The sequence below is a fragment of the Rutilus rutilus genome, assembly GCF_951802725.1.
Source record: "Rutilus rutilus genome assembly, chromosome: 2".
NCBI lineage: Eukaryota > Metazoa > Chordata > Actinopteri > Cypriniformes > Leuciscidae > Rutilus > Rutilus rutilus.
Window position 1 is genome coordinate 44,687,250 of NC_140210.1, and position 144,179 is coordinate 44,831,428.

The 144,179-nt window shown below is 37.1% G+C and overlaps 3 protein-coding genes across 16 annotated transcripts in view; all 3 read left to right on the plus strand.

Moving 5' to 3' along the window:
- Positions 1 to 453: 453 nt before the first annotated feature.
- On the plus strand, positions 454 to 54,005 carry LOC311286572 (NACHT, LRR and PYD domains-containing protein 12-like). Of its 10 annotated transcripts, XM_084402778.1 has the most exons (20): positions 454 to 590; positions 2,201 to 2,314; positions 3,164 to 3,259; positions 4,899 to 4,994; positions 6,633 to 6,728; positions 10,619 to 10,714; positions 20,161 to 20,265; positions 20,500 to 20,595; positions 20,861 to 20,956; positions 23,512 to 23,607; positions 24,854 to 24,934; positions 29,312 to 31,108; positions 31,576 to 31,746; positions 35,078 to 35,248; positions 38,378 to 38,548; positions 42,826 to 42,996; positions 49,366 to 49,536; positions 52,908 to 53,078; positions 53,544 to 53,717; positions 53,830 to 54,005. In XM_084402778.1, the coding sequence occupies exons 2-20, from the start codon at positions 2,211 to 2,213 to the stop codon at positions 53,882 to 53,884; spliced, it is 4,014 nt and encodes a 1,337-aa protein (XP_084258904.1). In that variant the 5' UTR covers positions 454 to 590; positions 2,201 to 2,210; the 3' UTR covers positions 53,885 to 54,005. The 10 variants fall into 10 exon arrangements, with proteins under 10 accessions (XP_084258904.1, XP_084258908.1, XP_084258907.1 ...); XM_084402782.1 differs by lacking the exon at positions 42,826 to 42,996; XM_084402781.1 differs by lacking the exon at positions 20,861 to 20,956.
- An 866-nt stretch (positions 54,006 to 54,871) lies between these two features.
- Positions 54,872 to 62,916, plus strand: LOC311286578 (protrudin-like). 5 transcript variants are annotated; one of them, XM_084402805.1, is made up of 12 exons: positions 54,872 to 54,945; positions 55,042 to 55,066; positions 55,859 to 56,089; positions 56,342 to 56,412; positions 57,702 to 57,888; positions 57,991 to 58,086; positions 60,223 to 60,333; positions 60,424 to 60,497; positions 60,597 to 60,666; positions 61,090 to 61,204; positions 61,774 to 62,011; positions 62,210 to 62,916. In XM_084402805.1, the coding sequence occupies exons 3-7, from the start codon at positions 55,860 to 55,862 to the stop codon at positions 60,278 to 60,280; spliced, it is 642 nt and encodes a 213-aa protein (XP_084258931.1). In that variant the 5' UTR covers positions 54,872 to 54,945; positions 55,042 to 55,066; position 55,859; the 3' UTR covers positions 60,281 to 60,333; positions 60,424 to 60,497; positions 60,597 to 60,666; positions 61,090 to 61,204; positions 61,774 to 62,011; positions 62,210 to 62,916. The 5 variants fall into 5 exon arrangements, with proteins under 5 accessions (XP_084258931.1, XP_084258932.1, XP_084258930.1 ...); XM_084402806.1 differs by having other exon boundaries at positions 54,882 to 54,945; positions 55,045 to 55,066; XM_084402804.1 differs by having other exon boundaries at positions 54,927 to 54,945; positions 55,015 to 55,066.
- Positions 62,917 to 92,347: 29,431 nt separating this feature from the next.
- Positions 92,348 to 144,179, plus strand: part of LOC311286571 (protrudin-like) — a 191,554-nt gene continuing 139,722 nt past the window's right edge. Inside the window, exons 1-11 of the mRNA XM_084402774.1 lie at positions 92,348 to 92,524; positions 99,439 to 99,552; positions 99,846 to 99,941; positions 105,484 to 105,579; positions 106,237 to 108,030; positions 116,193 to 116,363; positions 123,156 to 123,326; positions 126,331 to 126,501; positions 132,794 to 132,964; positions 133,670 to 133,840; positions 143,484 to 143,654. Coding sequence (XP_084258900.1) covers positions 92,472 to 92,524; positions 99,439 to 99,552; positions 99,846 to 99,941; positions 105,484 to 105,579; positions 106,237 to 108,030; positions 116,193 to 116,363; positions 123,156 to 123,326; positions 126,331 to 126,501; positions 132,794 to 132,964; positions 133,670 to 133,840; positions 143,484 to 143,654 — 3,179 coding nt within the window. The 5' untranslated portion in view covers positions 92,348 to 92,471. The remainder of the gene's footprint in view (positions 92,525 to 99,438; positions 99,553 to 99,845; positions 99,942 to 105,483; positions 105,580 to 106,236; positions 108,031 to 116,192; positions 116,364 to 123,155; positions 123,327 to 126,330; positions 126,502 to 132,793; positions 132,965 to 133,669; positions 133,841 to 143,483; positions 143,655 to 144,179) is intronic.

Sequence of the window (144,179 nt, forward strand, 5' to 3'; positions counted from 1 at the left end):
ATTTTTGTGTGGAAGATCTATTCAAATATGCATCCCTTTCATACTGGTGTTGAGGGTCAAACTTTTATTTTGTTGATTGGGATACTCAAAAAATTTGTGGATGTTGTATTTGCACTAGGCTATATTATGGGTGTTTGATGAACGCATGTTCCTGCTTGTGATTCTTGATCTGACCTGTAGAGGACAGCAACTCTTTCAAACTCCAGCAGTACAAACGCAGTTTGTTGTTTCCATATTCATCGTCTTTTGTTTTTAATGACATTTCAATCTTCCTTTAAGAGTAGCCTATACTTGACGCACAAATGTGCGAGAATAGAACAATTGGACCATTCAGGGGAATCTCTTCGTCAGCTATATTTGATATAGAGGAAAAGATTCATGCTGTTTAGTGTTTATGTTCCTCCGTAAGAAACCGGAAAAATGAACTTTACGCCCCTTTCCTGCTCATCTGAGTCAGTTGGTGTCCATCAAAGTGAAAGTAAAATCCATCGACACACGCCATTTAATGAAAACATCAAAAATCATTTAGATTTTCTTAATGTAACATCAATATGATCAGCATGACCTGTGACAGATAGATTTTCGCACAGGTGAGTCTTACAGATACAGTTTAAGTATTGCTTACATTTTATTTTTGTGTTTTTCGATGTAGCCTGCACTCCAGGGCCATTTTGTTTAGCTAATTACCTGATTTTCCATTAATTTTATATAAATCTAAAGACATTTTATGGTTTAAAGTAGACTAATGAATTTGCATTCAGAACGCCAACACATCGTTCTAGAAAAGACAGATTTAACGATATTGAGACATATTCTTCCTTTTAAAATCAATAGTTCGACTTTTGTGTTCAAATATTTAGCTCCTGACATCATATTTTATCAGGAGTTTCAAAGAGTTGGTTTTCTCTTATAGATATCCCACTAAGCAAAATTATGTTCAAAAGACGTCTTTTTAATGTCTTTGTCACAAAAGTGTACGCTGAAAAGATTTTGGACATAATTGTGCCTAATGGGATATCAGCACAATATAAAACTGTCTCTCAAGTTTTTCTTCTGGCACACATCACAGGAATACTGACAGTAAGTAATGTGGTGCAGTGTGATGATATTCACGAGTTTAGGCCATTTATTTTTTGCCATTTATGCTCAAAATGTTGCCATGAAAAGAGTTGACAGGTATTGAAAGCACCAGTATTATTAATATAACTATGTGGTTTTACTGAGGCTCATTGAAGGAGTGTGATACCACCACAACCCTATGTAATCCTTTAGGATTTGGCCTTTTAGGTTAAGAATTAAAAGTTGGTAAAAACTTTGGTAAAAACTTGTAAAGTTGGTAAAAAAATAAAAAAGAGAACTTTTTTATCCTCATTTCTAACATGATACGTTTGTTGTAAGAACTACACTTTTTTCCTAGCAAATCAATTTACCACTCAATAAATAGTAATCAGAAACACATTTAAATAGCATGTGAGTGCATGAAGAGACTGAACCAATTAAAATAGAAAAACCCCATTTTTATTTTTAAAGTATTTAAAAAATTTGATGTAAAAATAGTGTTGTCAAAAGAAAAAAAGTATTTTCTTCAATGTATATATTTTTTAAGGATGTGAGGCGATTAAGGCCAGCTCAGAACCGCCATTTTCTTGGCCACCATGCGATTGATGATTCTGCCGTTTTGCTTCGACCAAATCCATCTTGTCTGCCTGAAGTGCTGCTTCTTCAGTTTGTGTAACAGTGAGTTAATTTGATTGATCTTTAGTGTTCGTACCAATTAGATCAGTCTCGGGATCACATCTTATCTTGAGCAAGCCTTGAGGTGTTATGTGGCTGTTACCATTTGTCTTAGACAAACAGAGCTAATGTGGCTGTTATACTTGAGGCTCGGCCTGTCACTGTCTGACTTTGTTGGTATATTATCTCAACCTATCTAGCTGATGTTGACCACTGGGGGTGGTAAACGTTCAGGGCTTAGTGTATTTATTGCAATGAAGCTGAGTGATATTACTACAACCTTATGTATCCTCATATTTAAAATTTGTGCTTTTAGCTTAATAATTAAAAGTGGGTAAAGTGTGGTTTTCAGGCACAAATGGCACACTTTCCTGTTGGTAAGTATTTAATGTAGCATAATTATTCAGTTAATCAACAATCATTATCACAGTGTCTTATTATAATTTCCCTTGATGTTTTGTTTCAGTTCAGTCCAGATGCAAAAACCAAAGTCATCTGAACCCAGCTGTGTGTCCATGAAGAGTGACCGGTCAATGGATCCTCCACTTAAGTTTAGTGGACACACTGATCCTGGGTTTAGGTAAACACTTTAAACCGTTTGTCTTATTATATCTTTTGTGCTGAAATGAAAGAATTTTTCAGTGCCTGTATTCAATGCATTTCAGAAGATAAGCTCTTGTTATCATGTATTCAACACTATATATCACATTGTAATTAATTCTGTCACCTGGGTTTTGGGGCCAATACAATGTTGTTGTTGTTGTTGTTGTTGTTGTTGTTGTTGTTGTTGTTGACAAGCAAGGACTGTGGCCCGTTGCCTTGTCTTCTGTATTAACAGTGTAAACCCAATCACAAAGCACGCGCCTCCTAGTGTTCTTTATATAAAACACAAAGAAAAAAACCTACATGATGCTATTGCTTAACAACTTAACAGCTTTAACTAAAAATATACACAAGCTTAACTGAAATTATTCTCATAAGAGTGTTTTCCAACATAATGATAGAAATATTAAACTGTTTAAAGCTTAATTTTTCATAAGGCACTAATTTGCAGACTCTCAATAAGCTGCAGTTGCAGGATCCACTTGTTTAAGCAGCAAATAAATGGGTGGTGTCCGACTGGACCGATTCTGGATTGTAGTGGTGGGCCGCCAGGGCTGATTTTTTTTTTGTCCCAGTCCAGCCCTGAGTTTAGTGGTGCCGTGCAGGTAAAATGAAGGGTGAGTTGAGACAGGGATGTTTGCAGCAGTATTTATTCAAATAAACGAGATAATCTGACAGGCAAGGGAGCACACAAATGGAACTTAAACAGCTTTGCATTTACACAAAGACAATAAACAACAATGGACTGATTAAATTGAGTGATAAAACATTGCCATGCTAATAAGAGTGTGTGAATAACATTGTTGTGTTCAACTTCAATCCACAGACTGGACCCTCCAGAACCCAGCTGTGTGTCCATGAAGAGTGACCAGTCAATGGATCCTCCACCTAAGCTTGGTGGACACACTGACCATGGGTTTAGGTAAACACTTTACTAAAGTATCTTTATCTTATTACATCTGTTTTAACATTCTTTTAAAAGAATTGTTCAAATGTAATGTTGTGAAGTGTCTTCAATATCTGTGTGCAATGTATTTTAGAATGAAGATCATAATTAACAGCTTCGATATGTAGACTATAACAGTTAATAGTTCAGTCAGTCACGTTCAACGTTACGTCAGAACTGAACTGACTAATTTGGATCATTGGGATTACAGCAGAGAGCCATCGGTTAATACACAAGGTGATATGAGGATATCGCCCTCCCGGCGGCCCTCCCACTCCTCTTTTCCATTGCAGACTGTGGAGCTTCCGGTTGAGTTTGCTGGTCCTTCTCATGGGGGACCCAGCATCTCATATATATATGTATATATATTAGGCAGGCCCGGACTGGCCATCGGGAGCACCGGGAGAATTCCCGGTGGCCTGGCGACTAATTTGGCCTGCTGCCAGCCAGTGGTTTTTTTTTTTTTTTTTTTTACTATTACCTTTACCAGTGATCATTTTCGAATTCATCATTCAATAAAATTATTATAATAAAATAAAATCATGAATCTGTTAGTCTTGACTGGCAAGGCTACGATTTGACTTTAAGCCTCAGCCAAACGGTTTTATCAGAAAATGCGAGCATCACCTGATGATGGACAGTAAACGGCCAGGTGGAGCAGAGAGGGAAAGGACAACGAAAAAGAAAGCACTCAGAGAACAAGCATTAAAATGTTGCAAAATGAATTACCTGTTCTGGGCTTCAAGTGCAGGTCAGTTTCATCTGTAAATACTGTACTTTTTTCTTTGTTAACTTAGTATTGAAATGCTAGCAAATGTAAGCGGTATAGCGCCCCTATTACTATCGTCACTCAAAATACTGTATGCTAAAGGAGATTAATATTATTTAGTGTAAAGTTACATTAGTAATTTAGCAGACAAATATTAACATGTATGTGGTACTGGGAGCAGGGAGACAGGAGTGATAGTGCAGACATCAACAAAAAATAATGCAATAACATTTTATTAGACAATTTATAAAATGATGTCTGCCCATTTGTGAGGTTTAAAACTTTTTTCCTTTCCTTTTTTTTTTTTTTTATCAAATGAAGGCACCAAATATACGTGTGTTGTCTGACTGGACCGATTCTGGATTGTAGGGGTGGGCCGCCAGGGCTGATTTTTTTTTGTCCCAGTCCAGCCCTGAGTTTAGTGGTGCCGTGCAGGTAAAATGAAGGGTAAGTTGAGACAGGGATGTTTGCAGCAGTATTTATTCAAATAAACGAGATAATCTGACAGGCAAGGTAGCTCACAAATGCAACTTAAACAGCTTTGTATTTACACAAAGACAATAAACAACAATGGACTGATTAAATTGAGGAGTATAAATATACAGGGTGACGTTCAACTAAAGAAGACATAGGTGAAGAAACAAATCAGTAACTATGGAAGCAACTGAGAACACAATGGAACACATGGAAACCAAGGAAACAGGAAGTAAACACAGGAAACAGGAATTCACACACACCAGATATAAAAAAACTTTCAAATGAAAGTCTCAGAACATAAATGATCAAACATAGCCATGCTAATAAGAGTGTGTGAATAACATTGTTGTGTTCAACTTCAATCCACAGACTGGACCCTCCAGAACCCAGCTGTGTGTCCATGAAGAGTGACCAGTCAATGGATCCTCCACCTAAGCTTGGTGGACACACTGATCATGGGTTTAGGTAAACACTTTACTAAAGTATCTTTATCTTATTACATCTGTTTTAACATTCTTTTAAAAGAATTGTTCAAATGTAATGTTGTTAAGTGTCCTCAATGCCTGTGTGCAATGTATTTTAGAATGAAGATCATAATTAACAGCTTCGATATGTAGACTATAACAGTTAATAGTTCAGTCAGTCACGTTCAACGTTACGTCAGAACTGAACTGACTAATTTGGATCATTGGGATTACAGCAGAGAGCCATCGGTTAATACACAGGGTGATATGAGGATATCGCCCTCCCGGCGGCCCTCCCACTCCTCTTTTCCATTGCAGACTGTGGAGCTTCCGGTTGAGTTTGCTGGTCCTTCTCATGGGGGACCCAGCATCTCATATTTATATGTATATATATTAGGCAGGCCCGGACTGGCCTTCGGGAGCACCGGGAGAATTCCCGGTGGCCTGGCGACTAATTTGGCCTGCTGCCAGCCAGTGTTTTTTTTTTTTTTTTTTTTTACTATTACCTTTACCAGTGATCATTTTCGAATTCATCATTCAATAAAATTATTATAATAAAATAAAATCATGAATCTGTTAGTCTTGACTGGCAAGGCTACGATTCGACTTTAAGCCTCAGCCAAACGGTTTTATCAGAAAATGCGAGCATCACCTGATGATGGACAGTAAACGGCCAGGTGGAGCAGAGAGGGAAAGGACAACGAAAAAGAAAGCACTCAGAGAACAAGCATTAAAATGTTGCAAAATGAATTACCTGTTCTGGGCTTCAAGTGCAGGTCAGTTTCATCTGTAAATACTGTACTTTTTTCTTTGTTAACTTAGTATTGAAATGCTAGCAAATGTAAGCGGTATAGCGCCCCTATTACTATCGTCACTCAAAATACTGTATGCTAAAGGAGATTAATATTATTTAGTGTAAAGTTACATTAGTAATTTAGCAGACAAATATTAACATGTATGTGGTACTGGGAGCAGGGAGACAGGAGTGATAGTGCAGACATCAACAAAAAATAATGCAATAACATTTTATTAGACAATTTATAAAATGATGTCTGCCCATTTGTGAGGTTTAAAACTTTTTTCCTTTCCTTTTTTTTTTTTTAATCAAATGAAGGCACCAAATATACGTGTGTTGTCTGACTGGACCGATTCTGGATTGTAGGGGTGGGCCGCCAGGGCTGATTTTTTTTTGTCCCTATCCAGCCCTGAGTTTAGTGGTGTCGTGCAGGTAAAATGAAGGGTAAGTTGAGACAGGGATGTTTGCAGCAGTATTTATTCAAATAAACGAGATAATCTGACAGGCAAGGTAGCTCACAAATGCAACTTAAACAGCTTTGTATTTACACAAAGACAATAAACAACAATGGACTGATTAAATTGAGGAGTATAAATATACAGGGTGACGTTCAACTAAAGAAGACATAGGTGAAGAAACAAATCAGTAACTATGGAAGCAACTGAGAACACAATGGAACACATGGAAACCAAGGAAACAGGAAGTAAACACAGGAAACAGGAATTCACACACACCAGATATCAAAAAACTTTCAAATGAAAGTCTCAGAATATAAATGATCAAACATAGCCATGCTAATAAGAGTGTGTGAATAACATTGTTGTGTTCAACTTCAATCCACAGACTGGACCCTCCAGAACCCAGCTGTGTGTCCATGAAGAGTGACCAGTCAATGGATCCTCCACCTAAGCTTGGTGGACACACTGACCATGGGTTTAGGTAAACACTTTACTAAAGTATCTTTATCTTATTACATCTGTTTTAACATTCTTTTTAAAAGAATTGTTCAAATGTAATGTTGTGAAGTGTCTTCAATATCTGTGTGCAATGTATTTCATGAAGATCATAATTTACAGCTTCGATATGTGGACTATAACAGTTAATAGTTCAGTCAGTCACGTTCAACGTTACGTCAGAACTGAACTGACTAATTGGGATCTTTGGGATTACAGCAGAGAGCCATCATTTTAATACACAGGGTGATATGAGGATATCGCCCTCCCGGAGGCCTTCCCACTCCTCTTTTCCATTGCAGACTGTGGCGCTTCCGCCTTTATATATATATATATATTTATTAAGGGTGTAACGGTTCACAAAATTCACGGTTCGGTTCGATACGATACACTGGTGTCGCTACAGTGAAAAGAAAGAAATGCCCGAGAAATTTCCTTGATTTTATTATTTTTTTATTAAAACAAACATCATAAAGTATGATCATTTTTTACTTTGAGCAATGATGGAGCTATACTTGACTCTTCTTAGGAGCATATAAAACAAAAACAGCCCCTTGCTCCTTAAAAAAAATAAAATGTAATATTGTTGTAGATATAAACAAAGGTTTATTTTATTTCAGATATACATTTGAGGGCAGCAATTTTATTCATAATGTCGAAATAAATCCGACATAACATTACTTGAAAGCATTGTAGCCTACTATTCCTGCCAAACTTCCATGGTCACAGTTAGTGTTACTACAGTAAATCCATGGTGAATGTTGCTGATCTGTGGACACTGGATAGTTCATTCATGGCACAATATTTCTCCCGGTTTCCACTTCAGCGCTGTTTGATCCGTTAATAACAGAGAAATGTGAATGCTTCTCACTAGATCTCGCAGCGATGTTATTACTTCAGTGGCGAATTCAAATGCTTTTCTTTACTTCTCTTAGCGCTGTGTAGAAACAGTCGCTTGATTAAGATCGGCTCGCGCTGCATTGGTCCAAACCATAGACTGTAAAAAAATATGGACGTAGTGTCCGTGACGTCACCCGTAGGTTTCTGAAGACCGTTTTTGAAGCCTAAAGTGGGCATGGCCGACCGTCGCCATCTTGGCAGCGCGTCACTCCCGAATTTATTTATTTTTACAGTCAGACAATTGACCTTTCGCCGGCCCCTCCCCCAAAACGGCCATTGTCCAAACACACATCATAGCAACCGTTACTATGTGAGCAGGTCCGACAAACATTCTCCGCCCACGGCGTTTGTAAATATGTGGAATAAGGGCTGCCTCCAACAAAAAAACATTTTCTAGTCGACTATAGTTATTCATTTAAGCCATTAGTGGACAAATCGCCCCATTATATTAATTGAATTACTTAAATAGGCTATATAGCCTACAGGATAATGAGCGTTTACGTAATATAGCCGCACTCAAGCGCACGACCGCAGGCATAAAGCTTGCCACAAAGAACCGGTAAAAGTAATTTGGGGGCAGTAAGATTTTTTAAGAAATTAAGAAAAGTAATAGGCAAGGATGCATTCAATTGATCAAAAGTGACAGTATAGACATTTATAACGTTAGAAAAGCTTTCTATTTCAGAAAACTCTGAAACTTTCTATTCATCAAAGAATCCTGAAAAAAAAAAAAAAAAAAGTTTTCTACATTGATAACAATCAGAAATATTTATTGAGCAGTAAATCAGCGTATTATTCCCTCAGGTAGGTTGCATGTTTTCTTGCATGGGTGGATGTTGGAATCAATAATCACGTTGTTTGCATTCGCCTAAACTGATTTGCCGAAATCAAAATGCTGACATTGAAAGTCCCGCTCGGAGCGGTAAATCAAACAATGATTTGTCCCTAAATAATGATATATTATATCATAATATATTATATATTATTATTATTATTGATAGGATGATAACAGGTGTCGTGATCAGCACTGCTGCTGTATCAGTCAGTGGTTAGATCAGCTTTGCAGTCAAAAAAACAGGACAAGGGAGATATAAATTATGCATTATAAATTATGACAAATAAATTATGCCCAAAATACGGGACATTTGGCAACCCTAACGTTAGTTTTTCCCTTCCCCAAGAACAAAGCACATAACGTTAGCAGGGCTGAACTGGAACAAAAAAATTAAAATCAAATTTGCTAATAAAAATTAGCAAAATATAGCTAACAGCTCAGATAACTGCGATTGTCTGCAACAAATCGGAGAAAATCAAGACAGAAGAAGAGGTCTACGATGCCTACGGATGTTGGTTGATCACAAACTTCCAAAATGCCGTTTGCAAGTGTGTTTATGTCGATTGCGTGGGTATTAGAGATTTTTTTGCAATTGTCATGGGGTTTCTCAGATTTCGCTTGAGACCGGTTAGCATTAGCCTCGATAGTAGTCGTGTCTCCTTCATTGCGTATTTTTATATTTTGAATATATCCCTCCACTGCATACTGTAACCCCTTTTGCCTCGATCTGGAGGATATCGCGGAGGTATTGCTCCAAAAAAGGTCACTGACACACACGGGTATACCTCTTCCCGTCATGGCAATCTGTCGCGCTGGTCGTGTTTGACCATTTGTTTGTCGGACGTAGCAACAGTAACTAAGGGGGGCGGGGCTCGGTGAAAGGCTAATTAGCTGAGGTAACATGACGGCTAACGGACAACAGACAAACGGCTAATGATGACTAATGACCACAGCAGCGGGAATCCACCTGTCACTCAAAAGTGGACACACCCTTAATTATGCAGAAATTTAAGGATTAATATAATTTAAACGGATGATTTATAAAAAAATTCACCCCCTCACAGTTGTCATGAAGGGCAAAATTAGCTGTATAGACCAAAGCCACTTTTTGCTCCAGGCTGTAAACGTGTTTTTTTTCTGCTGTAAAGTTGGGCATTTCAACATGGGGGAGATGCAGATTTGACTCACTTTTGCAGTCAGCCTCAAGCGGCCAGTCGATGAATTGCCGTTTAATTAACTTCCGTGTTGGTTTCAAGAGAGAGACGGAGGTTGCCGCTTGGTACTGAACCGAAAGCCTCGAACGGTTCAATATGAATACGTGTATCATTACACCCCATTTATATATATATATATATATAATTTTTTCTTCAAGGCTTGCACCTTGAAACCTATTTCAAGGTTTGCGTTCTCGAGACACCAGGCACTGTTGTTGTGCGAATGAGCAGGCCTGAGGGCGTTAAGGGTTTTCTGTTAGAACGGTGTCGTGTTAGCGGCCCCTAAGTTAATAACTAATGATCTTTGCAACGGAAGTGAATCGATCAAAACTAACTTTAGCTGGACAATAACTTTATTCTAGAGCTGATGTAAAGCCAAAACTGTGTCTGTCACTTTAATTTCCTATTACCACTGTAAAGCTGCTTTGAAACAGTCCATATTGTTAAAAGTGCTATATAAATGAAGGTGACTTGACTTGACTCATTTGGGGTCCCGCGGAGGACCGAGAACATTCTTCACGCAAAGCCCTGTCCTTTATTCCACCTCAACAAGTGTGGGGGGACTAGACAGCTTACTCTGGGCGCTGGAAGTTCAGTTTAGACGTAACGTTGAACGTGACTGACTGATAACGAACGTCTAGGTTACTATGTAACCTCCATTCCCTGAAGGAGGGAACGGAGACGTTATGTGTTTGCACGCTGCCTTATATACTCGGAAGCGGGGAGTGGATTCCCAGGAAAGCTCTCAGGCAAGATCCCGTCAGTTCAGTTCTGACGTAGCTTTAGTAACCTAGACTTTCTGTGATGTCTCTAACAGGACAGTACATATTAATAAATATTATACATAGAACAATCAATGATTACAAAAGTGATTAATATAATAGTGTGTGTATTACATTCACTTTTTGTGTTCAATCGAATGCTCAGACTGGACCCTCCAGAATCCAGCTTTGTGTCCATGAAGAGTAACCGGTCAATAAATCCTCAACGTAACTTTAGTGGACACACTGAACTTGGGTTCAGGTAAATGCTGTACTACACATTTATTGCTCATTTATGTTTACATTTCTGTTTATGCATTTGACAGTTTATCTTTTCGGGTGTTGTATTTGGAGCATAGGGTCAGGATCTGGTCAGTTCTGTCTAGTCTGTTTTTTCCAGTGTTGGGATCCTGGAACAGGTGCTGTCATTTTCCTTTTGTTTTGGTTGAGCTCATGGTCTCTGTGTTGGATTGCCATGTTCTCTGTTTGTTTTTAGTCTACTGCAAGGGTACTCAACATTAATTTTGTTGCCATGTTTACACTGCAGAGTTTCAGGCAAGGTAGTTGCGCATTTTTATGCAGGTTCAGTTCGGGTCACAGTGTTAAGATGCTTACAACTTGCATCTTAAGACTTGCTAAGTACCAAGTATTTACAAATTCAGTTTATTATTTAGCCTGCTAGTCCTTAATGATTGTCCTATTTAAAGTGTCACTTCACATGAAAATAATTAAGTTTAATAGTTTGTCTTGCTATATTCTTAACGCTAAAAATAGAAGTATGAAAAATCTCTAAAGACATAAAGCGCAAAGTATGTTATACAAAATGTGAGCGAACTGTAAAATGTTTTTAGGAGCACGTGTGTGAAATAAAAAGATCATAAAAAAACTTAAATATCTGAATATCTTCAGGGGAATCTGATTCACAAAATATCACAAGATAATCTTAATTCAGGGGATGGAAAACCAGAAATCAATATACGGCATAATGTGATTATTAAACTTAAAAAGGCTGTGATTTAGCTATATATATGTATACATCTCAATTTCAGAAAATTTACCCTTGTGACTGGTTTTGTGATCCAGGGTCACAAATATCAGCGCTACACATTGTAGGGAGGAAGGGCCCATTTTTCCTGTTAATCTGGCCTCCCAACCCTTATGGTTACAGCCCGTTTGTTTTGAATCCTACGTTTTGTGCGGGTTCCTGTTTCCATGCAGTTTTTTTGGGAGTTGACCATCTTTGGTCCCTGACTCCTTTATTTCTCATTCCATTGGCGGGTGTTAATGTCAAGCCCCGCCTATGAAAGAAATTTCAGGCAGCTTCATAAAAGGAAGGGTGGGTGGAGGAGATCTTTGTGGCTGCTTCAGGGAATACTTTGGGGGAACCTTGGCTGGGTTTGTTACAATGTGTTAAAATGTGTTGTTTTAGGCTGCCATCAGAGGCACGGATACTGTGCTCTCTTGTGGCTCGTGCACAGGGACACTCGGACGCAACCCAGTGGGCATTTGATGTCAATTTGACATCAAATTGATGTCAAAATTACGTCAAGAAATTGGTCAAAAATGAAAATCAAATTGACGTCAAAGTGTTGATGTCAATTTGATGTCAAGATTTGACCTCTGCTGATGTCATTTTGCCAAACAAAAAGGTGAAACGCATGGCCGTACACTTATTACCAGCTTCACTTAAAACTAACCAGATTTACTTTATTTAATTTCCGGTTTAAATAAATATAATATTTAAATAGTTTAAAATATATTAAACATATTTTGATGACACCATGATGGTGGTTAGCGTTTGCTTTAGTTGTGCTCTTGACCCTTGACTCTTTAATATAAAATTTTCTCTGGCTGCTATAACTGTGTGTTTATAAAGCACAACTGTTGTAGCTAAAAAAGCCATGAGATCAGGAGATGTTGGCGGTTTATTGAAGATGATGACAATATCATCATGTAATTGCCTGAATCGCTGATCTTATTCAGTGTCTAATCTTTGGTTATATAGGACTTGTGATTTTAATGTTGTATTATAATATAAGCCATTTAATTTAACAGCATGAGAATAATGTTTTTTTTAATTAATAAAGGATTTTAAAAACATTTAATGCATTAAACTTAACATTATTACTTAGCTATCAAGAATCAGTGTATGACTCTCAACAATGGTGACAATCAATGAAATGCTTCATGCTGCAGTGCATGCTGGGTACCACCAATCAAAACTCACCCATATCTCCCAGCATGCATTGCAGCTTTAATAAATTATGCAGCTGGAGTTGATCTGATTATCTGGATATTTTGTTTGATTGTCACCATTGTTGAGATTCATACGCTGTTTCTTGATGTCTGTGTGCGTCTAAGTAATGCCATAGATGACAGGGTTTTGTGCACTAAATAGTTTTTAAAAACCAAGTACATTATTTGATAAACAACACTGCTAGACATGCTGTAGAATCAAATTACTTCTGTCATGAATAAAACCGCTTTTAAACCACAAGTCCCATATAATCATAGCATTAGACACTGAACATGATCAGAGATTCAGGGAATTACATGATGATTTCATCAATAAACAGCCAACATCTCCTGATCTCAGTTTCTGATGGCTTTTTTAGCTACAACAGTTGTGCTTTATAAACACACAATTATAGCAGCCAGAGAAATTTTATATTAAAGAGTCAAGGGTCAAGAGCACAACTAAAGCAAACGCTAACCACCATCATGGTGTCATCAAAATATGTTTAATATATTTTAAACTATTTAAATATTATATTTATTTAAACCGGAAATTAAATAAAGTAAATCTGGTTAGTTTTAAGTGAAGCTGGTAATAAGTGTACGGTCATGCGTTTCACCTTTTTGTTTGGCAAAATGACATCAGCAGAGGTCAAACTCTTGACGTCAAATTGACATCAACACTTTGACGTCAATTTGATTTTCATTTTTGACCAATTTCTTGACGTAATTTTGACATCAATTTGATGTCAAATTGACATCAAGGTGCCCGCTGGGATGGCTCTGGACTGAAGCATATCTCCATCAATTATGCGGCTGACATTTGGACCCTGAATTTAGGCACGTCGTGACCTTCCACACTTGTAGTGATTGTAATGAATAGTAATTGGACCAATTTTTGAGTCTGTAGGACCAACTCTATAGCGCCACCACCAGTTCAAAAATTCCACATTAAAAGGGTTATAGCTTTTGAGCCCTTTGATGTAGATGTGAATGTAAATAGATGTAAAATGAAACTTAGTACATCTGATTCCACTCATTATGGTAATCACTATCAATATCTTACAATAAGACTCTGCCCATTACAGTAGTGGCCATTTTGAAAAGTACAGTGTTCAATTTTTTGTGCTACTCCTCATTCAAATTTTGTTCAATTTTTACGAAAACCTACTGTTCCCGATATATTTTTCTCCAAATTTGACCTGTATTTGTTGCCTTATGGTAGTTAGCTTAGCATGCTAATTGGTTAGCATGAACCATGAACCATTCCGGTTGTGGGTTTGAATGCTGTGTGGCACATTCCCAGATCGCAAGAGGTATTGTAGCCTTAAGTGGTGGAAAAGTTGCTTCTGTTCCAGACATGGTGCCTAGGCTATATCTGAACGAACTCGATAAATACAACATGCAGCAAATTTATACAAAAATTATTCATTTTGAATTGATTCTCACTTGAACTATTGGACCTTCTTCATCTTGCCAAAAACACAACTTCCCAGTGGTGCAATGATATGAGTGACAGGTATCTGACCCAGAGATAATGGGTTTGAGCCCCACGCGGCATGATTTAAAAAAATTGTGTGTAATGTTGTGTCATGTCAATTCCTTTATTATTCAACGTTGTACTAATCTTTCTTCCTCTTGGATTAATGTATGTCTTGTTCATTCTATGTTCATTCTCATCTGAACTTCTGTTCATTTTGAGTTCATTTTCACCTATACTTCTAAACCAGCTCTTTTTTCTTCAATTTCTGCTGTTTTTACTATTCCTGCTCTTGCTGCTGCTTCAGGGGCTTGGCCCCGTATCGCTGCTTATAGCTATATTCCCACTTGTTCCTTAACCTGTAACCAAGAATACTAACACACACAGACACAGTTTCTTCAAGATTGGATTTGGTGAGGAGGAGAGTCTTCTCAAAACATTAAGATAACATGTTCTTTCTCTCAAGGAGAGGATACTTTAAATCTAACTGTAAAGTAAAGACTTTAAAGGTCCCGTTCTTCGTGATCCCATGTTTCAAACTTTAGTTAGTGTGTAATGTTGTTGTTAGAGTATAAATAATATCTGTAAAATTATAAAGCTCAAAGTTCAATGCCAAGTGAGATATTTTATTTAACACAAGTTGACTACATCGAACGGCCCGTTTGGACTACATCCCTCTACTTTTGTCATTTTTTTCTCATGCTTTTATTACAGATACATATCCTTTTATTACAAAATCAAATTTAGGTTTCAGCCAAGACGCTTGTACACATATCACATCTGGTTTTTCCTCCATCTGATTTAGATAACCCTTAAATTCCACCAAACTTCTAGTATTGTAATATTACTAACATCAAGATTATTGTCCATCCCATGATTCTTGACTAGGCTGTATTTTTTAACCCTCTACTGCACGGTGTTGCCATATGGCAACATACCCTTTCTTTGGACATTTCTTGAAATTTGAAAATAAACATGAGCTCTGATTGATCTTAAATTCATGGTAGAACCTGGTTGTAACCAATTATATGCTTTGATGACATCACATGACACTACACACCCTTGCACTGTCATTCTTTTCACACACTTTTGATGACTCCAGTTGCTGAAGAAGTGCTCGTGAATATGTGAAGATTTTCCTCAATTTGTCATATTTCTTCAGAATTTAAAATTACATCAAGCATCTGGGGAAAGTTCAAAAAATTTTTCAATCATTGTCACATTGTTTTGATACTATTACCTTTTTATTCAATAAAATAGGTATGTTGCCATATGGCAACATTGTGCGGTAATGGAACAATATTTTGCCCATGCATGCTAATGCAGAGTAGCTTTGTATGAATGACAATGTATGGATGCACTGATATAGTTGGATGGTTGTATTCTACTCATATATTTATATACAGTATAGTTGTATATATTTATAAAGTAAAGTAAAAGTAAAGTATAAAAGTAAAATATATATATATGCTTATTTTGTTTAGAAAATGAAGCCGTCAGTGTTCTATGGCAAGGCTGAGAGGAGGGCTGAAATGTACAGGGTACAAGTGGTTATACCATCTCATGAAAGTGAAATGTTATTAAAATAATCGTTTCACATTGTTGAACAGTTCTTATGAGTTTGTGTCAGATGTTTTGTAAATGTTGTTGAAATAATTGTTTCACATTGAGTAGTTTCACTTGAACAGTTCGCGTCAGATGTTTTGTAAATGTTGTTGAAATAATACTTTGAAAATTAGTTTCATATTTTGTACACAAAGCTCTTGAAAACATTTTAAATAATAAAAACAATTTCATTTCTATAAGATAGGTCAGTAATCATCTATGAATTTCGTGTCATTTTGGGAGAAAACACATCAGGCTGTTCCATTGTCGCACAATGTTGCCATATGGCAACGCACCCAAAAGTACCCCCCGAAAAAAAAAATATATATATATATAAATATGTTAATTTGAGTCTATTTTATATATAAAAAAACACTGTAACATTTTTTTCCATGATTGCATAATAATGCGTGCAGTAGAGGGTTAAGTTAGACCATCTCTAACCATCTCCCATGTTAGCCCTTTGATATCCAGGAACCTCTCTGCGGCTCTCACTATTATCTGTATCTTTTCTGTTCTTCTTTCAGTCTGTGCTGAACAATTTATGACCTCTGCCATGAATATCACAAAACTCTTTTTACTATCATTGTGTCATCTGATATATTGCTTCTCTTTTCCTCATTTCTGAGATCAAACTCCTCACACCTGAGACAATCTCAATGGGAATAATCTGGTACATGATGCAAGTGTGAAGAGTCTCTCTGATTTAAAAGATAATTAATTCTCATTATAAACTCAAGACACTGCTGTAAGTAAGGATGCATATCATGTAATAATGACCTTTGAACTAAGTGTGTCAGCAGTAATGTCCCATAATGCACATTTGTGTTTTATTTCACTGAGATATTAAATGATGTTGAATTTGGGGCCAAAGAGACATTATCATCAAAACTGAATGGTAGGGCTAGTGTAAGGGAATATAATATACAGTTTGTACAGTATAAAAATCATTACGCCTATGGAGAGTGTTCACAAAGATAGCGAACCAGCCGTGTGTGTGTGTGTTTTATGAATTAAATATTTTTTTTGTGGAAGATCTATTCAAATATGCATCCCTTTCATACTGGTGTTGAGGTTCAAACTTTTATTTTGTTGATTGGGATATTAAAAAAATTAGTGGATGTTATTTGCACTATAGGCTATGTATTATGGTTGTTTGATGAACGCATGTTCCTGCTTGTGATTCTTGATCAGACCTGTAGAGGACAGCAACTCTTTCAAACTCCAGCAGTACAAACGCAGTTTGTTGTTTCCATATTCGTCGTCTTTTGTTTTTAATGACATTTCAATAAGAGTACTTTGACGCACAAATGTGCGAGAATAGAACAATTGGACCATTCAGGGGAAATTCTTCGTCAGCTATATTTGATATAGAGGAAAAGTTTCATGCTGTTTATACTGTTCCTCCGTGAGAAACCGGAAAAATGAACTTTACGCCCCTTTCCTGCTCATCTGAGAGGCGGTGTCCATCTAAGTGAAAGTAAAATCCATCGGGATACGGTTGCCATTTAATGAAAACATCAAAAATTATTTAGATTTTGTTAATGTAACATCAGTATGATCAGCATGACCTGTGACAGATAGATTTCACACAGGTGAGTCTTACAGATACAGTTTAAGTAGGCCTATTGCTTAAATTTTATTTTTGTGTTTTTCTACCTAGCGCTGTAGCCTACACTCCAGGGCCATTTTGTTTTGCTAATTACCTGATTTTCCATTATTTTTATATAAATCTAAAGACATTTTATGGTTTAAAGTAGACTAATGAATTTGCATTCAGAACGCAAATATATCGTTCTAGAAAAGATAGATTTAACGATATTGAGACATTCTTCCTTTTAAAGTCAATAGTTCGACTTTTGTGTTCAAATATTTAGCTGATATAATATTTTAACAGGAGTTTCAAAGAGTTGGTTTTCTCTTAGCCTATAGATATCCCACTAAGCAAAATTATGTTCAAAAGACGTCTTTTTAATGTCTTTGTCATAATTTTGCTTAATGGCATATCAGCACAATATAAAACTGTCTTTTCAGAATAATTTTTTTTTTTTTTTTCTGGCACACATCACAGGAATACTGACAGTAAGTAATGTGGTGCAGTGTGATGATATTCGCGAGTTTAGGCCATTTAGTTTTTGCCATTAATTATGCTCAAAATGTTGCCATGTAACGTTAGGCTAAAGAGTTGGCAGGTATTGAAAGCACCAGTATTATTAATATAACTATGTGGTTTGAGGCACACTGAAGCTGTGTGATACCACCACAACCTTATCCTCATATTTAGGATTTGGCCTTTTAGGTTAAGAATTAAAGTTGGTAAAATATGATCTTCATTCACATGGCTCAATTTCGTAATTTCCTGAGAATGACTAGTGGTAAATAATTTTTCATAAATATTCTATATTCCCTTAATGTTTTGTTTCAGTTCATTTAAGATGAATAATTTAAATACAGTTCTTTTGGCACATAGTCAGGAATACCCATTGTAAATAATGTGGTGCAGTTTAATGATATTTGTCAGGCTATTATTTGCTCTGATATTCAACCTCAAAACTTGTCATGTAAAAGGTTTGGCACAAAACATGTTTAAAAATATTTTGCTTCATTCGTCCTGACGCCCTGCCAGGGGCACTAGTGGATCATCACAGTGCCAGCTAAATTGTTTCTTTTTTATATCCTTAAATCAAGGAAAGAGAAAGGAAAAACAGAAATAACTACAATATAAATGAATAAATAAAAGGTGCCAGGGGGAGGCAGAAATATAAAAATACAATATAAATTGTGTTGTTCACAAACCTTACGTTCTTTTAGCTTTTAGTTGTATTGTCAGTGTAGACTGACTTTACTTAAGTCAACAGTCATAAAGTTGGGTTTCTTGTTAGAAAACTTATTTATCCTCATTTCTAACATGATACGTTTGTTATAAGAACCACACTTTTTCCTAGCAAATCAATTTACCACTCAATAAATAGTAATCAGAAACACATTTAAATAGCATGTGTGTGCCTGAAGAGACTGAACCAATTAAAATAGAAAACCCCCATTTTTACTTTTAAAGTATTTTAAAAATTTGATGTAAAAATAGTGTTGTCAAAAGAAAAAAAAGTATTTTCTCCAATGTATATATTTTTTAAGGATGTGAGACGATTAAGGCCAGCTCAAAACCCCCATTTTCTTGGCCACCGTGCGATTGATGATTCTGCCGTTTTGCTTCGACCAGATCCATCTTGTCTGCCTGAAGTGCTGCTTCTTCAGTTTGTGTATCAGTGAGTTAATTTGATTGATCTTTAGTGTTCGTACCAATTAGATCAGTCGTGGGATCACATCACAAGCAAGCAAGCCTTGAGGTGTTATGTGGCTGCTACCATTTGTCTTAGACAAACTGAGCTAATGTGGCTGTTATACTTGAGGCTCGGCCTGTCACTGTCTGACTTTGGTATATTATCTCAACCTATCTAGCTGATGCTGACCACTGCCCTGCAGAGTTTAGCTCCAGCCTAATCAAACACTTGAAGAAGCTAACTAAAGTCTTCAGAGTTACTAGAAGATTACAGGTAGGAGAGTTTGATCAGGGTTTGAGCTGAACTCTGCAGGACAGTGGCCCTCCAGGGCCGGATTTGAGGACCCTGCTTTAGTGCTTAGGCAACGCTTTGGCAGTCATCCAGAATTCACAGAAACCGCAGTTCTCAGTGTAACTAGCAGTGTAATTATTAATGTGTGATTTTTGCTTTGAGGTTCCCTTAAACCCTCAGTAACACCTGGGATCCTGTCTTGAATTTTGTTAAAGGCTTGCTCTGCCACTCTGATTCTGACTCGGATAATATTTAACACTGAATATCTCAGTACATCACTGAATGTTATTCTTTGTTACATCTTTTTTTATTATTATTATTATTTTTAATTATTTTTATTTATTTATTTAGTGTCTTGTTTTCCTCTTTTTTTTCGCCGTTGTGTGGGGGTGGTAAATTAGTGTATTCGTGTATTTATTGCAAGGATTTTTTGAAGAACACATTTTGTTATTTGCTGATCATTTCAGTGTAAGTGATAGTTTATGTTGTCCTGAAAAAAAGGCCAATACATTTTTTAATTAATGTGTGGCACATTCTACAGAGGCACATAGAGCTTCTATGTGCGTCTGTATATGTGCCACACATTAATTAAAATTTTTGATTATGTGTGATATTACCACAACCTTATGTATCCTCATATTTAAAATTTGTGCTTTTATACTTTTGACAATTAAAAGTGGGTAAAGTGAGGTTTTCAGGCACAAATGGCACAATTTCCTGTTGGTAAGTATTTCATTTAGCATAATTATTCAGTTAATCAACAATCAATCATTATCACAGTGTCTTATTATAATTTCCCTTGTGGTTTTGTTTCAGTTCAGTCCAGATGCAAAGACCAGAACCCAGCTGTGTGTCCATGAAGAGTGACCGGTCAATGGATCCTCCCCTTAAGTTTAGTGGACACAATGATCATGGGTTTAGGTAAACACTGTATTAAACTGTCTTTATACATCTTCTGTGTTTAAACAAAGAAAGAATTATATAGTGCCTGACAAATGGATGTGTACATTAACAGTCGCACTTGCTGTAATATCTGCAACAGTATATCATATATTAATAGTTAATTCAGTCACCCAAATCAGTTAATTACAAAAAATCATGAAAATAAAAGTGTGTGTGTGAATTACATTCACTTGATGTGTTCAATTTGCTCAGACCAGACCAGCCAGAACCCAGCTGTGTGTCCATGAAGAGTGACCAGTCAATGGATCCTCCACTTAAGTTCAGTGGACACACTGATCCTGGTATTAGGTAAACACTGTACAAAAAACATTTATTTTATTACATCTGTGTTGAAACAAAGAAAGAATTGTTCAGCGTCCATAAGCAATACATTTCAGAAGATATTAAAATATCTCAATCAACATCTCCGATATGTGGATGAGTACTTGCTTAAAAGTCTCCAACAGCATAATAAATATAAATGGATTAATTCAGTCACCTGAATCAGTTTAATACAAAAGTCACACATTTAAGACTGTGAATTACATTCACTTGTGTTTAATTAAATCCACAGACTGGACCCTCCAGACCCCAGCTGTGTGTCCATGAAGAGTGACCAGTCAATGGATCCTCCACTTAAGTTTAGTGGACACGCTGATCCTGGGTTTAGGTAAACACTTTAAACCGTTTGTCTTATTATATCTTGTGTGCTGAAATTAAAGAATTTTCAGTGCCTGTATTCAACGCATTTCAGAAGATAAGCTCTTGTTATCACGTATTCAACATTATATATCACATTATAATTAATTCAGTCACCTGGGTTTTTGGTGCCAATACAATGTTGCTGTTGTTGTTGTTGTTTTTGACAAACAAGGACTGTGGCCCGTTGCTTTGTCTTCTGTATTAACAGCGTAAACCCAAAGCACGCGCACCTCCTAGTGTTCTTTATAAAGCACAAAGAAAAAAACCTACATGGTACTATTGCTTAATAACTTAACAGCTTTAACTAAAAATATACACAAGTGTGGTGGTTACAAAAGTAGAGTATATAAGCATTTGTAAATAAATAAGTAAATGGTATTAAATATGTTATATGTAAGATATATGGATGACAAGAGAATTTATTTCTTAAATGTGTTTATTCCGTTGATTAATGTTCCCTGCTCAATCGTTCTATGATTTGATTGCTTTCACCTTTTGGGAGTGTTCGCCTGCTTGGGGAGGGGAGGGGAGGGGAGGGGAGGGGGCGGGGCGGGGCGGGGCGGGGCGCGCGCGCGCTGCTCAAACAATACAGACTCTGATAAGTGAAGCAGCAGCAGCTCCGTGTCCTGTGTTAATATATACATATATCTCCCCTCATCAGGTATGAATTACATAAAAGCAATGAGAGTATGTTTTTTGACATGTAAGAGTTTAAGAAATGTTAACTACATTGTTTAAAGTGTTTAAGTTTACTGTTATGACGGACATGTAAAAGTTCGCTTCAAGTCACGTCTGTGTGCTGCGTCACGCGTGCTAGTTACACATTTTCATGCTAGTGATGGAGACCATGCGGTCTCAGAGAAAATACGCAATATGAGAGTAAAGTCCACAAATAACATGTGTTTTGGTGAAATAATACAATGAGTAAGTTGTAAGTGCCAAATAACTGTGAAAATGAGTGCCTGTACTAAAAAGTGTATCAGAAAGAATAATTCTGGCAAACATGAACACATTTTTAGGATTTATTCACATGGAAAATGTCGTAAATGTTATCAGTGAATATTTCATAGTACATAATGCTTAATCTGTAGACACAGCAGTAAAGGGAAAATACTGTATGTATATGTAATTCTGTTCTATATTTCGTGATTACTACTCTTGAAATGATGCACTGTCATTGATTGACATAAGAGTGATTGAACATGTTTTACATTGTATAAAAAAACAATACAGACTCTGATAAGTGAAGCAGCAGCAGCTCCGTGTCCTGTGTTAATATATACATATATCTCCCCTCATCAGGCGGTGAGGGTACTACACAAGCTTAACTGAAATTATTCTCTTACGAATGTTTTCCAACCAGGGTTTCCGTTGTCCGGTAATTGCCGGACATTGGCCGGAAAAAAAATTAAATGTCCAACAAAATGAAATCTCTCCGGTCAAATTGTCCGATTAAAATTGCCTAATAATCCCGCCCCCCTAACACAATCTGAATTTGAGAATAAGCCTAATATGTATAAAGCAAAAAATACACCGACCTTTGGCTAACCGTATGTTATAAAGGAACAGGCTCTACCGTTTGAGTAAGGTTTAATGCCCGACGAGGTGTCCATTGTCAGGTATTAATGGACGATGGCGAGGCGTGAACCGTCCGACGCGCAGCGGAGTATGCGGGCATTAACCCGCTTATACCATGGCCACTTGCAAAATAACAAATTTTTAAAACATTAGTTTATATTTTAATTAGTTTAACAATCAAAATCTAAAGTTTTTACAAACAATAACTTGGTTTCCCTGGTTACGCGACGGTTTATTTAGCAACCGGAGATATTTATAGTCCGCTCAGCTCGTAGAACCCTTCAGTTTACTGCCTGTTGCTATGGTTACTCACAGCTGATGTAGCCAGCGCATTTATTTATTAATTTCGAACGGTAAACAGTCAGTTTAACCAGAACTCCTTTACTAGGTGTCCTCTATCAAATATTATTTATTTGACCGGCATATCATCAAAATGTCCGGAAAACAAAACTTCTGCCGGTCACTTTGACCGGCACCATTTTTTTTCTAGCGGAAACTCTTTCCAACATAATGATAGAAATATTAAAGTGTTTAAAGCTTAATTTTTCATAAGGCACTAATTTGCAGACTCTCAATAAGCTGCAGTTGCAGGATCCACTTGTTTAAGCAGCAAATATACGTGTGTTGTCCGACTGGACCGATTTTGGATTGTAGTGGTGGGCCGCCAGGGCTGATTTATTTATTTTTTTGTCCCAGTCCAGGCCTGAGTTTAGTGGTGCCGTGCAGGTAAGATGAAGGGTAAGTTGAGACAGGGATGTTTGCAGCAGTATTTATTCAAATAAACAAGATAATCTGACAGACAAGGGAGCACACAAATGCAACTTAAATAGCTTTGCATTTACACAAAGACAATAAACAACAATGGACATTAAATTGAGTGATAAAACATTGCCATGCTAATAAGAGTGTGTGAATAACATTGTTGTGTTCAACTTCAAACCACAGACTGGACCCTCCAGAACCCAGCTGTGTGTCCATGAAGAGTGACCGGTCAATGGATCCTCCACCTAAGCTTGGTGGACACACTGATCATGGATTTAGGTAAACACTGAACTAAAGTATCTTTATCTTATTAAATCTGTTTTAACATTCTTTTAAAAGAATTGTTCAAATGCAATGTTGTTAAGTGTCCTCAATGCCTGTATTCAATGCATTTAAGATCATAATTTACAGCTTCGATATGTGGACTATAACAGTTAATAGTTCAGTCAGTCACGTTCAACGTTACGTCAGAACTGAACTGACTAATTGGGATCTTTGGGATTACAGCAGAGAGCCATCGGTTAATACACAGGGTGATATGAGGATATCGCCCTCCCGGTGGCCCTCCCACTCCTCTTTTCCATTGCAGACTGTGGAGCTTATGGCTGCGTTTGCTGGTCCTTCCCATGGGGGACCCAGCATCTCATGGGGGAGCAGACATCAATCGCTGCATCAGAGTGTCGGTTTGAGTCCTCTGGGGACGAAGTTTCGGCTGCTCTGCCCCTTTCGGGGAGAGTAGTGTTGTTTAAGTCCAACCCGGAGCTGACTGCCATGCTTTCCCAGGCCGCCGCGAGCTTTGGGCTCGAGTCGAACCCCCCAACGTGTTCAGAGCAGCATCCCACTCCGGTTCCTTTCTTCCCGGATGTGCCATGAGGAGATCACAAAGTCGTGGAAGGCACCTTTTTCTGACAGAAATTGATCTGCTGCCTCCTTTGCTCTCACTTCCCCTGTGCTCCACATCGCTGCCCCACTGTGGGTACGTCTGTTAGGCTCGCTTTCCCAGTGCTATCCAATAGTCTCTCTGTATAGGGTCAGAAGGAACACCAGTGATTGACATTCTTCATGCAAAGCCCTGTCTTTCTTCCACCTCAACAAGTGCGGGGGGACTAGACAGCTTACTCTGGTCGCTGGAAGTTCAGTTCTGACGTAACGTTGAACATGACTGACTGATAGGGAACGTCTAGTTTACTAATGTAACCCCCGTTCCCTGAAGGAGGGTACGGAGACGTTACGTCCCGTCACCACAATTCCTGTACCTCTGCTGGAACAGCCGGGACACCGGCTTGGTTCCTCAGTTGAAAACATAATGTGTTTGCACGCTGCCTTATATACTCGGAAGCGAGGAGTGGATTCCCAGAAAAAATCTCAGGGAAGATCCCTATTCGTCAGTTTAGTTCTGACGTTTTGTTATGTAGGACAGTACATATTAATAAATATTATACATTAAACAATCAATCATTACAAAAGTGATTAATATAAGAGTGTGTGTATTACATTCACTTTTTGTGTTCATCTGAATGCACAGACTGGACCCTCTAGAATCCAGCTGTGTGTCCATGAAGAGTGACCAGTCAATAAATCCTGGACATACTGAACTTGGGTTCAGGTAAATGCTGTACTACACAATTTTTGTTTATTCATTTTTACATTTCCGTTTATGCATTTGACAGACTTTTATCCAGATAGACTTATGTTGTTTCAGGGCCCTGACACTCTTGTCCTGGTTTTATTTGTATTGTTGGGATCATTTGTTTATTCTTCCCATTTTCCAGATTCATTTTTCTGTGTTTTGGTTCTGTTTGTCTTTTGTGGGTGTTGTATTTGGAGCATAGGGTCAGGATCTGGTCAGTTCTGGCTAGTGTGTTTTTTCCAGTGTTGGGATCCTGGAACCAGTGCTGTCATTTTCCTTTTGTTTTGGTTGAGCACATGGTCTCTGTGTTGGATTGCCATGTTCTCTTCTGTTTGTTTTTAGTCTACTGCAAGGGTACTCAGCATTAATTTTGTTGCCATGTTTACACTGCAGAGTTTCAGGAGTGATAGTTACGCATTTTATGCGGGGTCACAGTGTTACTGTCAGATTACAGGTTGGTGTTCTGTTTAGTACTAAGGGTTCATCAAACAGGACCTGTTCAGGACTGTTCAGGTTTACAGTGTGTAAGTGGACGATGGTCCTCTTTGCAGCAAAAAAAAAAAAAAATGTATTCAAATTTTGAATGGGTTAAACAGAAAGCAAGCTAAGTGTGCTCCCATTACAATGACTGGAGCTATCATCACGTCAATGAGCTAACGGCGTTCTGCACTCTTGCAAAGACCTCCTGTTATAATCAGGAAACAAATGCTTGCACAGTTAAATCACTGACATTAAATTAACTCTCATCTGTGTTTATATGCCTCACTTCTCTCTGGGAGTTTTCCAAACTCCCTGAAAACAGTTGTCAAGCCCCTCCTGAAAAAGAGCAATCTGGATAAGACCATAGTAAGCAACTATAGACCGATCTCAAATCTTCCAGGCAAGATCATTGAAAAAGTTATCTTCAATCTGCTGAACAAATTCTTAAGCTTGAATGGATACTTTGACAATTTTCAATCTGGTTTCCGATCACAGCACAGAGACAGCGCTCATAAAGATAATAAACGATATTAGCTTAAATATTGATAAAGGCAAATTATTAGTGCTGGTACTACTCGACCTCAGTGCTGCATTTGACACTGTCGATCACAACATACTTCTAGAGAGGGTGGAAAACAGGGTGGGGCTTTCTGGGATAGTCCTAAAATGGTTCAGGTCATACTTAGATGGGAGAGGTTATTATGTGACTATAGGAGACCATCCATGACATGCAGAGTCCCTCAAGGCTCAATTCTTGCGCCACTCCTGTTCAACCTGTATATGCTCCCAATGAGCCAAATAATGCAAAAGAACCAAATTGCTTACCACAGCTATGCAGACGACACACAGATCTACCATAGCTATGCAGACGACACAGATCTACCACAGCTATACAGACGACACACAGATCTACCACAGCTATACAGACGACACACAGATCTACCACAGCTATGCAGACGACACACAGATCTACTTAGCCCTATCGCCTAACGATTACAGCCCCATTGACTCCCTGTGCCAATGCATTGATGAATTAAACAGTTGGATGTGCCAAAACTTCAGTTAAACAAAGACAAAACTGAAGTCATCGCATTTGGAAACAAAGATGAAGTTCTCAAGGTGAACGCATACCTTCACTCTAGGGGTCAAACAACTAAAAATCAAGTCAGGAATCTTGGTGTGACTCTAGAGTCAGACCTTAGTTTCAGTAGTCATGTCAAAGCAATAACCAAATCAGCATACTATCATCTGAAAAATATTGCAAGAATTAAATGTTTGTTTCCAGTCAAGATTTAGAGAAACTTGTGCATGCTTTCATCACCAGCAGGATGGATTATTGTAATGGACTCCTCACTGGCCTTCCCAAAAAGTCAATAAGACAGTTGCAGCTCATACAGAACGCAGAGCAGAACCAGAAAATATGAACATATCACACCAGTCCTCAGGTCTTTACACTGGCTCCCAGTTAGATTTAGGATTGATTTTAAAGTATTATTACTGGTATATAAATCATTCAGTGGCCTAGGACCTCAATATATTGCAGATATGCTCACTGAATATAAACCAACAGATCACTCAGCTAGAAATACCAAGGGTTCACTCAAAGCATGGCAAGTCTGCTTTTACCTTCTCTGACCAGAAGAGATCAGATGTGCTCCTACAGTAGTCACATTCAAATCCAGACTCAAAACACATCTGTTTAGCTGTGCTTTTACTGAATGAGCACTGTGCGTGCCACTGTTTGTTCGACTGATTGTACTGTATTTTCTTTTTTATTCTAAACTGTTTTAATTATTCTTATTTCTTTTGATTAATTTAATTTATTCTATGTAAAGCACTTTGAATTACCATTGTGAATGAAATGTGCTATATAAATAAACTTGCCTTGCCTTGCCTATATGGGAAGCCGCAATCTATGCTGCGAGCCACCATATTTTAAATCTCATGACTCCCAGCATGCATTGCAGCAGGAAGCATGTCAGAAACGCTGTAATATGCATGGCAAGAATTTTTTTTATTATGTTAAGAAAAACTACGCATCTATAGACTGAACATTTAATATGTATGCACATGACTTCACTGTTTTCACAAATGTTTTTTTTTAGTCAACATGTATGATGTCTACACAACGCATGTACACGTCTACACAATAACGGCACTTTCACTTAGAACAATTTTCAAAAGTTTGCGTTTTCAGTTCCCAAAAACGCTGTCGTAGTGTAAATTTATGGCCAAAATGCGTAAATTTTTTTTTCTGTTTTTAGTTGAAAATGATTTAGTGTAAACAGCCTCTTAATGTCTTTTGTCTTTTATCTTCAGTTGATTTCATCTAAGGCTGTGGGCGGCAAGTTAGTTGAAGTTCTTGTTTCTCTTTTCTTCAGTGATTCTGCTCGTTAACATCAGGTGTCTTAAATAATACTCAATCATCACTCAATTAATCACTTTAATTATCTAATTAACACTGCTACAGTGTTACTTTTAACACTCTGCTGGTGGTTCCCATATAAACACAGACTGTTAATTTAACACCAGGGATTTAACTTTGAGCCTAGGCTACAGCCAAACTGTGATGAAAAACAAAAGGCCCATGAGAGGACCCAAAAAGAAAGAACGAACTGGAAATAACAATTAAACAACTAAACAAGAGAACTCACCAAAACAGACTTACTCCGGTAAAGGAAAAGAACTAGATAAAAATGAATCAGTAACAGGGGGAAGTAGGGGGAGGGGTCAAGATACTAGACCAGGGGTCCTTCAGTTCAGAGAGGGCCACGTTTAAACCATATAAAATGTGGAGGGCCACAAATTACAACTTGCATCTTAAGTACTAAGTATTTACAAATTCAGTTTATTATTTAGCTTGCTAGTCCTTAATGAGTGTCCTATTTAAAGTGTCACTTAACATGAAAATAATTAATAGTTAAGATTAATAGTTTGTCTTACTATATTCTTAACGCTAAAAATACATTCATACTCAAAAGTATGAAAAATCTCTAAATGCATAAAACGCGAAGTATACTATAAAAAATGTGTGCGAACTGTAAAATGTTTTTGGGAGCACGTGCAAATAAAAAGATCATAAAAAAATGTAATTATCTGAATCTTAATTCAGGGGATGGAAAACCAGAAATCGCTATACGGCGTAATGTGATTATTAAACTTAAAAAAGCTGTGATTTAGCTAATTACATAAATATCAGCACTACAGATTGTACAATGAAAACACACCACTGTTGCGCATTCTACAGGCTCGACGTTTCAGAGCAGTTTGCTATCAATGAAAATGCGCAACCCCTCCTTGAAGCATTCCAGGGGCTATAGGTTTTGGTGAGTTCCAATTAATTATCTTTTTTTCTTGTTGGACTTGAGGAACAGTTGGGTCACTTGAATTCATGTTTGCCACCTAAAGGAGATGGAGCTCTTGGGGGGGTGAATGGCCCGCTTTCTCTATTAATCCTGCCTCCCAACCTTTATGGTTACAGCCCGTTTGTTTTGAACCCTACGTTTTGTGCAGGTTCCTGTTTTCATGGAGTTTTTTTGGGGAGTTGACCATCTTTGGTCCCTGACTCCTTTATTTCTTCCATTGGTGGGTGTTAATGTCAAGCCCTCGCCTATGCCAGTAATTTCAGGCAGCTTCATAAAAAGAAAGGGTGGGTGGAGGAGACCTTTGTGGCTGCTTCAGGGAAGGTTTTTTTCTCTCTCTCTCTCTAATATTGTGTTAAACCTTAAATGTAAATGATAAAGACATATACTGATATTATGACAATATCGCAATATAAATCATGCCTATTATACTGCATACATATTGGTTATCTAACAACTATATTGCATATGCATATAAGTTATCTAACAATTTTTTATTTTAATTTTACAGCAGTGACCATCAACATGCTGAAGCCCTCAAGACCTTTAGATCAAATTTGAGGAAGAAGTTTCAGTGTCTTTATGAAGGAACAGCAAAGCAGGGAAACCCAACACTGCTGAATGAGATCTACACTGATCTCTACATCACAGAGAGTGATTGTGGAGAGATCAATAATGAGCATGAGGTGAGACAGATTGAGACTCAATCCATGAGAGCAACAACAGAGGACACACCAATCAAATGCACTGACATCTTTAGACCTTTACCTGGACAAGACAAACCCATCAGAACTGTGCTGACAAAAGGAGTTGCTGGCATTGGAAAAACCGTTGCTGTGCAGAAGTTCATCCTGGACTGGGCTGAAGGGACAGAGAATCAGGAGATCCAGCTCATGTTTCCACTTGCTTTCAGAGAGCTCAACCTAATGAAAGACAAAACACTCAGACTTTCAGAGCTTCTGCAGGTTTTTTTCATTGAAACCAAAGAAATGAAACCATTTAATGGTGAATATAAAGTGGTCTTTGTTTTTGATGGTCTGGACGAGTGTCGTCTGTCTCTGGATTTTAATGTGAAACTGTGTAATATATCTGAATCAGCCTCAGTGGACGTGTTGCTGACGAACCTCATTGTGGGGAATCTGCTTCCCTCTGCTCTCATCTGGATCACCTCCAGACCAGCAGCAGCCGATCTCGTTCCCTCTGAGTGTGTCCATCGAGTGACTGAGGTACGAGGATTCAATGATCCACAGAAGGAGGAATACTTCAGGAAGAGAATCAGCAATCAGAGTCTGGCCGATAAAATCATCACACACCTGCAGTCATCAAGGAGCCTCTTCATCATGTGCCACATCCCAGTGTTTTGCTGGATCTCAGCCACTGTTTTAGAGAAGATGTTGAGCGAAGCAGAGAGTGGATCAATTCCCAAGACTCTCACTCAAATGTACACACACTTCCTGATCATTCAGACCAACATCAAACATGAGAAGGACTATAAGAAGAAAGTGAAGGATGAAGACATGATCCTCAAACTGGGGAAACTGGCCTTCCAGCAGCTTGTGAAAGGCAACCTGATCTTCTATGAGGAAGACCTGAGAGAGTGTGGCATTGATGAGACAGAAGCATCAGTTTACTCAGGATTGTGCACTCAGATCTTCAGAGAAGAGTTGGGCTTGTATCAGGGGAAAGTCTTCTGCTTTGTTCATCTGAGCATTCAGGAGCATCTAGCAGCTCTTTATGCTCTGCTTTCATTCCTGCTGTACAAGAGGGATGTGCTCAATGAAACCCTCAGCTCAAAACATGCACACGAGTTCACGTGTCACACGATATCTGACCTGCATCAGAGAGCCGTGGACAAGGCTCTGCAGAGTAGAAATGGACATCTGGACCTTTTCCTGCGGTTTCTTCTGGGTCTCTCGCTGGAGTCCAATCAGAAGCTTCTGAAAGGCCTTGTGACGCATGTTAGAAACATCTCGTACAGTGAAGAGAAAACGATTGAATACATTAAAACGAGAATAAGAATGAATCCCTCACCAGAGAAATCCATCAATCTGTTCCACTCTTTAAATGAACTGGGTGATCATTCTCTCGTAAATGAAATCCAGGAGTGTCTCAGATCTGGAGGTCTTTCAAGCACCAGATTGTCCTCGTCACAGTGGTCAGCTGTTGTCTTTTCTCTATTAACCTCAGAGTGTTTGGATGAGTTTAAGTTAGAGAACTACATAAGCATCAATCTAGGCCAAAACCACACGTCACCGGATGAATTACTTCAGAAGCTCTTGCCTGTAGTTGAAGCCTCCAGATCAGCTCAGTAAGTCTGAGGACAATCACTAGGGGTGTGTGTGTGTGTGTGTGTGTGTGTGTGTGTGTGTGTGTGTGTGTGTGTGTGTGTGTGTGTGTGTGTGTGTGTGTGTGTGTGTGTGTGTGTGTTTGTTTGTTTGTTTGTGTGTGTGTTTGTTTGTGTGTGTGTTTGTTTGTGTGTGTGTGTGAGTGTGTTTGTGTGTGTTTCTCTGTTCTTTGTTGTCAATTGTAGTATTAATTTGGCCTGATTATTTTAAACAAAAGTCACACTTGGATCACTATACAAAAAAATCTACAAAAGGGATTATTCTCCTTATATTTTTTCAAATCGTAATTTACACACAATACAGCAAAAGTCAACAAAAAGTAATAAAAACATTATACCCACACAGATTTAGTATTTAATATCTCAGTCTCTCTGTGGTTGTGTAGTTCCTGCTGAACTGAGAGATTAAAGTGTGTGTCATTGTTCTACAGGTTGTCGAGGTGTAAGATCACAGATGAAGGTTGTGCTGCTCTGACTTCAGCTCTGAGATCAAACTCACACCTCAGAGAACTGGATCTGTCTGAGAATATAATAGGAGGTAAAGGTCTGACGCTGCTCTCTGATGGACTGAAGGATCCTCACTGTAAACTGGAGAAACTGGAGTAAGATCATACATTAATCTTAACTGAGACTAGAATAATGTTATTTTAACCCTTTAATTCCTACTGTATCATATTTGATCTAAATTATCAACATGATCAAAAACCTGTTGCGCACAATCTACTACTTGCCTTCTGTTGTCTGGTTGATGGTTTATAGTTTTTTAGCAAGTAGAAGGCAAGTATCATTTTAAAACGTGTCCCTTCAGCTCGTGGGTCATGTGACTTTTTACTGTGAAATCTTTATGGATTTTTAAGTAAACATAAGAATAACCTTTATAATGTTAGTAATATTTCAAGATGACCATTTTCTGCACTGAAGCAACTTCGGTTTACTAGATTATCCATACATCTTTTGTGAAAAATCATGTTCAAATGTATCAAATATCAGGGTTTCCACTAGCCTGGGTGCCAGCCCGAACCCCGCCCACAACATTTTTTGGTCGGGAAGTTCGGTCTGGACTCGATCCGTTGAGGAGTAATTATGCTCGGCTCCCAGAAGGCCGGGCCAATCAAATTGCCAGGGCGGGCTTTAATCGATGATGGACAGATGATCTGCGGTTACGTAATCACCCACGTCACCAAAGAGCACTTGATTTGAATTAGTTTTCAACAAAGAAGACTGCCGCTGGAGAATTGAGATTTCACGAGTTCACACTTGCAAATAAGTCAGATAGAATAAATGCGTATATTAGACGAGTTCACACAAATAAGTCAGATGCGTATATGACGTGCTGTCCGAGGAGAGGGCTGTGGGCTCGGTAGCCATACTCCCCCCGGTATTCCTGGTTGTGAGAGAACAAGCCAAGACAAGAGTGAGGATTCGGGGTGGTGGAGGGATGCTGAAAAACTGTCAAGGAGTGTTAGGTAAGTTGACAGAGTGAATATGCTTCCTCATGCTGATATAGGGTAACGTTAGACATGGTATTGTTTGATGACAAGTTGATATTGGATTGATTATTTGTACGTGTTCCTCCCGAACTTTGTTTATGAAACATCATGTGTAGATTCCGCCATCGCGTCTGTTATAGAAGATATCCACAGCGCATTCATTTTAAAAGAGGAACAGAGAGACGCGACATTTTGTTGGTGACAGAGTGAATATGCTTCCTCATGCTGATATAGGGTAACGTTAGACATGGTATTGTTTGATGACAAGTTGATATTGGATTGGTTATTTGTACGTGTTCCTCCCGAACTTTGTTTATGAAACATCATGTGTAGATTCCGCCATCGCGTCTGTTATAGAAGATATCCACAGCGCATTCATTTTAAAAGAGGAACAGAGAGACGCGACATTTTGTTGGTTGAAAATATGAATGAAGAACATGCGTCATTTACTCCGTTGCTCTGATTGGTTGTAGGTCTATCCAATTGAGTGCAGTTTTTTTTTTTTTCTGGTTCGGTTGAGACACGCCCCATAATTAAAGTCCTATGGAGCAGTATCAGACTCACATTCTGACTAGAATATGAGTATGACGAAGTCAGGCTAGGTTTCCACAGGGTCTTAAAAAGTCTTAAATCTAAAATTCGGACCTGTAAATTTAAGGCCTTAAAAAGTCTTAAAAACGGCCAGTTTTTTATCCTAGGTCTTAAATTTAATTTAGTCAGGTCTAAAAAAGTGTTTACCCTCGTTCATTTCCAGAAACGCTGGCCACAGAAAGTTATTACAAAGTAGCAAAAAAGTATGAAGTTGTAGCCTACAAAGCGGAGCCCCAGAGCAGGGGTCTCCAACACGTCGCTCGCGTGCTACCAGTAGCTCATGGCTTGATATGAGCTAGCTCGCCAGAGGCCGTTCACATATCGCGTCTTTTGCGCCCTCAAGTTTGTTCAAATGTAGGCGCGCGGCAAGGGCGCTCATAATTGAAGCGACGCGCACATTTTTTTACCAGGCGCAACGAGATGAAAAAAATCTAAACTTTTCAGAATGCAGCAAACGCACTGCAGGTCATGTGACAGGAACCAACCAATCACCCCTTTCCATAACAACATTAAAAGCTCAGTCAACATGAAGGATGGGGGTGCACCCAAACACTACTAATAAATATAAGCTAATGTGTAAATGTCAGTAATTTATCTTTTTTGACTCATTCTTTTTATAGAAAATTATTTAAAGGCTGAAATATGAGGTTTATCTTTGTATAAAACCTTTTTTGTCAAAACTTTATTTGAACTTGTACGTGTTAGTAGATAACATGTTGCAAGACACTCTTTTAAAATCTGGCCATCATTTTTAATGGTATTTTAATGTTTACGGAAACAAAAAGTGCATATTGATGCTAATCAATTTGTTATTTGCTGTTTTTCGACATAAAACCTGTTGAATTGACTTCATTCTGTAGTATTAGTACTTTTTGAACAGGATTCTGTGATAACCTTGATAATTTTGGTCACTTTAATCATCTCATCATTTCCTCTCTAGTTATGATCAACTATGATCAACTAAAATCAACAATAATTGTGTTTTTACAGTATAATATGCAAAAGTACAATTTTCTATAAAAAAATCTACCTCTCTCTCTCACTCTCACACACACATCAGATAATCCTAGATAGATAGAAAGATAGATAGATAGATACTCTAATGATCCCGAGGTAACTATCTATCTAACTTGGATAATGCGTCATGTAGGTCTTAAATGTCAATCTTTATGGTCTTAAAATGTTTTAAAAAGGTCTTAAATTTTACTTACTGAAACCTGCAGAAACCCTGAAATATGATCATCAGGCTTTTGAGGAAGGTTAATATAATGTAATATAAAGTGACGACTGATATTTATATGCATTTTATGTCAGTGGTTCTCAACTGTGGTCCTGGGGATTATATATATTTTTGCAGTGTAAATACCCTTACAGAACAAAAATAAATGGGAAAATACTGCAAAATATAATGCAATATATTACATAATACATTTCCATATATGGCAAACTAGTGCTTATATTTTAATAAACTGCAATATATGCACTGACCATGTATGGCTATATATTAATACATATAAAATATTTATAAATGAAGACAAAAATAGCATTACATGTAATATTCACAATGTTTAATCCACCCAAAAAAAGCCGGTCTGAAACCAGACGCTAACTGGTAGATTGTGTTGGTCTTTATGGAAATGATCCGGCTGAGTCTCTGTTCTTTAACTTCCGCTTCGTCAGTCGATCAAACTCAGAACTTTCCACTCCCATCGGCGCTTTTATGGGATTGCGCTCTCACGATAATTTGCCCTGTTTAGTAAATCTGGCCCTTAGTATTTAATATCTCAGTCTCTCTGTGGTTGTGTAGTTCCTGCTGAACTGAGAGATTAAAGTGTGTGTCGTTGTTCTACAGGTTGTGGAGGTGTGAGATCACAGATGAAGGTTGTGCTGCTCTGGCTTCAGCTCTGAGATCAAACTCACACCTCAGAGAACTGGATCTGACTGAGAATATAATAGGAGATAAAGGTCTGACGCTGCTCTCTGATGGACTGAAGGATCCTCACTGTAAACTGGAGAAACTGAGGTAAGATCATACATTAATCTTAACTGAGACTAGAATAATGTTATTTTAACCCTTTAATTCCTACTGTATTATATTTGATCTAAATTATCAACATGATCAAAAACCTGTTGCACACAATCTACTACTTGCCTTCTGTTGTCTGGTTGATGGTTTATAGTTTTTTAGCAAGTAAAAGGCAAGTATCATTTTAAAACGTGTCCCTTCAGCTCGTGGGTCATGTGACTTTTTACTGTGAAATCTTTACGGATTTTTAAGTAAACATAAGAATAACCTTTATAATGTTAGTAATATTTCAAGATGATCATTTTCTGCACTGAAGCAACTTCGGTTTACTTGATTATCCATACATCTTTTGTGAAAAATCATGTTCAAATGTATCAAATATGATCATCAGGCTTTTGAGGAAGGTTTATTAGTTTATCTCTCAATCATCATCATTGTATTGCATTACATTATGTTTTAAAATGACAGAGCTTTGATCATAAAACTAAGCATTTAGATATCATCTTACTAAGACATGTTATTGGCAGATATAGAGTGACGACTGATATTTATATGCATTTTATGTCCGTGGTTCTCAATTCTGGTCCTGGGGATTATATATATTTTTTGCAGTGTAAATAATTGTCTGACTCACTGAGTCACTGACAAAACATTTTAAATGTAAAACGTGCATATCTTACCATTTTCTTCCCATTCTGTCCTTCAAACACAATAGTATTTTGATAATAGTGTGAAGAGCATGACAGTGGTGATGATTGGGCTCCTCTCTGTCTGTGCTCGACACCAACAGCTCCTGCGTGCAGCAGATCGTACAGCACTGAGTCAGCGCACTTATTCAACCCGGCCAATGGACCGTTCGATCACAGAGCGGGTCCTTCATTGCCTGTCATTATACCGTCTGTGTCGCTGCTAATCTGCTTAGACGGAGTCAAGTGCTCATCATTGATCATTATTTGAGTGAAAATATTTTGTCAGAACATCTGCTATTTAGATCAGAATATAAAGCAGAATTATCATGTGCCAAGCAATCCTCGCTGGCTAAAACATTAAAACACAGCATGCCACAGGAGAAGTGTTCAAAAGCAGCGCATTCACTACAAATATTTCTATTTAAATTAATACAAAATGTTGTAACTTCTGGACAATGGTTTCAATAAATTTCAGTGCTTAACTCCATTAATGAGAGTGGCATATTTAACAGGTTTCCCGCGGATCCTTAAAGTCTTAAATTTGATTTTTAAAATTTAAGGCCATAAAAAATCTTTAAGTCTTATTTTTTACTTATGAAAGGTCTTAAACTTTAGATGACACTTAGACGTATCTAATTAGCGCACGTATTATTTTTTATTCTATCTTTGTGGATGTGCTTGTTCACGTGATAATTCGGGTCATTCGCGGCAGCATTATGTCTGTCTCCTGCACGCGAGAGGAGAGAGGGAGAAGAAAGTTAGTAAATGTCAGTTCAATTGTAAGTTCATTCTTTATGTGCTTAGGAGTGTGCAATATGTATCGTCTATGATGATATTGTAATCGTTGTTTTAACTATGTATGAGGCACTGCGAGCTGACATCACATTTGTCTCTCATGCTTTGCTTTCACTGCGTGATGTGTCAGTGCGGTTATAGTAGCGTATGTCCACAAATGAGTTTTTATTTTATATTTATATCATATTATGTCATATATTAGAATATCACATGAGCAAGAGTGCTGCTTTCCTGTGCACAATTGCAAATGTGATATTTATTTTATACAACAGTTAAATTAAGTTAACATTTTTAGACACAATATTGTCAATATTGTTTGTTTTCCCTTTATTTCGCCGACGAGAATTTCAAAATGAAACCGTAGCAGAATCTCAATGCAACAAGACAGTGATGATTTTTTGAATGAAATCCGTGTTTTCAACTAATCATTTTAAGGATTCAATGAACAATCACTTGCTTTTCCTGAATGAATCAGCCGTTTGAACAGATCGGTTGAATGAATTACTCCCTAAACTCACTGAAGACAGTGACTTGCCGCCACCTACTGGCTGTTTTAGTTTCATATGTAAAGTAGCTTCCCTTAAATTACAACATTAAAATTAGAAATAATTTCATATTTAAATATTGAATAAAAAATAATCTCATAGCTTTATTTATGCAATTGTAAATGGAGTGTAAATATATTAATGCCGCTTCTGTGTCTCCTCTGCACTGCAAAGATGGATTTTGATTTAATGATTTGATTTGACTGTAACAGTGGCACTGTGTTATTATTCTAATAGAATTGAATTTGAATGTTAGAATTTGACATAAAAGGTGATGCATATCTCTAAATAAGTTTAGAAAACATGTCCATATATAAGTGAAAATGCCCCTGGAAATCAATTTAAGGTGGCAAATATTAACCCTTAATAAAAATGTTCATTTCTGTCACTGCTGTGAACTGACCACTGCATAGAATATGAATAATATGAATATCTTCGTGAATCTGCTGTCAACAACAGGCCTAAACCAGCCATGGTACCAGTACAAAAACACAATCAGTCAAATATCATATAATTATTATCAACAAAACTTTGAAAATATCAAGATATATTTTTGTCACACCCCTAATGTAAGGTATTAATTTTGATTTCTTGAGGTCTTAAAAAGCCTTAAATTTGACTTTAAAAAGTGCGCAGCAACCCTGTTTAGCCTAAATGAGTTTATCAGATGTAAAACAGTTTCAATCATTCTGTTCACTTCATGACTTCACTCACTCCAGTAAAAGAGTGTGTACGCACGGCCTAGAGTGTCCGTACGGTGCGCACATATTTACACTAGTTTATTTTTTATAAATCCCGATGTGTGCATGGGAAATTGCGTACACACATTTCAATGCTTTTTTGTGCGTATGCAGCGTTTCTGCATCAGGCCGCTGGTGTTTGAGCCATTATTTACCGCCCAAAAACAGCAGGTCTGAAACCAGACGCTAACTGGTAGATTGTGTTGGTCTTTATGGAAATGATCCGGCTGAGTCTCTGTTCTTTAACTTCCGCTTCGTCATTCGATCAAACTCAGAACTTTCCACTCCCATCAGCGCTTTTATGGGATTGCGCTCTCACGATAATTAAAGATTAAAGTGTGTGTCGTTTTTCTACAGGTTGATTGGGTGTAAGATCACAGATGAAGGTTGTGCTGCTCTGGCTTCAGCTCTGAGATCAAACTCACACCTCAGAGAACTGGATCTGTCTGAGAATATAATAGGAGATAAAGGTCTGACGCTGCTCTCTGATGGACTGAAGGATCCTCACTGTAAACTGGAGAAACTGTGGTAAGATCATACATTAATCTTAACTGAGACTAGAATAATGTTATTTTAACCCTTTAATTCCTACTGTATCATATTTGATCTAAATTATCAACATGATCAAAAACCTGTTGCATACAATCTACTACTTGCCTTCTGTTGTCTGGTTGATGGTTTATAGTTTATTTAGCAAGTAAAAGGCAAGTATAATTTTAAAACGTGTCCCTTCAGCTCGTGGGTCATGTGACTTTTTGCTGTGAAATCTTTATGGATTTTTTAAGTAAACATGAGAATAACCTTTATAATGTTATTAATATTTCAAGATGACCATTTTCTGCACTGAAGCAAGTTAGGTTTACTTGATTATCCATACATCTTTTGTGAAAAATCATGTTCAAATGTATCAAATATCAAGGTTTCCGCAGGGTCTTAAAAAGTCTTAAATCTAAAATTCTGAACTGTAAATTTAACCCTCTGAGGTCGGCAAACGCGCCGGCGCGTTTTGCTGGATTTTCTTCACATTGTAGCACTATAAACTTAAATTACTCTGTCATTTATGGTCATACAGAAAAAAGAAATATAAAAAAAGAATCTGTGATATTTCTACTTTTGTATGTGTCCACTTACAATAAAATCAAAACATTGTGCTTTTGTAAAATAAAGAAAATAAACAGGGTGTGCGTTCTGCCTCTCCGTCGCGGTGAACTTTTTTTTCTTGAGCACGTCTATAAACTGAAACAAAACTCAGCGAATACTTGTCACACATTTATGAGTCATATACCTTTATAAACATTTAAGTGTGTACTTTTAAATGATCGGATTCAAACTGAAAACAAATATTCTCTATTTAAGTAATTTGTATAAAACCAACAAGATGTCCAACTTCTCAAACGCTTCCTACTTATTTTTAATTTGACCACGCCCACTCGCGCAAAAGATATTCACATGCAAATCTCCACATGGAACGCGAACGCGCTCATTACCTCAAAAACAAAACACCAAAAACCTTCACAAGTCTCTGCTTTTCGTCGAGTTTGAAAGACGCGCCATGAGCTTACATTGGATTTAGGCTACCTCAGAAGAAGAAGAACGCGATTTGAAGACAAGAAAGATGTAAGGTAAGAAATTCTTACATATTAGTTTGTTATTGTTGCATAAATTTCACATTGCAGTTGAACTGTTGCTAGATATATGGTGAATATTATAATATTTAGACCCGTGTTTACTGTTACTGTGTTTGTGGATATCTGCTCAAATGTAGATATGTATATGGTAACCATAATGTTTTATATTTGAGCGTGATCGCGTCTGAATGTATCATATTTTGGATCGCGATCGCGTTTGAAAAGCACCAAACGGCTTCATGTTTTTACTATTATCTCATTTCATATCATCATAACGAATGGAAACATTTGAAGTAACATGATAATCAATATATTTTTCTCTAGTTAAGTTGTTACTGAAATATTTTGGAAGATTTATAGGCTGCTATAGGTTATTGTTATTATTATTTTATGCAGCACTGCGCATAGCCTATGCCTACAAGGCACAACAAACCTGGTGTTCATTATATTATATATTGTTGGAAACATTTATGTGTGTGTGTGTGTGTGTGTGTGTGTGTGTATTCTGTGAATTTTAAAAAGCAATTTTAACCAGAAAAATCTAAAATTTATTCCCAAAATCGTGCAGGCCTTTCTCTTGATATCAGTATGTTCACTTTTTTTTTCTTTCAGGGCCCAGATGCCACTGAGTCCTGCTGACTTCAACATTCACATGAGTCTCTGTACATGAACATGGTAAAGTGAAAATCAAACACCTTGGAAATGAAAGGTATGTACAATGTTTTTAGGAATGGCACAAAGGTCTCTGTCTTTGGATCATTGTTTTCAATGAGTGCTTTTTTGTCATTTGTTGTGTATCTTTGGATTATGTTGTGTTGTAAATAAATCCAAAAAATCTAAAAGCCATTCTTTTTTAAATCTCCTCATTCTTTGTGTAAGGTTGCTCAGAATGATAGGGCCTGATAGCTCCTAATAGGGCCATTAGGGAGTGTCTTTGTCTTTCTCAGGTGTGAAAAGCTTACATATTAATGAGCTCACGCATAAAGCTTTTTCACACAAAACACATCGTAAAAATTTTAAATCAATATATTGTCTTATCTGAATGAGCAGTCAGGGTGATTTTCACATAGTTTTAGAGCAAATATTCTAGGCTACGTCATACAATTTTCAAAAGTCTTGTGAAGAATCAATCAGTATGGGTTTCATGACCTTATTTCAGTGAGAATTTTTTTTTGTATTTTCACAAACCACGCATAAATGTCATTATCTCAAAACAACAAACTTTTACACACATGCTGCTGATATATTATTGTAGCAGAGTTTGTGCTGAATACAGTGTAATTAGACTTTAGCCATGAAAATGTCACAAGTAACAGAAATAAGCACAAATGTCAGAGCATGTCAGAACACCTCCAGGGCCCAGAAAACAGCTCAGACCCCAGAGGGTTAAGGCCTTAAAAAGTCTTAAAAACGGCCAGATTTTCATCCTAGGTCTTAAATTTAATTTACTCAGGTCTAAAAAAGTGTTTACCCTCGTTCATTTCCAGAAACGCTGGCCACAGAAAGTTATTACAAAGTAGCAAAAAAGTATGGAGTTGTAGCCTACAAAGCGGAGCCCCAGAGCAGGGGTCTCCAACACGTCGCTCGCGTGCTACCAGTAGCTCATGGCTTGATATGAGCTAGCTCGCCAGAGGCCGTTCACATATCACGTCTTTTGCGCGCTCAAGTTTGTTCAAATGTAGGCGCGCGGCAAGGGCGCTCATAATTGAAGCGACGCGCACATTTTTTTACCAGGCGCAACGAGATGAAAAAAATCTAAACTTTTCAGAATGCAGCAAACGCACTGCAGGTCATGTGACAGGAACCAACCAATCACCCCTTTCCATAACAACATTAAAAGCTCAGTCAACATGAAGGATGGGGGTGCACCCAAACACTACTAATAAATATAAGCTAATGTGTAAATGTCAGTAATTTATCTTTTTTGACTCATTCTTTTTATAGAAAATTATTTAAAGGCTGAAATATGAGGTTTATCTTTGTATAAAACCTTTTTTGTCAAAACTTTATTTGAACTTGTACGTGTTAGTAGATAACATGTTGCAAGACACTCTTTTAAAATCTGGCCATCATTTTTAATGGTATTTTAATGTTTACGTAAACAAAAAGTGCATATTGATGCTAATCAATTTGTTATTTGCTGTTTTTCGACATAAAACTTGTTGAATTGACTTCATTCTGTAGTATTAGTACTTTTTGAACAGGATTCTGTGATAACCTTGATAATTTTGGTCACTTTAATCATCTCATCATTTCCTCTCTAGTTATGATCAACTATGATCAACTAAAATCAACAATAATTGTGTTTTTACAGTATAATATGCAAAAGTACAATTTTCTATAAAAAAATCTACCTCTCTCTCTCACTCTCACACACACATCAGATAATCCTAGATAGATAGAAAGATAGATAGATAGATACTCTAATGATCCCGAGGTAACTATCTATCTAACGTGGATAATGCGTCATGTAGGTCTTAAATGTCAATCTTTATGGTCTTAAAATGTTTTAAAAAGGTCTTAAATTTTACTTACTGAAACCTGCAGAAACCCTGAAATATGATCATCAGGCTTTTGAGGAAGGTTAATATAATGTAATATAAAGTGACGACTGATATTTATATGCATTTTATGTCAGTGGTTCTCAACTGTGGTCCTGGGGATTATATATATTTTTGCAGTGTAAATACCCTTACAGAACAAAAATAAATGGGAAAATACTGCAAAATATAATGCAATATATTACATAATACATTTCCATATATGGCAAACTAGTGCTTATATTTTCAATAAACTGCAATATATGCATTGACCATGTATGGCTATATATTAATACATATAAAATATTTATAAATGAAGACAAAAATAGCATTACATGTAATATTCACAATGTTTAATCCACCCAAAAACAGCCGGTCTGAAACCAGACGCTAACTGGTAGATTGTGTTGGTCTTTATGGAAATGATCCGGCTGAGTCTCTGTTCTTTAACTTCCGCTTCGTCAGTCGATCAAACTCAGAACTTTCCACTCCCATCGGCGCTTTTATGGGATTGCGCTCTCATGATAATTTGCCCTGTTTAGTAAATCTGGCCCTTAGTATTTAATATCTCAGTCTCTCTGTGGTTGTGTAGTTCCTGCTGAACTGAGAGATTAAAGTGTGTGTCGTTGTTCTACAGGTTGTATCAGTGTAAGATCACAGCTGAAGGTTGTGCTGCTCTGGCTTCAGCTCTGAGATCAAACTCACACCTCAGAGAACTGGATCTGCATGTGAATATAATAGGAGATAAAGGTCTGACGCTGCTCTCTGATGGACTGAAGGATCCTCACTGTAAACTGGAGAAACTGAGGTAAGATCATACATTAATCTTAACTGAGACTAGAATAATGTTATTTTAACCCTTTAATTCCTACTGTATTATATTTGATCTAAATTATCAACATGATCAAAAACCTGTTGCACACAATCTACTACTTGCCTTCTGTTGTCTGGTTGATGGTTTATAGTTTTTTAGCAAGTAAAAGGCAAGTATAATTTTAAAACGTGTCCATTCAGCTCGTGGATCATGTGACTTTTTGCTGTGAAATCTTTACGGATTTTTAAGTGAACATAAGAAAACCTTTATAATGTTAGTAATATTTCAAGATGATCATTTTCTGCACTGAAGCAACTTAGGTGTACTAGATCATCAGCGCCGCCGCTCCCACCACGCGCATCACGCGCTGTGCGTAGGGCACCAAGTGCTGAGGGGGCACCAAAAATAGCCTAATGAAAAAAAAAAATTATAATTCCGATATTATTTCATTAGCCTATAGAAATATTATTAGGAACATTTTAGCCATGTATATGTAACAAAAAAGGGGAAAAGGGGTAATTTAATTGTTCTAGTATAGAAAGTACCACCTCCCCGCGTTGGATGGTCCGTGCCGGTTGTGTCGCGCGGGCGCCTTTGCGAAGGACGCATTCGCGCGGACGAAGTTTGACTGACAGACAGACAGTAGGCAACTTTTTTGGAAATGGCCCCTAAAAGACAGCAGGAGTTAGGATCTGAGAAAAGAAATAACAAGAAACTGCGAGATGATGCCAGTGCATCACTTGCAGGTAAGTCCATGTTTAATCATTCTTAAATTGTGCTGCTGCTAATCGTAATGCGCCTCGAACTTGCTGACGTTAATGTTAGCAAACTATGTTATTATAACTTATAACTTCGGTGCAAGCTAAATTGAGATTTTACTGTTAAACATTACCTATTTTACAAATAACTGACGCCAGCTAGCTGTTACTTTCTTTACTATCTTTCTTTAGATATTGAGCAGTAGTTTATGGTTTATTTTGACGTGACAGTGGTTAATACTTTCTCAGTAACAGTTAACGTTAGCAGTCAGTGCAGTGCACATGGTAGGCTAACAATTCCTGTTAAATGTATAAAAAATATAAAATGTCATTATGAATGATATAAAGCAAACAATACTGTTTAATTGTGTGCATTATTGCACCTCATTTTATTATGCTTTTATATTATATTATATTTATCAAATAGTTGATAAATAAGGAATAAAGAGGGGGAACTCCTTGGCTGCCATGCTTTCAGTTTTAAATGTTTATAATTTTTTCCGGTATGAGATTCTTTGTTTGAATATTTTGTCTAATAAATGTAATTTATTCAAAGTGACATTGAATTTGGGAAAAACATGTCTGGATTATTTTGATAATTTTTTTATTTTGCTATTCTGTTTACTGAAGAAAAGTTTGCACTTTCAAATATGTAGTGTGTGTTGGCTATTCTACATATGTTTACAAAGTCAGCAAAGCTGTGAAGATTTTACTTTCTCTTTTTAGTGTTCTTAAGTTTTATACTGTGATGCTGCTATTGTGTTATTGGTATTGAGTTATATGTTTGGTAATACAAAGTTAAACTGGCAAAAACAAAGTTTTTTTTCTCGGGGTCGGGGTGGGGGGCATCATAAAGGAATTATGCTTAGGGCACCAAAATGGCTAGCAGCGGCACTGTAGATCATTCATACATCTTTTGTGAAAAATCATGTTCAAATGTATCAAATATGATCATCAGGCTTTTGAAGAAGGTTTAGTAGTTTATCTCTCAATCATCATTGTATTGCATTACATTAAATGTTTTAAAATTACTGAGCTTTGATAATAAAACTAAGCATTTAAATATCATCTTACTAAGACATGTTATTGGCAGATATAGAGTGACGACTGATATTTATATGCATTTTATGTCAGTGGTTCTCAATTCTGGTCCTGGGGATTATATATATTTTTTGCAGTGTAAATAATTGTCTGACTCAGCGTCACTGACAAAACATTTTAAATGTAAAACGTGCATATCTTACCATTTTCTTTCATTTCTGTCCTTCAAACACAATAGTATTTTCATAATAGTGTGAAGAGCATGACAGTGGTGATGATTGGGCTCCTCTCTGTCTGTGCTCGACACCAACAGCTCCTGCGTGCAGCAGATCGTACAGCACTGAGTCAGCGCACTTATTCAACCCGGCCAATGGACCGTTCAATCACAGAGCGGGTCCTTCATTGCCTGTCATTATCAGGGTTCCCGCGGGGTCTTAAAAAGCCTTAAAAGCATTGAATTTATTAATGTGGAAATAATACCTTAAAAAGTCTTTAAAAAGTCTTGAATTTTGATGTCTGGGTCTTAAAAATTGTGCTGTATGTAACTTCTCCGTATTGTATTTTTCCTCAAAAGTTTCATTTGTCAACCACGATTATTTTGATTAAATAACGTAGTATATATAAAGAGTGGCGGAACCAATAATTGAGAATGCAACGCAGCACACGTGATGCCTTCAACACAACACAAGTTAGCCTACAAAGCGGAGCTCGCTCGCGTGCTACCAGCCCGGGGCTTGATATGAGGTCGCTCGCCAACAGGCAGTTCACATACCGCGTCTTTTTGCGTGCTCAAGTTTATTAAAATGTGGGCACGCGGCAAGCGCTATTGAGAATGAGGACATACTCATAGGTAGCTTGCTGTCACGTGACGAATTGAGCCCGTCCACCATTTTGGGAGGATACGCTATCGGTTGCCAGGGGCAACAGTGCAAGAGCAATACAGAGACGGAGCAGGAAAGACGGCTCGAGGAATTATAATAGAAATTACGAGAAAATTAAGAAGAAATGGAGAAGAATGCGGCAAAAGAGAAGGGTCCTTACAGGGAGAAACTAACTACCAATGCCAAACAAAATTTTTTTTTTTTTTTTTACTTTTAAATTTTAAAATATGAAAAAACTGTAACACATGGTTCCTACGTTTTCCATGACGATCGTGTGAGACACTGGAGCAGTTTTTTACACAGCAGTGTTTTCCAGGCATTCTAAAATAGTGCGACAACCTCCTCTACTACCAATACAAACAATGAACGGTGCTGGCGGGTATCCTCCCAAAATGGCGGAAAGGGGAGGATGACGCGGTCTCTGAGGGCGGGGGCGCTGTGGCGTGACGACATCTCCTCATTCTCAATTGAAGCAGCGCGCAATTTTTTTCCACCCGCAGCCAGATGGACAACATCTTCCTTGTTGCTGTGGAGAGTGCGTTGTATGGTTGCTTAGCAACGACAGACGCCACAGGAAAATCAGACCAAATGTTATTAATAATATTAGATAAGCGGATGTGCATTGTAAATGTCAGTAATTCATCTTTTTTGACTCATTCTTTTTATAAAAAAATATTTAAAGGCTGAAATATGTGAGGTTTATCTTTTTATAAAACCATTTTTGTAAAAACCTTATTTGAACTTGTACATATTAGTAGATAACATGTTGCAAGACACTCCTTTAAAATCTGGCCATCATTTTTAATAGTATTTTGATGTTTATGTAAACAAAACTTGCATATTGATAATTTTATTTGTTATTTGCGGGGTTTCGACAAACTCGGTAAATTGATTTCATAATAATCGTGAAAATAAATGTTCATGCCATTTCATCTCTAGTTATGATCAACTAAAATCAGCTATAATTATGTGTTTTTAGAGTATATTATGCAAACTACAATTTTTGAATTTGAATTGTGTCACTATTATTGCGTGAGCATTAATAAAGAGCTTTGTAAAAACTGTATTTGTAGTTTCTTTTTCACGTTTGGCTTTTCATTTTAATATTGGCAGTCTTGCCTCGAGACTGCAGTGAAAATGAAATGTGAAATCACCAATTGCATTTTAGTTTTCAGGGATGATGCACTGTGACCGTGAAAATGAAATCATTTAATTTCATTTTCAATTTTGTCACATATTTTGCGTACAGTTTTCTGTAATGAAATCGTTAATCTGGTTTTAATTTTCATTTTAATCATTTAATTAATTTATTTAAATTTGGCAGAAAATGCCTTCCATAACCTGCAGGAACCCTGTATAAAGCAGAATTATCATGTGCCAAGCAATCCTCGCTGGCTAAAACATTAAAACACAGCATGCCACAGGAAAAGTGTTCAAAAGCAGCGCATTCACTACAAATATTTCTATTTAAATTAATAAAAGATGTTGTAACTTCTGGACAATGGTTTCATTAAATTTCAGTGCTTAACTCCATTAATGAGAGTGGCATATTTAACAGGTTTCCCGCGGATCCTTAAAGTCTTAAATTAGATTTTTAAAATTTAAGGCCATAAAAAATCTTAAAAAGTCTTATTTTTACTTATGACACTTAGACGTATCTAATTAGCGCACAAATTATTTTTTATTCTATCTTTGTGGATGTGCTTGTTCACGTGAGAGGAGAGGAGAAGAAAGTTAGTAAATGTCAGTCCAATTGTAAGTTCATTCTTTATGTGCTTAGGAGTGTGTGATATGTATCGTCTATGATGATATTGTAATCGTTGTTTTAACTATGTATGAGGCACTGCGAGCTGACATCACATTTATCTCTCATGCTTTGCTTTCACTGCGTGATGTGTCAGTGCGGTTATAGTAGCGTATGTCCACAAATGAGTTTTTGTCTTATATTTATATCATATTATGTCATATATTAGAATATCACATGAGCAAGGGTGGTGTGGCGCAATGGACACATGCCTTTGGTGTGAGAGACCCGGGTTCGAATCCACTGTGAGATACCAATGTGTCCCTGAGCAAGACACTTAACCCCTAGTTGCTCCAGAGGCGTGCGACCTCTGACATATATAGCAATTGTAAGTCGCTTTGGATAAAAGCGTCAGCTAAATGAATAAATGTAAGCAAGAGTGCTGTTTTCCTGTGCACAATTGCAAATGTGATATTTATTTTATACAACAGTTGAATTAAGTTAACATTTTTAGAAACAATATTGTCAATATTGTTTGTTTTCCCTTTATTTCGCCGACGAGAATTTCAAAATGAAACCGTAGCAGAGTCTCAATGCAACAAGACAGTGATGATTTTTTTGAACGAAATCCGTGTTTTCAACTAATCATTTTAAGGATTCAATGAACAATCACTTGCTTTTCCTGAATGAATCAGCCGTTTGAACAAATCGGTTGAATGAATTACTCCCTAAACTCACTGAAGACAGTGACTTGCCGCCACCTACTGGCTGTTTTAGTTTCATGTTTAAAGTAGCTTCCCTTAAATTACAACATTAAAATTAGAAATAATTTCATATTTAAATATTGAATAAAAAATGATCTCATAGCTTTATTTATGCAATTGTAAATGGAGTGTAAATATATTAATGCCGCTTCTGTGTCTCCTCTGCACTGCAAAGATGGATTTTGATTTAATGATTTGATTTGACTGGTAACAGTGGCACTGAGTTATTATTCTAATAGAATTGAATTTGAATGTTAGAATTTGACATAAAAGGTGATGCATATCTCTAAATAAGTTTAGAAAACATGTCCATATATAAGTGAAAATACCCCTGGAAATCAATTTAAGGTGGCAAATATTAACCCTTAATAAAAATGTTCATTTCTGTCACTGCTGTGAACTGACCACTGCATAGAATATGAATAATATGAATATCTTCGTGAGTCTGCTGTCAACAACAGGCCTAAACCAGCCATGGTACCAGTACAAAAACACAATCAGTCAAATATCATATAATTATTATCAACAAAACTTTGAAAATATCAAGATATATTTTTGTCACACCCCTAATGTAAGGTATTAATTTTGATTTCTTGAGGTCTTAAAAAGCCTTAAATTTGACTTTAAAAAGTGTGCAGCAACCCTGTTTAGCCTAAATGAGTTTATCAGATGTAAAACAGTTTCAATCATTCTGTTCACTTCATGACTTCACTCACTCCAGTAAAAGAGTGTGTACGCACGGCCTAGAGTGTCCGTACGGTGCGCACATATTTACACTAGTTTATTTTTTATAAATCCCGATGTGTGCATGGGAAATTGCGTACACACATTTCAATGCTTTTTTGTGCGTGTGCAGCGTTTCTGCATCAGGCCGCTGGTGTTTGAGCCATTATTTACCGCCCAAAAACAGCAGGTCTGAAACCAGACGCTAACTGGTAGATTGTGTTGGTCTTTATGGAAATGATCCGGCTGAGTCTCTGTTCTTTAACTTCCGCTTCGTCAGTCGATCAAACTCAGAACTTTCCACTCCCATCTGCGCTTTTATGGGATTGCGCTCTCACGATAATTTGCCCTGTTTAGTAAATCTGGCCCTTAGTATTTAATATCTCAGTCTCTCTGTGGTTGTGTAGTTCCTGCTGAACTGAGAGATTAAAGTGTGTGTCGTTGTTCTACAGGTTGAGTTGGTGTAAGATCACAGATGAAGGTTGTGCTGCTCTGACTTCAGCTCTGAGATCAAACACACACCTCAGAGAACTGGATCTGACTGGGAATATAATAGGAGATAAAGGTCTGACGCTGCTCTCTGATGGACTGAAGGATCCTCACTGTAAACTGGAGAAACTGTGGTAAGATCATACATTAATCTTAAAGGTGCTCTAAGTGATGTCACGCGTTTTTTAGGCCAAAACATTTTTTGTCACATACAGCAAACATCTCCTCACTATCCGCTAGCTGCCTGTCCCCTGAACACACTGTAAAAAAAACGCGGTCTCTGTAGACAGCCCAGGCTCCACAAACGGCAACAAAAACAAACTGGGCTCACCCGCACCACGAAACACAACAAACTGTTCCAGCCAATAACTGACAAGAATGATTTGAGGGTGGGGTTAGTGCGCGTGCACATGAAGGGGGTGTGGAGCGTGTGGAGGCGAGAGAATCATGAAGAGGGAAGTTTGAATTATGGCCGACACACGACCAAAGAGACGACGTTCCGATGAACAAATTGCAAAGAAGGGGGACAAGGATAAGGAACGCGCAAAATACCGAATTTACATCGAAAAAACCTTCGAGAACTCCGCCAGCAGAAGGGCTTCCAATCCGACATTCAGTTGCTCTGTTTTTGCTGGACAGGTAAATCCATTTTTCTTTCTAAATTGACGTTCATGTTCGCCAAACCAACACAAGGATGTAATTAGCTAGAACTATGCAGTCAGCGTTAACTTTGGTGAATACAACATGTATGTTTCTAGCAGCTAGCGATCAATCTCTATTATAAATGATCAAGCAAATTCACAGTAGGGCGACAATTTGTGTGAATGATTGTTTTCACCCACGGTTTGTTATGAATTTGAATGTTCATTTATAGGCTATTGACAACTTTGACAAAATTTGTTTATGACGCTGCCGTTGTTTATGCTCACTGGGAAACACGAAGCTAACGTTTTGCTATTATTGCGTCCTTGTATGGGAGCTATAGTTATAACCTCAGGTGTCGAAACGATTTTAAGATAATGTTTCTCTTTTTCTGCATTCTGTTCTGCAATATATAAACGCATTTATCTAATTTGGCGACATTACACATTGAATGAAGTATCAGTAAAACTTAACTTTGTTAGTAGTGACTACTTTGACTTTCCTTTATGCCGGAAGGGAGGGGAGGAGGGAGGAGACGGGATGAGGAGGAGGGAGGGTCGAGCTAGCCTCCGTTTTGTTTGACAACAATTCGAACGTCAACAAGAAGTTACATCTCCCGGCATCGCTTATAGCACCTTTAACTGAGACTAGAATAATGTTATTTTAACCCTTTAATTCCTACTGTATCATATTTGATCTAAATTGTCAACATGATCAAAAACCTGTTGCACACAATCTACTACTTGCCTTCTGTTGTCTGGTTGATGGCTTATAGTTTTTTTAGCAAGTAAAAGGCAAGTATCATTTTAAAACGTGTCCCTTCAGCTCGTGGGTCATGTGACTTTTACTGTGAAATCTTTATGGATTTTTAAGTAAACATAAGAATAACCTTTATAATGTTAGTAATATTTCAAGATGACCATTTTCTGCACTGAAGCAACTTAGGTTTACTTGATTATCCATACATCTTTTGTGAAAAATCATGTTCAAATGTATCAAATATCAGGGTTTCCACAGGGTCTTAAAAAGTCTTAAATCTAAAATTCTGAACTGTAAATTTAAGGCCTTAAAAAGTCTTAAAAACTGCCAGATTTTCATCCTAGGTCTTAAATTTAATTTAGTCAGGTCTAAAAAAGTGTTTACCCTCGTTCATTTCCAGAAACGCTGGCCACAGAAAGTTATTACAAAGTAGCAAAAAAGTATGGAGTTGTAGCCTACAAAGCGGAGCCCCAGAGCAGGGGTCTCCAACACGTCGCTCGCGTGCTACCAGTAGCTCATGGCTTGATATGAGCTAGCTCGCCAGAGGCCGTTCACATATCGCGTTTTTTGCGCGCTCAAGTTTGTTCAAATGTAGGCGCGCGGCAAGGGCGCTCATAATTGAAGCGACACGCACATTTTTTTACCAGGCGCAACGAGATGAAAAAAATCTAAACTTTTCAGAATGCAGCAAACGCACTGCAGGTCATGTGACAGGAACCAACCAATCACCCCTTTCCATAACAACATTAAAAGCTCAGTCAACATGAAGGATGGGGGTGCACCCAAACACTACTAATAAATATAAGCTAATGTGTAAATGTCAGTAATTTATCTTTTTTGACTCATTCTTTTTATAGAAAATTATTTAAAGGCTGAAATAGGAGGTTTATCTTTGTATAAAACCTTTTTTGTCAAAACTTTATTTGAACTTGTACGTGTTAGTAGATAACATGTTGCAAGACACTCTTTTAAAATCTGGCCATCATTTTTAATGGTATTTTAATGTTTACGTAAACAAAAAGTGCATATTGATGCTAATCAATTTGTTATTTGCTGTTTTTCGACATAAAACTTGTTGAATTGACTTCATTCTGTAGTATTAGTACTTTTTGAACAGGATTCTGTGATAACCTTGATAATTTTGGTCACTTTAATCATCTCATCATTTCCTCTCTAGTTATGATCAACTATGATCAACTAAAATCAACAATAATTGTGTTTTTACAGTATAATATGCAAAAGTACAATTTTCTATAAAAAAATCTACCTCTCTCTCTCACTCTCACACACACATCAGATAATCCTAGATAGATAGAAAGATAGATAGATAGATAGATAGATACTCTAATGATCCCGAGGTAACTATCTATCTAACGTGGATAATGCGTCATGTAGGTCTTAAATGTCAATCTTTATGGTCTTAAAATGTTTTAAAAAGGTCTTAAATTTTACTTACTGAAACCTGCAGAAACCCTGAAATATGATCATCAGGCTTTTGAGGAAGGTTAATATAATATAATATAAAGTGACGACTGATATTTATATGCATTTTATGTCAGTGGTTCTCAACTCTGGTCCTGGGGATTATATATATTTTTGCAGTGTAAATACCCTTACAGAACAAAAATAAATGGGAAAATACTGCAAAATATAATGCAATATATTACATAATACATTTCCATATATGGCAAACTAGTGCTTATATTTTAATAAACTGCAATATATGCACTGACCATGTATGGCTATATATTAATACATATAAAATATTTATAAATGAAGACAAAAATAGCATTACATGTAATATTCACAATGTTTAATCCACCCAAAAACAGCAGGTCTGAAACCATATCCTAACTTGTACATTGTGTTGGTCTTTATGGAAATGATCCGGCTGAGTCTCTGTTCTTTAACTTCCGCTTCGTCAGTCGATCAAACTCAGAACTTTCCACTCCCATCTGCGCTTTTATGGGATTGCGCTCTCAGGATAATTTGCCCTGTTTAGTAAATCTGGCCCTTAGTATTTAATATCTCAGTCTCTCTGTGGTTGTGTAGTTCCTGCTGTCTGCTGAACTGAGAGATTAAAGTGTGTGTCGTTGTTCTACAGGTTGATTGGGTGTAAGATCACAGATGAAGGTTGTGCTGCTCTGGCTTCAGCTCTGAGATCAAACTCACACCTCAGAGAACTGGATCTGAATGGGAATGAAATAGGAGATAAAGGTCTGACGCTGCTCTCTGATGGACTGAAGGATCCTCACTGTAAACTGGAGAAACTGAAGTAAGATCATACATTAATCTTAACTGAGACTAGAATAATGTTATTTTAACCCTTTAATTCCTACTGTATCATATTTGATCTAAATTATCAACATGATCAAAAACCTGTTGCACACAATCTACTACTTGCCTTCTGTTGTCTGGTTGATGGTTTATAGTTTTTTTAGCAAGTAAAAGGCAAGTATAATTTTAAAACGTGTCCCTTCAGCTCGTGGGTCATGTGACTTTTTACTGTGAAATCTTTATGGATTTTTAAGTAAACATAAGAATAACCTTTATAATGTTAGTAATATTTCAAGATGATCATTTTCTGCACTGAAGCAACTTCGGTTTACTTGATTATCCATACATCTTTTGTGAAAATTCATGTTCAAATGTATCAAATATGATCTTGATGATGAAATTTGAGGAGGGTTTATTAGTTTATGTGAACTGAGAGATTAAAGTGTGTGTCGTTGTTCTACAGGTTGAGGAGGTGTAAGATCACAGATGAAGGTTGTGCTGCTCTGACTTCAGCTCTGAGATCAAACTCACACCTCAGAGAACTGGATCTGACATGGAATAATCTAGGAGATGCAAGTGTGAAGAGTCTCTCTGCTCTAACAGATAATCCACATTATAAACTGGAGACAGTGGTGCGGTAAGTATTGATTCATATCATATAATATAATAATGTCACTTGAACTAGTCAATCCTCTGATCAGATGTGTCAGTAATGCATGTGTTACTGTCTGTGTTTTATTTACTGACAGATATGATGATGATGATGATGATGATGATGATGATGATGATGATGATGAATGGTGAATATGGAGCCACTATAGAGACATCATCATCAACACTGAAGTCACGTGACCTTTACTGGATTTACTGTATATAAATGTACATGATTTTTTGTATAATATCTAATAAATTCTTCCTCTCATTTATGTATTTGTGAATTGGTGTTTTTTATCATCCATCTCAGTGAAGTGAGCAGCTCAACACAATCACAGTAACAGTAATGAACTTCAGAGCTGAGTTTCATCTGTGTTTCGGGGAACTGGATTATTTACAGGGTTTAATGATGATGATGATTTTAATGTCTTTGTCAAAAGTCTTCCTGAGATTTGATTGAAGCTCATCTGAAGAGGATATTTGCCATTGTCACATTATTATTGCTCTGTCTTTATGTTGGTGTGTTTGAAAGTCAAATTATTATGATTAAGGTGCAAATGTCTGTCATCACATGATCACTATGAGTGAGCCTATATTTATCTCTTCAGAAACAGCTAGTGCTACACCATCAATATTTAAACTAAATCAGTTATAACTTTCAGCACAAACACAACATTTTAATATGCAAATTAGGCTAATTCTAGCATATCTTATACACTAAAGTAAGCGACATTTGCTCTTGGAACAGAATGGCTTCTCAGAATTGTAGATGTTTGTAAATTTACAATTGAATTGTGATTAAACAAATGGCGGGAAAGAGCTTTAATCACACATATTCTCAAATATATCCTACACAATCTCAGCGAACAATCTCAAATGCGAGCCTGAAAGAAGGATTCTAATGTAAAAATGCAATTTATATTAGGAGATGTTTTACAAAATGAATCTGGAAATTAATGTTATAGTTTTATTTTTCAATAACTAATTTGTGGGAGAGGATATACAAATTTAATTTTGATCCACACTCCATACCAGTCAGTGGCGGTAATACACCAGTTTGTTGTTTGTCAACCGCCAATAAAATCTCAAAGAAGAATATCCCATCGATGTGATCGGTGATCTTCTCTTCTTCCTGACACTCAATCATCGCACTCTGACATCTACACTTCTGTCTGCGGATTGCGGAAGCAGCAGGAGTCGGAGGACAGGCGGTAATAAAGCGTTTTTGATCTAATATTTTTATTATAATCTAATATTTCCATCTTTTTTTTATATTAAAGACTGTTTAATGACTCTGTTGCGGGCAGAAGACACTGTTTGAAGGATTTAAAGGTATGTCATTGTCTGTTTTCTTCTTGTTGATGTTTATATGACGTCTTTATTAATTCAATTCAGTTCAGTTCAATTTTATTTATATACTAGCACGTTTAAAAACAACCATACTTGACCAAAGTGCTTAACAAGATCCAAAATCAAAGAGAAAATATACACAAACAATACACAATATACAATACAAAATAACCAACAGTAGAAAAAGGTCAAGATATCAAAGCTGAACTTGAATTGAAAGCCAATGCATAGTAATGGGTCTAAAGCAAAGACTTGAATGTTTCAATGGTCCGAGCTTTTCTTACATGAATAGACTATTCCTGAGGTTTGGAGCAGCCACTGCAAATCGGTCACCTTTGTTTTTAACCTGGATCTGGGGACATCGAGGAGCCATCTAATCTTGTAATAATAATAATCACCTTTTATTACTCATCTAAGAAGTTTATGTGTTATTGTTTTAAACATGGTCGTCAGGTGTGTTAAAATCAGTTGAACATTTAAAACTTTTAAAATGACTTTTCTCTTCATGTGTTTAAAGCATCAGTGTTTTTTTCTGGTTATGATCCAGTCAAATCTGCTCACCTTTATTTATTTAACTCTTTATATATTACAAAGTTTCAAAGCAGCTTCGCAGTAATATATAAGTCTACTGGATTTGACATTGCTGATCTGATTAAGCTTTTAATTCGGCTTTCTTGGCAGGCATCAGTTTTAATTTCATCCACAGATGTGAGTCTCTTGACTGTCACGTGTGTGAAGAGATAAACACAGTGTTGATGTTCTCTGATCTCCCAGCATGCAGTGCACAGCCTCCTCTCCTCATGAGCTCCCGCAGACGGGCAGCGATCGGGCCAAACTCACCCAGTGTCCCGTCAAGGACTCGTCCTCCATAGACAGCGCCTCTGAGCTGGGCAGCCCCAAAGCGCTGACCTTTGACCTGCTGAACATGGTGATCTGCTTCAAGCGGATGGCCATCTTCCTGGAGCCCGTCACAGACACGCTGGAGGTGCAGCGGTTCCTGCTCGGGTGAGACACGGCCCTTACAAATCACACTGACACCTGCACATCTCGCCCTGCTTCTGTACTTCAGGAGACTGTATCATGTGACTCTCATCAGAAGGCTTTTGTGTTTGTTCCATCCAGTTGTGAAACGCATCTCTGAGTTGTTTTTGCTGCTGTGTGTCCCAGTGTTCAGCTCTGATGCTGCTGTGTGTCCCAGTGTTCAGCTCTGATGCTGCTGTGTGTCCCAGTGTTCAGCTCTGATGCTCTGTGTTTTAGGTGGAGGATGCCGCTGTGCTCCCTGTCGAGCTGCGTTCTGCTCAACATCCTCTTCCTCACGCTGAGTGAAGGTGAGACACCAGTAGACGCCGCAAATGTGCACAAATATTCTCACACAGGAACAGTTATGGCATAATAAGTGTGGTTAACCCTATAAAGCCGACTGTATTATACTTGATACACACATTTCTAAGGGCTTTAAATGATCAGCATGATGACATGATGTTGCACTCAAACTACTACATGCCTTCTGTCGTCTGATGGATACTTTATATTCTTCTAGCAAGTAAAAGGCCTTTAATATAATTGTTCAATGTAATTCAAGCCTTCAAGTTGTGGTTCTTGGGTCTTTTTGCTGTGAAATATAAAATTGGTTTCATAAAGTAAATGTGAGAATAGCTTTTAGTTTGTTAGTAATATTTCAAGATGATCATTTTCTGGACTGAAGTGACTCAGGTTTACTAGATTATCCATAAATATATATATTTTTTGAAAAGTCATGTTCAAATGTATCAAATATGATCATCAGGCTTTTGAGGAAGCTTTATTAGTTCATCCCTCAAATATCATTGAATTGCATTACATTATATGTTTTAAAACTACAGAGCTTTGATCATAAAACTATCATTTGATATCATCAGATGTAGAGTGACGACTGATATTATATGCATTTTATGTAGGTAGTCTGTTATACTGTTATAAAGATTGATTTACATTACAAGCCATCAGAAATTCTTCTTACTTTTTGCCAATATAAATATCAGCAACTGCCCCAAATTTCATATTTTTGCTCAGTTTGGGCCTGTGAATAAAACTGAGGTGTTTCCCTCTACATATTCTCTCTATATCCGACTATATGAGCCATAAAAGCCTGATGTGTCAAATATGATAATCAACGAAAAAACTACTTTTTTTATATTCTGTCTAAATCTGAAATATTTAATGTCAGGCATTCCAGGGTAAAGATGATCTTTAGTTGCTAAACTTCTCCTGCATGTACAGTAGATTTATTACATAACATTTCAGTGCATTAATATAAACATAAAAAACTAAATATAATGCAGTGATCAGGACAGAAAGCTGAAAATGTGTTTTGTGATAATATCCATATGACTGCATGTCATCAAGCTTATTACACGTCTGCTTTCCAAAACTATAAATAAATGCACATTAAATATTTATTTAACTTTAAATGATTGTATTAGGTGAGAAGAAAAAGCGTAGAGTGGGAAGTGTAACATGAAACTAGAAGAGCTTTAACAGTCAATTATACAGATTAGCGCTTGTTATATAAACTCAGAATCCTCATGAGAGATGCAGAATAAAGAGATGATGAAGGCGATGTTCCCTCTGTCTGCAGGCGCGTGGGTCTCTCTGCTGCTGCTGGCGGCCTCGGCTCCGGCTCTGCTGGGATACCTCGGCAACCGTTGCCAGGGCGCGACCAGCGAGATGGCGGTTCAGAAGAAGAAACACCATGCGGTCCAGCGGCGAGACCTGCAGACGGTCCACATGAGCAAACAGGAGGCGATGCTGGAGGTCAAGGGCATGTGAGTGAGCGGGACTGTGGCGTTTGAGTCATGACATCAGCACTGAGACTGAGAGATGAAGGGTTGTGTGTGTGTGTGTGTGTGTGTGTGTGTGTGTTACAGGCTGAAAGGGATAGACGACGTTTTGACCCAGGCGTGTGTGTGTGCAGAGTCTGTGTATAAAGTGTTTCACTGGGAGAGCCACGCCGTGTCCTCCGTGTGAGTATCGCAGAGATGCTCCAGAATCACAAGCTCTGATCTTCCTCTGTGAAAATGTACCATGGTAATCAGAGTTGCTGCCAAAATAGTCAATACATTTTTTTTTGTACTTTATTGTTACTTTGTTACTTCAGTGAAACTGTGATAACTTGGTATTAACTTCCACTGTCCACAAAAACATTAAATAATATGATAATAATATGATATATTCTAAAAGTTCTATTTGAGTGTTTTTAATGAGTAAAGTTTGATGACAAAGCAAGGTCTGAAAATTTAAAACAACTTTGAAAATCTTGAAGTTTTTACTCAGAAAAAGTAAAATAATTGTACTAGAATGTTTTAGCCTGTTGCTAAAGGATTAACACATTGCTAGCATGATTAGCATGTTAATAGCATTAATTAGCACTAGAGCTGTGAAACGATTAATCGCCTTTAATCCCATCCAAAATAAAAGTTTGTGTTTATATATGTGTGTGCACTGTGTATAATTATTTTTGTATATATAAATACACACACATGCATGTATATATTGAAGAAAAAAAATGTTTTTTATATGATATTTATATTTATAATATTGAAAATATTATATTTATATTTATAATATTGAATTTAGAAAATTGGGTTAGATTGATCAAAGCAATATGCTGTAGAAAATGGGACACCACAGGGAGTGTGATTAGTCCAGCTTTATTCATTATGATTAATGATATTTATTTAAATCTTCCAGGGGATATAGGGAGGTCTTTATTCGCAGATGATGCTGCTTTATGGAAGAAAGGTAGAAATGTTGAGTATTTTAAAGAAGATGCAGGAAGGAATTGATCAAGTTGAAAATTGGGGAATAAAATGGGGATTTAAGTTCTCAATGGAAAAATCAAAAGTATCAAAAAAAAGATAAAGTTGGTCAAGGACTAGGCTTAGGCGTAATTTATCTATTTATTTTTATGAAATGTACAGTACCAGTCAAAAGTTTGGAAACATTACTATTTTTAATGTTTTTGAAAGAAGTCTCTTATGCTCATCAAGCCTGCAGTTAAAAAAAAAGAAGAAAAAAAAAAGTAATATTATGAAATATTATTACAATTTAAAATAATGGTTCTCTTTTTTAATATATTTTAAAATGTAATTTATTTTTGTGATGCAAAGCTGAATTTTCATCAGCAAGTACTCCAGTCTTTGGTGTCTTATGATCCTTCAGAAATCATTCTAATATGATGATTTGATACTCAGTTATTATCAATGATGGAAACAGTTGTGCTGTTTAATATATTTTTTTGGAATACTTTTTACAGGATTCATTGAGTAAAACGTTAACAGCATTTATTCATAAAAACAGCATTTATTCAAAATAAAAACATTTCTAACAATATAAATCGTTACCATCACCTTTTATCAATTTAACGCATCCTTGTTGAATTAAAGTACTAATTTCTTTAAAAAAAAAAAAAAGTTATTGTTCCCAAACTTTTGAACAGTAGTGTATATTGTTACAAAAGATTTCTATTCTAAATAAATACAGTTCTTTTTAACTTTTTATTCATCAAATAATCCTGAAAAAATTATCTCAGGTTATAAAAAAAATATTAAGCAGCACAACTGTTTCCAACATTGATCATAAATCAGCATATTAGAATGATTTCTGAAGGATCATAAGACACCAAAGACTGGAGTACTTGCTGATGAAAATTCAGCTTTGCATCACAAAAATAAATTACATTTTAAAGTATATTAAAAAAGAGAACCATTATTTTAAATTGTAATAATATTTCATAATATTACTGTTTTTGTTTTTGTTTTTTTACTGCAGGCTTGATGAGCATAAGAGACTTCTTTCAAAAACATTAAAAATAGTAATGTTTCCAAACTTTTGACTGGTACTGTATATTAACATTATTTGTTGTTTGCAAACATACTTTTGGGAAATGCAAATTGAGTTATGTATGTAATATGTATAATAAGCATGAAAAGTAGCCTTGATGTTATGATTAATTCAATTTGAGCAATGAATCCAAAAAAATTCTTTCTTTTTTTTCTTTTTTTTTTGTTAACCAGATTCTTTATTCAGATTTTGGGTTCTCATAATTTACACTGATGATCATCATAATAATACTACAGTTTATTGTATGTATATTTTAGGGTATACCATTCACAGATGTGGATTAGATTGCAGAGCAAAGCAGCGTTTCTACTGTAACTCAATGCTGTTATGTAAACCGGACTTCATGAAGCATCTGTCTGTTTGCAAGGGTAAGCACTCAGTTTTCACTTTCAAACCCTAATGTATGCTGCTTATGTACAGACCTGTGTATATTTTAATTAACCATTTTCTTCTGATAGCGCATCATGGCCTGGTGGGCTGCAGGATTTGTCTCTGCATGATCCTTCTTCTCTGGTCCGGATTTTCATCACAGGTAAGAGTAGAAAATGTATTTGTCCATTGTATCCTTTTTAAGCGTTAACATCATTTCTGTTAACCCAGCAGTGATTATGTTCTCCATTTACTATTTCAGTGAAGTGGAAGAATTGAATAGAGGGATAGAGAAACAATTGAGAAAAGAGGGGAGAACATCCAATTGGCAGGTAGTGCTGCTGCATTCTTCACAATCTGGCCTTTAAATATTAAAGGTCAGGAAAGTCATGTCAATATCATGGTATTTCTATTCATATTTCTTGCATCTCTCTATTAGTTTTTTTCTCAGTTCAGAGGGGCTTTATTGACAAGAAAGTTTTAAGAACATTTTGTTCCCATCAAAATATGTTATATCTTTTATCTTTATATCTGCACGTTTCAAATAATTTCCGCATTACTTTCAATCTACAACTCACTACTTGTGCTTTCAGACGAAACCTGCGCTCACTTTCTCCCTCCCATCTTTCCTCTGCTGTGTCATCTTCTCTTCCCTCACCCTCATAATTCTCATCTCTGGATGTGAATACCGCAACGGATACTTTATGCTCCACTTTATCTTCTTCTCTAGACAATATCTGCCCTCTCTCCTCCAGGCCAGCACGCGCTACTCCCTCTAACCCCTGGTTATCTGATGTTCTTCGTGAACACCGGACCAAATTCAGGGCAGCAAAGAGAAATGGTGCAAATCAAAAGACACATCTGACCTGAGTATGTATCAATCTCTGCTCTCTTCCTTTTCTGTTGATGTTCATGCCGCGAAATCTTCATATTTACACAAGATCAACAGCGCTTTTCAAGACATTCAAGTCTTTCCTCTGTCCACCTACACCACCCACCTCCTCTTTGATTGCTAATGATTTTGCTAATTTCTTCACCAACAAAACAACAACTATCAGCAGTCAGTTCTCAGCTCCACATACACAGGAACCCAGACCAACCTCTCCCACAGCCAATAACATTCTCTCCTCCTTCTCTCCACTAACCAACGAAGAAGCATCTAAACTAGTCATCCTACCACCTGCCCTCTAGACCCCATCCCCTCACACCTTCTACAAACCTCTCTCACACACTTCTACCAGCACTCACATCAGCAACTCATCCCTCCATACTAGCGTTTTCCCTACAGCATTCAAGCAGGCTCGGGTTACTCCACTGCTTAAAAATCCACATTAAATACATCACTTGTAGAGCGTTACAGACCTGTCTCTCTTCTACCATTCATAGCGAAAACACTTAAACGAGTTGCTTTCAACCAAGGATAATCTTTCCTGTCTCAGAATAACCAGCTGGATGTCAACCAATCCGGCTTCAGGAAAGGACATTCAACTGAGACTGCATTACTGTCGGTCACAGAAGCCCTCCGGATCGCGAAAGCTGCTTCCAAATCCTCAGTTCTCATTCTCCTTGATCTGTCTGCGGCTTTCGACACTGTGAATCATCAGATCCTTCGGTCCAGCCTCTCATCACTGGGCATCACAGGAACTGCTCTCCACTGATTTGAGTCCTATCTCACAGGTAGGTCCTTCAGGGTCGCATGGAGAGGCTAGGTATCCAAAGCACATCAATTGACCACAGGGGTTCCTCAGGGTTCAGTGCTGGGACCCCTCCTCTTCTCCATCTACACCACATCACTGGGACCCATCATACAGGCACATGGTTTCTCTTACCATTGCTATGCTGATGACACACAGCTCTTCTTCTCATTTCAACCAGATGATCCCACAGTAGCTCCACGGATCTCAAGCTCTCTGGCGGACATCTCGGCATGGATGAAGGAACATCACCTGCAGCTCAACCTGGCAAACACTGAGCTTCTCGTCCTCCCTGCCAATCCGTCTCTACAGCACGACTTCACTATCCAGCTAGATTCATCATCAATCACCCCAGCAAGGTTGGTCAGAAATCTTGGAGTAATATTTAATGACCAGCTGACCTTCACAGACCACATTTTTAATCCTCCCTTGTCTGGCTTATGTTACTCTGAGCAATGCCTGAATTTTGTATTTTGAGCACTTCTTGTGTTGTTTTTGCCTCTTCATAATAACTCGCTTGCTTTAGTCCTCATTTGTAAGTCGCTCTGGACAAAGGCGTCTGCTAAATGTAAATACCTTTAAACAGTACAGTAATATGAACATTACTTAGTATGAATATTGATATAATAATTTTTGTATCGTATATAATGTGTGTGTGCTCTGTGGTCATTAAGATCTTTTAAATATGAAATTTAAAATTTAAAAGTTGAACATAATGTTCCTTATTTCTCTCTTTCTCTCTCCGTCTTTCTCTCTCTTTGAGGAGTCGGTGAAGACGTCGTTGTTTAAGTTCTTTCTATGTGGTTCACGTCATGAACAAATTTGTTTTTGTGTGTGCTCAACTGTTATTATATATTATTTTATAAAATATACACAATCTTAAATCTACCCCCAGACCCATCATTGTGTCTTCCCTCTGTACTTTAAAACATGTGGTTGATCTAGTGAATGAAAAGGCAATAATACCATGAGTCCTTGTTTATTTTACTTGATGAGTTATTATATTATGCTATTAGTCACAATAATTACTCAACATTCAGCTCTTAGCAACCAGGTTTAATTACAAGAAAGAAAGTAGTATTTGTATGTAATAAAACTTTAAAAACCTTTAAAACTCTAAGTAGTTAGAATTGGATGGAAATACTGTCTTGGTTGCACTTTTTTCAGTCCTCCAAAACGAACAGTCCTCGCCAGCAGCCATATCACCCTGTAGCTCAAGACTGGTTGCCCACTGAAGCTAAGCAGGGTTGAGCCTGCATTCAAGCAGGCTCGGGTAACTCCACTGCTTAAAAAAAAACACAATAAACACATCACTTGTAGAGAATTACAGACCTGGTGGCAAAACCAGCAATGCAGGTTTGAGGGGTGGCGCCCTGCCCGAATCACGACTTGCTGTACGGCAGACGTCACATACATCAACAACATATGAAGCAGCCCCTATGGAAGACACTAGAACACACTTCAGATGTGAATCATGGCAGAGTGGACAAAGAAAACAAAGAAAGCGCATTCGGAAGAGTCAAGGAAAAGAAAACGAGAAAAATATTTACGACAGTAACGTTAAATACAAGTACTCCACAGCGACTCTAGGGGGTCGCTGTTTGACAAAAGCATAAACTGCATAGTTTGCCTTTAAAGCATAAACATTCACAAACCACTTTTAATTTAACATAAAGCAAGCATAGGCTACTACGTGCATGGTTTGGCATGACAGAAATAGCGCAAAGTGCGCTCCCTTAATAATTCCTAAAAAGCTGACATCTCAGTTCATCGCGATCTCACGAAGCTCCGTTATTATTATCAATGAAGCTGACTGCACAATAAATCTTTCATAATGTCAACACTTTGTTTGTTATAATAAGAGGATTTGCCAGCATGCAGAATTCAGCACTGGACAAAAACTCAGTTTTGAGTGGTGAGTGGATTCAATCTTAAATGCATCTCATTGGCCATTGTGTTCAAGAAATCAACACATATGTCTGTGATTGTCTACATTGCTCAACGCTGCAAACATGTTATAAATAGAAACTCGTTCTGGCCTGTAAATCGTTTTTATTTAGTTTTAGTTATTGTTGCGTTTGTGCAACATATGAATAACAATTTATTTGTTTTTAGATGTTTTATTTATATATTATATTATTCGCATCTGTAGATTTCAATTGCAATGTATATTTTTCAAGGTAATTTTCCAATTCAGCAGCACTTACATACCAAACCTTACATATTCCTATCTATATTTGAATGTTTTTACAGAGGGGTTTCTTCAAATAACATTTTATTCCTAAAAACATGGTGAGAATGTATTTTCCTGGCTTTTCATGTGGTGAAGAGAAATCCAAAATCCCATCTGTAAAAACAGTTACAGTAACAATTTTGAACCTTTCTGTTCTGGAAATGTATGCAAATCAGCGCATATTTAATTAGATCATCTCATTTGCATATTTTTTACATTATGTTTAAAAAAACTGTTAAATTGTCTTAAAGGTGCTGTATGTAGGATCCAGCGGCCTCTAGCGGTGATGTTTCAGATTGCAACAACAGCGCTCGTGCTCGTGAAAAGCAATAAAGTTACAACTGTAGTCTTTCACATCAGATAACGTTAGCAAATGGTCGGCGTTAGCTGGCGAACTAATGATGTCTAACTTGAGCCAACTAAAGCACAAAATCACAATATATTTTACATGCTTTGAAGTATTGTTAGCTTACCTGTCCAAAAGAATGAAAGCCAACTCAGGGTCTGTTTTTATACCTAAAACAAAGCGGAGGTTTCTCCATAATTCAAACGCTCTGCCAATGTTGATCCGTGTTTTCGTCCTGAGTCGATCCGATTGACGTTTGGCCTGACGAGCTTCAGCAGAAAATTATTATTATTTATTTTTTTTTTGGAGTTTGTGTTGGAGTCTATGTTGTGCTGGAGGCAGGTCGTTTTTTGGTGTTATCAGACTCCATGTCGTTAGCTGCAGTGCCATCGCAATAGACTGTATATATAAAACGGAGAGGCTCGGGAGCGCGCATGCACGTCACATCCGGTGGATTTCGCAGAAAATCCGACCCGGAGACTTCACTTAAAAATAGGAATACTGGCCTTCAGAGGTAATAGCAAAACGCGAAAAGTGGATCATTGTAATGTGTGATTACAACCCCTTCACAGACGGGCAATAAAAAAAGGATTCAGTTTATAAAAAAAGTTACATACAGCACCTTTAATGTTCAGTGATTATTTAACTTGGAAAGTATGGTGAAATCTAGTTTTGTTTTTTCCCCCCATTTAGCTCTGGTGTCTTGCCTTAAGTTGGTACGTCACTGGAAAAAGAGTATTTAAACCGCACCACAGGTTCAGACATTAGCCTACTGACCTCCATTGACAAAGGCTATTAGCTGCCATTCAGTCGCCAGTGCCCATTATTACAGCAGTCTAATCAGGGAAAGCAAGTCTATGTCACTTTTAAGGACCCTAAAAAACCCTGTTCAATGGTAAAACATAAAGTCAGAAGTCAAGTCAAGTAACCTTTATTTTATATATAGAGCTTTATACAATACAGATTGTTCCAAAGCAGCTTTACAGTGATAACAGGAGAATGATTCAATGATGCAAACAGTTCATTTCAGCTGAACAGCAGCTCTACAAGAAAACAGTGGCAGAATGGAGAAAAAACCTTTCTCCATTCTCCTCTGGCCAACGAACGAACACAGAATACAAGGATCGCTTCAATGGTCTTCAATGTAGAAAGAGGTTTTGGTCACATGATGATGTAGTTGCAACATTTACTAGCAGCGGGTAACTTGCAAAGCTAACCAGCCAAACCTATGCTCCCCTGGTCTGAACAATAGCATACTGTGTCTGTGGTCAGAACAGAATACTTGTGTATTGTTAACTGCAAAGTGTTACAAATTAGTGTTAAACCGTTTGCATAATGCAGTGCTAAATTGGCAGTCCCATCAAATTGAGAAAGAAATGTTACATGTCATGGCCCATATTACTTCCAGTTCATTCATCACACTGGAAATGCAAGGTTAATTTGAGGGCACTGCATTATGGGATGCATCTGCACAGGTATGTTGTTCACTGCACACTTGCAGGTCATCTGGATAGTATGTGCTCATAGAAAATAGTAAAAAATATCAATATGCTATTTACATAAACCACATAAGGCGTTATCGCTCAAAGATAAACAGGAATGTCTGGTTAGCTTGTAATCATTTGGTCTTGGCAGAAAAGGAATCGTTCGCGTTTTCTTTCGTTGACGCGTTAAGGCCAATTTATACTTCTGCGTCGAGTGTACGCCGTAGTGTACGTCGTAGGCTACGCACGTAGGTGACTCCGTCGTGAGCATTTATACTTCTGCGTTATGTCTGTGTTGCTCTACAGTTACACCACCGAGACGCTAGTTGGCGGGGGCGGGTTTTAATTTTCCACTGTGTTTAGATTCCTCGCGGCTGTTTTGAGTTTAGGCTACTAGCTTCTGAAAGAGAGTGGATCATGTTGGAGTTGGAGCTTATCGAGGTGGAAAAACAGTTTTAGTGAAATCACTAAAACTAAAAGGCAGAAACGAGAGAAGGCATCGGAGGAGATGGTACGTGCGACCTGTGAACCTGTTGACGGTTGAACCGAATTTAAAAATGACGGGCGGTGCAGAAGAACACGGCGGAAATGTGTAGGAGGAAATGCGATGCTACCAAGCCGACCAATCACAGATCTTGCGGTCCGTCGCCGCGACGCGTAGTTAAATTTTTGAGGAGGTGCGCGTCAGGGTACGGCGAAGGGTACGACGTATGATACGCGTCTATGCGTCTATGTCCGGTGACACGCGCTGTCGCGACCGTTGGCGACTGGATGGGGCGTATCTGGCGACGCGACAAAGTTGACATTTTTTTAACTTTATGCAAATGAAGAGCGACTTTCGGGAGCGACAACCAATAGGAGTGAAGTAGTGTGAACGGGGCTTAAATTGGCCTTTACGCGTAACAAACGATGATGTTACGTCACCCGACGTCATTACGAACGTCTGTTACGGTGCGTGTCCACTACTATGGAAGGCCAAAAGGGCCAAAACGTGTGAAACTGTCATGTAAACACGTAGTTACGCGTTAACGCACAATTTACGTGTTAACACGCGATTTACGTGTTAACACGTAAAATATTGGACATTAGCACCACCTACTGGTTTGGTGCTCTTGCTCAAACACACAGAACCTAATTAGATTAAGCTTGGAAAAAGCCGTTTTTAATGTGAAAATACATGTTGAACAATGTCTTTTCAGAATATAGGCTACAACTACATTTTAAATGGGCATATTTAGACAGTTAACTATAACTAATTAAGCCCTGAAAGTCATGACCGTTTTCACAATCACAATAGAAATTGTGTAAGGATAATAACACATTTCTCCAAACAGTATTTTCATGTACACTTGTATACTGTAGCATATTTCTAAAGCATCTTTTTTATAATTTAACCTCTATGCATTATTTGTTAGAGAGCCCCTTCTGATAACACCATTAAGCCTTATGAATCTGAGATAGTGCATTGTTTTGCAGTGTTTTTCGAAGTGAATATATATATATATATATATATATTACAAAGTTATTTATATTACAACACACACACTACACTTTACACATTATATTACATTACACACACAAACATATATCACAAAGTTATTTATATTATAACACGCACACTACACTTTACACATTATACTACATTACACCACACACACACACACACACACACATTCGTATGTCATAATAATAATCTAAAACAAGAGTGGCTTGAATTATTAATAATTGAAATGAGACAGAACTCCTGCCGTAAAATGGCATTTTACAATGCATATTCAAATGTGAAATCAGTGAATATAAGACCAACAATTATTAAAATATATTGTAAGAATACTACACAGAACAAGAGATTATGCTATATTCTCGCCAATATGTTGGATAGATTTGGAGATTACACTCAAGTTTCCTGCAAGTTACCCTTCCGTCACTGTCGTTGGTTTATGATGGCTGATGAGGTATGCTCAGCGTAGTGCTTGTGTCACTCTATCATGAATAATTCAAATAAAATAAAGGTGTTGTGTCACGTTGACACTGCCTGTCGTAACTGTTTGTAATCATTCTCATGACTATTAATGTGGTGATGCACACCTTCGTTGTATTGTATTTATTCATGAGATTGTGAACGAGCGCTTACCTAATGTATACGATGAGCCTACGTCACCTGGCATCTTCAGTTGGGTGCGCGCCCGTGATGCGCAGACGTGAAAACAAACAGCACAAAGCTACTTTCGGTTTTAATAAACACTGTTAAACTTATCACGGTGGGTTGTATATGTTGAAAATAGTTATTTTTTACTTTATTTAAGTTTGTCATGAGTTTGTTGCTTCGCGATTAGCGCGAAAGCCTGCCATTATATGCAATAAATCAAAATACCGATGCAGTTGGAATTTTGTTTCAGAGTTATGAATTATCTTCGACTTCGAATTATCCCCCCATGTCTATTAACAGAGAGTTATAGCTATGTTACATTTGGCTAAGTAAATGTCGTGTCTTAACCCATTTGTTTTTTGTTTTTTGTTTTTTTTCAGAGATGACATTTGGTATTTACAAGATAATTAAATAATCGATATCAATAAAAAAAATAAAGTCCTTAAAAGAAAAATATGAGGATGGCACAACTAAGCAAATAAAATGATGACAAAATGACAAAAATTAGAAATTGGATGCAGTTATTATAAACGTCATTATAAACTGAATAACACAATAAATAAGTAAAGATAGATGACAGACAGACCCTTACGAATATAGGCTAACCCATAGTTTTACTATAGTAAAATAATAATAAACTGGTCTTCTGTGGTGGCCGACAGTGCGGTGAGGGTGAGTGTGCGCGCGCGCGACCGGGGCGGGCTCTCTCTCAAGGTGTGGATAATGTTGTCAAGGCTGGATCTGGATTTTCCCTTTGCCTGCAGAGATTAGGCCTATATTGTCTGTGATGTGGACAAAGTCCTCCGGCTGGACCTGACATGAAGACTTGATACTGAAGCAGAAACAATCTCTCTCTCACTGACCTTGATTCTGCAGTTGCTCAACTCTTCTGAGTGACTGTAACATACTGAACAAAAACAATTTCAATTGTTCTTTTTTACTGTAGGCTATATGTCAAAATAACGAAACAAAATCATTCTGCAGCCAATTTAATGAAAACAACTGAATAATGAAAACAACTGATTTACAATTTTTTTTACATTTATTTTTTTTTTTATAAAAATGACTATTAGAAACTAAATATAGGGCACCTCGGCTTTCAGCTGATATTGCAATTAGTTGTGTTTGGAATAATTATTAATGGTATAGTTATTATTTAAATTCATTGTAAATTTTCTGCTACTATTTTATATTTTATATTTGTGTTAGCATGCAGTAGCCTACTTAAATGTTACGACGAAATATCCTTATTTTATTATTATTAGTATCATCAATATTATTATTATGCTGGTATAATGCTAGCTAATACACATAGGCTAATTTATTTTGATAAGATTGATATTTCACGAAATAAAACAAACTTATTAGGCTATAATCTTTGGGCGACAGTGCAAAACCCTGAATCATCAATTAGTTAAATTTTCACATTTATTAGAAATTCAATTTCGTACATATCCTAACATAACAGATCCATTTATGAATGGACTTTGATTCCGGTGGTGGCTGCATTGTTTCCGATTTGTGTGATTCAAACAGTTCCAATAACTCTAGCGTTATTAAGTCCAAAAGTCAAACTGTATTGAAAAAATATGAATGTGATATTTTACAAAATTCACAACATGTTTTTATCTACCGACATATTCTGCTTCAATCCATATTTGTTTTTATACATATAATATATATAGTAATATAATTTATTACATCCAGATAATTGGTTGATGAAACATTGATTAAAATTAAGATACAATTAATACAAAACGAAATTAAATTTAAAGACAGGCTTTCTGCTTTCTGCTTGAGGTCTCTGTGAAAGTTTTAAAGCAGTCTTTTAGTGCCGCTTTCAGAGCGGTCACGTCCATTATGGAGAACTGTCCCATCCGTAACATTGATTTTTTTTGTGTGTGAAATAAATTTCTAAATAAATGCGACTCATAGTCCAGTGCGACTTATATATATATATATATATTTTTTTTTTCCTCTTCATGACACATTTTTTTGACTGATGCGACTTATACTCCGAAGCGACTTATAGTCCGGAAAATACGGGTATATTTTGTGATGTAGACAAAATTCCAGATGTAAATTAGTGGTGTGATCAGTTAAGTTCAGAAATTGCAGTATACAAAAGTAAATTTTTGCTGCATGTTTGTGTTGGCTATGTTATTCGTTGGGGTAGAGGGGTTAAACTTATAACAAAAACCCTTAATTGAAAAACTTTATGAAAAACATGTATTCGATATGGGACGCTCAAGGGTTCAGGATTAATGCAGTTGAGATGGTGGTGTGTTTCCGGTAAGAGAAACACTAGAGGGAATCCCAGTTGAACTTATTTATTCAAAGGAGTTTGTATATGTTAATTCACAAATGTGTGGTCTGCAATAAACAGAAAAGAAAACAGTTGTATAAGTATATCAGTAAATTATACAAACATGCAGTTAAGCATATCAGTAAATGATACAAACATTCAGTTATTAAGTAGGCCTATATAAATTAACATACTTGGGTAAACCGCGTGCGGCGTGATTATATTATTAACATAATAAAGTAAACAATGACATGCAGATTGCACGATCGCAACGTTGTATATGCTCAATATTACAGTAGCAAACATAAAATGTCATTAAATTCAACATTTTCAAACAATATTGAACACACCGGTTGATCTGAAACTAGGTAGAGAATATCTTATAATCTAATCTAATTACAATCATTTTCGAGCTCAAAGTCTGATATGAAAACGGTTTGGTTTCACTTTGTGACGCAGTTTAAAATGCGTTCATTTTACGAGCAAATCTCGACATTCAGAACAATATCAATAACAAAGGCGAAATATATACGAAAACTCACCCCTATTCATTACGCACTGAGAAAAAACATATACGTGGTTGGATAACAGACCAGTCGGTCTGATTTGTAACTTAGCTGCCGATTTTGCATGTCCACACCTGGCTGATCGCTGTATAATATCAAACACTCAGGGGGCGTAGGGCTTTCTCACAACATGCATTTTCATTAAGGAATGCAAAAAGTGCTGCACGGGGTGTTACCTCTTTGTGCTCTTTGGGTGTAGGGATGGTTCCATTTAGAAAAACAATATGCACTATTAATTATTAAAAATATAAAAACATGTATTTCATTAGTGTATTTGTGTGTCTATAGCTGAATATGTTATAAAATCAAAGAGAATAGCTCTGATGATATACATTTAGGCTACTTTTAATAAATGCATTAATAGACTGCAGTGCTTCATTGTGCTGAACTGTTTCATCAACAGAAGGGTGTGTTTTGTATGTTGTGTTAATTGATTTTAAAGCAACTATTCATTTAAAGAAGTTTGATTGAGGAAAAACTAAATATCAGTAAGTGGTCTATTAACCCCCCTCCCACTTTCTGATTCACACAGTCGCATGCTTTTTATTGTGTTAGGATATGTATTGTTTTAAATGTTGTGTGTTGTTCATTTTTAAAGACATTGTTCAAATTTTATTTTAGATTGAATCCTGCAATTTACAGGATTTGTTTGTTATTTGTGCTTAGATAGCCATACCAGCCAGTAAAGTTCCATGGTTTCCAATGTGCCAGCATGCAATTTACGCGTTAACACGCAATTTACGTGTTAACACGTCATTTACGCGTTAACGCGTAACTACGTGTTTACACGACAATTTCACACGTTTTGGCCCTTTTGTATGGAAGGCCAAAAGGGCCAAAACGTGTGAAACTGTCGTGTAAACACGTAATTACGCGTTAACGCGAAATTTACGTGTTAACACGTCATTACGTGTTAACGCGTAAATGACGTGTTAACATGTAATTTGCGTGTTAACGCGTAATTACGTGTTAACGCGTAAATTGCATGCTGGCACATTGGAAACCATGGAACTTTACTGGCTGGTATGGCTATCTAAGCACAAATAACAAACAAATCCTGTAAATTGCAGGATTAAATCTAAAATAAAATTTGAACAATGTCTTTAATGAACAACACACAACATTTAAAACAATACATATCCTAACACAATAAAAAGCATGCAACTCAGGCTTGTGCAAAATTCAGAATTTGAGAATTGGCCTCCATTCAATTCATGAATTTGAATTTGAATTGAATTTACTCCGCCCCACAGGACATTGAATTGAATTTGAATTGGAATGACAGGAAGTGGAATTAAATTCATGGCAATTCAAAGAAATTCCACTCAGTCACACAACAGAAAGAATGTGTTGAGTCTCACATGCATTCAGTGTTAGGAAGGTTATTTTGGAAATGTTTTTGCTTATTACTGTTATTAGTTACCCATTATAAATGTGGTTTGGATTACTTTATTTGGATAACTTTATCAATGCAAAGCAATTTCGTTTTAAGTTGATTAGTACACTCTTAAAACGGATGTGTTAAAAACAACACAACCTGTGTTATATCTTAACACACCTGTGTGTCTAGTTAAGGACAACACATTTTGTGTTACTTTTAACTCAACCAGTGTGTTATTGTTCTTAACACAGGGAGTGTGTTGAAACCTTTTACACACTAATGTGTTATAGTTACACAACTTGTGTCAGATATGTGTCACATGTGACTGTAGTCGGTGTGTATTTGCCAGAGTGCCTGTGTTTTTACAACTGAGTGTCTGGATGAACACTGAAACGTATTGTTAACTTGTGTTTATGGAGTCCAGTGACATTTAATAAAGAGTTTGTTTGAACATTTGGATGGTTTAGACATCATGAATCTACATAGACAAGCTCTTATTGAGAATTAACTGAGGTTTAGATGTTGATGTTTCATTGAATGTTTTATTTGAAGTCACCAGAATCGTGATTAATGGCTCCTTTATTTGAGCTCTTGACCCTTTACTCTTCTTTTAGTTTTTCTCTGGCTGCTTTAACTGTATTTTAATAAAATAGGCCTACATTTGTTATGGTGAGAGAAAATATGATCAGATGTTTCTTGATGATGTCATAATCAACAAGTGCTGATCTGATCAAGTCTTTGAGTATATGGATGGTGTGCATTTAATTTATTTATTTGCTAGTTATAACAATCTTGTGACACTACATCATGCTATCCATCATAATAAAAAATGTTTTCTAAAAATTTTAATCTGCAGCAGAAACTAGACAAATACAGACATCAAGAATCAGCGTATGAATCTCAACAATGGTGATAAACAAAAAGCTCCATGCCGCAATGCATGCTGGGAGTCATGGATGAGATTTGTACTATGGTGGCACCCAGCATGCATTGCGGCATGAAGCTTTATGTTTGTCACCATTGTTGAGATTCATACGCTGATTCTTGATGTCTGCTTGATACCATAGACTGTAAAGTCCTGTATGCACTGTACATTTAAAAACTAATTTTAAGCTAATTGTAATATGCTAATCCTTTTAAAAGTCATCTTTTAAATATTACATTAATCTTATAAATATTGAACTCTTGCTGAGCTTAACAACACTACATATCCATGGTGATAATATTATCATCTAAACATATTTTTCTCATGATTATTTCTGCTGTTTCAAATGTGTTAAAATAAATACACATTTACAGCAATCACAGAAAACGAATGTTAAAGAGTTAAAGGTCAAGAGCCCAAATAAAGCTGACACTAATCACGATTCTGGTGACTTTAAATGAAACATTCAATGAATCGTCAACACCAAAACCTGTTAATTCTCAATAAGAGCTTCTGTAGAGTCTGACAGAAATAAAGTTAATCTGGTTATTAATAACACGTGAAAGCAGCATTTGAAAAAGACATTGAAAAAGAGGCATGATGTGATTGGCTGCCAAAAAACACCCGTTAATCTTTAAGTTTTCATGAATTAAGATTTAATTTATTTATTTGAATGTATTGCTTTATTTATTTTAGAGCATTTTATGGGATACCATATAAAATATACCTATAATTTTTTTTCATAAACACAAACTCTCCTCCATCCAGTGCTATTCTATCCAGAGTTACACTTGAACACACATTGTGTGTTAAAAATATACACAACATGTGTCAAAATACCATCAACACATGCTGTGTGTTGTTTTTTAACACATCTCTTTTTAGAGTGTAACTAATTGAATTAAACATTTTACCTCAGTAATACAACTAAATACAATTACATTAATTTTGTAATTTATTAACAGAAATTTCATTTCACGTAACTATTTACTCCTCAAAAAAAATGTCCTCAAAAATACATTTTGTTCTAAAATAGATATTGATCAAATTCTTGAAATAAATTACCCCCTCAATGTTGTTTAATTCGTTTTTTTTTTTTTACATTGCTTTTAACATTCATCGCTGGGGGAAAACATATCCTTTTAATGTAATCTGTACAAGTAGTTCAAACTAATATCATTTATAATGCAATCATATCTGACGTAAAGCTTCATTGTTAAACACTTCACTTAAAATATGTATATGAATTTCTTTGAATTTTTATTGAATTGCAATTCTGCTTCCTTTAATTCAAATTCGAATTGTAATTCTAGATCCTGTTTTTGACATCAATTCAAATTCAAGAATTGAATTGGAATTAAGGAGTCATTCTCAATTCAATTCTGAATTGTGCACAAGCCTGATGCAACTGTGTGAATCAGAAAGTGGGAGGGGGGTTAATAGACCACTTACTGATATTTAGTTTTTCCTCAATCAAACTTCTTTAAATGAATAGTTGCTTTAAAATCAATTAACACAACATATAAAAAACACCCTTCTGTTGATGAAACAGTTCAGTATTCACTGCACAATGAAGCACTGCAGTCTATTGATGCATTTATTAAAAGTAGCCTAAATGTATATCATCAGAGCTATTCTCTTTGATTTTATAACATATTCAGCTATAGACACACAAATACACTAATGAAATACATGTTTTTATATTTTTAATAATTAATAGTGCATATTGTTTTTCTAAATGGAACCATCCCTACACCCAAAGAGCACAAAGAGGTAACACCCCGTGCAGCACTTTTTGCATTCCTTAATGAAAATGCATGTTGTGAGAAAGCCCTACGCCCCCTGAGTGTTTGATATTATATAGCGATCAGCCAGGTGTGGACATGCAAAATCGGCAGCTAAGTTACAAATCAGACCGACTGGTCTGTTATCCAACCACGTATATGTTTTTTCTCAGTGCGTAATGAATAGGGGTGAGTTTTCGTATATATTTCGCCTTTGTTATTGATATTGTTCTGAATGTCGAGATTTGCTCGTAAAATGAACGCATTTTAAACTGCGTCACAAAGTGAAACCAAACCGTTTTCATATCAGATTTTGAGCTCGAAAATGATTGTAATTAGATTAGATTATAAGATATTCTCTACCTAGTTTCAGATCAACCGGTGTGTTAATAATAATAATAATTCATTACATTTATATAGCGCTTTTCTCAGCACTCAAAGCGCTTTACATAGAAGGGGGGGATCTCCTCAACCACCACCAATGTGCAGCATCCACTTGGATGATGCGACGGCAGCCATATTGCGCCAGAACACCCACCACACACCAGCTTACTGGTGGAGAGGAGACAGTGATGAAGCCAATCAGTATATGAGGATGATTAGGAGGCCATGATGGACAGAGGCCAAGGGGCAAATTTGGCCAGGATGCCGGGATTACACCCCTACTCTTTCGAAAGACATCCTGGGATTTTTAATGACCACAGAGAGTCAGGACCTCGGTTTAACGTCTCATCCAAAGGACGGTGCTCTTTGACAGTATAGTGTCCCCGTCACTATACTGGGGCATTAGGACCCACACAGACCACAGGGTGAGCACCCCCTGCTGGCCTCACTAACACCTCTTCCAGCAGCAACCTGGTTTTCTCAGGAGGTCTCCCATCCAGGTACTAACCAGGCTCAGCCCTGCTTAGCTTCAGTGGGCAACCAGTCTTGGGCTACAGGGTGACATGGCTGCTGGCTATATTGTTCAATATTGTTTGAAAATGTTGAATTTAATGACATTTTATGTTTGCTACTGTAATATTGAGCATATACAACGTTGCGATCGTGCAATCTGCATGTCATTGTTTACTTTATTATGTTAATAATATAATCACGCCGCAGGCGGTTTACCCAAGTATGTTAATTTATATAGGCCTATTACTTAATAACTGAATGTTTGTAGCCTATCATTTACTGATATGCTTAACTGCATGTTTGTATAATTTACTGATATAGCCTACTTATACAACTGTTTTCTTTGTTTATATTCTGTTTATTGCAGACCACACATTTGTGAATTAACATATACAAACTCCTTTGAATAAATAAGTTCAACTGGGATTCCCTCTCGTGTTTCTCTTACCGGAAACACACCACCATCTCAACTGCATTAATCCTGAACCCTTGAGCGTCCCATATGCTCGAATACATGTTTTTCATAAAGTTTTTCAATTAAGGGTTTTTGTTATAAGTTTAACCCCTCTACCCCAAAGAATAACATAGCCAACACAAACATGCAGCAAAAATTTACTTTTGTATACTGCAATTTCTGAACTTAACTGATCACACCACTAATTTACATCTGGAATTTTGTCTACATCACAAAATATACCCGTATTTTCCGGACTATAAGTTGCTTCGGAGCATAGGCGCCGATTTATGTTTTCCTCCGTGGGTGCTCATGGGCGCAAGCCCTTTAAAAAAAAAAAAAAAAGTAGTCAAAAAATGTTTGCATTTCAGAACCTTAGGAAATGGACAGCGGCCGACACGAACACACACATAGATATCATATAAAGGCTAGATGTCTCGTCCGCGCTGCTGGCCAATGGAGCTCGACATCCGCACACGGCGGCCATCTTACGACAGGGTGCTCGCTCACTCATAACATGGTGCATGTACTTTTAAATAACCATAACTTGCTCAATTTTCTACCGATTTTCAAACGGTTTGGTTTGTTATAAACGTCAGAGATGTAGCTATTATACTGCATACATATGAATAATTATGTTCAAAATGTTTAAGCATTCAGAATTATAGCCACGTTAATAACGTTTGTAAGAAACCAAACCGTTTGTAAATCCGTCCAGATTTCAGCGAGATAAGAGGATTTGTGTGCGTGCTGCTCACTCACCTTAATTCACAGAGCCCTGTCCTAAGATGGCCGCCGGTGATGCCGGAAGTGACTCCGCCTTAAGACATCTAGCCTTTATATGATATCTATGAACACACACACCTATTTAGCCTACTTGATAATACAGCCGTAAAGTAATCTTTCAAGGACAGCGCCACTTCTCACAAATACAGGATTGGATATGAAAAGTTTAACTGACACGTAACCGCGATCAGCTTCGTGGGAAATTTACAAAATGTAACAGTGTTAAATTTGACAAATACTGTTCGATAGAACTGCTTGGTTTGTTACTACAGTAACAGTTATCTGCGTCACTGCGTGCTTCCTCAGCGATGAAGTTCCACATTTGCGGCTATTCAACACGAAAATGCATGCAGGAAAGCCTTTCACAACATTGTTTTCTTCAGTTTTGTCGACAACTTTACCATCTCCACTAGCTATTCTTTTCTTCAACTCCTCAGACAGCATCCATCTCGACGACTGCAAGCAGATCGCGCGCGCGGTTATGATGACTTTTTAAAAATGAAAGTAGGTATAGAGACTCCTGAGAGGGCGTGGGCACAAATAAACTGATGTGGATTTTAAATTATTTTATTAACTTGAAATACAGGCATATTTTTGTAGATGTGTTCCTAAAAATGTGCATATATTTTTACGTTTGAACGTGATTGTTTTAAACCCGTGTTTAGACCCGTGTCCGACCCGACCCGCACCCGTTTGAGCAAAATTTTTGTTGACTCACCATTGCGGTTAATTCTTCAGGACAGAGTCCTGCACGGGTCCAATTTTTTAAATCCGCACCCGCCCGTACCCGCAGTGCTTAAAACCGAATCCGACCCGTTTTCCGACAGCAGCACTAATTCAAATCCGCACCCGACCCGACCCGCTTAAAATAGAACCGACACCCGACCCGCACCCGAAATAAAATCAGTTTAGAGTAGACTATCACATTATAGACACACTTACAAAAATGTTTATTGCCCGGTCATACAGAAGTTATTACACAACCATTAACACAAGGACAACTTCAGCCGAATCTGTCAAACGGCCGGTACATGAAGAACATAGCCAACGTTACCACAAAACTCGAGTAGCCTAATAACAGACGCGGCTACAACACTATTTTCTGCCACGCAATTTTGTCTAGCTTACATCTGACAATTTTGGGTTCAAACACGCCAGCACACAACACATATTTAACAGTGTTAAATGTGAAAAATACTGTTCGATAGAACTGCTTACTGCGTGCTTCCTCGGCGATGAATCCACATTTGCGGCTATCCAACACGAAAATGCATGCAGCAAATCCTTTCACAATATTGTTTTCTTCAGATATCTCCAAATTTCTCCCACACAATGGACTTGATTTTTGATAACGTATTGTCGACAACTTTACAATCTTCTAGTCCTAGCTATTCTTTTCTCCAACTCTTCAGCATCCATCTCGCCGACTGCAAGCAGATCGCGCGCGCGGTTATGACGTTTTTTTTTTTCAAAGTGAAAGTAGGTATAGAGACAGACTCCTGAGAGGGCGTGGGCACAAATAAACTGATGTGGATTTTAAATTATTTTATCAACTTGAAATACAGGCATATTTTTGTAAGTGTTTTCCTAAAAATATGCATATTTTTACGTTTGCACGTGATTGTTTTAAACCCGTGTTTAAACCCGTGTTTCCTCCGTGTCCGACCCGACCCGCACCCGTATCCGACACAGTTGGATATTTCTCACCCGTTTGAACAAAATTTGCGGGTCACCCGTCGGGTACCCGCGGGTACCCGAACCCGTGCAGGTCTCTACTTCAGGAGGATATACTGACTATGGGAGGAACGTGTCTCTGTGTACAGAGCGGGGTCACTAAATAGGCGTTTTCATCCGAGAAACACTGTGATTGGTGGATAGGATATGGAGCAGGCGACTGACAGCGACATAACCAATCACAGTGTGGCAGACGCTTCACATAGCACTAACTGCAACGTTTAATGGCAGTCTGGCACACGTGGGTGCTCGGTATTTTCCGTGGGTGCTCGAGCCCGGAGCACCCACGGTATCGGCGCCTATGCTTCGGAGTATAAGTCGCATCAGTCAAAAAAATGTGTCATGAAGAGGAAAAAATATATATAAGTCGCACTGGACTATGAGTCGCATTTATTTAGAAATTTATTTCACAAAAAAAAAAATCAATGTTACGGATGGGACAGTTCTCCGCTCTGAAAGCGGCACTAAAAGACTGCTTTAAAACTTTCACAGAGACCTCAAGCAGAAAGCAGAAAGCCTGTCTTTAAATTTAATTTCGTTTTGTATTAATTGTATCTTAATTTTAATCAATGTTTCATCAACCAATTATCTGGATGTAATAAATTATATATATTATATGTATAAAAACAAATATGGATTGAAGCAGAATATGTCGGTAGATAAAAACATGTTGTGAATTTTGTAAAATATTACATTAATATTTTGTCAATACAGTTTGACTTTTGGACTTAATAACGCTAGAGTTATTGGAACTGTTTGAATCACACAAATCGGAAACAATGCAGCCACCACCGGAATCAAAGTCCATTCATAAATGGATCTGTTATGTTAGGATATGTACGAAATTGAATTTCTAATAAATGTGAAAATTTAACTAATTGATGATTCAGGGTTTTGCACTGTCGCCCAAAGATTATAGCCTAATTAGTTTGTTTTATTTCGTGAAATATCAATCTTATCAAAATAAATTAGCCTATGTGTATTAGCTAGCATTATACCAGCATAATAATAATATTGATGATAATAATAATAATAAAATAAGGATATTTCGTCGTAACATTTAAGTAGGCTACTGCAGCCAGGCTAGATCATCAGCCACCTAATACCCTGAACAGATGCAACACGATTTCCTGCACGGCGGATCGACACATGTTCGAATGCTAACACAAATATAAAATATAAAATAGTAGCAGAAAATTTACAATGAATTTAAATAATAACTATATCATTAATAATTATTCCAAACACAACTAATTGCAATATCAGCTGAAAGCCGAGGTGTCCTATATTTAGTCTCTAATAGTCATTTTTATAAAAATAAATAAAAAAATGTAAAAAAAATTGTAAATCAGTTGTTTTCATTAATCAGTTGTTTTCATTAAATTGGCTGCAGAATGATTTTGTTTCGTTATTTTGACATATAGCCTACAGTAAAAAAGAACAATTGAAATGGTTTTTGTTCAGTATGTTACAGTCACTAAGAGTTGCGCAACTGCAGAATCAAGGTCAGTGAGAGAGAGATTGTTTCTGCTTCAGTATCAAGTCTTCATGTCAGGTCCAGCCGGAGGACTTTGTCCACATCACAGACAATATAGGCCTAATCTCTGCAGGCAAAGGGAAAATCCAGATCCAGCCTTGACAACATTATCCACACCTTGAGAGAGAGAGCCCGCCCCGGTCGCGCGCGCGCACACTCACCCTCACCGCACTGTCGGCCACCACAGAAGACCAGTTTATTATTATTTTACTATAGTAAAACTATGGGTTAGCCTATATTCGTAAGGGTCTGTCTGTCATCTATCTTTACTTATATATTGTGTTATTCAGTTTATAATGACGTTTATAATAACTGCATCCAATTTCAAATTTTTGTCATTTTGTCATCATTTTAATTGCTTAGTTGTGCCATCCTCATATTTTTCTTTTAAGGACTTTATTTTATTTTATTTTTTTAATTGATATCGATTATTTAATTATCTTGTAAATACCAAATGTCATCTCTGAAAAAAAAGAAAAAAGAAAAAAAAAAAGAAAAGAGAAATGGGTTAAGACACGACATTTACTTAGCCAAATGTAACATAGCTATAACTCTCTGTTAATAGACATGGGGGGATAATTCGAAGTCGAAGATAATTCATAACTCTGAAACAACATTCCAACTGCAATGGTATTTTGATTTATTGCATATAATGGCAGGCTTTCACGCTAATCGCGAAGCAACAAACTCATGACAAACTTAAATAAAGTAAAAAATAACTATTTTCAACATATACAACCCACCGTGATAAGTTTAACAGTGTTTATTAAAACCGAAAGTAACTTTGTGCTGTTTGTTTTCACTTCTGCGCATCACGGGCGCGCACCGAACTGAAGATGCCAGGTGACGTAGGCTCATCGTATCCATTAGGTAAGCGCTCGTTCACAATCTCATGAATAAATACAATACAACGAAGGTGTGCATCACCACATTAATAGTCATGAGAATGATTACAAACAGTTACGACAGGCAGTGTCAACGTGACACAACACCTTTATTTTATTTGAATTATTCATGATAGAGTGACACAAGCACTACGCTGAGCATACCTCATCAGCCATCATAAACCAACGACAGTGACGGAAGGGTAACTTGCAGGAAACTCGAGTGTAATCTCCAAATCTATCCAACATATTGGCGAGAATATAGCATAATCTCTTGTTCTGTGTAGTATTCTTACAATATATTTTAATAATTGTTGGTCTTATATTCACTGATTTCACATTTGAATATGCATTGTAAAATGCCATTTTATGGTAGGAGTTCTGTCTCATTTCAATTATTAATAATTCAAGCCACTCTTGTTTTAGATTATTATTATGACATACAAATGTGTGTGTGTGTGTGTGTGTGTGTGTGTACGTGTTTGTGATATATGTTTGTGTGTGTAATGTAATATAATGTGTAAAGTGTAGTGTGTGTGTGTTGTAATATAAATAACTTTGTTATATATATATATATATATATATATATATATATATATATATATATATATATATATATATATATATATATATATATATATATATATATATATTCACTTCGAAAAACACTGCAAAACAATGCACTATCTCAGATTCATACGGCTTAATGGTGTTATCAGAAGGGGCTCTCTAATAATGCATAGAGGTTAAATTATAAAAAGATGCTTTAGAATTATGCTACAGTATAAGTGTACATGAAAATACTGTTTGGAGAAATGTGTTATTATCCTTACACAATTTCTATTGTGATTGTGAAAACGGTCATGACTTTCAGGGCTTAATTAGTTATAGTTAACTGTCTAAATATGCCCATTTAAAATGTAGTTGTAGCCTATATTCTGAAAAGACATTGTTCAACATGTATTTTCACATTAAAAACTGCTTTTTCCAAGCTTAATCTAATTAGGTTCTGTGTGTTTGAGCAAGAGCACCAAACCAGTAGGTGGTGCTAATGTCCAATATTTTACGTGTTAACACGTCATTTACGCGTTAACACGTAATGACGTGTTAACACGTAAATCGCGTGTTAACACGTAAATTGCGCGTTAAGGCGTAACTACGTGTTTACACGACAGTTTCACACGTTTTGGCCCTTTTGGCCTTCCATACTTTTGGCCTTCCATACCACTACAGCGGCAAAACTCCGCTCAGTGCCGCTGGCAACGCTGTAACGTCTCCGCTTTGGGGTGTGCCTGTTGCGAGTGTGTTTAATCTAAAAAAAATTCAACACACGGACAGTATAATCATCAGCGATGCACGCGATTACATTTAGAAATAGACAAGCTTTGTTTCCAAATGTACCAAGCAAAGATCCTTTCAATTTTATAAACTTTTATAAACCCAGCCAATATAATCACAATGAACACATCCAAAATAAAATCTTTAACATATATATATAACAACTGCAAAGCGTCTAATTTGTAAACAAAATGATTTACGCACTAAATCCAGCATAAACTCCGGCACAATTTGCCAATTTTTAAACTCTCAAAACAGACGTCATATCCCGAACCTCACAGCAATTGGCTGCCGACCGCGTTTTTCGCTTGATATTTGCATAAAGTCGAGAACTGCCCAACCTTTTGACGCTCTCAACCAGAGAATGTCTAATAGGAAGAGAATTGGCACTCTCTGCTTACTTCCGGTTTCTGGACTGGTTGCAGTAACACGTCTCTGTCCATGCGGGGGCGCTCGTAGACGAGTGCAGAATGAATGGAGGTCTATGGCGAAAACCCCTCAAAATCCACTTTTCTCAGGATATAATTTTTTGTCTAATAATTTGAATGTTGTATTCGAAAGGAGATGCAAAGAAATTACACATTGCTGGGTGTTAGATTTTTTAGAGTCACTTATTTGGTTTAAAAAGTCTTTTAAAATGTCAATGACGTCAGAATGCTGACGTCATTAGCAGAATGCTAGCGTGTTATGGGCAACAACAACTCAACCTGTAAGAAATCGAAAAGAAATAAGTACTCGTTCATTCAACTTTCGACCTATAACCCATGTTGAACTTGCAAAACCTACAATAAAATCTGAGATTTCTCAACGGCAATCGGATGAAAGAGACACATTTAGCCGTCTAGCCCCATAGACTCCCATTCAGTCTGCACTCGCCTGCGATCACCTCCAGTGGAATTCTAATGGAACTGCAACCAAGATCGATACAATGCGGCTAATAGGAAGTGCCAAGGCTCTCCGTAGACGGGCTCTGTCTCAACGCTTTCTCCGGTCCGCTGTCAATCCCAAAATGCACTGCGCGAGCGTGAAGCTCGACTTCCATAGGAATGAATTGAAAACGCTCGCTCCGCTCCGCTCGCACCGTGCCAGTGGACACGCACCGTGAGACAACGAACTTAGAAGGCTCGAGCGATGTATAATTTTATAGGTAAATATTGTTTGGATGTCATGTACCTCCTGGATTCGTTTCTCAAATGTCTCGGGAAAATAATGATTAAACGCGCGATTAGATAACTGGCTTGGTTGATTTGCTTCCGTGACTGGAATTTGCCACAGTCACAAAGCGCGTTGAAGTTTGCAGTGCGATGAGTCACGTGACGACATTACAGTGACGCACGAGCGCACGAACATCCGCAGTGACAGCTGCGCGAGGACAGACAACAAAAGCGCTAATGAAAACACATCCACTGATATTATAGCAAATAACAAAGCATATGTTCAAGATTAAACGCTCGGTTATGAGTGACGACATGAAGGATCACAAAGCGCACAATCGCGTTAATCGTATTTCTAAAGGCCTCATTATGCTTCTGCGTCAACTCCACGGCGTAGCTACGCCGTCAATCCAACGGCGTCGTGACCGTTTTATGGTTCTGCGTCGGGTTGCGTTGCATCGCGGTGCATTTTTGGGTCGATGCTGCTGGACCACCAGTTGAATCTGCCCCAACCAGCTGAACTGCCTGGGACCAGAGTCCAAATCCCTCACGTTATCGTTGCTGATGCTGCCTTCCCCCTACACTGCAATCTCATGCGTCCCTTTCCAGGTATGTAAATGAAATTAAAACATAGTAGGCCTACATTGTGTCTTCATAACGTGTTTGTTATGCCTATGATTGTGGTACAGTGATTAATACTGTGTTTTCTGAAACAGGGGGGAACATGACGAGGGACAAGGAAATCTACAATTACCGCCACTCCAGAGCAAGGCGGGTGATTGAAAATGCCTTTGGCATCATGGTTGCACGGTGGAGAATTCTGGGAAGACCAATTGAGTTCCATCCAGACAAAGCTGTGAGTGTCGTTAAAGCGTGTGTTGTCCTGCACAACTACCTCACCTACACAGATGAAGTGAACAGCCCAGAGAGCCGATATGTACCACCACATTTTACAGACTGTGACTCTGAAGGGACTGTGCAGCCTGGAGAGTGGCGAAGAATGGTGGCAGACGACACAAACTTTGTCCCCATAGAACCGACACGGATGTCCAAGGCCCGTTCCACCCGAGCTGCCATAGCTGTTCGGAATGACTTGAAGGCTTTTTTTCAGTCTCCACATGGAACTGTGCCATGGCAGGATAATGTAGTGTCCCGTGGCAGACTTGGTTAATTACTTGATATCCATGATGTACCCGTGAACATTGTATTGTAAATAAACAACAAACTTTTTTTCAAAACAAACATTGATTTGATTGATTGAAGTTTATTTCTAGCAACAACAAAAAAAAGAAAAGAATATACATAAATATATACATATACACTACCGGTAAAAAGTTTTAGATCGGTAAGATTTTTAATGTTTTTAAAAGAAGTATCTTCTGCTCACCAAGGCTGCATTTATTTGATTAAAAATACAAAACGAAACCAGTAATATTGTGAAATATTATTACAATTTAAAACAGCTGTTTTCTATGTGAATATACAGTAAAGTGTAATTTATTCCTGTGATCAAAACTGAATTTTCAGAATCATTACTCCAGTCTTCAGTGTCACATGATCCTTCAGAAATCATTCTAATATGAGTCGATGCTCAAAAAAATATTCATTACTATTTTCAATGAAATTGTTTATTTTTTTCTAAATTCTTTGATGAATAGGAAGTTCAAAAGAACAGAATTTTTTTAAATAGAATATTTTCTAACATTATAAATGTCTTTACTGTAACTTTTGATCAGTTTATCTCATCCTTGATGAATAAAAGTATTGATTTAATTTATTTCTTTCCCCCCAAAATAAAATTAAAATTCTTATTGTCCCCAAACTTTTGAAGGGTAGTGTTTAATGTTACAAAAGCTTTCAGTTTCAGATAAATGCTGTTCTTTTGAACTCTCTATTCATCATAGCATCATGAAATAGAAATGTAAATAACTGTTTTCAACATTGATAATAATCATAAATGTTTCTTGAGCATCAAATCATCGTATTAGAATGATTTCTGAAGGATTATGTGACACTGAAGACTGGAGTAATGATGCTGAAAATTCAGCTTTAATCACAGGAATAAATTACACTTTAAAATATATTGAAATAGAAAACAGTCATCTTAAATTGTCATAAAATATGTTTTGTTTTATTGTTTTTTATATACTAAATGCAGCCTTGGTGAGCAGAAGAGACTTCTTTTAAAAACATAAGAAATCTTACCGATCTAAAACTTTTGACCAGTAGTGTATAACACAATAAAAACAAATAAAAAAACAAACAGTTTATCACCCATATACATATGCATATATTTTTGTGGGCTTTATACAAGAATTGAGCAGTATAAAAATATGTTTAGAGGGTATGTAGTGAACTTTTATAATTATTGCCACAAAATTCTATACAATGAGTATATTATATTCCAAGACATTTAACTTTATTAATTATAGAAATACTTTTAGATACTTTACCTTGTATGTATCTGATGTGTGGTTTCCAGCTTAAAGGGATACTCCACTTTAAAATGAAAATTCTATCATCATATTCTCACCCTCATGTTGTTTCAAACCTGTATGAATTTCTTTCTTCTGCTGGACAGAAAGGAAGATATTTAGAAGAATATCAGTAACCAGACAGTTTCTGGTCTCATTGACTTCCATATTATATTTTTTCCTACTATGGAAGTCAATGGGACCCAAAAACTGTCTGGTTACTGATATTCTTCTAAATATCTTCCTTCCTGTTCAGCAGAAGAAAGAAATTCATACAGGTTTGAAACAACATGAGGGTGAGTATATGATGATGACAGAATTTTCACTTTAAAGTGAAGTATCCGTTTAATTTACTATCAATAGTTATTCCCAAGAATTTAACTTCTGACACTATTTCTAATGCAACACCATCAATACTTAATATTTCTGCGTTTTCTTTATAATTACCAAACATCATTACCTTCGTTTTATTTAAATTCAAAGATAATTTATTAATATCCATCCATATTTTTAGTTTTACTAATTCTTTATTTACTGTCTTTATAAGTGTATTATAATTATCAGTATTAGGGTGCAAATGTTCAGTCTCATACAACATCTTGTGAACACTTGAGGCTTTAAAGGTAACCATGAACATTGTATTGTAAATAAACAACAAACTTTTTTTTCGAAACAAAACGTTGATTTATTAATGTGCAATGAGTAATAAAAGTGCCAAGAACAAAGGGCAAAGGTTTAAGTACAATAAAAAAAAAATATATAAGAGTAATAGGCACAAGAAATATAAAACACAATATAAGTTAACTGTAATATAAAACATTATCTAAGAAAATGAACTATTTACAAATATTTATAAAAGTGCACTGAATCAGTATGTGAACACCCCAGACGAGGATGAGGACGAGGATGCAAATGTTCAGTCTCTGCTCTCATACAACATCTTGTGAACATTAAACATAACATCAGCCCTGCGGTCCTCTGGCACTCTTCGCAGCAGATCAGCCACTGTCTGGCCAAATCGGCTACACTCGTAGCTGGTGTCCTGCACCAGCTTTTCTTGAAGGTCCATGCGGCGTTCGTCCAGCTGCGTCATTTGCTTTATTAGCCAGTCATCCTGGTTCCTCTTCCGTTTAGACCCCACTCTGGACACAGGTGACTCGGCAAGGATTGAAGATGGTGGGCTACACACAGCAGGCACAGGTGGTGGTTGAGTAGACAAAGAGAATGCCCGTACAGGTGAGGTTGGTGGCTGGGGGGACACAGAGGATGACTCAGATGATGAAGTGGGTGGCATGGAGTCGGAATCAGAAGATGGTGAGGTCTGTTCCTGTTCCTGTTAAAGACAGAGCAGATTAGATTAGATTCAACTTTGTCATTGTGCATAGTACAGGTACAAAGACAACGATGACTGGTTGGTTGGTCTTTGTCTGTGCAGGTAATTACAGTGTTGTCTATGCAGTCTGATTTACGACCAGAGGTCTGGTATAAGATATGGAATTAGCAGCGCATGAAACCAGCAAAGCAAAACAATATTTTCAGCATGTTATGTTACATTTTGTTTGCACAGACGTTACAGACGATACATGACGACATGCATTAGGACAACCTGATAGCATTGTTAGCTAGCTAGCTTAGTAGCACACACAAAAAGAGGTACAACAACGAACTTATATTTACCTTAGTTTCGAAATTCGACTCGGTTTCTCGATGCTTGACATGGGGTGCCAGCCAGGACAGAAAATGGTAAAATGCAGGCACCTTTTTGCCGCCTGGATCGCCGCTTCTTGGCGCCAGCTTTTTGCGGAGACGAACAAATTTGTCACGCAGGTTTTTCCACCGCTTCATGCAGTCGGTGACGTCCAAGCCAACATTTTGGGCAATCTCTTTCCATGAGTTGTTTGCCATGTGGCAGTCTTTGTAGTGCGCTGAAGAGGAATTGTACAGGTGGTCATACTTTCGTACTTCCTCGATCAAACGTTCCTCAACTTGATCCATCGTTGAAACAGTGAGTGCAGCAGTCCAGATGGTCTCTTTAAAAATGGCGGTATAGCAGGAGGGGGAAACCGGAAAAGCTACACTCCGGAAATGATGTATAATCTGACCAATCACAGCCCCTGTGGTCTGCGTCACCGCGACGCGTAGTCACAATTTTTTGGAGGTGCACGTCGAGCTACGGCGGAGGGGTCGCGTCGAGGTTCGCGTCGACGCAGAGGGGTCCGCGGGGGTACGCCGTCGATTCGACGCAGAAGCATAAAACAGGCTTAAGTGGGAATTGGGTTCTGCTTTGCTGCTCTAGGAAAAACAAATGAAATAAATATTAACGACACAATTATGCAGAAATCTACTCACCTTTTCTCTCTCAAACTAGTCTTTGTGTCATTTGCATGTTGGATCTTTGGAATTGCTGTGTGTAAAGCAGCAGAATGCTGTAGCAAACAGCCTGACCGTGTGTCTCTGTCTGAAGCCTGTTTTATACTTCTGCATCGAACTGCCGCCGTAGCTACGTCGTAGGCTGTGTGTAGCGCGCGTACCCTTCGGCGTACCCTGACGTGCACCTCTCCAAAAATGTAACAACGCTAGTGATGTGACATTTGAACCGAGGCGTTGGAGCGTGTGTCGAGAAAAAGTGGGCGTGCCAGATGAAGCCGCGATTCGAGGCTTGTGTTGTTAACTTGAAAATCACGTGACTAATGACAAACGAGGCCTCGGTTTGTGTGGATACGTCATCGGTTCGGTCTGAGTGTCGCTTCCGGATAAAAGGCGGTTCGAAACTCGCGCCTCCTTGTGGGTGTTGTCAGGAGTAGTAGAAGCTTGTAGTAGTGTCAGAGAGTCAGAGAGTTAGAAAACTATCATTGTCAGTGTCAGTGTCGTTATTGTGTCATATGTGAGGGCTGTATATTATTACATTATCAGGTTAGAATAGTTGTAGTTTATTATTATTATAGTAGGCCTCGCTATATTATAGTCTTGTTGTATTAATAAGATAAGATTATTTGGATTGCTCTGGATTTTTGCATCTGGACTGGACTGCTTTTTGATTTGGATTGCCCTTTTGGATGTGTTTGCTTTTTGTGACTCTTCCTTTTTCCTGGTAAGTTAATGGAGACAGCAAGAAAGAGGGAATCCTCCCCTGTCTGGGCTCAACAGAAGCATCAGTGTCCTCATTTGTACCACTGCCATTTTTACGTTCCCCTGCATCCCCTGTTCCTTGTGAAAGGATATTTTCCAAGGCTAGAGAGATTTTGTCCAAGAAGAGGAATCGTCTAAACCCCAACACACTTGAAATAATTCTGTTTCTCAATAAAAAATCTATTGTAATCCTTCCTTCCAGACTATTCTGTTGCAGTTTACTTCAACCTGTTATCTATAATCTGCTAAATGAATAAATGTACTTTATTACACTCCCTCTAACATAAGCACTGCACTCAACACAGTGTCACTGTTGTTGTTCATACTGTCACTATCCAAACAATTTATGAATAATTAATTAACTATGTGTGTGAATCGCACAAGTAAATTCAGACAGAGAAAGATACATATTTTATATTATACACAGTAATGGACAAATGTCTGATCATGTCTTTTTATTATTGCAAATGAAAGGTTACAGACATCAACAGAGAGTACAAAATAAATAAATAAATATTTTTATTTATAAAAGTGTTTTTATAAAATATACATTGGGTGGGTGGGTGGGAGGGAGGGAGGGGGGCGACACTGGTTCAGAATTAATTCATTTGTCTGCTATTTCTTTGCACAGTAGCTAGGTGTCACTAGTGAGCAATGCTGAATGAAGCTTCGAGTAATGAACCTTTGGCTGAAGCAATGGGCTGCGAGGTCTCAGTGGTTCAGGAAGCCTCATTTTGCCATCACTAAACAACGCGTCAATTCTACGCGGACACAAGCGCTGTGATTGGTCTGCCAGAACCCCTCCCTCGGGGTTTCATGCTCCCCAGGTGCGCGTCAACGCGGACAACGACACAGAAGTATAAATTAAAACCAACACATTGCCTACGGCGTATAGGCTCCGGCGTATGTCCGACGCAGAAGTATAATGAGGCCTTGAGTCAAGCGAGCGGAACGGACAGAAAAGTTTAACGCTCTGACTCGTCACATACTGTATCGCTCTGACCAATGAGAAGACTGGAATGGAAGATTTATCCCGCCTCCAAGTCTCTTCCAGCCAATCACAACACTCATTTGTGTGTGTGTGTGTGTGTGTGTGTGTGTGTGTGTGTGTGTGTGTGTGTGTGTGTGTGTGTGTGTGTGTGCGTGCGTGTGTGTGTGTGTGTGTGTGTGTGTGTGTGTGTGTGTGTGTGTGTGTGTGTGTGTGTGTGTGTGTGTGTGTGTGTGTGTGTCACTGAGAAAGGTGTCCTTCATTGACGTCAGTGCTGCCACAAACGTGCCAACATGCAAAACTGTTTTGAGAAAGAGAGAAAACTCAGTTACTTCATTCCAGAGCTTCATTCTAGAGTTCATAAATATATAGGCTATAAAGATCTCTAAAAAGGCATCAGCTTTAAGAATTATGTGATTGTTAAAATTATTAAAAGCTTCGAGCATGATTTTTCTTAAGAGTTTGTCACTATTCCATATTGTTTTAATAATTTCCCAACAGAAGACCCTGTATTTAACTCTGCATCAGTAAGTTGTACTTTTCCATTACGTAACATCAGCTTCCTGAAGCATTAAAGAACATTAAAGATAAACATAAATTGCTATAAGCATAAATAAATTGCTATGAACATAAATGGCTATAAATGTATTTTGCATTTCCGTCAACAGAGGGAGACACAGGCCAGTGTTGCTGTCGTCAGAGAAGTCATATAGCAATTTCGAAATAGTTGGAATAGTAAATCAAACTCCTCACTCCTCATAGTAGATCAAACACGTGAGACAACTGGATCTCAATGGGAATAATATAGAACATGCTAGTGTGAAAAGTATCTCAGATTTAAAAGATAATTATAAACTCAAGACACTGCTGTAAGTATTTATTCATATCATATAATAATGTCAATTGAACTAGATGTGTCAGCAGTAATGTCCCATAATGCACATTTGTGTTTTTATTTTACTGAGATATTAAATGACGGTGAATATGGGACCACTACAGACTGCCCTAGTAAACGCTACACTATGGGGATAAAATGTCTCCACAAAGATGGCAATATCCGAAATCCTGGTCCGTGTGGGGACATTGTTTGGTTATTATTCTATAAATTATAATGTTTTTTTTTTTTAATTGTAAAAATTTCAGAAAGTTGTGTGTGATGGGTAGGTTTAGGGGTAGTGTTAGTGTAAGGGGAGAGAATATACAGTATGTACAGTATAAAAATCATTATCTCTATAGAAAGTTCCCATAAAACATGAAAACACAACGTGTGTGTGTGTATGTGAATTTAAAAATGTGTAAAATTCAATTATTCTTCCCTTTCATGTAGCCTGCTGGTGATGAGGTTAAAACTCTTATTTGTTGATTGGGATATTCATAAAATTAGTGGATGTTCAAATATTTGTATGTATTATTTATTTGCACGATGTCCAAACGTTCACTACTCCTGCTTGTGATTCTTGATCTGACCTGCAGAGGACAGCACGAAGTTGAGGCATCTTTAACTCTTTCAAACTCCAGCTGTACAAACGCAGGTTTGTTGTTTCCATATTCGTCGTCTTTTGTTATTAATGACATTTCAATCTTCTTAGAGTATCCTAGTTTGAAGCACAAATGTGCGCGAGAATAGAGCGGTTGGGCCATTGAGGGGAATCTCTCTTCATCAGCTCTATTTGATGTAGCCTAGATGAAAAGATGCATGCTGTTTAAACTGCTCCTCATAAGAAAACAGAAAAATGTTCTTCCCCACCCCACCAGGCTCCGCCCCTTTCCTGTACAGGTGTTGTTCATCAAAGTGAAAGTGAAATCCATCGGTCTGTGCTGCTGCCATTTAATGAAGACGGAAGCATCTCGACACTAATATTAAAGTGTTGAGTTTCCTCGTATAGATTTTCTTGATGGAACATCATTATGATCAGCATGACCTGTCAACAGATTCATTTCCACACAGGTGAGTGTTATGCACAGTAATCGCTTATTTTCTACGTGACGCCGTGTCCCACGTACTCCACGGCCATTTTGTTTTTTTTCTAATTACATTATTCTACATACATTTTAATATAATGCTAAATACATGTTTACGGTTTAAAGTAGACTAATCAATTTGCTTTCAGAAGACCAATCTGTGACAATCTTCCTGTTAAAAACAATAGTTAAAAAAAATTATTCGAATATTTAGCTCCTGACATCATAGGTTAGGCCTACAGGAGAAACTGTCTTTTGATAGTGTTTACATAGAAACGCATTAATCGGAGTGTGAGGACATGAACAGCTCCGGGTATTACGTCACGGGTCACGTGATCTCAAAATTATAATCTATCTGTACACAAATCCGCCGCGATCTCTATGGGCGCCGCCATCTTGCCTGCCAGGTCTACGCACCTGCCGGTGTCCTCTAATGACATTTTAATGAAAGCGGATCCTGGGGCTTAAATATTGTGATTGTCAAAACATTTTAGAAACTAAACTGAATTTTATTAGGTTTAGTGACAACATGTTGCAATGTTTATATTAGGCCTATATGGTACAATTTCTGGTAAGCTAAGTTTTTTTTATTATTGCTTGAAACAAATTTCAGGATTTCAATTCAGTTCAATTCTTGTGATTTGATTTAATATTGACTAATTTGGATAAATATTAGGTACGCAAGATGGGCATAATTTTTCTCAAGAAAAAAAAACTCACCTAATGCTGTAAGTTAAACATACAGAGAGCCTTATAGTATTACTCAAATTAAATATAATGCATTTTTTTTTATTATAATAACAACTTTATTTAATGATATGAGTAAAAATATAATAAATATGTAATATAGTACACATATTTAGCAAAATACTCTCTATAGCTCTTTTTTTTATAGCCAACTAACCTGCTATAGCCCATTATGGTCATTAAATGGCTTAAATTTCCTGAGGTAAATGTTATAGCACATTTGTTCTCCAGCTGTTTTATTGACCCTTTCCGCGGTTAAAAAAACACTGATTGATCGATATTATGTATGATGCATATACATTTCGGTAAGTTGTACTGTTTCTTTTAACATTGTTCATTCGTGTTTATTTATTATTAGCTAGAGATGATCGGTTCACGTGCCGCTAGAGATCCGTCACGTCACATTTACAAACACCAAAACGGTATTTATTGTTTGAATTTCGTAATAAAATTGACAGAATCTGAGAGCTGAGCTTTTTTATATCATAACTAATCTGCTCTGTCTAGTCTGTCGGTCTCCGTGTCCTCTTTGCCTCGTGATTTTTCTGTGCGTGAGAAAATGGATGTGTGGCGTGAGAGCGTGTGAAAAGTTGCGTGTGTCTCACGGTGAAAGCGTGAGAGTTGGCAGCATACAGGTATTCAAGATTATTTTATTAATCATCTGGCATGCGAGCTTCAGAACCCTGAACTACAGGGCATTGATTGAAGGTCAGAATTACATGTTTGGATTGGCCAGATACTGCATACCTTCGCAGATGAGCTCATCACATTAAAAGGTGTCGTGAGGTTTTCACAGGCAGTGAACTCGTACCATAATGTGTCAGTAACAATACAGAGAGAAAACTGCAAAGTTCTCGAAGCAGTGTGTGACTGCATGGCCGGCCGAGGGAAGTGTTGTAGCCATACAGCAGGGCTACTGTACAAAATTAAAGATGAATAGATAAAAATAACATTTCGTACAGCTACAGCCGCCTACGGGACCAACACTACTTCCTTAGCAGCAAGGCACGCAGTAATGGCGGCGCTGCTTTACTTCCGTGTTTCGCCGGATTTGTGTATAAATTACAGAAACGTCTGTCTGTCTGTGTGTGTGTGTGTGTGTGTGTGTCTGTTAACCGCATATCTCTCGAACCGTTAGTCCGATGGATTTCAAATTCGACAGGTGTCTTGCCACGGGCATGAGTAAGTGCAGTGCCAAATTTGATGTTGTTTGGATGAGAAATGCAAAAGATATCGTTAAATATATCATTTTTATAAGGTTGTGGTTTAAAAATAAACATTCTGACATTAGAGGGTTGTATCGGTCAGAGCCATATAGAGAGAGAGTTGCGACAACGGAAGTTCAAAATGCTTAGTTGTCACGTGATTCGCGTAGACCTCAGATAGTTCCAGGAAGTGCTTCGGAATCAACTAGCATGCTTTAAAACACAAGTTTATTTGATTCAGATAATCTGATAATATACAATCTTATACTTTAAACGTCTTATCTTTTAAAACTGCATCACAAACGGTCTGTTCTACCGCGCTGCTGTTACTTCCGGGAACTATTGAAAGGCTGTGAAAATAAAACAGCCATTGCTGTAAAAAAAGCGTTCCATTGTAGTCAATGGAGTTGTCGCAACTCTCTCTCTATATGGCTCTGGTATCGGTCAAAGAAGCCCCAAGAAGGTTGTGGTTTAAAAATAAACATTCTGACATAAACACTCTGTCAGCTACACTGTTTACTTCTGAATATTATAGTTTGGTTCCAGAACGTGATAAATCCATTTTGATTAATTTGAGTAAAAATGTGTTTTCTTTACCAAGAAAGTGGCAAGATGAAAACCACTATTTTCTTTTTCAAACTTTCACATAGCATCTTTAGGTTATAATAACATAAAAAATTCAAATCCAGATTTGGATTTTCAAAGATCTATTATAAAAACGGATTATTTTTCCCCAAAAATGCAATAAATTCATGACACTTTTTTTTTTCAAAATGCAATTAATCCATTGAATCAATATAAAAGTTATTTTTTATCATATTGAAACTGTTGAAATCAGCCGTCACTAAGAAATATCTCCTGAACTTTTTTGACGGCGATCAGCTCACAAAAACTGATTTTGCACGGGCACTTTGCACTGCTCCCTGAATCGACGCGCTTATTCATTTGTGGATGTTAACTGAATCTGTAAGTCAGCTATGCTGTTTACTTCTGAATATTATATTTCATTCTGGTGCGCTTAAAGTTATCGCTACTGTGTAATAGTAGCCTAAGCTATTCACCAACTAAACATATCCTATTCAATACATTCACAGTCTCTTTCACGGGCATCATTTGTAGTAGCCTATTCACAAACTGTTTCCTCAAGCATAGTGTTTTCTCAGAGTTCACTGTGTGCTTTCTACCATGCACAAATAAAATGTCACTGAACTTTTGCTGTGTAATTGTAACAATGAGCACTCAAACACACCAAACCAACAATTACTAAAAACACAGTCAGCTACACTGTTTACTTCTGAATATTATAGTTTATTCACAGTTTATTGTAGTAACCTAGCCTGCTTCCTGAATTCAATGCGTTCACAGTCTCTTTCACGGGCACCAAACCAACAATTACTAAAAACAAACACAAAAACTGATTTTGCACGGGCATTTTGCACTAGTTTATAAAATTTTACAAAAATTATAATTTTGAGATTATGTGACCCGTGACATAATACCCGGAGCTGTTCATGTCCTCACACTCCGATTTATGCGTTTTTTTACAGTCTATGGTTTAAACCTAAAACCAAAACAAGCTTACTGCGTTCAGGGGCCCGTTCTTCGTACGTTGCTTATTACATCCAAGATCAAATGACACATCCAAGATGATATCATCGTGCGAATCATGATCTGGCTAACTCGGTTCTTCGAACACACTTGCCGGATATTAGTATCGCTGGATTGAGTTATCTGAGATAATTGCGCGTTCATGCGCTGGTTAAAAGGGGATATGTATCGATAGTAGAAACATTGATTAGCAACGCTTTGGCTGCTCAGCGTGGCCAAAGGGCGGGCACAGTTTTTCTCCTCAGCAGAGCAAGAACTAATAGTCGAAGTTTATTCTGAATTTTAATGTTTAATCAAAACGCCAGGGAACACCTCAAAGTCTGCAAAAGCCAGGAGAGAGGGCTGGCAAAAATAGCAGACAATTTAAATCCGTTAGAAGTGGCCATGTTAGATGTTTTTATCACTTATTAGCCTATATTTTTGTATTTTAATAATTGCATAATTACTTTGTGCATTGTAATGTCAGTCACCACACTAGAACATGGGAATAAATAAAAGTGAAGTACAAAAATATTCTACATAATGGTAATTTTTAGTTATATTATAGTCTCTTTTATAAAAGGCACTGTTAAATAAATGGTTGTCTGTTTATAAAAGCAACCAAGAAAAAGGCTGAGAAAAAAATAGAAAAGATCTTAGTAGCCTACACTGTAAAATAATTTTTGCTGCATTAAATTAAGGCTGTATAGTCATTTCAACTGTTAAATCTTGAGTAATGAAGAATTGCTTTGACTTGTGAAAGTGAAAACTGATAAACTTATGTTAATGTAAAAATATTTTGCCATGAGTTATTGATCACATTTTTCCCGAGTGTAGTTCATTGTAATGACATTGTGTTTTCCTCTTTTGTGCACTTTTACATAATACACCAACACTTGTATCTGTTCCCAAGAAAGTGGTGGCTGAAATATGTGCAGTAAGTGGACATTTTCTAACTTTCCAAAGGAAAGAAAGTATAAGACTTTGTAATGTCCATTTGTTTCCATTGCACTGGACAGTGAATAAACCCTCTCAGATAACTGTCATATGGAGGAACTAGCCTGCAAATGCATTAATAACTTTACTTATTTTATACTTGTATGCTTTATGGCTGCAATATAAGTTGCATGATTCCACATCTACAGAAAGGCCTACAGAAGAGTCTGCACAGACAGAGGAGACATAGGCCTACAGGTGGGCAGTGTATAGCCAACGTCTCCTTTTTATTTGTTGCATGAGGCATGTGTCTAATATCACTTGACCACTGGCTTTTCTTTACAAAGAACAATTTAAATAAAACTCAAGGAACTAAGCATATTTGTCTTTTATTAAACATTTAATGAAAAGTGTTTTTTTTTTTTTTTTGGCAATGTTGTGTAATATGGCACATGCAATAATGTCACAGGCCCTGTCAGGTGTGCAACCCTCAGACTTATCAGACACTGAAATCTTCCCTTTAGTTAGCCAAAGTTAATTTCATTGTGTGCCCTTGTCCTGGCTAGAGCTGCATTGTAACTGGTTTGGGTCAGGGAATGGGGTCATAAAACACCTGTCTGCAGGCAGGAACATGTCATAATCACCTATGAAAAAATGCAGTTCTGTTAGGATCAGCATAAGTGTATGTAATACAGTGAGCTTGATATTTAATTGTGGAACTTTTCTTACCACTTTCAAATAATGTGCATAAATGTGAATCTCTGAAAATTCTTAAGTCATGCACAGATCCTGGCCATTTTGCTTTCACATTTGTGATATGGAAGATTTTAGTCAACTGCCTTTTTTTATTTGATATAATATTACTAATCTGGAATATTAAGAATCACAATAGTAACTGGGCTGCACATTTACATTGTGAACCCCCTTTCTGTTCACATAATCCCCTTCATTGAGGCCTTGATGGCAGTCTATAGTCTATGGTACCAATCACGTTAGTGAAGCCTGAGTGACAGCTGTAATCGTCATGGTCATGATTGTATGATCTTCATAAAAAATTATGATAGCCTAAAAAAAAAAACTGCTTTAGCCTACAACATTGGGTCTTAAGTGGCTTGGAAATGCCAAAAAAAAAAAAAAAAAAAAACTTTTTTAAACATAAAAGCGACAAAAAACGACAATCTCACGAATCACGAGAAAAAATATATCTCAGAAAGAAAGTGCACTATCGCGCTGCGCTGGACTTCCCGTATCAGCTCCGCTTATGAAGCCGGGATCTAATCCTGTTAACATGAAATAAGCCTGCTCCCGAGCAGGTTTAAGTTTGCGCACATGTTGCTATGACAGCAAGTACAGGATGAGCGTTGAAGAACCAAACAATCCAAGATCATGCCAAATCGCGAACAATCAAATCCAGCTAAGTGAGTTAGCGACGTACGAAGAACGAGCCCCTGGTCATAACCTTATGACTTGAACGCAGCTTGTTTTGGTTCAGGAGGAATCGTAAAAGGTGGCGGAGGTTATAATATGACAAAACTATTTGAATTGTGTAAATTAATTGAATTTAAGTGTTATGTAACACAACTGAATATTATGTGGCATTTTACATAGTTCTGAATTAGATTTTTTAATACTTGAATATTGAACATTTAAAATTCAACAATTGAAATTTTTTTGTTCTGAATTCTTAGACTGCAAATATCCAGTTTTTAAAAATACAGCATCAAGTTTTCAAGATGAAGAAATTCGTAACATCAAATTCAATATTCTAAAATTCAAAACACAGAAATGCAGATCATACAGAAAGTAGGTCAGAGATCATCCACAGGGAAGAGTAGAGGGTCCCAGACAGAGCATTTGGCCAATCACAGCTGCTGTTTGTTTGTGGTGCTCGGAGACGGCATAGCCTGAAGTTTGGTTTATCCTCACCGATTCCGCAGGAACGCGAAGGTACGCTGCAAAAATGACGTCATTACGGTGTATGCGGGCGTGCGCGTTGAGAGGGCGAGATCCCATTTCGAGTGGTGGTGTGCACAGCATTTTTTTTTTTTTTTTTTGGACTCCTGATTCCTGATGGTTTATAGGACAATTACTCTGAGTCGCCCTGGTAGGGCGAGATCCCACTTCGAGTGGTGGTGTGCACAGCATTTTTTCTTTTTTTCTTTTTTTCTTTTTGGACTCCTGATTCCTGATGGTTTAGAGGACAATTACTCTGAGTCGCCCTGGTCCTGAGACTTACACTGACGATATGAGTGCATTTTTAATATTTAGACCACTTCTATTATTGGTTATAGTTTTAACCATAATAACAAAGTGTTTATGAAATAAATTGCCTACCTTAAAGAATTAAAAGTTGGTAAAACTTGATTTTCATGCTAAATGGCTCCATTTTGTGATTTCCATGAATTCCCTTCATGTTCTGTTTCAGTTCAGTCCAGATGCAAAGACCAAAGTCATCAGAACCCAGCTGTGTGTCCATGAAGAGTGACTGGTCAATGGATCCTCCACATAACTTTAGTGGACACACTGTTCCTGGGTTTAGGTGAGTGCTGTACTAAACTATTTATCTTTATACATCTGTGTTGAAACCAAGAAAATTGTTCATTATTAATGCTGTAAAGAGACTTAAGTGCCTGTATGTAATGCATTTCAGAAGTTATTTAAAATATCTTAATTAACAGCTCACATATATGGATGTGCATTTGCTGTAAAGTCTCCAACAGCATAATACATTTAAATGGAATCATTTAGTCACCCGAAATGAATCAGTTTATTACTAAAGTCATGAATTTAAGAGTGTGATTTACATTCACTTGTGTTCATCTCAATGCACAGACCAGATCCTCCAGATCCCAGCTGTGTGTCCTTGAAGAGTGACTGGTCAATGGATCCTCCACATAACTTTAGTGGACACACTGATCCTGGGGTTAGGTGAGTGCTTTACTGAACCATTTATCTTACTAAGAAAATTGTTCATTATTAATGCTGTAAAGGGACTAAAGTACCTGTATGTAATGCGTTTCAAACGTTATTAATTAAAAGATCTTAACAGCTCACATATGTTGATGTGCACTCGCTGTAAATCTCCAACAGCATAATAAATATTAATGGAATAATTCAGTCACCCGAATCAGTAATCAATAATTATTATTATCCTTCATTAATAATTCGTTACACACATAACTTTATTATATTAAATATTAATCAAAAATTATTCACACCATCACAAAATCCAAACATTCAGTGTGAGAGTAAAAAAAATGACATAACATTATTTATAGTAAGTTTATTTGATTCACAGCTTATTTAGAGTTTTGACCTCGACAACCCAACTGCATTTACGCAAACGGTCTAAACTAAAAGATTGTTTTGCTAATTGTTCTACACATTGTCATATACAGTAGATAACCTGAAAATACAGTAAAGGTTAAATCTTGCTAAACACTCTTACTAAAAAATGGGGTAAGCACACTTACATTCTCATTTTAAGAGGTGTTAAATGTGGTTTGATTTGTTTACATTAGTTAATGTATTAGGCTAACTAATGAACCACGAGCAATACATTTGTTACTGTATTTATTAATCTTTGTTATTAGTCTTAGTTGAACAAACAGTGAACAGCTGTATTTTTATTGTTACTTCACACAGTGCATTAGGCTAACTAACCTTAATAAATACAACTTTTAATTGATTAATGTTGTAGATGTGCAGTTTATTAATATTTAATGTTAACTAATGTAGTTAACTAGAGTTTAATAAATGGAACCTTATTGTAAAGTGTTACCGATTTGTTATTCACTGATTCAGAGTTCATCAGTAGTTGATCAGTTGTTTTAACCATTCATTAAATGGAATCGGTTCAAAGGAGTCATTAGTTTGCGAATCGGACGTGTCATTAGCGGACTTGTACGCGTTGTGTGATTATCCCAGCCGGCAGTTAGGACATCACACAAGATTTGTCAACACAGAAACCATTTCATCATTGGATAGGTTTTGTTTTGTTTATTGAAAGTGTTTTTTATGTCAGCTGAATCTTTTCAGAGAAGATAAGGCAACGTTTTTTTGTGTTTGTTTTTTTTTAGCACAATTCACACCCAGCGGTAATTCAGGGAAAAAATATCCGAATGCTCCACGTGAAACTTCGGTCTTCCGATCTTTTACCATCGTGATTTTGATTAATATGCGCGAGGGAGCGAGAGATCAAGGCAGTTTGAAGACGCGCGCGCGCGACCGGGCCTCTCTCTCTGCTCGTTCTTTCAGCAATACGCCCTATCGCAAGCGCAGCAGTTATCATCACTCACCGATCAAATAAGACTTTGGCGAGACAAAAATTCGCTTGTGAGAGAGACGCGTGAGTGACAGAGAGACGGAGGGAGAGCAGGGAAAGGAAATGCAGCTGAATGAATACGCTGCGTGTTTAAAATAGCATAAAAAAAAAAAAAAAAAATGATAACGAAATGCAATATGTGGCGGCCGGTGTTGATTCTGTGGCGCGAATTAGTCTATGTGTGGGAAACACTGAAATATGTATTGCAAAAAAAATTGTATCAACATAGAACTCATGTTTAATGTGGTAGTTTAATTCTTATGTCTACTATAATACAACTTATTGTTAGTCTCGAGATTCTTCACATCAGTGAATAAATACATAGATCTGCTATCAACATTTGTATTCCCTATAGTGGCCTGGTGTTAGAATTTTGAAAGTGTGTCAGGGGCAGTGGTGGAAAGAGTACTGAAAAAACATACTCAAGTAAAAGTACCATTACATTCCCAAAAATGTGGTGTAAGTAGAGTAAAAAGTACTTGTCCTTGAGTAAGAGTAAACAAGTAGCTAATTTAAAAGTACTCATGAGTAGTGAGTAGTGAGTACTGAGCTGCAGATTCTATCCCCTGATAATAAACACTGTGCTCTACAATTAATAAAGTAAAAAAAAATTGCACATACTGTAATTCACATTATCTTTGTCAGAAATATTGAAGAATATCTATCATCCAATTTTTTTTAAATGCACTGAGTCTGAGCATGCTACTGTTGCACATAAAATATCAATGTTCATAACTGTGCAAAGAATTCAAAAACCTTTAGAAACTCACATGATAGTTCAGCATCACACACCATGAGATGGGTTAAATAGAGAGTAAAAAAAATACCCAATTTCTCTCCAAAACAGTACCAGTTTTTGTGTTCTGATAAAGAAATAAGAATCTCTACTATTAACAGTTGACCTCACCTAATAAACTGAAAAAGGCTAAGACAGTGAGCTAACACTAATTACACTGTAATTCCATGCCATTAAATATGTTACAATTTAAACGTAAATGCACATTGTTCTAGAAGGGTGGCATCATCCCTTACATTTTACACAGCTCAAATTGTAATGCTCATAATATAATTTGTAAGGAAAATTGTGCATTAAATAGTGAAGTATATCTGGGGAAACTTTTACAGAAGAAACACACACACACACACAAACAAATGCATGTGTATTTTGTAGTCTCACAAAGCTGTTTATCATCAGCATCCACAACAACAACAAAAATGTTGAACTTGAAAAATGTTTTTGCACAAGTGCACTTGTTAGTAGCTATATGGGGGTACTTGTGTCAAATTATTTATGACCCTTGATTTATGTTTTTATGGCAGGAAGTCCATATATGGGGGTTTTATGACCAACAGGTGGTATGTGAAATTTGACCCATGTGTGGTTCCAGTGGGGGTTTATGGCTGTGTGTTTTATGACTGTAAGCTGCTTGGTGTGACAAGGAACTGAATGTTTTTTCAGGGATGTTTTTATTATTGGTGGAATTGATAACAAAGTCCACAGAATGGTGAAATTATGAACATGAAGAAATCTGTCATTGGATTTGTTTTTCAGATTTCACGACAGCTCCATAATGTCTGTAATAAAATAAAAACAGGGGAATGAAATAGCATTGACAAATTAAAAACATGTAAAATAACAGAAATAATATATTATAATAATAATAATATATAATTGTCACACCAAGCAGCTTACAGTCATAAAACACACTGACGCATGTGTGGCGCCGGGTGTTTTGTGTTTATCAGTAAGCGTGAGCGCTTGCGAGCGGGCACAGGACTTATGTTTTTACCATAGCCGGTGTGTGTCGGGCGAGATAACTGTATAGCAGGGTGGGCAGTGAGTAGGTGTGGGCACTGTATCGTGGGCACATTTTCTACATCTAACACTCAAGCGGCGCGTGCCAGCTTTATGAGAGTGGGCTCTGCGAGAGTGAGTGACACAGGGGGAACGGTGCTTGAGTGTAGGGGTGAACACTGGGAAGCGGGCACATTTTCTACACTCAAAACACCATCGGCGTGAACCGGATGACCAGAAAATACACTCTTATGAGATATCTCTGGGTCACCGTAAAAACAACGTTTGGGTGCAGGCGAGCGGGTTGTACGACGCACTCGTTGGCTGCAAAATACACATATGCAGTTGCCTCTTTAAGGGAACTGACAAAGCGAGAAGCTTTGATGGCGGTCCGGCCGTGGAGGGACTCAACCACCTTTTCCTCCTTGCGGCTGCTAGGAGGACTTCGCGTGCTCAGGTTTCAGCGCGATCCTAGGCTGGGGTCCCCGTGGGGGAGGCGGCCTGTGGCGGCTCAATGAGCGAGATATCTGGATTCGAACACGGGTTTCTGGCGCGAAAGCCTAAGATTTCGCCACTGAGCCATGGGCGAAAACACATAAGCTTTCAGTTAGCATGAGCATATATGAGAGCGTCATCATGTTTATGTCGGCGTTTGTTTGCAGGCGTGCATGTGTTATAACAGGCTCATTTACTGCAATATTGATATTTCCAGCCGCCTGCTTAAGAGGGGACTGGGAAATGTGTGAGAATTGGAGGTTGGTCCGGCCTCGGCGGGACTAAAAACACTCTTTTCGCTGGTGACGCGCGAGGGCGGGGTAGCTTTCTTGTAACGCAAAGAAAGCTATTCCAGGTGCTGAACATGCTCGTGACCGTCCGCTCTGACATCTCTTGTGAGCGGCGCAGTTTGCGCGGCTCAAACAAAGGGAGAGAGAGCGGGAAGAGGGGAATTGGAGGTTGGTCCGGCCTCGGCGGGACTAAAACGCTCTCTTTCCTCCTTTCGCGCATGAACTGGGCGCGAGGGCCGGGTAGCTTTCTTGTAACGTAAGAAAGCTAGCCCTGTGACCGTCTGCTTTTGACATCCCCTGTGAACGGTGCAGTTTGCGCGTCTTGAACAAAGGGAGAGAGAGCGGGAAGTTGGTGCAAGGCATTTGAAACAACGCCTCGTAGAAATTTCTCTTTTAGAAGAGTGTGCGTGTCGCAGCGGCGAACACACACACGAATGAATTTCTGTTAACTGTTAGAAAACTTTAAATCCATATATTTCCTGTGGTAAATTTCCTGTATTGACGGTAAATGGTCATTTCCATCTATGATTGAGATGGTAACAGACTTGCTAAATAAAACACATCTTTTTACGCAGGGTTGCCAACCGTTCCATATAATACGGAATCGTCCCGTATTTGACACATAAAAGTCTTGTTCCGTATTGAACTGATAAGGAACGCACTTTGTTCCGTATTTTTGAGAATCAATTCAGTGCAAATCCATGACAGACACATAGCTTCTAATATAGCCCATGTCAGACTATGAACGAAGACATTTGTAGGCTATATAAGAAAAAAAAAAAACGACGGTGCGGTAGATACTAATTTCTCCCCCTGGTTGTCTATGATCAACGAATCGTTTTTAACATCTTGGAACATCAGCAGAGAATGCCCTTTTAATTGGTCGTTTCAGTCATTGTGAGTCACGTATCGTAGCAACGATGATAAGTGACAACAGCGGGAAATGTAAAAATGAGTTGTGTTGTGTTTATTTTTCTTCAAATGCAGTCTAAGCCGATGAGTTTTTAATGTTATATGTTGTATTTGTTTAAGTTAAAAATAAAACGTATTATAAACAAATGATCATGATAGCCTTTATATTTCACATCTGTGGTTCAGTCTTGTATATTGACTAGTTTGCTATTCTATAAATATGGCCTAATAAGTTGTATTATAATATGCTATAATGTATGAAATATATTTATCTAAATGTATCAATGCATTATTTCCATTTCAGAAAGTTGGCAACCCTACGCATGTGCTTAAAAGCCTTAAACTGCTTGAACCCTGATAATTGCTGCTCGCAGTTATATTTCTGAAATAGACTTGCTGCACCCTCCCTTTTATTACTCTGGACGCCCCGCAGTTTGGAAACCACTGCTGTATTCAATGCATTTCAGAATGAAAAGCTTGATTAAGTCTGATATGTGAATATGACCACTATAACAGTTGCACTTGCTGTTATGTCTCCAACAGCATAATGCGATTTAATTAAATTGAGTCACCTAGAACAATCAACCCTTACAAAAGTGATTTAATATAAGAGTGTGTGAATTATATTCATTTGTTTTTATCTTCACTGCTCAGACCAGACCCTTTTGAAGCCAGCTGTGTGTCCATGTGGAGTGACCAGTCAATGGATCATACACTGAAGTTTAGTGGACTCACTGATCCTGGGTTTAGGTAAGTGCTGTAATAAACATTTACATTTATTCAAAGAGACTTACATAGTATCATGGATCCTGACACAATAAAATATCTTGGTACAATGTCAAGTCATCTTCATTTATATAGCGCTTTTAACAATGTAGATTGTTTCAAAGCAGCATTACAGAGATAAATGTATAATTTAAGGTAACACAGATTGTTTTGGCTTGCGGTTCTTTATTAAAGTTATTTTCCAGCTAAAGTTAGTTTTGATTGATTCGCTTCCGTCGCAACGATCATTTGTTATTAAAATAGGGGCCGCTAAGACGACACCATTCTCTCTACACAGACTATAAACACGAACCTGTGATAAACGCTGATGGCATTCACATGTAGAATTGGTTATATAGTTATGTGCGTTTGAATATATGTGCGCAGGTTTGCAATTCCCTACAAACCAAGCCTAAACAAAGTACTGGTCTTTCTTTATAAATTTTGATACAGAATTTTATTTTATTTTGTCACTTCGGGGTAGGTACGCGAAACGAATTTTCCCGACAACGCTTTTATCTGTAGAGTGGTAAAGGGATGCTCCATAGGGAGAGACTAGTTGGCACTTCAGCACTGCATTGTGTGTGTATTATTACAATGTGTGTGTATTATTATTTAAATTTATTATTTTTTATCTTACAGTAGTTGCCCTCAACATGCCGAAGCCCTCAATACATTCAGATCGAATTTGAGGAAGAAGTTTCAGTGTTTTTATGAGGGAACAGCAAAGCAGGGAAACCCAACACTGCTGAATGCGATCTACACTGATCTCTACATCACAGAGAGTGATTGCGGAGAGATCAATAATGAGCATGAGGTGAGACAGATTGAGACTCAATCCAGGAGAGCAGCAACAGAGGACACACCGATCAAATGCACTGACATCTTTAGACCTTTACCTGGACAAGACAAACCCATCAGAACTGTGCTGACAAAGGGAGTCGCTGGCATTGGAAAAACAGTCTCTGTGCAGAAGTTCATCCTGGACTGGGCTGAAGGGACAGAGAATCAGGAGATCCAGCTCATGTTTCCACTTGCTTTCAGAGAGCTCAACCTAATGAAGGACAAAACACTCAGTCTTTCAGAGCTTCTGCATGTCTTTTTCCCTGAAACAAAAGAAATGAAACCATTCAGTGATGAATATAAAGTGGTCTTTGTTTTTGATGGTCTGGACGAGTGTCGTCTGTCTCTGGATTTTAATGTGAAACTGTGTAATATATCTGAATCAGCCTCAGTGGACGTGCTGCTGACGAACCTCATTGCGGGGAATCTGCTTCCCTCTGCTCTCATCTGGATCACCTCCAGACCAGCAGCAGCCGATCTCGTCCCCTCTGAGTGTGTCCATCGAGTGACTGAGGTACGAGGATTCAATGAGCCACAGAAGGAGGAATACTTCAGGAAGAGAATCAGTGATCAGAGTCTGGCCTATAAAATCATCACACACCTGAAGTCATCAAGGAGTCTCTTCATCATGTGCCACATCCCAGTGTTTTGCTGGATCTCAGCCACTGTTTTAGAGAAGATGTTGAGTAAATCATGGAAAGAAAAAATACCCAAGACTCTCACGCAAATGTACACATACTTCCTGATCATTCAGACCAACATCAAACATGAGAGGGACTATGAGAAGAAAGTGAAGGATGAAGACATGATCCTCAAACTGGGGAAACTGGCCTTCCAGCAGCTTGTGAAAGGCAACCTGATCTTCTATGAGGAAGACCTGAGAGGGTGTGGCATTGATGAGACAGAAGCATCAGTTTACTCAGGATTGTGCACTCAGATCTTCAGAGAGGAGTTGGGCTTGTATCAGGGGAAAGTCTTCTGCTTTGTTCATCTGAGCATTCAGGAGCATCTAGCAGCTCTTTATGTGCTGCTTTCATTCCTGTTCTACAAGAGGGATGTGCTCAATGAAACCCTCAGCTCAAAACATGCACACGAGTTCACGTGTCACATGATATCTGACCTGCATCAGAGAGCCGTGGACGAGGCTCTGCAGAGTAGAAATGGACATCTGGACCTTTTCCTGCGGTTTCTTCTGGGTCTCTCGCTGGAGTCCAATCAGAAGCTCCTGAAAGGCCTTGTGACGCATGTTAGAAACATCTCATACAGTGAAGAGAAAACGATTGAATACATTAAAACGAGAATAAGATTGAATCCCTCACCAGAGAAATACATCAATCTGTTCCACTGTTTAAATGAACTGGGTGATCATTCTCTCGTAAATGAAATCCAGGAGTGTCTCAGATCTGGAGGTCTTTCAAGCACCAGATTGTCCTTGTCACAGTGGTCAGCTGTTGTCTTTGCTCTATTAACCTCAGAGTGTTTGGATGAGTTTGAGTTAAAGAAATACATACTCAATCGAGACCAAAACCACACGTCACCAGATGAATTACTTCAGAAGCTCTTGCCTGTAGTTGAAGCCTCCAGATCAGCAAAGTAAGTCTGAGGACAATCACTAGGTGTGTGTGTGTGTGTGTGTGTGTGTGTGTGTGTGTGTGTGTGTGTGTGTGTGTGTGTGTGTGTGTGTGTGTGTGAGTGATGTGTTTCTCTCTTCTTTGTTGTCAATGGCAGTTAATTTGGCCTGATTTTTATTTTTTATTATTCTTTATTTTCAGTCAGCAAAATAGTTACAGAATAAGTTGTAATAGTAACTGTCCAATTGTTAGTTTTTTTTTAAACAGAACATATATATACTTTGAACAATTAGGGAGAAAAAACAAAACAAAAACTTGTGGGTTACAAAATATACAAATAACTACATTGATTGGGACATAAAAGGAGAGGATAAGTAGGAAGACGGGAAAATAAAACACACAATCATTAATTCAGCACCTCTACGAAGTCTGATCTTAAGGGCCTTACATATTTGACCCATCTGGCCCACAGACTTACAAATATACTTTTCTTTAGACGAATGGAAAAGGTAATTGCTTCCATTACATATATCTCATTTACAATATCTATCCATTCTGAGACTGTGGGAGGGTCGGGAAGCAGCCAACGTCTTGTAAATGCTCTTTTGCAGGCAGATGTAAGAATGACATAAATACTTATCAGCAGTTCTGGCCAAGAACTCACAATTCCCCCAAAACAGAGAGGAAAACTGTAAAGGTACTTTGAGTATAGTAGTTAAGATGGTTTGATCTTTGGGCATTCCCAAAACACATGCCAGTGATCAGCCTCCCGAGCGCCACACAGCCTCCAGCATTTAGCACCACCTGGGTCAAAATGTGCTTTTTGCTTTGTTGTTACAAAAAAACGAATAAGACATTTCCAATTAAACTCACGCCATGTATGAGAGTTTGTACATTTCCATTGAAACTCACATATATTCAACCAGTCATCTGTAGATATCAACACATTGCTTTCCTTTTCCCATTTTTCATTTGTGTAGTCTGTGGAGTGGGTATTTTTCACCAAGAAACCTTTGTAAAACTTAGAAATAACCCCCTTAACAGTAGCATTTTTATATGCAATCAAAATTGATTTTAATATTGGGTCATTAAGGTCTGTTTTAGGTTTAATACTATGTTCAAAATAATTGCGTACTTGCAGGTATCGGAAAAAATCAGAGTTATCTAGATGGTATTCATTTTTTAGACCCTCAAAATCCCTTAATTTTCCATTTTCTGTGAGTGAATAGAAAGTTGTTATACCTTTGGAAATCCATGATTTAAACCGATTATCCGACAAATTTGGCCTGAAGCCAGGATCAAAAGCACACCATTGGATTATCTGTATTTTATAATTTAACTGATACTCTCCTTTTACTTTATTCCAAATTTTTAATTGGGTTTTGATCCATGGATTTTGAGTATCCTTTATGAACTTGTCTAGGTTTGCACAGGCCAGTAATGCGTGAATCGGAGGGTCTTTTATGATTGAAAGTTCAATATCTTTCCACCTGGCTTGAAAATTTGGAAACATACAGGGTCTAATTTGGGCCGCGTAGTAATATCCTTTAAAATAAGGTAACCCCATTCCCCCCTCCTCCTTCAAGAGCTGCAATGTTTTAAATTTCACCCTAGGTTTCTTCCCTTGCCAAATAAACCGGGAGATGATTTTATCTATTTCTGAAAATTCTTTTAAGGAGATTTAAGTGTAATCTTTTAACGATTATCCCAGCTTATCTGAAATTTGTCAGTAAGACATGTTGGAGGGGAGTAATTATAAGCCAACAATTGAGTCTTTTGTACATTCAATTTATAACCAGAATAACTACCAAATTTTTGTAAGAGGTTCATTAAATCAGGAAATGTATTAGAAGGATCACTTAAATATATCAAGATATCATCTGCGTATAGAGCTACCTTATGATCCTCCCCTTTTATATTAACTCCCTTGATACTTTCTGTCTGTCTCAGCCACTGTGCGAAGGGTTCGATATAGAGAGCGAAGAGTAAAGGGGAGATGGGGCACCCTTGTCTCGAGCATCGGTGTAATGTAATAGTGTTTGAAAGATTGCCATTCATTTTTATTTGAGCTGATGGTTTGTCATAGAGTGTCCGTATGACATTAGAAAAATTTGAATGAAAGCCAAATCGTTCAAGAACTTTGTATAAGAAAGCCCAACTGACTGAGTCAAAGGCTTTTTCTGCATCGAGGCTTACCAAAAGGGCTGTTAATTTATTCTGTTCTATATGATTCATAATATGCATTGACCGTTTAATATTGTCCTGCGTCTGTCTTTGTATAATAAAACCGGCTTGATCAGTATGTATGAGCTGGGGTAGTATTTTTTTCTAATCTTTTAGCAAAAATAGCCGTAAATAACTTATCGACATTTAACACCGAAATAGGTCTGTATGATCTACAGTCTGAAAGATCCTTTCCCTTCTTAGGAATAATAGAGATGACTGCTTCCCTCCAGGTGGGATTCATCTTTGAATCTTAATGAACAGTATTGCAGGCCCTAAGAAGGCTAGGTAACAGCTCAGTTCGAAATGCTTTATACCAATACCAAGGGAAGCCATCTGGGCCAGGTGACTTATTTGCCTTCAACCTGGAAATGGCACCATGTAATTCGATTTCAGTTATTGCAGTAGTCAAAATTGTATTATGCTCTTCTGGGACAGTTGGTAAATTAAGAGATTTAAGAAAGGCTTCAATTTTTTGTTCATTCTCTAACGGCGGTTGTGAGTACAGAATTTTGTAGTATTTCTCAAATGAGCTTTGTAACTCTTCTTGTTTATGCTGTAAAATATTGGACGCTGGATGCTTTATTTTGTATATGGTATTATCTGCTCTTTGTTTTTGTAACCTCCTTGCAAGAATTTTAGCCGATCTAGGTCTGGATTCATAGTATTTTTGTTTAGCAAAAATCATCTATTTTTCTATCTCTTAAGTATATAGTAAGTCAATTTCATTTCTGATTTTCTTAATTTTGGTCAGTAGAGGTTGGTGCCCTTTTGTGTTGCACTTCAAGGTTTTTTAATTCTTTAAGATCTGTAAGTCTTAATTGTTTGTTTTTTTCTATTGTAAGCACACCAAGATATAATTTTCCCGCGAATAACTGCTTTTAAGGCATCCCACACTATTACCGCATCAACCTCTCCCTTATCGTTTTCCTCCAGAAACTGTTTTATTTCCTTTCTCATCTGAGCCACAAATTGTGGATTGTTTAAAGCACTTGTGTTCAATCTCCACAATGTTTTACGTGGAATATCACTGATATGGACCCCACAAGAAACAGATGCATGATCAGATAGGTCCGTTGAGCCAATATCACAAAAACTTATTTTGGAGCGATCTCTCTTAAACACAAAAAAATTATCTAATCTAGAATATGTGTTATGGGGGAATGAATAAAAAGTGTAGTCGCGTCTTAGTGGATAGAAGTCTCTCCAAAGGTCTAGTATCCCCAATTCCACCATGAGATTGTTAACTTTCTTATGTAATGATGTAGTAGGTACCTTTTTGGATGTATCTAATTCAGGGTTGAGACGAAGGTTCCAGTCACCCCCGCAAATTACAAGTCCTGTTGCTTTCACCATTAAATCAAACATGTTCCTATACAGACCAAAACTGCTTCCAGGAGGAACATAAACATTACATATTGTGATTATTGCATTATTTATCTTTCCAGTAACCATTATATATCTTCCTTCCTTATCGGATATCTCTGATATGTACTAAAAGGTATTTTTGGTGAGATTAATATTATTACCCCTCTTCTTCGACCAGATTTATAGGATGAATAATAAGCCCTTGTCTATCCAAATCTTCTCATTTTTTCATGTTCTTTTAAAGAAAGATGTGTCTCTTGTAAGAGGACAATTCCCGTTTCATTTTTGATACAATTTTACTTCTCTTAACTGGGTTTGAAATGCCCTTCACATTAAGTGATACTATCTTAACGTCCTGTGTATTCATACTTTTCTTATCTGTTAACCCTGTATAAGGCCTCCCCCATGCACCATATCCAGTTTTAAAAAGCTTATGCACCAACAAAATCTCTCCCATAGAACATGTATTGAACAATAACAAACAAAGTAAACAATGACAACATTGTCATGATGAAACCAAAATAAAACACTTGTTTCCAAGGTTGAGGCTCGTATCAAGAGAGCCCTGCAAGGCCTTGAATAGTCTAGGTCCCAATAGGGAGAAATCCCACCTCGTCCCGGAGATGGGGCCCTATATATTGTCCACACGCTAGCAAGATTTTGTGTTGAAAAAAACCATAAGCATACTCAAAATTAGGTTGTCCCGACCCTTGATTATATTAACTATAAATAATATAAAAAGGGAAGTAGGAACCCTTTAATTGGATTAACTGAAAAAAGATAACTGTAGCCCTACTCTAGCCTGGTAATACCAAACTCTGCTACTTCGCTTTGCTTCGTAGACAGAGTCTGGCATGGCATAATTGAAAAGCGTTTTCTTTCTCGCGGGGGGGCGCTTGTCTGAAGTTTAAAATCATTGGTTACCCGTAAGCCAATCACATAACGTTTGGTTATGACGTGTGTTATGCGTATGCTCAGCCGCATCTAACTTCCACTGTAAACGCATGTATGATGCGAAAACAAAACCATCGAGCGAAATACCAGAGTGAACATGGCTGTGAACGACTTTTGCAGATTATGTGAAGTAAATCTACGCATCCACGGTACAATCAGCGTCTACGTCACGGCTCTCAGGCCGCCCTCTGTTCGTTGATTGGCCGGCTGTTTTGAGGCCGGAGGAAAACGGGGAAAACGGTCTCTATCTCAGACTGAGTACAGAAGCGAACTGAAATTGAGCGGAAGTACGAAGTCTGACGTAGTCAGGCTAGCCCTACTCTATTATAATTGTAAAAGTAAATAAAAATGGACAAGTCACTCATACCTCTAGTAAAATTTATCTGACTTTATGAGGTAACCTTGAAGCATCAGTCCTCAATAGGTAGTCTTCTGAATCCCTTGAGCTTTTCCTTGAATCGTGCGTGATGGCTTTTCTGTGTATTGTCCCCTGTTGCACAGAGCTCTTGGTCACCGCTCCGCACATGTCGTCGTCTTCTCACCGTCTGTCACGAAGACAAGAGTTGAATCTCCTCATGATCCGGGACTGCTGGGGAAGGTATGACGGCGACGGGGAACCCGCGAGCTGCCATATCTCTCGTTGCTTCTGCTGCGTCCTGGTAGAGATGGGTGCCATCATCATAAAACACCCGCATCTTCGCTGGATATGGGGTCTGAAATCTGATACGTTCATTTTTCAGTATTTTTTTGGCACCCGCGTACTCGTTGCGTTTTTTAAGCACTTCAACTGGAAAGTCATGGTCAACAAAAAAACGCATTTCATCACAGCATATTCTTTTTTCTGCCATGCCTTCTGGAGAACCTCCTCTTTTGTGCGGTAGCTCCTAAACTTTACCACGATAGAGCGGGGCTTCACTTGCGCACTGTCCAGCTTTTGAGTCAGTGCTCGATGTGCTCGTTCAATTCCCAGATCCCGGTCTTCAGAAAGGTCTAGCACTTTTTTTAAAACAAATTATCCAGAAAAGGAATCATATCGTCGGCCCCTTCCTTATTTTCGGGTATACCGTAAATCCGCAGATTCTCCCTACGTGCACGACCCTCCTGGTCTATCAGCCTAGCTTCTAACTTAGCTTGGCGTTGGGATAGCCTCTTAATTAGCATCGATGCCGCTTGTAGCACCGTCTCTGTTTCCTCTATTCTTTCCTCCGCTTCATCCAGTCTGTCGTTCACACCTTGTATTTCTTGTTTAACCCTCTGGGGACCAAGCTGTTTTTGGGGCCCTTGAGATGTTCTGACATGCTCTGACATTTGTGCTTTTTTCAGTTATTTATAAACATGTTAATGGCAAAGGTGTAAATTCACTCTATATAGCACAAACAGGCCTACCATAATATGCGAGCAACATGTATGTAGATGTTTGTATTTTTAAGAGAATAATGTTTATGCGTGGTTATTTAAAAAAATAAAAATGAAAGTTGCTGAAATAAGACCACAAAACTCATACAAAATATGTGCCCACAAGACTTTTGACTAATGGATGTTTTCTCTTCGAGTTCTAGCTTCAAAATTATGTGAAAATAGTCTTGCTTTATCGTTCACAAAAAAAATACATTGATTTAAATGGTGTAAAACAGGTTTTGCTTGGAAAGCCAATATGCGAGGGGGAGGAGTAGTTTACACCTCAGTCCCACCCACTCTGCATAATGACTCTGCATAATTAGCCATTCATTCAGGTGTGACACTGACTGAGCCACAATGCAAGGACAAAATATAAATTTAGAAGAAGACTTATATTGACCATTTAAGATTTTGCTTACATCTATCTTGTAAATATGTTTTGCTATTTTATTAAAAAGGTTACAATTACAACAATAATTACAATTTCAGCAATATTTCTGCAAAAAAGTACTCTTTCTTTGTAAAAAAAAAAAAAAAGATTATAGGCCTACATTTTATCATATGTATTCATTAGTTTGAATATAGCCAACATTTGGAACATCTTAGTCTATGACTTTATTTTTGACAAAATAGTATTTTATATATATGAGCAGAAAAGCTTATTTGCTGTGACAGTATATTCTACAGTAAAAACTGTACCCAAATCTAGTCAACAAAATGTTGTCTTTCATACTTCGCCTGACTGTAACGTTGTTTTTATGAAATATTAGGGCATAGCCTATAAATGTTAATTTGCAGTTTAATACGTTGCTTATACAAATACATTTTATTTCAACATATTTCAGTCGATTTTTACTCATCTCAGTAGGCTCTAGCAAAGCAGTTTATTCTTTCACACACAGACGCGCGATTCATATTTAGGCTAAACAGTCTTTACAAATATGTACCCTTCATTCATCTCACAGAAACGCGATTCATATTTAGGCTAAACAGTCTTTACAAATATGTACCCTTCATTCATCTCACAGAAACGCGATTCATATTATAGAAACGCGATTCATCTTTTTGTTTACATAGGCCTATACTAACGTTATTCCATAACGTTATTCCACATTAACACTTGAGAAAGGATAACTTAGCCTACCTCACTCCTCAGCGGGATCTGCTCCTCATATCAGCACGGAAAATTTTCTCCATAAGGTAGGCTATATTATGCCTCTTTGTTTACAGCTGATGTGGGGGCGTTTCACAGACTGAAATGGTTCTCAGAATTTGCGTTTGAATAGCACGCGCTCTCCGGGGCGTGGTCAAATTACTGTGAATCATCTTGTAATGAGCTCGACTGGAGTCGCTCTCTTTTTATACAGATTACAGAAGCTGATAATATTTGTTTTTTATATAAATTACTTCATTTAAAAGCTGCGATCTCAAGCTTTATGCCCGTGGGTCTGTTTCCCTGTTTGACTGAATTTTCGCGGAGTTATAGATCATTTTCGAACGCGTTTCAAATGGGAGTTTACTGACAGAGAGAAGGCAGAAATAGCATCATGTTAGTTTTTCTTTATTTGTCAAAAAGCAAAACACTTTATTTTTATTGTGAGTATACAGAAAAAAAATAGAAACTGAACAGGATCGATTGATGTATTACACGAAAATGAAAGATCAAAATTAACAGAGCATTTTGTGTTTATTTTTCATTGCTAAAAAAAAAACGAGCAAAACGCGCGGACGCGTTTTTGGTCCCCAGAGGGTTAATGTCCGCCAGCTGCACGTTATTATCTTTTCTAAATTCACGTAGTTCATCCAGGATACGTTGCAGGCTGGGCTCAGGTGTGTAAGCCCTGAGGGCTTATCTCCGGGGTGTAGCCTCGGTCACCATGGCTCGAAGTAGTCTCGTCCTCAACCAAATTTTCGGTTTTCCTACTTCTGGTAGAAACCCCCCCTTTCCATCTTGACAAAAATTCCCAGCTATTAGAGTAACTTAGGGGTATAACTTAGGGCCTGATTTTTTTTTTTTTTAAACAAAAGTCACACTTGGATAACTATACAAAAAAATCTAAAAAAGGGATTGTTCTCCTTATATTTTTTCAAATCGTAATTTACACACAATACAGCAAAAGTCAACAAAAAGTAATAAAAACATTATACCCGCACAGATTTAGTATTTAATATCTGTCTCTCTCTGTGGTTGTGTAGTTCCTCCTGAACTGAGAGATTAAAGTGTGTGTCGTTGTTCTACAGGTTGAGTTGGTGTAATATCACAGATGAAGGTTGTGCTGCTCTGACTTCAGCTCTGAGATCAAACTCACACCTCAGAGAACTGGATCTCTATGGGAATATAATAGGAGATAAAGGTCTGACACTGCTCTCTGATGGACTGAAGGATCCTCACTGTAAACTGGAGAAACTGAGGTAAGACATTAATTAATACATTAATAGACATTAATACATTAATCTTAACTGAGACTAGAATAATATTATTTTAAGCCTTTAATTCCTACTGTATTATATTTGATCTAAATTATCAACATGATCAAAAACCTGTTGCACACAATCTACTACTTGCCTTCTGTTGTCTGGTTGATGGTTTATAGTTTTTTAGCAAGTAAAAGGCAAGTATAATTTTAAAACGTGTCGCTTCAGCTCGTGGGTCATGTGTAGGGTTGCCAACCGTTCCGTATAATACGGAATCGTCCCGTATTTGACACATAAAAGTCTTGTTCCGTATTGAACTGATACGGAACGCACTTTGTTACGTATTTTTGAGAATCAATTCAGTGCAAATCCATGACAGACACATAGCTTCTGATATATGTCAGATTATGAACGAAGACATTTGTAGGCTATGATAAGAAAAAGAAAAAAAAAGACGGTGTGGTAGATACTAATTTCTCCCCCTGTTTGTCTATGATCAGCGTAGCGTTTTTAACATCTTGGAACATCATCAGAGAATGCCCTTTTAATTGGTTGTTTCAGTCATTGTGAGTCACATATCGTAGCAACGATGACGACAAGTGACAACAGTGGGAAATGTAAAAATGACTACCTCCGAGCAGCCGGCGAAAAATTAAATTTCTTTATTAGCTGTTTTTTTTATGTATTATTGCTTTGCACTGGAAAGAAAGTTAACTATAATGGAAGTATAATTATATAAAGATATTTGCACTACACTCCCTTAAAATGTTGTCTAATTAAATTAAAAATATTATTTTTTGCACTGGAAAGAACATTCTAGAAGTCTAATTCTACTGAATAAGTTCGCACAAGGCTACAGAAAACTTTTGTTTATTTTTCTTCAAATGCAGTCTAAAGCCGATGAGTTTTGAATGTTATAAGTTGTATTTGTTTAAGTTAAAAATAAAACGTATTATAAACTAAACAAATCCATGGTTCATTGTTGGCAAAATGATCATGATAGCCTTTATATGTCACATCTATGTGGTTCAGTCTTGTATATTGATTAGGCCTATATTCTATAAATATTGTATTATAATATGCTATAATGTATGAAATATATTTATCTAAATGTATCCATTAGTTTTCAAAATACCCCCCCCCCCCCCCCCCCCCCCGTTCCTTATTTCCATTTCAGAAAGTTGGCAACCCTAGTCATGTGACTTTTTGCTGTGAAATCTTTACGGATTTTTAAGTAAACATAAGAATAACCTTTATAATGTTAGTAATATTTCAAGCACTGAAGCAACTTCGGTTTACTTGATTATCCATACATCTTTAAAAAAAAAAAATCATGTTCAAATGTATCAAATATGATCATCAGGCTTTTGAGGAAGGTTTATTAGTTTATCTCTTAATCATCATCGTATTGCATTACATTATGTTTTAAAATTACAGAGCTTTGATCATAAAACTAAGCATTTAAATATCATCTTACTAAGACATGTTATTGGCAGATATAGAGTGACGACTGATATTTATATGCATTTTATGTCAGTGGTTCTCAACTCTGGTTCTGGGAATTATATATATTTTTGCAGTGTAAATAATTGTCTGACTCAGCGTCACTGACAAAACATTTTAAGAATAAAACGTGCATATCTTACCGTTTCCTTCCAATTCTATTCTTCAAGTGCAATAGTATTTTGATAATAGTGTGAAGAGCATGACAGTGGTTATGATTCGGCTCGTCTCTGTCTGTGCTCGACACCAACAGCTCCTGCGTGCAGCAGATCGTACAGCGCACTTATTCAACCCGGCCAATGGACCGTTCGATCACCGAGCGAGTCCTTCATTGCCTGTCATTATACCGTCTGTGTTGCTGCTAATCTGCTTAGACGGAGTCAAGTGCTCATCATTGATCATTATTTGCATAAAATATTTTGTCAGAACATCTGCTATTTAGATCAGAATATAAAGCAGAATTATCATGTGCCAAGCAATCCTCGCTGGCTAAAACATATATATATATATATATATATATATATATATATATATATATATATATATATATATATATATATATATATATATATATATAATATTTATAAATGAAGACAAAAATAGTATTACATGTAATATTCACAAAGTTTTATCCTTTGTGTACATATATTGCACATACATGTTCCCATATGTATGTTCACTCATTATATATACACACATGTTCACGGAATGAGTTACAACAGATTTATAGTTCCCAGCACGCTTTGCTTCTGACTGTTAAAGGAGAGCAAATGTTCAAATTAAGTGTTTAATGTGTTTTGCTCAATATTAATATAGTGGGAGATCTGTTAGCGTGTCATGTTCTATTGTTTTGGAATTTAAAAGGTTTTCTGGTGTGTGCGAGTTTTTGGGGTCATTGTGCTGAAGAGTAGAGCCTGTGGTGACGTTGACGATGGGCCGAACACCATTAAAACTACAATTACTAAATTTTAAAAGTAATGGCTGTGCACTCCTCATTTACATTATATATTTGTCTATATATGTTTGCTTATGTTGCATGAGTAAATATATCTGCAATATATTACACATGCAGTACCATATCTGATCACATTAGTGATGGGAAGTTCGGATCATTTTACTGACTCTCTTGTTCGATCTCGTTCATCAAAATAAACTAATCTTTTTTTTTTCGAGTTATTTCGTTCATTTAAAGGTTTTTAAATGTTATACTTTTAACAGGCAAATTCCCCGAACACATCCACCTACGCAATCTTGATCATATTCTGAATTAAGAAATCATTATAATGCAGTCAAAAATAATTTACAGGGAACGTAATTACTTTACCTTCCGAGTCTTTCTTTTGTTTGTCACGTTACAGACGCAATGAACGGATCGTTCATGAATGACTCATCACTAATCTATATATTATGAAGTGTACTCAAAATAAAATATTGCTGCAAAAACGTTCCCGTACTTTTATTTTAAAGGAAAAATCACCAAAGACGAAGTTTTTGTGATTAACTGTTGCCGTCAATCTATTTCAGAACCAGCCGCTATCAACATAATCTGGCTTCATGTGCGGGCCAGATATTATTGCTAGGGATGTCCCGATACCACTTTTTCACTTCCGATACCGATGCCGCAGCTTTGGCTATTTGCCGATACCGATATCAATCCGATATTTTTATTTTATTCTTGAACTAATACTAATAATAATAAAATATAATGGAAGCACTTTGCTCAATTAGCCACATAAAAACATCTCACTCAAATGTTGAACAAATACTTCTCCAGTATATAGTCCACAACAACAGTTGATAATGAAAGACTGCCAGCCTTTATTCAAGACCTTGAGATATGTTTGGTAACCTGAATGAATTTAAAATTAATTTGCTATATTTCAGATCAATATATTTGTTTCCTTAAAATTTTAAGTAACTTTAACTTAATTCTCATCTGAATTATAAATAATTTATTTCTGTATAAAATAATACTACTTTTTAAAAAACACATTTGATTTTCTTTTTTATTCAATGTAGAATGTGTAACTTAAAAATAAACCGATTAGTGCTCTGTTTTAGGACAAGAATTGAAAACCAATGCAATGATGAATGTCCAAAAGATGAGATCATTTTTGCTTTTAAACAGCGTGTGTGTGTGATTTTGGTTGGGTGACAGTTACAGTTTGACAAGAGTTTACAGTTTGACAAAAGCACAATGTTGTGTTTTACACAAATATAAGTAGGCTAAACACTTTTTGCAGTTTTAATGATGTCCTGTATGAAAATGACGGAGTATGTTTTTATGTTTCGTTTCCACTGTTCGATCGCGCCCGTGCCTCTCTCTCTCTGACACACACACACACACACACACTCCAGCATTGCAATCTTGACATCGCAGCCTGTTCATTTTGCTGCGTTCACACCAAACGCGAATAGAGCGTCAAATTTGCGTCTATCGCGGCTAGTTCGATGCTTGAACAGTTTGAATCCATTCGCGCGTCCAAAGCGAATAGGACGCGCCGCACGCGTATAATGATAAAGTGAGCGTTTGAAGCGATATAGACGCGCGTTCAGAGCTAAGGCGGGCTACAGATTAGGTGTCCCTAAAGAACCCGCATATGCGTGTATCTAACAGTAACGTTAGTTCCGTAATACATTAATTAATGTGCACACGAGATTTATTTATTTTAAAATCCATGCACCGAACGTACGTTCAGTACGAATACGTACCGTTCCACCCCTAATGGGTATCGGATCATAGGTATCGGATACATTTTTTTTTTCTCCCCTCCGATATCCGATCTAGCATTTTGGGCCAGTATCGGCACGATACCGATGCCGTGGATCGGATCGGGACATCCCTAATTATTGCTGGCGTGCCGGTTTTTGCCGGTCACATATTTGCGCCTAGTTTATATTTTATAAATCCTGATATGTGCATGAAAAATTGCGTACGCACATTTCAATGTTTTTTTTGTGTGCGTATGCAACGTTTCTGCATCAGGCCGCTGGTGTTTGCGCCATTATTTACTGGCCAAAAAAAGCAGGTCTGAAACCAGTCGCTAACTGGTAGATTGTGTTGGTCTTTATGGAAATGATCCGGCTGAGTCTCTGTTCTTTAACTTCCACTTCGTCAGTCGATCAGAACTTTCCACTTCCAGAGCCGTCGCATAGACTGTGCGAACTGTGCAACCGCACAGGGCCTCGCGCCACTAGGGGGCCTCGCAAACCTGCCGTTTTTTTTAGTTAAAGGTGCTGTAAGTGATGCGACGCGTTTTATAGGCCAAAAAATTTTTTGTCACATACAGCAAACACCTCTTTACTATCCGCTAGCTGCCTGTCCCCTGAACACACTATAAAAAAACACGGTCTCTCTAGACACCACAGACTCCACAAACGGCAACAAAAACAAACTGGGCTCACCCGCATCAGAAACATAATAAACAGAGTTCCAGCCAATAACCGACAAGAAGTATTGGAGGGTGGGGTTTGTGGGGTTAGTGCGTGTGCACGTGAAGGGGGTGTGGAGGAGAGAGAGAGAGAAGCATGAAGAGGGAAGTTTGAATTATGGCCGACACACGACCAAAGAGACGACGTTCCGATGAACAAATTGCAAAGAAGAGGGACAAGGATAAGGAACGCGCGAAGTCCCGAATTTACATCGGAAAAACCTTAGAAAGGTGGCGAGAACTCCGCCGGCAGAAGGGCTTCCAATCCGACATAGGCCTAGTTGCTCTGTTTTTGCAGAACAGGTAAATCCATTTTTATTTCTAAACTGACGTTCATGTTCGCCAAACCAACACAAGGATGTAATTAGCTAGAACTATGCAGTCAGCGTTAACTTTGGTGAATACAACATGTATGTTTCTAGCAGCGATCAATCTCTATTGTAAATGATCAAGCAAATTCACAGTAGGGCAACAATTTGTGTGAACGATTGTTTTCACCCACTGTTTGTTATGAATTTGAATGTTCATTTATAGGCTATTGACAACTTTGACTAAATTTGTTTACGCCGCCGCTGTTGTTTATGCTCACTGGGAAACGCGAAGCTAACGTTATCATGCTATTATTGTGTCCTTGTATGGGAGCTATAGTTATAACCTCAGGTGGCGAAACGATTTTAAGATAAAGTTTTTCTTTTTCTGCATTCTGTTCTGCAATATATAAAAGCATTTATCTAATTTGGCGACATTACACATTGAATGAAGTATCAGTAAAGCTTAACTTTGTTTGTAGTGACTATTTTGACTTTCCTTTATGTTGGAAGGGAGGGGAGGAGGGAGGAGACGGGATGAGGAGGAGGGAGGGTCTAGCTAGCCTCCGTTTTGTTTGACAACAATTCGAATGTCAACAAGAAGTTACGACTCCTGGCATCGCTTATAGTACCTTTAATTTTATTTATTTTTTTGTCCCCACCACTTTTTACAACATCTCGCGGCACGAATGTACCAATTCTACAAATAAATAAAACATCCCCAATTAACTGGCAGAGCATTCATTTCGTTCGTTTTTTAAATAAGAGACGATCTAGCGCTGAAATGTGTTTTTTAAATCAAGTGATCAAAGTGCTCGTTGCCGCTGCGATCACGCGGATACAGTGTTTTCTCGTGTGGCTCGCGCACACGCCGCACTTTCTTCACTCGGACGCGCGCTTCAATCCGTTGCGGATACTTGAAATCACAAAACATAATGCACACAAACGTGTCCCTTCTTGATATACAACCACTGATGAACATAGTCGGTTTTGAAAACTATACGAGAAAAAAAAAAACTATACGAGAGCGGATTAGAACCCAAAACCTCGCTAGGCCGAAAGTTCTACCACTGGACCATTCAGATACACGTTGGTTAAATAGGCGGATCTATGTATGTATTCACACGAAAATTCTCGAGCTGACTTGATGTAAAGCCACTCGTTGTTGCACAGTTGATTTTTTTCCCTCTAAAATAAATAGCAAAAAGTCATAGCTGAGACTATGTGCATGATTATTATGCTGTATTATTCTACTTGATAAAAACGTATTGCAGCGAGATTATAACAGCTACGTCCATGTGACTGTTATTCATGCGCAATTGAGCATCCACATCAAAGAGGGCCTCGCATTTCAAGTTCGCACAGGGCCTCGCACCCCACCTGCGACGGCACTGTCCACTTCCATCGGCACTTTTATGGGATTGCGCTCTCACGATAATTTGCCCTGTTTAGTAAATCTGGCCCTTAGTATTTAATATCTCAGTCTCTCTGTGGTTGTGTAGTTCCTGCTAAACTGAGAGATTAAAGTGTGTGTCGTTGTTCTACAGGTTGAGATGGTGTGAGATCACAGATGAAGGTTGTGCTGCTCTGGCTTCAGCTCTGAGATCAAACTCACACCTCAGAGAACTGGATCTGTCTGTGAATATAATAGGAGATAAAGGTGTGACGCTGCTCTCTGATGGACTGAAGGATCCTCACTGTAAACTGGAGAAACTGTGGTAAGATCATACATTAATATTAACTGAGACAAGAATAATGTTATTTTAACCCAATCAAAATTCAGAACATTACATTATATGTTTTAAAATTACAGCGCTTTGATCATAAAACTAAGCATGTAAATATCATCTTGCTAAGACATGTTATTGGCAGATATAGAGTGACGACTGATATTTATATACATTTTATGTCAGTGGTTCTCAACTCTGGTCTTGGGTTTTTTGGGGGGGTTTTTTGCAGTGTAAATACCCTTACAAAACAAAGATTTATGGGAAAATACTGCAAAATATTATGCGATATATTACATAATACATTTCCATATATGGCAAACTAGTGCTTATATTTTTCAATATGCTGCAATATATGAATTGACCATCTATGGCTAAATATTAATACATATACAAAATATGTATAAATGAAGACAAAAAACAGCATTACATGTAATATTCACAAAGTTTTATCCACCCAAAAAAAGCTTATTCACCGTATCCCCCAGAGTTGGATAAGTCCATACATACCATTTTCATCTCAGTGCGTGCCACATGGAAGTAAAATAATGTCAAATGTTTTTGAAATAAAAAAGCCAGTTGAATTGCACTACTTGAAAAAAAGAGGCATTGCATTAACCATGCTTGCATTTTAATGCATTGTATTTTTAGGGCTTGCATTTTTATGGGCTGAAATTCAACATGGTTGAATATTTAAGCTGTGAATATTTCAATTTTAAAACATTTATGTTTTCATTATTAAAAATTCAATAATCCATATTCACCTTTCATATTTCACTTCCAAAATATTCAAACTGTTTAAAAATACAACCTATAATATTCAACAGGCAATTTTCGGTCCATTTTATTTCGCTTTGCAAATTCACTTCCACAAATTCAGTGGTTCAAATTCGACAGTAAATTCTCCATTGACGACCAGGAACTGCAGGAAAAGCAGTAGATTGCTGAGCATACTCTCCATCTGCTGATAGTCAACCCCACCAGCAGGGGGTGCAAAAGCGTGTGTTGTTGACGAAGACCAGCAACAGTTAGAACAAGTAATTCATTCATAAAATGAAAATGATTATCTGTGTCAGTATATATGCGGAAAAGATGATAAACACACAAAAGCAATGTTTATGTTTCATTCAATTTTCATTGTTACTTTCCCTGTGTAACCTACATGTTATCAGCTTTCCCTATGATCGGTTTCCCTCAATACCTCATACTCAAGGCTTCCCCTTCCGTTGGGACAAAAAAAGCTTAATGGACTAATACAGTGATATAAAAGACCAAACTCGCACCTTATTGGGGATGTAGGCTGTAGGCTACTATATAGGCTACAGGCAAGCAGATGGACTCAGAATATAAACTTAACGCACAAAGTTTCATGCTGAGCGTTTCGTGATATACTGCCATAAAATCAACACTTGATCAATTAATACTAACACTTTCTCTTCTATTCTCTCTCTCTCTAAATAAATAAATAAATAAATATATATATATATATATATATATATATATATATATAGTATGCCTACGTGTATTGCATTAGCTTAAACTGGGAAGAGTCATAGCACTTTCATATTGTTGTCCTCCTATTGTCAGTTTAACTGTAAATCGCTTTGGATAAAAGAGTCTGCTTGGCTTGACATTGGACATTCGCACATTTAGGGACCGTCTCTAAAAGTTGCATACAACATTGGCATACACGTTTCTAACTTCAATAGCAAACTTAAATTTATTTGAATAAATATCGAAAATCCAAAGGGTGCGCAGTATGCCTGACACTACATGAACACTTTACAGTTGGTTTTATGACTGTAAGTCGTTCTATTCAAATGCTAACGAAGTTAGAAACGTGTATACCAAAGTCGTATATACTTTAGAGACGGTCCCTAAATGTGCGAATGTCCAACGTCAAGTCAACTTTATGCCAGTCTATCACTGGGAAACGCTCAGCATTAAACTTTGCGCGTTATTCTGAGTTCATCTGCTTGCCTGCGAGTCTGGTCTTTTATATCACTGTAATTAGTCCATTAAGCTACGTTAAGTGTTTTATATGTTCAGCAGCAGGGGAATCCTGAAGTATTGAGGGAAACCTAATAGCCTGCATTCGGCACATCACCACAATATAAAGTTAAGGCAACTAAACAACCAAGAGAAATATATGTCAACCTCAAAAATGTAACATTGTATATCCCCATCGGGGAATAACAATATAATCTCGTTCACGGTAGAGAAAGATGCATGTAATGTAGGCTACACAGGAAAATTAACCGTGAAGACACTGAATTTAACATAAAACAGCCGTCATAATAATCACAAATACACTTACATTGCTAGAAATGAGTTTTATGAATGAATGGTTTGCTCTAACTGTTGCTGGTCTTCGTCAACAACACACGCTTTTGCACCCCCTGCTGGTGAGGTCGACTATCAGCAGATGGAGAGTATGCTCGGCAATCTACTGCTTTTCCTGCAGTTCCTGGACGTCAATGTTGAATTTACTGTCGAATTTGAACCACTGACTTTGTGGAAGCGAATTTGCAAAGCGAAATAAAATGGACCGAAAATTGCCAGTTGAATATTATAGGTTGTATTTTTAAACAGTTTGAATATTTTGGAAGTGAAATATGAAAGGTGAATATGGATTATTGAATTTTTAATAATGAAAATGTGTTTAAAATGTTTTTAATTGAAATATTCACAGCTTAAATATTGAACCATGTTGAATTTCAGCCCATACAAATGCAAGCCCTAAAAATACAATGCATTAAAATGCAAGCATGGTTAATGCAATGCCTATTTTTTTCAAGTAGTGCAATTCAACTGGCTTTTTTATTTCAAAAACATTTGACATTATTTTACTTCCATAGTGCCATAACTCTGTCTGATTCTCAATAATTTGCCCTGTTTAGTAAATCTGGCCCTTAGTATTTAATATCTCAGTCTCTCTGTGGTTGTGTAGTTCCTGCTGAACTGAGAGATTAAAGTGTGTGTCGTTGTTCTACAGGTTGAGTGGGTGTAAGATCACAGATGAAGGTTGTGCTGCTCTGACTTCAGCTCTGAGATCAAACTCACACCTCAGAGAACTGGATCTGTCTGCGAATATAATAGGAGATAAAGGTCTGAAGCTGCTCTCTGATGGACTGAAGGATCCTCACTGTAAACTGGAGAAACTGAAGTAAGATTAATCTTAACATTAATCTTAACTGAGACTAGAATAATGTTATTTTAACCCTTTAATTCCTACTGAATCATATTTGATCTAAATTATCAACTTGATCATAAACCTGTTGCACACAATCTACTACTTGCCTTCTGTTGTCTGGTTGATGGTTTATAGTTTTTTTAGCAAGTAAAAGGCAAGTATAATTTTAAAACGTGTCCCTTCAGCTCGTGGATCATGTGACTTTTTGCTGTGAAATCTTTACTTTTTTAAGTAAACATAAGAATAACCTTTATAATGTTAGTAATATTTCAAGATGATCATTTTCTGCACTAAAGCAACTTCGGTTTACTTGATTATCCATACATCTTTAAAAATCATGTTCAAATGTATCAAATATGATCATCAGGCTTTTGAGGAAGGTTTATTAGTTTATCTCTCAATCATCATTGTATTGCATTACATTATATGTTTCAAAATTACAGAGCTTTGATCATAAAACTAAGCATATAAATATCATCTTACTAAGACATGTTATTGGCAGATATAGAGTGACGACTGATATTTATATGCATTTTATGTCAGTGGTTCTCAACTCTGGTCCTGAGGATTATATATATTTTTGCAGTGTAAATAATTGACTCCGCGTCACTGACAAAACATTTTAAGAATAAAACGTGCATATCTTACCGTTTCCTTCCAATTCTGTCCTTCAAATGCAATAGTATTTTCATAATAGTGTGAAGAGCATGATAGTGGTTATGATTCGGCTCCTCTCTGTCTGTGCTCAACACCAACAGCTCCTGCGTGCAGCAGATCGTACAGCACTGAGTCAGCGCACTTATTCAACCCGGCCAATGGACCGTTCGATCACTGAGCGAGTCCTTCATTGCCTGTCATTATACCGTCTGTGTCGCTGCTAATCTGCTTAGACGGAGTCAAGTGCTCATCATTGATCATTATTTGCATAAAATATTTTGTCAGAACATCTGCTATTTAGATCAGAACATAAAGCAGAATTATCATGTGCCAAGCAATCCTCGCTGGCTAAAACATTAAAACACAGCATGCCACAGGAAAAGTGTTCAAAAGCAGCGCATTCACTACAAATATTTCTATTTAAATTAATACAAAATGTTGTAACTTCTGGACAATGATTTAATAAAATTTCAGTGCTTAACTCAATTAATGAGAGTGGCATATTTAACAGGGTTCCCGCGGATCCTTAAAGTCTAATTTTTACTTATGTCAAAGTGTCATCTAAAATGTAAGACCTTTCATATCTAATTAGCATACGTATAATTTTTTATTCTATCTTTGTGGATTTGCTTGTTCACATGATAATTTGCATCATTCGCGGCAGCATTACGTCTGTCTCCTGCACGCGAGAGGAGAGAGGGAGAAGAAAGTTGGTAAATATCAGTTCAATTGTAAGTTCATTCTTTATGTGCTTAGGAGTGTGCGATATGTATCGTCTATGATGATATTATAATCGTTGTTTTAACTATGTAAGAGGCACTGTGAGCTGACATCACATTTGTTTCTCGTGCTTTGCTTTCACTGCGTGATGTGTCAGTGCAGTTATAGTAGCGTATGTCCCCAAATGAGTTTTTATTTTATATTTATATCATATTATGTTATATATTTGAATATCACATGAGCAAGAGTGTGGCTTTCCTGTGCACAATTGCAAATGTGATATTTATTTTATACAACAGTTAAATTAAGTTAACACTTTTAGACACAATATTGTCAATATTATTTGTTTTCCTTTTATTTCGCCAACAAGAATTTCAAAATGAAACCGTAGCAGAATCTCCATGCAACAAACAGCAATGATTTTTTTTTTTTTATAAAATCCACATTTTCAAAGAATCATTTTAAAGGATTCAATGAACAATCACTTGCTTTTCCTGAATGAATCAGCCGTTTGAACAAATCGGTTGAATGAATTACTCCCTAAACTCACTTAAGACAGTGACTTGCCGCCACCTACTGGCTGTTTTAGTTTCATATTTAAAGGTGCTCTAAGCGATCTCGGTTGGCGTAACCCTTTTGTTGATGTTTGAATTATTATCAAACAAAACGGAGGCTAGCTAGACCCTCCCTCCTCCTCATCCGCGCACTAACCCCCGAACCCCACCCCCACATCATTCTTGTCGGTTATTGGCTGGAACAGTTTATGTTTCGTGGTGCGGGTCGCTCTGTTTGTTGCTCAGTTTGTTTTTGCTGCAGTTTGTGGAGCGTGGGCTGTCTGCAGAGACCGTGTTTTTTTACAGTGTGTTCAGGGGACAGGCAGCGAGCGGATAGTGAGGAGATGTTTACGGTATGTGAAAAAAAATGTTTTAGCCTAAAAAACGCGTGAGATCGCTTATAGCACCTTTAAAGTACCCTTTAATTAAAACGTTAAAATTAGAAATAATTTCATATTTAAATATTGAATAAAAAAGAATTTCATAGCTTTATTTATGCAATTGTAAATGGAGTGTAAATATATTAATGCCGCTTCTGTGTCTCCTCTGCACTGCAAAGATGGATTTTGATTTAATTATTTAATTTGACTGGTAACAGTGGCACTGTGTTATTATTCTAATAGAATTGAATTTGAATGTTAGAATTTGACATAAAGGTGATGCATACCTTTAAATAAGTTTAGAAAACATTAGTGGTCGACCGATATATCGGCCGATATTTGGAATTTTTTAGATATCAGCATCAACCGATAAATCTTTCCGTTTGGCCGATATATTTCAAAACAGTTTGTGATTGCATAGCGCTTTTTTCCACTGACGCAAACAGAGCGAGCGTGAATGAACTGAATACACTCGCTCTGCTCCGCCCAGCATGTAAGACAAGCAACTCAGACGTGAAGCAGACATCTGACAGACACAGTAAATGACCATTTGCATTCGCTTTCTAACCTGACGCTACATTGTGTTACACACAATAACATTCCGGCGTGTAGCAAAGTCTATTCAAACAGTACCGTGATATGTCAGATCCGCAGCCCAGCGGGTAGCTCCAGTGGAGGTCACAGATGTGATATGAACGAATTCAAACAAAACTGAAAATATTTTGCCTCACAAACAGTCAAAAATCCTGTGACTGGCTGTTCCTCAGATACGCGCGTTGTTCTCGGGTTACGTTTAAACTAGACGCTGTTTTCCCACGGACTCGCGTGCACGGAAAAGCTGGGTCGCGTGGCGTGCACTACAGATCAGTGGTCGCGTGAGGTGGATGAGAGGAGAACACTATGGTATAATAATACGTTTGAAAATAAATCCTCAAATGTTATTCACTATCTACTGTATTAATTTATCCATGATTGGCGTAAGATCGTGTGTAGTATACATTTTCATATGTTCATGGATGTCATGCAAATACATGTGACGGCTTGCAACGTTTCAAAGAAACAAACAAGCAAAACTAAACAGACATAAATCATTATTATTTAAATATACTTAAAGTAAAACAACCTGTTTAAAGTAAATAGTGTAAATAAACTATGTGAGATTTATATTTAACTATGCATTGTACATAAAATGTATGTAATTGCACATACTATTTTGTCATTAATTTATGAATATTGTTTAGATTTGGTTCATTAATGATAAATGATATTTGTAACCTGTAGTAAGCAGCAGTAATTATTTATGTGACTGAAAATATCAAATTACACTTTTTTTTATTTTTTTATTTTTTATTTTTTTATTCTGCTAGATGGCTGGACAGAAAAATAAATCCCCTTGTGGGAAAACTTTACAGAGCCAACACCAGGGAATGCAAAGTGCAATCATTTTTTTTGTAAATATTTTTTATTGCAAAAAGAAAACTGCATAAATATTATGTACAATAAATGTTCATTTAGTTTCACCAATATTCTTTGTCTCTCATTTACTGTATTCACATGTATTGTATCGGCCTCATATCGGCCAATCGGCCATATTGCTTTCTCAATATCGGCCATTAAAAATCCCATATCGGTCGACCACTAGAAAACATGTCCATATATAGGTGAAAATGCCCCTGGAAATGAATTTAAGGTGGCCAATATTGCCCCTTAATAAAAATGTTCATTTCTGTCTCTGCTGTGAACTGACCACTGCATAGAATATGAATAATATGAAAATCTTCATGAGTCTGCTGTCAACAACAGGCCTAAACTAGCAATGGTACCAGTACAAAAACACAATCAGTGAAATATCATCTAATTATTATCAACAAAACTTTGAAAATATCAAGATATATTTTTGTCAATATTGCACACCCCTAATGTAAGGTATTAATTTGTTTTCTTCAGGTCTTAAAAAGCCTTATATTTGACTTTAAAAAGTGTGCAGCAACCCTGTTTAACCTAAATGTGTATATCAGATGTAAAACAATTTAAATCATTCTGTTCACTTCATTACTTCACTCACTCCAGTAAAAGAGTGTGTACGCACGGCCTAGAGTGTTCGTACGGTGCGCACATATTTACTAGGGGTGGGGGAAAAAATCGATTCTTAGATGAATCGCGATGCGGGACGTGGACGATTCTGAATCGATTCACAAATGTCAAAAATCGATTTTCTAAAAAAGAAATAAATAAATAATTGTTTCTAATAACTTAACATTGACGGAACGCAAAAGGCGGAACTCTGAAGCGGACGTGCAGTGCGCGGACAGTCTGTGGCGTGCACATAGCAGAGTCGCGCACATAACAGACGCATGATGGCTGAGCACCAAATCCGAACGGAACCCTCTTCGTTAAAAGCTAACGTATGGAAAATGGGCAATTTCATTGTGATCTAGTATTTTTTTGTATGAGAGCTAATTTCTGTATTGTTTAGTTTTCACATCAATATGCTGTAAACCGATCTGTATGCAATATGTGCAATGCCAGTCACAAAAAGTTACATTTTGACTGTAAGTTACTCTCTGCAGATGTTCATTCACTTTCTTTGTATAAGCTGTTTTTGATTGTGGTATACAGCAAACATTTCAAGTCATAACTCTTTATTATTTAGTTGTGTATAAGAGTGACTTTGTATGTTACTAATTATTCAGAATATGCATAAGTCCACAAGCATTATATGATAGCTTCTGGTACATAATTCTATATTTTTGAACGAAAACTGTTTGTGAATTTGCTACAGCAAAATGTTTTTTTTGTCTTAAGGATTATATTGCTCATTGGAAATAACAAGAGGATGTTGGTTAGAAGTCTATTATTAAATGCTAGAGATTCAGAATATGCTGAAGTTTGTATTAATTTACTACAAGTACGCTGCTAGTACAGGCACACATTTCTTTTCCTGTTGGTTCTTTGCAATGTTGGGACATATGCAGGCAAATGTAACCTTACAGTTGACTTGCCAAATCACTTCCATTTGTTTTATTAATAAAATTAATATAGGAAGTATTGGAAGTAAGTTCGTTATGGGTCATCATAAATACTTTGCTTTAAAAGTACCAAGTAGTAAAAAAAAATTTTAATAATCGATAATCGTTACCCTCTGAATCATAATCGAATCGAATCGTGAGGTGCCTAGATATTCCCACCCCTAATTTTCAACCATGTTGTATTATGAAGAAGCACTTTATTTTTGTTCCAACTTATTTTATAGCTAGCTACTAATGAGTAGCAATTGAGAACCAGACAATTTTGATAAAAGGCACTTCCCTGAGAATTGAACTTAATAAATGTGAAAAAGACACTTTAATGTCTCTGTTTGTCATTCTGTATAGCAAAGCAGATGAGAGTAGATCATGATCAGAAACCTGATTAGAAATCATTATGAATAAAATCGAATTGTTTTGAATCGAAAATCTTTTTGAATCGAAAATCGATTTTGAATCGAATCGTGGCCTCAAGAATCGGAATCGAATTGAATCGTGAGATGGTAAAAGATTCCCAGCCCTAATATTTACGCCTTTATTTTTTATAAATCCTGATATGTGTGTGGAAAATTGCATACACACATTTCAATGCTTTTTTTTGTGCGTATACGTTTATACATTAGGCCGCTGGTGTTTAAGCCATTATTTACCGGCCAAAAAAAGCAGGTCTGAGACCAGTCGCTAACTGGTAGATTGTGTTGGTCTTTATGGAAATGATCCGGCTGAGTCTCTGTTCTTTAACTTCCGCTTCGTCAGTCGATCAAACTCAGAACTTTCCACTCCCATCGGCGCTTTTATGGGATTGCGCTCTCACGATAATTTGCCCTGTTTAGTAAATCTGGCCCTTAGTATTTAATATCTCAGTCTCTCTGTGGTTGTGTAGTTCCTGCTGAACTGAGAGATTAAAGTGTGTGTCGTTGTTCTACAGGTTGTGGGATTGTGAGATCACAGATGAAGGTTGTGCTGCTCTGGCTTCAGCTCTGAGATCAAACTCACACCTCAGAGAACTGGATCTGTCTGGGAATATAATAGGAGATGAAGGTGTGACGCTGCTCTCTGATGGACTGAAGGATCCTCACTGTAAACTGGAGAAACTGGGGTAAGATCATACATTAATCTTAACTGAGACAAGAATAATGTTATTTTAACCCAATCAAAACATTACATTATATGTTTAAAATTACAGCGCTTTGATCATAAAACTAAGCATGTAAATATCATCTTACTAAGACATGTTATTGGCAGATATAGGGTGATGACTGATATTTATATACATTTTATGTCAGTTGTTCTCAACTCTGGTCCTGGGTTGTTTTTTTATTTATTTTTTTGCAGTGTAAATACCCTTACAGAACAAAAATATATGGGAAAATACTGCAAAATGTTATGCAATATATTACATAATACATTTCCATATATGGGAAATTAGTGCTTATATTTTTCAATATGCTGCAATATATGAATTGACCATGTATGACTATATATTAATACATATAAAATATTCATAAATTAAGACAAAAATAGCATTACATGTAATATTCACAAAGTTTTATCCACCCAAAAAAAGCAGGTCTCAAAGGAACATGGTGACTTTTTGGGACTTTAGCTTATTCACCGTATCCCCCAGAGTTGGATAAGTCCATACATACCGTTTTCATCTCAGTGCGTGCCATAACTCTGTCTGATTCTCGATAAATTGCCCTGTTTAGTAAATCTGGCCCTTAGTATTTAATATCTCAGTCTCTCTGTGGTTGTGTAGTTCCTGCTGAACTGAGAGATTAAAGTGTGTGTCGTTGTTCTACAGGTTGTCGAGGTGTGAGATCACAGCTGAAGGTTGTGCTGCTCTGGCTTCAGCTCTGAGATCAAACTCACACCTCAGAGAACTGGATCTGACTGAGAATGTAATAGGAGATAAAGGTGTGACGCTGCTCTCTGATGGACTGAAGGATCATCACTGTAAACTGGAGAAACTGGGGTAAGATCATACATTAATCTTAACTGAGACAAGAATAATGTTATTTTAACCCTTTCATTCCTACTGTATCATATTTGATCTAAATTATCAACATGATCAAAAACCTGTTGCACACAATCTACTACTTGCCTTCTGTTGTCTGGTTGATGGTTTATAGTTTTTAGCAAGTAAAAGGCAAGTATAATTTTAAAACGTGTCCCTTCAGCTCATGGGTCATGTGACTTTTTGCTGTGAAATCTTTACGGATTTTTAAGTAAACATAAGAATAACCTTTATAATGTTAGTAATATTTCAAGATGATCATTTTCTGGACTGAAGCAACTTAGGTTTACTTGATTATCCATACATCTTTTGTGAAAAATCCTGTTCAAATGTATCAAATATGATCATCAGGCTTTTGAGGAAGGTTTATTAGTTTATCTCTCAGTCATCATTGTATTATGTTTTAAAATTACAGAGCTTTGATCATAAAACTAAGCATTTAAATATCATCTTACTAAGACATGTTATTGGCAGATATAGAGTGACGACTGATATTTATATGCATTTTATGTCAGTGGTTCTCAACTCTGGTCCTGGGGATTATATATATTTTTGCAGTGTAAATAATTGTCTGACTCAGCGTCACTGACAAAACATTTTAAATGTAAAACGTGCATATCTTACCGTTTCCTTCCAATTCTGTCCTTCAATTGCAATAGTATTTTCATAATAGTGTGAAGAGCATGACAGTGGTTATGATTCGGCTCCTCTCTGTCTGTGCTCGACACCAACAGCTCCTGCGTGCAGCAGATCGTGCAGCAGATCGTACAGCACTGAGTCAGCGCACTTATTCAACCCGGCCAATGGACCGTTCGATCACAGAGCGGGTCCTTCATTGCCTGTCATTATACCGTCTGTGTCGCTGCTAATCTGCTTAGACGGAGTCAAATGCTCATCATTCATCATTATTTGTATGAAATATTTTGTCAGAACATCTGCTATTTAGATCAGAACATAAAGCAGAATTATCATGTGCCAAGCAATCCTCGCTGGCTAAAACATTAAAACAGAGCATGCCAATTTCCCACCAAACCCGCTATGAGGGCACTTATCTGAAAAGAAAGAATTAGATGGTCGATGCATACTAGTCAAGGGGAGAATTGATGGCTTACTGGTCACTATTCTTAACATATATGCACCACCTGGGAGCGACTGGGTATTTTACAAACAGTTATTTGAAATGATGACGTCAGAAACCCAGGGAATGTTGATATGTGGAGGTGATATGAATATGAGATTATCTAAATTAGATAGTTCATGTACAAATTTACTACAACAAAAATAACTTACCAGAAAGATAAACTGTATCATGACCTAAACTGGAATTACTGATATCTGGAGAGACTTCTACTCCTCTGGCCGAGACTACACGCATTATTCTGCACCCCACTCCACGTACTCTAGAATAGATATTTTTTTTACCTTTAGTAAAGACAGACACAGAATTAAAACATGCAACATTGGCACAATTGATTTATCGGACCACTCTCCTGTACATTTATCCATCTACACTAATAATAAACCTAAATCAACAATCTGGAGACTCAATTCAAGTATATTAAATGATCCTCAAATTAAAGAACAACTAAGAACTGAAATTGATTTATATTTTAATGAAAATGACAATGGAGAAGTTACTCCATCCATTTTGTGGGATGCATATAAAGCAGTAATAAGGGGGAAAGTAATTGCCTACACCGCCCTGTTAAAAAAAAACAAAGAAAAGAGAAACTTGAAAAGTTACAAACCAATCTTAAGGAGTTACAAAGGCAGCACAAAGCTCTTTAGACAATAATAAGAAATTGGAAATAAAAAAATTACAAAACAAAATTGACAATTTATACTGAAGAAACTCAGAAAAAGTTATTTATAAAGCAAGGATATTATGAGGTAGGGGTTAGATCTACAAAATGGCTGGCATTTAAATTAAGAAAACAACAAGCTGACAGCACAGTTTACAAGATTAAACATCTGAAAACTGGCTTAATACACCATGAGGTGGAAAAAATACAACAGAGCTTTGAAACTTATTATAAAGACCTATACTCCCAGCCAAAGTTGGATAATGATAATCTGGTGGAAAAATTCTTGGACTCAGTGAACCTGCCAAAAGTGACTGAACAAGAAAACAACAATCTATTAAAGGAAATTACAGATAATGAAATTAACGTAGCAATAAGTATGCTAAAAGCTCATAAGAGCCCAGGCACGGACGGCTTCACATCCGAATATTATAAGATGTTTAGAGAACAACTAACTTCAAGGCTACGAGCGGTCTGTGACTGGGCCCTCAAAGGGGGAGAGATCCCCCCCCCTCATGGAAAGAAGCAACAATTACGGTCAAACCAAAAGAAGGTAAAGACAAAACGGACTGTTGTCTGTAACGAATATAGGTATTAGCTCAATTGATATTGGGAATCAATAATGATGAATCAGGGGTATGATTCATGTATATATCGCATATTACAGTTACATTAAATTATCGAAGCTGAAAATAGATCGATTGTATATATGAATGATTACCACAACGGGTTATGGTTCGTCATTAATATATCAATAGTCTTTTACAGATCGATTGTATAAGATAAACTTTAATGGAATTAATTTAGTTATCGAACAATCTGTTTGTCCAGCAAACGGCCGTAAGATTAACTTATCAACTTCTCAAAGTTATCACTTCTTATAATTTCAGAAAAAATAGTTTCTGGCCATGAAACTATTCTCCTGTCCTTATAAAATTTAGGTTACTGAAAAGTAACAAATCGTAAAGCTTGTAGCTAAGATCAAACATTTCATTGACTTTGTAATATGAGCATTTTAGACAGAAGCAATCAATAATATAATGGTTTTAATAATTGAACTAATAATACATCGAACTACAATTCACATAGAATATATGTATGTATATACACCCGAAACAAACAAAACGAAAAACATTACGAACACGAATTGACAGAGGATGAGAGAGAATTAGAGAGGTGAGAGAGAATGAGAGAAAGGGAGAGAGGATGAGCGAGCGAAAGTGAAAGCAAAATAGGGAGAGATCGCAGTATGGCAAAAATCACAATGTAACCTTTGAGAGAGACAACAAGAAATCACATCAATCAAATCAAATCAATAATCAATACTTGCATATGGTTCTCTTTGTATTTGCTGAGGAAAGAAGGCGCGTGTGTCGTTCTTTCGGAGCTGGGCGTGTTCTCTCGTGTCTTCCGGGGCGAGCAGACTCGCGGGAAGATTTAAAGGTTCACCGAACGCGGTGGCCGACCCCTGTCCGAAGTTGGTGTTTTCCCGAAGTTTGACCGAAGAGGCTAGAGGAACGGGAAGTTCCTCTTTTGAGGGAATCCCATCCACGCCCCTTTTTGCGGGGAGGGCAAATCATCTGCCGAGATTTTCGAGTGGGAACATTCCTTTGTTTGTTTGGAACAGCCTCCTGGCTTGAGTTACAGTGGTGTTTGACTTAAACCTTTCGGCTCCAGAAATATGAAATGTGTAAAACAATGTACATCACTGCATTCTGCTATCGGAATTCGACTCCGTTAGATTGAGAGAATTACAGAGATATCAAACACGTCACATGAAGATTATAGGAACACAAAGTTACATAAGATATGCATATTATAAGCATTTAAAGTTTGATTAACACACGATAAAATTGCAGATACTCCAATTTGATATGGGAAGACATCTAAGCACAAAAAGGAAATAAAGTTAATACATTTAAAAGGTACTTTTCTCTTTCCTTACAAGAATTTCAGCGAGCTGGGCTTTCCTGGAAATCCCAGTTGGGGTCATAAAGTTTTATGACCTGGTCAGAGGTAGGGTTACAAAACCATGATTCTATTTGAGAACATTAATTAGGAGAAACATTTCCAAGTTACAAATCAGAAATTCATAACCATCGCATAAAAGGGCTATCCAAACATGCAGGCCTTAATACATCATCTTAGATTCTGAATCAAATGCAAGGTAAGTTTTTGTGTGTGTGTGTGATGTCACGTAGAAAGTTCCGTTATCTCTTCGGTGCATCTCTTTGAGGCTTGCGAAGCTCGAGGAGATGCGGTGTCCTGTTGTTCTGGTAATACTCCAGGGTGCCATAAAGTGTCGGGAGAGCCATAAAAGTGGCCACCAAGCCACGCAATTAATGCGTCTATGGCAGACTAGCTGGAGCCAACACAAATGATTTGCATTCGGGGGTTCAGAGTGTGAAAGCAAGAAGGAATGTGCATTTGTGTTCAGATTCAACGAGCCATGATTCATTAATTCAGAACCAATGAATGAATGATCTGCTCATATGCTACAGGTCAATACAGGCTGATTTCGGTCCTAAATTTAGACTACAAAATTTACAATTCAATAATAGCCAAACGACTCAACAATATTATGCCAAATCTTATAAAAACAGACCAGACGGGGTTTATTCGCCAGAGGCAGACCCAGGACCGTATTAGACAGACCTTGCATGTCATACAACACATCTAAAATAATAAATAACATAACAGCAATGTTGATAGGATTGGATGCAGAGAAAGCTTTTGACTCCGTGAGGTGGTCATTTCTTTATCAAGTTTGAACTAAATTTGGTTTTCATGAAACCATTCTCAAGGTGACCCAATCAATTTACAATACATCACCAGCTAGAATAAAAAATAAATGGCAGCTTGTCAAAGCCATTTACATTAGAAAGATCCTGTAGACAAGGGTGCCCTCTCTCCCCATCCTTATTTTCTCTGTTTATAGAACCACTCGCCCAGTATATAAGACAAGATGATCTCATTAAAGGAATAAATATGCAAGGAGGAGACTAAAAACTATCTCTATTTGCCGATGATATCTTGATTTATTTAGGCCAGCCAAAGGAATCGTTACAGAGGCTGATGTCCACACTTGGAGAATTTGGGTCATTCTCAGGGTATAAATTAAATATAAACAAAAAACAGTTTTTGACCTTTAACTTTGAACCTCCTAGAGAACTACAAAAAAATATAATCTTAAATGGGGCCAGAATTCAATTAAATATCTTGGGGTAATTATATGTAGAGACACTACAGAACTATTCAAACTTAACTATGGGCCATTAAATTTAAAAAATAAGTCTGATCTATCAAGATGGAGTCTTATCCCTTCTCTAGGGCTAATAAACAGAATTGAATCAGTAAAGATTAGCGTTTTGCCACGCCTCTTGTACCTTTTCCAAACCCTCCCTATTGAAGTTACTAAACAACAATTTGTTGAATGGGATAAAATAATTTCTCGCTTTATATGGCAGGGGAAAAAAACAAGGATAAAATACAACACGTTACAACTCACAAAAGATAAGGGAGGCCTGGCACTGCCATGTCTAAGAGATTATTATTATTATTATTACGGTCTTATTATTAAGACCCCTAGTATGCCTATGCAACCCAACTTTTACAGCAAGATGGAAAGACATAGAGGAGGCTACTACTAATGGCCCTCCAATACAAGCCATGGTAGCAGATAAGAGACTACTCGCTCACCTAACAGATAAAGATAATCGCTGGATAAAATTAACTTTTAAGATCTGGCATCAAGTTTGTCAAATTAAACTAATCAAGGCAGTGGCGATGTTAAGATGGTGTGCCTATGACACGGATAGACATGTACCCAATAGACATGATAAAAGATTCCATGAGTGGGCAGAGAAAGGCCTCACCTCTTACTTTACATTTACACATAATGGAAAACTAAAAGACTTTCAAACTCTCAAGGTGAAACATGGTCTGGTAAATCAGGACTTTTATCGGTATCTGCAAATGAGAAATAGATATGAAGAAATTACAAGGGGAAGCACAGACAGAAGGGACGGCATCATTCTGAATATATTCCGGTTAGTTTATAATGTGAATACCATTACAAAAATCATAACAATTCTGTACCAAGGTCTCCAAGAAAACAAACCAAAAAACACTCAATACGTCAAAAAGAAATGGGGAAAAGGAAATAGGCACAGTAATAGATGAAAATGACTGGGAAGTAATGTGCAAAATGCAGTGGAAGACAACTTACTCGCTAACTTGGAGAGAATTTGGATGGAAAAACATAATGAGATTTTTTTTATTACCCCTGTTCAGAAAGCTCACCAAAACATAGGAACAGGGTGCTGGAGATTGTGTGGCGTCAGCGATGCTAATTATGATAATTATCATATATTCTGGGCCTGCCCAAAGGCTGTACCCTTTTGGCGAGAGGTACACAGATGCTTAGAGAATATTTTCCAAACTAATATCCCTTTTGATTTCTTACACATGTACCTAGGTCTTGAAACCTCAAATCTGACTTCAACTGCAGATAAGTACCTGTTTAGGATTCTGTTATTGTCAGCCAGAAAGGCCCTGACAAGAAAATGGCTTCAACTAGACCTATCGGGCATTGAGGAATGGTAGAACACTACATACCAAATATATAGAATGGAGAGTCTCACTATGACCTTAAGATTAGAAAAGGAGAAATGTATTGGTCTATGGTCTAAGTGGATTAATTACAGTGGGTACGGAAAGTATTCATACCCCCGGTAAATATGATCAAAAATGGCTGTAAAAAATAAATCTTTCATTCAAAAATTTTGATCTTTTGTTCAAAAAATTGGCAAAATTCTAACCTTTCATTGAAGTAAAAGAATTCAAATTCATACAGAATCTCTCCAGATCCTTCAGATTATTCACAAGTTCATGTTGGTGGTGCTTCTCTTCAGTTCACTCCACTCATCAGGTCAGGGAACTGGGACACTCATGGCAGATGCTTTTTGTGCTCCGAAACACATTTTTGTGTTGATTTTAATGTTTGTTTTGGATCGTTGTCCTGATGGAAGATCCAACCACGGCCCATTATAAGATTTCTAGCAGAAGCCGCCCGGTTTGGATTTTTTTATCCGTTGATATTTGATAGAATCCACGATGCCATGTATCTGAATAAGAAGTCCAGGACCTCCAGCAGAAAAATAGGCCCACAACATTAAAGATCCAGTGGTATATTAAATTGTACACATGGGGTACTTTTTGTCCTTGTGTTCACCAAACCCATCTAGTGTGTTTGCTGCCAAAAAGCTCTTTTTTTTAGTTTCATCTGACCACAGAACCCTGTGCCGTCTGAAGTTCCAGTCGTGTCTGACCACTGAATATGCTGGAGTTTGTTTTTGGATGAACGAGGAGCATTTTTCTTGAAACCCTCCCAAACAACATGTGGGGATGTAGGTTTTTTTTTTTTTTTTTTTTTTTTTTTTATAGGCTTTCTGAGACCCAAGACTCAACTAATCTCTGCAATTCTCCATCTTTGATCCTTGAAGAGTCTTTGGCCACTCAAACCATCCTCCTCACCGTGCATTAAGATAATATAGACACACGTCCTCTTCCTGGCAGATTTGTAAATTTTTTACTTGATTATAACTTCTTAATTGTTGCCCTGATGATCAAAATGGGTGTTTTCAATTATTTAGCTATTTTCTTACAGCCACTTTCTATTTTGTGACGCTCAACAATCTTTTGCTGCAAATCAGAACTGTATTATTTGGTTTTACACATTGTGATGGATGATTAAGGGAATTTGGCCTTTGTGTTTCCTCATATTTAAAATCCTGTGAAACAAGAAGTCATGGCTGGACAATTTCATGTTCCTAGTCACCCTGGTGTGCTAAAAAAAGGTAAATATTAATGGGAATATACTTCAGAGATATTTTATTCATAAAACATTCTAGGGGTATGAATAATTGTGGCCAACGTGTTTTGGAGAAAAACATTTATTTCATAATGTGATTTTTTTTTTTCCCCCAATTTGAATTCTTTTACTTCAATGAAAGGTTAGAATTTTGCCAATTTTTTTGAACGAAAGATAAAAAAAATTGAATGAAAGATTTATTTTTTACAGCCATTTTTGATCATATTTACCGGGGGTATGAATACTTTCTGTACCCACTGTATATAAGAGTAAAATGGCCGGATCTTGTCTGAGGTCCAAGCAGTGAGGGCGGACGTGTGTGTATATATGTATGTATATATATATGTATGTATGTATGTATGTATGTATGTATGTGTAATTTTAGTTTTTTTTTTTTTTTTTTTTGACATGCAATCACAAAAAGGTCAACATGTATGTGAGGCAATACAAAATACTAATCTTCTTTTGTTTTCAGACCAAATGTTATGTTTGGGGAAGTGCACAATTAATAAGCATAAGTCACACTTTATTCCTGTTTTTGAGTTATTATGCAAGTGTGCCTTGCATAGTTTGGCAAAAGTTTGCCTCCAATGTATATTGTCAAATGTGCAAGATCTTTATAATAAAAAAAGTGTAAAAAAAAAAAAAAAACACAGCATGCCACAGGAAAAGAGTTCAAAAGCAGCGCATTCACTGCAAATATTTCTATTTAAATTAATAAAAAATGTTGTAACTTCTGGACAATGATTTCATTAAATTTTTAGTTTCATATTTAAAGTACCCTTTAATTAAAACGTTAAAATTAGAAATAATTTTATATTTAAATATTGAATAAAAAAGAATCTCATAGCTTTATTTATGCAATTGTAAATGGAGTGTAAATATATTAATGCCGCTTCTGTGTCTCCTCTGCACTGCAAAGATGGATTTTGATTTAATTATTTAATTTGACTGTAACAGTGGCACTGTGTTATTATTCTAATAGAATTGTATTTGAATGTTAGAATTTGAGACAAAAGGTGATGCATATCTCTAAATAAGTTTAGAAAACATGTCCATATATAGGTGAAAATGCCCCTGGAAATGAATTTAAGGTGGCCAATATTGCCCCTTAATAAAAATGTTCATTTCTGTCACTGGTGTGAACTGACCACTGCATAGAATATGAATAATATGAATACCTTCATGAGTCTGCTGTCAACAACAGGCCTAAACCAGCCATGGTACCAGTACAAAAACACAATCAGTGAAATATCATCTAATTATTATCAACAAAACTTTGAAAATATCAAGATATATTTTTGTCAATATTGCACACCCCTAATGTAAGGTATTAATTTTGATTTCTTCATGTCTTAAAAAGCCTTATATTTGACTTTAAAAAGTGTGCAGCAACCCTGTTTAACCTAAATGTGTTTATCAGATGTAAAACAGTTTAAATCATTCTGTTCACTTCATTACTTCACTCACTCCAGTAAAAGAGTGTGTACGCACGGCCTAGAGTGTCCGTACGGTGCGCACATATTTACGCCTTGTTTATTTTTTATAAATCCTGATATGTGTGTGGAAAATTGCGTACACACATTTCAATGCTTTGTGCGTATGCAACTTTTCTGCATCAGGCCGCTGGTGTTTAAGCCATTATTTACTGGCCAAAAAAAGCAGGTCTGAAACCAGACGCTAACTGGTAGATTGTGTTGGTCTTTATGGAAATGATCCGGCTGAGTCTCTGTTCTTTAACTTCTGCTTCGTCAGTCGATCAAACTCAGAATTTTCCACTCCCATCAGCGCTTTTATGGGATTGCACTCTCACGATAATTTGCCCTGTTTAATAAATCTGGCCCTTAGTATTTAATATCTCAGTCTCTCTGTGTTTGTGTAGTACCTGCTGAACTGAGAGATTAAAGTGTGTGTCGTTGTTCTACAGGTTGTGGGATTGTAAGATCACAGATGAAGGTTGTTCTGCTCTGGCTTCAGCTCTGAGATCAAACTCACACCTCAGAGAACTGGATCTGACTGAGAATATAATAGGAGATGAAGGTCTGACGCTGCTCTCTGATGGACTGAAGGATCCTCACTGTAAACTGGAGAAACTGGGGTAAGATCATACATTAATCTTAGCTGAGACTAGAATAATGTTATTTTAACCCAATCAAAACATTACATTATATGTTTAAAATTACAGAGCTTTGATCATAAAACTAAGCATTTAAATATCATCTTACTAAGACATGTTATTGGCAGATATAGAGTGACAACTGATATTTATATACATTTTATGTCAGTTGTTCTCAACTCTGGTCCTGGGTTGTTGTTTTATTTATTTTTTTGCAGTGTAAACACCCTTACAGAACAAAAATATATGGGAAAATACTGCTAAATATTATGCGATATATTACATAATACATTTCCATACATGGGAAACTAGTGCTTATATTTTTCAATATGCTGCAATATATGAATTGACCATCTATGGCTAAATATTAATACATATATAAAATATTTATAAATGAAGACAAAAAACGGCATTACATGTAATATTCACAAAGTTTTATCCACCCAAAAAAAGCAGGTCTCAAAGGAACATGGCGACTTTTTGGGACTTTAGCTTATTCACTGTATC

What these genes read in the sequence shown, in the direction of transcription:
- LOC311286572 (XM_084402778.1), top strand. Translation starts at nt 2,211, where the DNA reads ATGCAAAAACCAAAGTCATCTGAACCCAGCTGTGTGTCCATGAAGAGT. An exon ending in TGTAAACTGGAGAAACTGGA is followed by an intron (nt 31,747 to 35,077) that starts GTAAGATCATAC and finishes GTTGTTCTACAG; the next exon opens with GTTGTGGAGGTGTGAGATCA. An exon ending in TGTAAACTGGAGAAACTGAG is followed by an intron (nt 42,997 to 49,365) that starts GTAAGATCATAC and finishes GTTGTTCTACAG; the next exon opens with GTTGAGTTGGTGTAAGATCA.
- LOC311286578 (XM_084402805.1), top strand. Translation starts at nt 55,860, where the DNA reads ATGCAGTGCACAGCCTCCTCTCCTCATGAGCTCCCGCAGACGGGCAGC. An exon ending in GTGCAGCGGTTCCTGCTCGG is followed by an intron (nt 56,090 to 56,341) that starts GTGAGACACGGC and finishes TCTGTGTTTTAG; the next exon opens with GTGGAGGATGCCGCTGTGCT. An exon ending in CTTCCTCACGCTGAGTGAAG is followed by an intron (nt 56,413 to 57,701) that starts GTGAGACACCAG and finishes CTCTGTCTGCAG; the next exon opens with GCGCGTGGGTCTCTCTGCTG.